Genomic DNA, 103,567 nt, shown 5'->3' with positions numbered 1-103,567 from the left:
AATTATTTAAAAAACAAATAAAATACAATGCAAAAACCAATCAAACAAGCAAAACTCCTTGTTCTGTTGTTAGCAGTGTGATGAAATACTTGATACGCCAATACAGAAACAGAAAGAACTACATAGGTTTTAAGTTAAAACCACTCATCCTGTTGGTCTGTACTTTCCTAAAATAGCTCAGCTGTTGCTTACCCCAGAAATATATTGCTTTATTTCTGTTAGCCATTTCATTCTCATGAGCTACATCATCGTTCTGGGAAAGAAATGACAGGAAATAAAGGCAGAGTGGTAGTTTCTAAAAATGAAGTTCTGCCCTGTACAGAAGTCAATTTAAGTTCAGTAAGAGCAGATTTTGCAAGTATTCAGAAGAGGGTCAACATAAACTCTGTCAGATTCCCCTAACTAGCCTAACTTCTTCTCTGAGCAGCTTAAGTACATTCATGGCATTAACTGAACTCAACCATACTGGCTTCACCCTCATAATAATCAGCTTGCCAACAGGCTTCTTTTAGGCTAATGGTAGCTCTTTTTTTTTCCATTTTGATTGTGAGAAAAAAGTGACAGTATCTCTCTTGCATTCTACTATCCAGGGTACTGACATATAGATGTAAGTAGATTATTTTTCTTTCTTTAAGATATGACTTGATTATCAGTGTTAGCACTTGTAGTGTCATTATTGGACATGTGAAATACGTGAATATACTGGTTTTGGCTGGGAAAGAGTTCATTTTCTCCATAGTAGCTGGTATGGTGCTACGTTTCCAGTTTGTGACCAAACCAGTGTTGAAAATTCAGGGATATTTTAGTTATTATTGAGCAGTGCTTACACAGAGCCAAGGCCTTTTCTGTTTCTCACCCCACCAACACGTAGGCTGGGGGGGGGGGGGCACAAAAAGTCGGGAGGGGACACAGCTGGAACAGCTGACCCCAACTGACCGAGGGATATTCCAGACCATACGGTGTCATGCTCAGCATATAAAAGCTGGGGGAAAGAAGGAGTTTAAAATTAATTGTTCAAATTAGTTGTTCAAAGGAGTTCAAATTAATTGAAATTTTAACATTTTTCTGTAAAAACACAACATCTACAAACATACTTGTTCTTGAAAGCAAAACCAGACTTCACAGAACAAGCAGTGCCTTGGGAAAAAGAGCACATTAGTCTATTACAGGATTCTACCTCATTTTATGCCCGACTGATCCATGATTTTGTAACCATAATAATGAAATGCATTTATTGGCCGCAGCCACACATTTCACATTTTAGCTAATTAATATCTCAGTCCTTCTTCAAGCACTGCTCCCACTACAGTTAATGGTGGTGGTGCTGCTTGGGTAAACAGTACAGAACTGACTCCACTTCAGACCCTAGAGAACCAGTCCAAACTGGTTTCACAGCAAGGTCACAGCAAATACAATAAAATCCAAACAGGCTGAGTAAAAGATAAGGAAATGTGTGTCAGGGTCCTAAGTGCGCCAACAGGCTTTGCAACCTTTCTGCCCCCATACACACCCTGCCAGGGGTTTAATTGCTTGGGCTCAAAGTCAGCTCTCATATGGCACAGTTGTGTAACACTGAATTAGACTGCTGTGAAAACAGCGAATCTGGGAGAAGGAGCTGCAAGAAGCTTTGCCCAGGGCCTCTGCCTCTCGGCTCAGGAGCTGCATTTAAGCTCAGGCCCTCACCTTAACTCTGTTGCAGGTACGCCTGTACCTGGCATTTTACCATGATGATCCCTACCTTGCCTTGCTAACTTGACCTCCTGGCTTGCCTTATTCCTATGGACTTGCCTGGCAATCACTGACTGACTGTTAGCTGACCCTGGTTAACATCACTGGATCTGCTCTGCTCCTCTTCTTTCGGTACTGTGGGACTGTGCTCCTTGTCCCTGAGGTCACAACCCCTGCCCAGCTTGCTGTCACTCGTGGCTCCCAGGTCACCTTTACTTGCAGATCAGCCCACTTTGGCTGCTCTCTGGCAGTGACTGGTTAGCAACAAGGTCATACCCCATTTAAATTCCTCAATTTCCCCAGCAGAGGGGGATGCTCATCTTCTGTACAGCTGGAGGGCAGGTTTTTGTGCGGTACTGTTCCCTTCTCCCCTTCTGAATACATACATGCATGCACAACTTGATGGGGACAGGTTATACTGGACTAGTACTCAGACACTAGTTCATAACTAGTTTAACTAGCATAGCATAAATCAGAGCCCACTATCTTAAGACTCAAAAGCTACTAGCCCTCTGAATCTAGTGAATCAGGAAGAATAACGCATAGCCCTTTCTTCTCTTCATTTATATGCTTAAGCTAACAGACATCTGGTTCTCTCTTCAGTGAGAAACCAATGCAAAATCCCAGTTATTCACTAGCAATAGCATCAAAATTAAAGGGAGGAAGCCCAGTTTACCCATCCAGTTTGCTTTAGTGGAGATGTCCGACTTTCCTGTCGGGTTGTTTCGGAAGACCTTGTCTCTTTCCTTGTACCCTGCTGCTGATCTTGGTCGGCAGAAATTATGTGTTTTACACTTGGCTACCTCTCTTTCTGCTAGGTACAAAGGTAAAAAGCCAAACTGTCATATTGATACTGTAAGTTCAGTGTTCACCTAGAAATAGTAATGACCAAGTTGAAAGGAGTATGTTTTTTTACAGCAGATAGCATCCACTGATCTGTTTATGTACAGCTTACAGCACAGTGTATCACTTGCAATACAGAGTTGTGTGTAGCCTAATTCAAAGAGTGAAGTCGGTAAGTACAATCAGATGCTGGATCATGACCTAGCACAGCACTCTCAATCATAAAGAAATGTGAACAAACACGAGCAGCTCATCCAAAACCTTTCTAATTTTCATTGTATTGCAGGTCAAAAATTTAGCTTCTTTAGTGTGCTGTCCAGAATCACTGTACTGCTTCTATCCTCACTGGTGTCATCTGAAGTTTCGATTCCACAGGACCCACAATACAAGCCTATCACAAACCACATCTGCGTTTCCAACAAACACAATTCAGTTACAAACGTGCTTTCAAAAAAAAAAAAATCTGTAAGAATAAATAGATTCCAAAGAGTTTTAGAGTTGCAGTCTTCCATGCCTGAGAACTGTGTTGCTAGGGAAAAGTAAGAAGGAATCCCATTTATTTCTGGAGTAATTCAAACATCTAAACTGTGATTTTTACCTAGCTCTTTGCTGCATGGTCTGGCACTTTATTTATCAACATACAGGGCACCAGGGCACCACTGCTTTTCAAAAAGTATCTTCCAAGAATGGTGGCACTGAGCAAGGCTAAGGTGACTGCGAAGGACAGAGTTAAACAGGAAACATATGCAAGAATTTAATAACCTGAATGTTTTTTGGCATTCATAATATCACTCTATAAACCACTTCCTACACTTATTTTGGGGTCAGTTACACAGCTATAAAGTTCAAGCAACGTCTGCTTCACGCACACTGGATATTCAGACAGCAATGCTTTTATAAGTAATGGAACAGAAGCAACACGACCTTCTCTCCCCTTGGTAAAAAGACTCAATTAAGCATTGCATTCACACCAATCTGCACTTTATTCTCAGCCACTCTCAAAAATGACAATATGACCACTGTGTCTTTGAAAAAATTTAAGTTTGAAAATCCATATAATGTTGGCAAAGCCCACAGCTCTTCACTGTCTGCATCACCCTGACTAAGAGCAATTTAATTTTCCCTCAGTCTCTCATCACTTAATGCAAAAAAGGAGATAAAAATGAGAAAAATGCATAAAACTTTAAAGAGGTTTACGTCAATCGAAGACACAAAATTTTCTTATACTTATCTGCTTTCTTATTATCTGCTCATGAAGCCTATCTGTGCAGACGACTGCATGAAAAGCATCACTGGAAAGTACTACTGACTGATACGGTTTCTAACTGCTGCAACAGATTTTAAGTGCTCATCTTTTTCAGGAGGATAAAAAAGCTGAGTCACTGGAGAAAATAAGTAAAATGAAAAAAATTTAAGGAGTATGAATTAGGTTATAAAAATTTGCAGCTTGCCATTAACATCCTGTATTGTCTTCAGCATACATTTCTCCAGAATTGTAAGTTATTCAGCTACACTTCTGTTTCAACGTAACAAAGAATCCCCCAAATATGTAGCCCTTTAAGCAGCTTCCTGGTACCTCTCCCCCTTGGGATGAAAGCTAAAAGCTATACTGGCAAGAACAAAGCAAAGAGAGTCAAGGTCATCAAAATATTATTTAATTGAATTATTAATATTAGTACTTAGCACACATGCTGCCTCGCCTCCTATCTGAGGAATGTAAAAGTGTTCCCAGTATTCTGGGGCATTGTGTCTTGGAAAGACAACTGTCATCCCCCCAAAATAACTTTATTTGCATTGACCTATTGAAGAAATGTAACTTTCCTGCATATTTTGATTGTAACACTTATTGCTGTTTTCTCAACCTAATTATGTAATTGTTAAACTGTATATTCTCTTAGCTGCCTTGGGAAGAATTCCCCGATGATGTTTTTCTTCTGTTTAACTGAAATACATGATTAAATCAATGTGGTTTGCAAGGATCAAATATTCAAAAAACTTCTTCCTATTCTACAAGAAGTGTTGTGGATCATTTACTTATTGACAGAAGAAAAGACTAATGTAAGACTCATGAAAGATCTCACGGTTTTGATTCTTCTAACTGGCTGATAAAGAAGCAGCACGCAAAAAGATAGCAAAGTTTTTCGGATGTGAGAATTGTCAACTTCATATGCTCTGTTTTCAATAAGAAGCCTCCTTCCAAATAGGAATGGTGATCAGGTAATTTCCAAGATTACTTGGGGGAGAAAGCAGGAGCCAAAATTGCCTGTGTTAACTGGTATATGCAGTAGACTGTGATCTATAGCGGATATACTGCGCATTTGCCCAGGGCAGGTGCCACTGAAGGACAACGATAGGACTTCAGAGAAGCCCTTCGAGGACTGAGTGTCCATTGTGAGGAAGTGGGGAAGACGATGATGTTTCACGTGTACCTTCTGAACCAGCTCTTTATTTTAAATCCAGCCTCTTAATTCGAAGGAGAGTCAACAGCTGCACCAGGCCTTCGACGAAAAGCTCCCTACCAACAACTGGGCGGACACCCCGAAGCGGGTGAATGCCTCTTGCTTGCCCAGCCGTGCCCCCGCAGCACCTGCTCAGACGCCTGCTGACAGTCACTCACCCAGGGCACAGCATGCCCAGCGAGAACAGGGTATTACTTTGTACTTGCTGCTTGGGCCAAGGATGTGGCCGGGGACGTGCAGAATGCCAGGAGGTCTGCGTTTCGTGGAAGGGAAGAGTGGTTGCCACCAGGCCCTGGGCAGGCGTCCGCTCCAGCCGAGCGTGGCCTTCCCCTCCGACCAGGCCACCGGGCCTGTTCCACCCAGCCCAGCCCGCCTCCGCGCCACGGCCCCGTGGCCGGGCGAAGGCCTGTGGGGACAGGGAGAGGGCAAGGTGTCGGCCGCTGGCGGGAGACTCCCCTTATGAGCCGCCGCCTGCCCCCTGCCCCGGGCCGGCCGCCGAGAGCCAGGCCGGCCCCGGCCTTCCTCCCGCCGTGACGCCGGAGAAATCCGGAACCGCGGAGCTCAGCCCCTCCGGGACGGAAAGGAGGAGACTGACGCTCCCCCGGGCCGCGGCGCGGAAGGTGGCTGGCGGCGGGCCGCGTCCCCGGGGCAGCGCTCAGCCCCCACCCCGGCGGGCCGCCGGGCCAGCGGAGGAAGGGAAGGGGGGCGGCCCGGCCCATCCGCGGCGGGGCCCGCACCGCCCGGCCCCGGAAGCCCGTGAGGAGCGGGGGCCCGGCGGCAGAGCAGCCAGGGCCGGGCGGGCACCGGCTCCGTCCCACGCCCGTCTCGGCCTTCGGGGGCCGAGCTGCCGCTGGGGCAGGCTGCCGGCCCGCCGACCGCTGCCGCCGGGCTCCACCGCCATCTCCTGGCCGCCGGCGGCAGGGACGGGCGGGGCGGCCAGCCCACGTCCCCCGCGGAGCCCCGGCGAGCTCCCCTCAGCCGCCGGCTGCTGCCTCCCACCAGTATCTGTTACTACACTAGCAGCTCAGGCCTCCCCAGGGGCTGCGCCGCGGGAACAGCAGTGAGCGGCAGGCTAGTAACATTCCTTCCGAGTTCTCCTATTTCCCCACAGAAATTCCGAACGCTCTTCTAGCGACGGTATTCGTTAACGAAGTTAACAGTCGCCTACCAGTGTACGACATAGGGTGCTGGGGGGGTGTCCTACGAACCGCAAATGTTTTGTGGAAACTTAATGAAATCTTGTTCTTTAAAAACGAAGCGACAAACTCCATTTTGACCATTTTGCAATGAAAAGCACCGCTCATCTACTTTGATTTTAATACCATGATGCTTATGTAAGTAAATCAATGCATTTCAGTATCAATATTAACAAGAAGTAAATTAAACAAATACTTTCATCAATCACAAATAACCTTTCAAGAAAAAGTTATGCTGAAAATGGCAGTTCGGGGTGGGGTGATGTTGTTCCCCTAGGAATATTGAAAAAATTGTCCACTTCATCTGAAATGAGAAATGCAATGAATTTCTTTAACAATAAGCTTTCTAAAACAAAACACGTAAACCTGAGTTCTAGTTTGCATTATATCTTTAATAAAAACTGTCTCAGTTTTCGTTTTGTTTGGGTTTTTTTTTACAGTGAGACGTAGTAGTTTTTAGAAGGGTATCCTAAATGGTGATGTGACACTTCAGTGCTTATCACGTAACAAGTAACTTGTGAAATCACCATTATAATTCCTCCTCTTGCATGACCTTGGTGTCTATATTTCATAATAAACATGACATAAGCCATAGTTCATTTTCTTAAGTCCAGAATGGCTTTCAACTTCCAGATGTCTTGGCTGCTTGAAGCCCCTTTGTGTTAAAGAATTTTCAAACGTGGGTTTCTCTAGGTTTGCTTTATTAACAACTCAGAGTTGGGCCACCACCACAGTGAATGGCACACTTCCAAAAGTTTCCAAACCTTATATACCCTTTTGCCACCCATTGTCCCAATCCAAAGTCTCTGTAATTTTCCAGCCGAAGTCTCTGTAATTTTCCAGCTGATTTTCTGTTCTCATATCATTATCATTCATCATCTTATCCATTCTCCATTCTCATGTCTCGGTTCTTCTGAGATTGGTGGTCATAGGCAGAAGGTCTCCAGTCACCATCATCACTTATCTTCTTACACTTCAAAGGTACCTATGAATTTCTAAAAAAACTACTCAGGTTATTACATTAATTTATCTTGTTCTGAAGTTAATCACTTACTCCCATGTCTTAGGTCTAAGATGTATGATCCTTCCTCTGTTGATTCAGCTTGACTGGATTTTAAGCCAGCCATGAAGAGGGAGTCTCATAGAACAATTAAGCAGCTCATAGATATTGTTTTATAGGCACCTGCATTCTATTAATCATATCTAAACCAATTTCTAATCATTAGTTTTATGTCTAATATGAATAGTCTTAAAACAATAAGGCTTAAGGCCTAGTTCCTTTTACAATTCCCTCCTTTTGTTTTTCATCGCACTCCTGCGATCCTGTTGGTAACTCCACATTTTCTTTTCTATCTTCTGTATTATCTTAGAGCTACAACTTATACAGCATTGAAACAACACAATCACACATACTACTATGATTATAATGACGAGTACTATTACAATTAACTTTTTCACCCAAGTGGCCAAATTTGGAAACCAAGATGTTAACCAAGAAAAGGTGTCAGAAAATCCCCAGGATGTATCATCTCTTTGAATTTGTTGCATCGTGGCACTAACCTCCCAAATTTTTTGCACGTCATTAATTCTCCTGATCGATCAGTATACATACAGCAGCTGGTATTTAAGACAGTACAAACTCCACCTTGTGAAGCCAGAATCATGTTTAAGGCCATTCGGTTTTGGATAGTCATTTTTGAAAGTTCAGTTACCTCTTTCTGGAGAGTAGAAAGTCCATGTGCAGTTGAATTTGCTAATTTTTCCATTTCCCCAGAGACATTTAAGACTGCTTTCTCTAATTCACTTACTCCCAGAGCCGGAATCAGCCATCTAACAAATGAATTAAATCCTGTTGACCTTTCAATCAAGGGATTAGTGTTCTTCGAATTCAAGTTAAAAAGGTTCTATGCCATGTTGCACTTGAGACAGTTTTTGGATGAATTTCTAAATCTGTAGACATAACTCCTAGGGTACAAATTCCTCCCCAAATTGGAGGCAGAGCTTTGTAAGATTTGTTTCCGCATAACCAAAAAACACCCAAGTCCTCAGGTGCTCGCCAACTTAAATGTAATCCTGAGGTAATAGAAGTCATGTTTTGGTATTGGGTCCAATTTCCCACAAATGAGTGATTTTTGCATAAGCTTTGGTTATCAACACTTGGGGGATAACATCTCTGTACACAATGGACTTGTGAATAGTCTCCTGAATTTGATACTTTAATTTCCCAAATTTGTTCTTCATAAGATTCAGAGAAAGTAGTGTTAAACCAGTACTTTTTCCAATTTGCACTTCTAGGAATCGGAATTCCTACTAATTGAAATCCTTGATTCACTGTTTTTTGGTAGAGCAACACAAATCCAACATTCACTTAAATTTAGATTATCAGTAAAAGATTTCATCAGTGACACATGCATATTATTGGTCCAGGCATTTTCTACTTGGTGAACGTCCCTAGGTTTCCGCACAAACTGTTTTGACACATTCAGAGATGACATGTTATGATATGAATGGGGATAACCCATATGATGGTGCCAGAAATTCCCCCCAAAATCAAGTCTCCATTTGATTATTACAATCCTGAATTTAAAAGTAAAACAATTGCTTGATAAATAGAATCGATGACAGCACCAGTCTCTATTATCATAAATTTTCCACATTTGATGGTCAAAGCACCATGTCCCAATTCCCCATGTTGGTTCCTGAAGGTGAATATGATATACAGGATAAGTTCTTGGAATGCCATATCCCCACCGCCGTTTAAGAAAGCCATAGTTGTTGGGTCAAGTATCCCACGAATCGTCAAATCTAGTTCTAACATTGGCACAGAATTCGAGAGAATTGAACAGCAGATAAATAGGGCCTCTCTGTGCAGTCTTCGGATAACTACCCGAAAAAATGACCTGTCCAGGCTTTCCCTGTAAGCCTGTAATTTGGCCCGAAAGTTGAGAAGAACAATCACTATATATAATAACAGTTCTATTGGTACGGGCATCTCGATAGCGCAATGCAAATTTTGTCCACAAGGTGTCACTCCAGGGTAAAATACAAACAAGTACAAAAAGGAGTAATACTTTACAATTGTCCATTACACTTCAGATTCTTTGCGGGCATGTGAGTGATGAATCCAATTTTCTTTCCCCGATACCTTAATGGCATAAAAAGAAGTCAGTAAGACAGTATAAGGTCCTTCCCATTTTGGTTCAAATCTGTTCTTTCTTTTTAAATTCTTTATATAAACTTTGTCCCCTGGTTGTATATCATGAGCTTGAATTTCAGGGCTTATTCCCCAATACCAATAAGCATGGTTACACATTTGAAAGAAAGAATTTTGTAAATACAAAAGGTATTGTGTTACCTGTTCATCTCCATCCAGAAGGCTAGTTTTTGCTGGCACATACGTACCCGGAACAGCAAGTATTCTCCCAAATAGGACCCCAGCTGGAGAAACTCCAATTGGTTGCCTCGGAGTATTTCTAATATCCCAGAAAACCAAATTTAGAGCCTCAGGCCATTTCAAACCAGTTTGTTTACATACTTTCACTAACTTTTCCTTTAATGTTCTATTCATTCATTCTACCTGTCCAGATGATTCAGGGTGATGTGGAGTATGAAGTTTATTAAAAATTCCTAAAGAATTATAAATCTGTATCAGAATAGCAGCTGTAAAATGACTCCCTCGATCTGAATCAATTACTTCAGGAACCCCATACCTCGGAATGATCTCTTTCAATAAGACTTTTACTACTGCCTTTGAGTCATTTTTCCTGGTTGGGAAAGCCTCCACCCATCCTGATAACTGATCAACAATCACTAACATGTAAGAGTACCCCATTGTTTTTGGCATATCTGCATAATCAATTTGGAGTTTTTGAAAAGGAAAGGTGGCTGGTGGTCTTTTTAGACCAGGAGGTTTAATTCGCACTGAAGCATGTTGTCTGCAAAGCTTACGTCCTTCACAAATTCTTTTCGCTGCTGCATAAATTCCTGGGGCTGCCCAAAGTCTCTGAATTCAGAGCACTAGGCTCTCTGGTCCCCCATGGGTCCTTTCATGATGCCACCGCGTTATCAGCAATAAATACCTTTTTGGAAGGAGAGGTTTGTTGTTCAGAATCCACTGCTCTTCTCGTCGCTGGGCTCCCAACCGAGTCCACTGCTGTTCTTCTTCCTCTGGGAGGTCTTCGTACAGCTTATTCATGTCTGGGAGCTCCAATGTTATTTCATGTTGTGACAGAGACATAACAGACACGACCTGTCATGCTGCTGCTCTAGTGGCTTGGTCGGCTAGAGAATTCCCTTTTGCGATCATGTCTTGTCTCTGTGTGTGTGCCTTTATATAAATCACAGATATCTCAGAGGGCAATTGGATTGCTTCTAAAAGGTCTTTGATCTGTTGTCCACGAGCAACAGTCTTTCCTGCCAAGTCAGAAAACCCCTTTCCTTCCATAAAGTCCCCATAGCATGGCATACACCAAAGGCATATTTAGAGTCTGTATAAATGTTAACTCTGACTCCAGTTGCATACTTTGCAGTTTCAGTAAGAGCAACTATTTCTGCCCCTTGTGTACCCAAAAGTGCAGGCAAAGATCCTGCCAGCAGTACCTGTGTTTCTGTGGTGACAGCGAAACTGGTACATCTTCAGCCTTCTTCATAGTAAGATGAGCCGTCCGTGAAGAGGTTCAAATCAGGGTTATCTAAAGGTTGATCTCTCAGGTCATCTCGCAGCTTGCTGGTTTCTTTTACGAGATCAGCACAATTATGGTTATCTTCTTCTTAATCAGAAGGTAAAGGCATTAAAGTTGCAGGGTTTAGAGTGTTGCACCTCTCCAATTTCAAATTATCAGCCAATAAAAGAATTATTTCATATCTATGTGCTCGTTGCGGAGACAAAGCTTTCTCTGCATATTGTTTTAACAAAATTTCTACCTCGTGAGGTACACAAACAGTTAGTGGATGACCTAAAACCATTGTTCTGGTTTTCTCAACCATTTCAGCTGCAGCTGCTATTGCTGTAATACAAAAGGGAGTTCCTTTAGTCACTGGATCTAATGTAGAAGAAAAATAAGCAACAGGTCTCTCATGCGGTCCTAAAGCTTGTACTAACACTCCCTTTGCAACCCCTTTTGCTTCATCACAATATAATCTAAAAGGTTTTGAATAATCAGGAAGCCCTAACGCCGGGGCAGGTAAGAGTGCAGCCTTTAAAGTATAAAAGGCTTTCTCCCTCTCAGTGCCCCAAGCGATTGGTTCTATTTCCTCATTTCGAGTTGCTTCATGCAAAGGTTTAGCTATTTCACTGAATACCGGGATCCAAGGACGGCAAAATCCTACCTGTCCCAAGAATCCTCTCAACTGTTTTTTTTGTCACTGGTCTCGGTATTTCTTGAATTGCTCGGACTCTTTCAGGGTCCACTTCTCGTACTCCGGGCTTTAATATAAATCCTAAATATTTTACTTGTTGTTTGCAAAACTGCAATTTAGATGGAGATGCACGGTGTCCTTTTTTAACAAGTTGAATACACAGATATTCAGTATCTCGAATACAATCATTCTCAGTTTTACTTGCCAATAACAAATCATCAACATGTTGCACCAGGACAGATTTTCTTGGAAAAACTAAGTCTTGTAAATAATTTTTCAGAATCTGGGAAAAACTCGTTGGTGAACTATTAAAGCCTTGCGGTAACCTAGTCCAAGTAAGTTGCTTCCCTTGCCAAGTGAAAGCAAAAATTGGTTGGCTTTCTTCAGCAATTGGAATACTAAAGAAAGCTCCAGTAAGATTAAGCCCTGTAAAATACTGCGCCCATACTGGAATCTGGGTTAAAATCAAACTAGGGTCTGGTACCACAGAGTGTGGGGCAATTACATGCTCATTTACTACTCGTAAATCTTGAAAAAATCTATATTCAGGATCTCCATCCTTATCTATCCTATGTTTACTTACTGGCAAAATTGGGGTATTATAGGGACTGTGACACTCTCTCAAAATCCCCTTTTCCAAAAAATGCACAATTTGTTTTTCAATGCTGGGAATGGCTTCATTTATAATCGGATATTCCCGAATTGAAGGAGGAGTCCCTCCTTTTGTTTTTATCACAACTGGTTCAGCAGATTTCAATAATCCTACTTCATCTCCTGATGTACTCCAAAGTTCTCTGGGAACTCCAGCTAATTCAGGTGGTATTTTTGATCACTATGTTTTTGTTCTTTAAATTCAATTACTTCAGAACCCATTATAATTAATTGGATTCCTGTAGGTGCCAAAGAGATAAACGTACCAAATTCCTGCAAAAGGTCTCGTCCCAGCAGGGAAACGGGAGAGTTTGGAGAAATTACAAATCTTCCCCAAACTAATTTTCCATTCAAAACTACTGGGAGAGGAGTAGACAAATATTTTATCTCTTCCCCTACCACCCCCTGTATCATCACAGTTTCATTTGACATCTGGGGGACTTCAGAATTTAACAAAGACAATGTTGCTCCCATATCTACTAGGAAAGTAACAAGAATACTGTTTACCTTTGCAGAAATCTGACCGCGCTCATCTACCTTGATTCCGACAGGTCCCATTGTTCCTTTTTTAGTTCCCAGAGAAGAGGAATACCATTCTTTACTGCGAATGAGGTCGTGGTGGTCTGTCAGGTAGGAATCCTCCTCGGGTTGCCACAGGTCTCAGTGGGCACTCTCTTTGTATATGTCCTAAATTTCCACAATAAAAACACTCTAAAGAGTTAGCGTATTGAGAAACAGGAGGGGCTCTACCTTGCGCCCCTCTTCCCCTAAATCTTCCCCGAGTGAATCCCCGACCTCTCATTCGTGGGTTAAAATTCTGAGTAATTGCTGCAGCTAACAATCCAATTTCTCTCTCTTTCTCTTTCCGTTCTCATTTTAATTTCTCTGCTTCCTGTTTTTGTTTCTCTTCAGCTCTTCCATCAAAAACAAAGGCAGCAATACTTAGAATTTTAGCTAATGTCTCACCCTGTGAGCCTGGCATATGTTTCCTAAAATATTTACTTATGTCTGGAGCAGATTGATCTACAAAAACACTAATAGCTAAAGGCTCCTGGAAATTGTCACGGGTCATGCCCCCATATTTCATCAAAGTTGCTTTCAATCGTCCCCAGTAATCACTTGGATGTTCATCAGGTTTCTGCCTACATTCTAAAACCTTTTTCCAATTAGTTACTCTCTCACTAGCTTGGCGAACTGCTTCTATTAATTGTTGAATGCCAGCTTGATGAGCCCTAGCTCCTTCTGTGGTTGTAAGATTCCATTGTGGATCTTGTTCAGGCCATGGGTTTAACCCCTAGCCTCTCTGAGCAATTTCTCTATCCTTTTGGAAAATCTTTTCTCTTTCCTCTGGCTGAAATAATTCTCGCAGCAGAGTCCTCATATCATTCCAATTGGGGGTATAATCAGTGACAATTCCCGCTAACAATTGAGCACATTTTTCAGCATCATCACGCAGCCGAGGCATATTTGATTGCCAGGCTACTAAATCACCTTGCTTCCAAGGTTCATGCCTCATTATTGCAGTTACTGGAGAAACTTCAGCAGGTGCACCTGGTCCTGCTCTCGGGTTTGGGATGTAATCCAAACGCATTGGATACATGCCAGCACCTTTTGAGAAAAGCTCAGTTTCCTCAGCCTCAGGGGCTGAGGGAAGTAAACTTTTCCTCATTTTCAACAAGGGAGTTTTTCTCCTTTGTTGTGCCCAATTATACCAAATATACCAATAATCAATATCTTGACTTCCAGAGTCTTCCAAATTCATTCTCAAAAATTTTGCTTATGGGGTTTAAATGTTCCCTTAGGAGGCCACTCATCCATTGGCCCTCCCCCTCTATTTCTCATCAGGAATGGCCATTCCTCTTGGCACAATATTATCAATTTCTTTTTTTGCAATGTTTGTGCAAAGGGTATCTTTTTCCAATTTTCCAAAACCTCAGCAAGGGGCATCCCCCTTTCAACGCTGGGTGCTAACCCCATTTTTCTCAACTAATTTTTGCAAGTTTAAACACAAGAATTTCCCAGGATAACTTCTGTGTGGAACTACCCGTGCCCAAGTCTCTTAGGTGAACTCACCTGATTAGCCGGCAATTGAGTATTGGTAACGGGTTTGTCCAGAGAAATGTCCAGTTGCTCTCTTTCTCTCTTGTGTCCTAGAGTCACATCTGGGTCGCCAATTCTGTTAAAGAATTTTCAGATGTGGGTTTCTCTAGGTTTGCTTTATTAACAACTCAGAGTTGGGCCACCACCACAGTGAATGGCACACTTCCAAAAGTTTCCAAACCTTATATACCCTTTTGCCACCCATTGTCCCAATCCAAAGTCTCTGTAATTTTCCAGCCGAAGTCTCTGTAATTCTCCAGCTGATTTTCTGTTCTCATATCATTATCATTCATCATCTTATCTCATCCATTCTCCATTCTCATGTCTCGGTTCTTCTGAGATTGGTGGTCATAGGCAGAAGGTCTCCGGTCACCATCATCACTTATCTTCTTACACTTCAAAGGTACCTATGAATTTCTAAAAAAACTACTCAGGTTATTACATTAATTTATCTTGTTCTAAAGTTAATCACTTACTCCCATGTCTTAGGTCTAAGATGTATGATCCTTCCTCTGTTGATTCAGCTTGACTGGATTTTAAGCCAGCCATGAAGAGGGAGTCTCATAGAACAATTAAGCAGCTCATAGATATTGTTTTATAGGCACCTGCATTCTATTAATCATATCTAAACCAATTTCTAATCATTAGTTTTATGTCTAATATGAATAGTCTTAAAACAATAAGGCTTAAGGCCTAGTTCCTTTTACACTTTGCCCAGAGTATTCTCTCACTCTTGCCAGCCAAACCAGACCATTGGGCTTTGCTGCTGCAAAATGTGCTCTTCACACGGAGGTTTGGCAAGAGTGATGTCCTAAAACAGCTCTTAAAAGTGTAACTAGTATCTCCTGTGATCTAAGGAGTAGTCTTGAAATCACACATAAAAACTATTTAACAGACACTGGCTACATGCCATTCTGAAAAATACAATACACAAGAAAATCCCATGTGGGGCAAGTCCCTAATAACCACTAATTTCCTAGCTGGTTCCCCTTAAACTGGTCATAAAATGAAAGAGCGCTGGAATGACAATTTCCTCATGGGGCATATGTGTGCCCAAGGATAGTGGTTGCTTGGATTCTTGCACCTTCCTGTGCCAAAGTGCCTATTAAAAATCAGGTTAGACTTCTTTTTAATTTTATCTTTAAAGGTAAAGTTGGTTATCACAGTGGAGTACATTCCTCAAACACTCTTTAAGATTCACCTGAAAGTACTTCAGAGCTATAAAAGTGGAGAGAAGTTGATAGACGGAAACCAATAAATGTTAGCGCTTCAGAATAATAAACACAAAGCAAAAGAAAGATCCCTACCCCTCCCAGAACAAAACCAACCTTACACATCAAAGAAAGAAACAAGAGATACCAAAAAGAAAACAACCAATATGGAGTCAAATGCTTGGCTGAGGAATTTTCTGTTGTCAGAGTAGAAGGAGGTCAAGGACCAGAGACTTCACAAACTCGGGGAAGGTTTACAGGCTCTGGCTGCTTGTCTGAAGAACCTTTTAGAAAACGCTGCAGGGTTGCCAGGATCCTGAGGTTCACCACGTTCACCAAAGGCAAAGCCTTCCCAGTGTGTGTATTTAACAGAAACACTCCATGTATGCATACAGCACACGAGGGAAGGAGGAACTATTACCAAGTATGATAAATATGGTTTGTTTGTCCATTATAAAATCACAAAGACTGTTAATTGTTTAAAAATTTCCTGAGAAACAAAGACCTGGAGTAATGGAAGCATAGTGCGGTTACAAAAATGTATCAGTAATAAAAACATTTAGAGCATGGAAAACCACATAGAATTACACTGTAGGGCATTGTTGTCATGCTAGTGGGAGTAGGAGTTAAGGGTGAATGAAAAGACATCAAAAATCACAGCAGGAAGTAGTCAACATACTTCTGAGTAAAACATTAAACTGTCCTCACTATGTACAAGAAATCATATAATAGTTTTCTATGTCCTGGGTGATTCTTGGATGTACTTATTTCTATTTTACACTTGGTCTGGCCTATCTTTTAGTAGAAATGAATGGCTGACAATTATCAGATGTTCAAGGTTTAGGATTTCCACTTTCAGTGTGAAGAAGCCAGTAAAATGGCCACAGACTTTTGTCTTCTCTTAGGCTGCACAGCTATACGCGTAATTTCTTTTCTATAGTAAAGACCTGCAACACTAGCTGACTTCACCAGGGTTATAGGTGCTTAGATCCTGTATTCAGACTTGATTCTACCTGCCATTTCTAATACATATTGAAATGAATCAAGACCTATTATACAGAGTACATTACTGGAATTACTCTGGGGCAACGTTCATGCCATGTCCCACAGAACATTTTATTGAAAAAGGTCTTTAGTGAGTCTCAATATTTATTAGTCCTGTCTTTTAGGGCTAATTTACAAGAAATGAGGTTACACTTCAGCCCAAGTGTAACAAAATGAACAGTATTTTGTAGCCAACATACTGTAACATTGAGAAAATTACAACCAAATTAATGTTGAGTATGAATATGCATGTAGAGTTTTGCATAACAGGTATAAAGGTAATGATTAAGAAGCTTTACACTGTTGTGCAAACAGAAGAGGCATCTAATGACCTGCAAGTCTTTGTATTTCCACTGCGACTGTAAACTGTAAACTCACCCATCCCAGCTTTTTTGCAAAGTTGCTTTCTTAATCCTAATTTGTGTTTGTATTTTTACACATTTTTTCCTCTACTTCTCTGGCACTTCCTTCTGCTTCTTAATCATGCCCATTCAGGCACATCTCTACTGGGCAATATGCAAGGACAACTTCTCCCAGATGTCTGACAGTTCTTTTAAATGCCATGAGTTTATTCTGGGTTTCAAAACATGCTTGTTTTATAGTTTGGACCCAAATAAAGCATTGTTTTTTACAATCACTAGCTTTAGAGAGGTTTACCCCTGTCAATACCAAACTAATTGTGGGGCTGTAATTTATTTTCTGTTAAATTCGGATAATTTTTTATGTCTGCCTTAGGTTAAGGGTATATTAAATACTATTCTAAAATGAAGACGCTCCTTCTGTGAGTGGAAACTCCTATAGTAGTACGCTATCTTGGTTTTGCTGGTTTGCCATAATTGTATTCTTGTATAGATCAAATGCTATTGCTTTATTTTTTATCAGCTACACCTGTGGCACCCCCAAGAATAAAAAACACAGTGAAAGGCATTCCTACACATATATGTGTAATGAAGCACCTTGTAAGCATTGACTTTTGTATTTAAGACATGTCTGTTTTCATTTCAAAACACGTTACACCTGAAAACTCCCTCCTCTTTTGCTCTGATGCTTATCTGTGTGTCAACTCTATGGAGAGAACTGGGATGTAAACTGTTATATTTGAAGCCAAACTTAGCAGTTACTAAGAATCTCAGAGAGAGTACCCAGAATACAATGGCTAAATTCATCAGGAATTGCATTATTTTCATTGCATTATGAGTTTAATGGAAGCCACACAAGCACATCAGATTCATGATTCCAGTCTAGTTTTACTGGAACTCCACCTCTGAACTGTGAAGCTAGATACTGTAATTACAAAAAGTGTTGCAAAAGTGTTTCAAATATTTATTGGCTGAATACATCCTGTGAGCCTCACGCTCCTGCTACGCAGGTACAAAAGCAGCCATGTTCTGGGTTTACCCTGGCCAAGGATCTCATCTTACAAGTTCCATTTGCGTCACACCACAGCAAGATGAAGTGGTGTCATCACTTGCATAATCCTAAACCAGCGATAAGTGAACTTGGTGACTATTCTGGTATGACTTCTCTTAAATGAAGAAAAAGAAAGATGCCTTTAGTGACATGGAACTTGGAGAAAAGAGAAAGAAGGTCACCAAACCTATGAGTCTCATTCTTCCTCCCCTAGAGAGGTTGACTTTTCCATCCATATGCTTCAATTCTCTTGTGGACATTTGAAACATATGTAAGTTTTCAAATAACAGCCAAAATTCAACAAAGTTTTTGTAGCTAGCCAAACCCCATTATACTGCAGGGTAAATTAATTACTTGATTGTGAGACTACTGGGACAAACTTTAGTTTAGTACTGTGCCCTCAAAAATGTTTTGACAGGAATTTATTGCTAGTAATAGGTCATATAGGTGTCAAGTGTTTACAGTTTACTCCTGTGGATTCGGAGTTTCACAGGCAAGGGAAAGAAAATGCACATCATAAGATTTATTTAGAATGGGACAGTAGCTTTAACACAAACGAGAAGATAGAGCTGGCAGTTTCATAGGGTACCGTATGAAAGTTAATAAAACTTAAGAAGATGACGTATTCCAACAGCAAAAGGACTTTTTAGTTCTTAGTTACAAATTTACCTTTCATGCCAAAACCGAAATTCTAAAATTCAGATTTTGCTTATGTAATCCTTTTGCCAGAACGTGGCAGCTGTGATCATGGCTGGGTTGCTTTAACTCAGGGTTTCTTCTAAAATTAACAAACATAGTGGCTTAAGCCTCAAGCCGTGAATCTCAGCAAACCAAACACTTCTTTTGGTGCTTTTTGCAGACAGGATTGCTTATCAGAAGTCCTTACTCTGCTATAAAACAACACACATTTCATTAAGATGAGCACAGCACTAACCTGGACACATGCCTCCGAGTCCCACGTAATAACAGTTTATCAACCATTTATTTATATACAACCAGAAAGCGGGTCAGCTCCTCTTTTCCCCATCAGCTTGTGGGAGGACAACCTTTTGTGTCTCTTTTCCTTACTTGCTGGTGTGACTATCCAGTAGACAAACACTCCTTTGGTAAGGCAGCAGTGAGGGGGTGAGACCTACTCACCATTCCTTGGTGCAGGGCCGTAAAGAATAAACTCTGGCCATACAGGCTGACCTCCACGAAGAAACGCCTGCCTGGTTGAACCGAACATCTCTTCACAGTCACCTCCCACCACGCCATCCTCTCTTAGCCGCGGTGCCATCTCGGTGTGGGCTGTGCCACCGCCAGCACCTCCACCACTGCACAGCCACCGGGTCCGTGGGGCTTCGCTAGGGCTCAGCCTGCTCCGCAGCCACCCGGGCAGGGGGTCGCTCCTCTCCCTCGCCGCCCAAAGCGCGGGAACGAACGGGAAACTCCGCCCTCGGCAGCCAGAGGCCTCAGGGAGCCGCCATTTCTGTCAGCGACGGCGCGCAGGCCAAGGCCGGTGGGTCAAACGGCGGCGGCCCGGAGACGTCCCTCGCACGGCCCCCCAGGCCCCTCCCTGGCAGGTTTCCTCCCCGCCCCTCGTCGCGGCTGCGCGGCCCCAGGCCGCCCCGCCGCTGTCCCGGGGAAGCGGCTCCCCGCTCCCGCCCCCTCACGGCCCGGCCCGGGCGCTGGGCGCGGAGCCCACCGCGCTCCGCCAGGCGGCGCTGTAGCGCCGGCCCGCCCGCGGCCGCGTGCCGGGCGGGCTCCGCGAGGCGGGAGGGGCGGCGGCGCCGCGCCCTGCCGGGCACTCGGGACGCGGCTCCGGGCGAGAGGGGCGAAGCCCCCGCCGAGCGGGGCGATGGTCCCTCTGTGGAAGGCCGTTCTCTCGGAGAGCCTCCTGGGTAGGTGGCGGCGGTGCCGGCCGGCGGGGCTGGGGGCGGGAGGCTGTGAGGGGCCGCGGGGCTGCGAGGGGCCGCGGCGGTCCGGTCCGGTCGGCGGTTAACAGCACCGGCCGGCCTTGTCTCTTGGCTCAGGCTAGGACTTACTGCGTGCTCTCAGCGGAGCGCTTGTGCAGGTGTGCGGAGCGGGCGCGGAGCTGTGCCGCGCTGCCCTTAGCACGGCGCGGCGCCGAGGGCGGTCGCCAGAGCCCGGTACCCGCGGGCTCGGGTGCCCGGTGCCTCTCCTGCAACGCACACGCGTAGAAAATCGTAGCGCAGTGCTAGTGTGCCTCGGTAAGGTGTCTTCAGGGGAGAGCGGCGCGCTGATGTCCTAGAATAATTCGTTTAGCCACCGGTCCGTCCTCGGGGAGCTCTGAGGCTGTGGGTGGACTACTTATTTTAGCCAGCGTTGTTCCCATCTGAACGCTGACCCTTTCTTAGACTGAGCGCTCCGTCACTGAAGATCGAAGTAGGAGCTGCTGTCTGAGTGGGGAAGAGCTGTTTTCTTCTCATTGTTCTGTTTCCTGGGAAAATGTGTTTATTTAGCTTGAAATAGCAAGTATTTCTTTACAGAAAGTGGCTATTGTTACTTGAACTACTTTCAAATACATTTGATATTCTGTGTTTGGAAGTATAAAATGGTATATTTTTAAGTAATCTCCAGGAAACTGTGGTGTTGAAAATATGCAATGGTTTTTTTTTTTTCTTTTTTTTTTTAGGCTACATTTCTTGGTCTCTTTATCATGCACTGCCACCGATGATCTATTACTTCCCCCTTCAGACGCTGGCACTCACGGGTCTAGAAGTTTTTGCCGTTGCCTTCTTTTCTCCAATATTCTTGATAATTGACCCTTTTTGGAGGTTGGCTAACAATAAGTACATCCTTGCCCTTCTGAGACTGACTATGGTTGGTAAGTATGCACTGTAGTGAGTTATGGATTCCATCCTGGTATCAAGGCATAGGAATAAACATTCCAAATTGCCTCAAAATTCAGATGATTCTGAAAAGAGACAGGAATAAGAAGTTCTTGTTCTCCCAAGCACATGCTTTTCTTCCCCTCAAGCATTTAGACTTTGTCAGAGGAATATTGTTTACATCCATTGTGTTGGTTTTTAGACCAGCACTGCATAATTAAAGACAAATCTCATTTCACTTTTATTTCTAGAAGCTTTTAAGTTAGTGCAAGTCATGCCCAGTAGGAAGAATGTTTTGAGTATTGCACAGAGATTGGCGGAGCAGGTGTTTTTTATATAGCAGTTCTGTGTCTGTGACAATGGGTAGGGATGAGACATTACAGAACAGCTTGGGACTATTATAAAAGCAATCTGCTGTGAGGGAAATGTAGGCAGTTTTTTCTTTTAAGAATATTTTTTTTTATTAAATCTATCTAGATGCCTGTAGCATATTGATGGGGTTATAGTCTCATCCTAAATGGGAGATGGCTCTCATTGTCAGTTGCAGAGGAAGAAAGTTTGATTTTAAATTCAAGATAAAGCTGCCTCACTACCCACCCCCATATGCTCCTTCCTAAACCAAGATTTGCTGGGATTCCCTCTTTGGTCTTCAGCTAACTGGTGCAAGTCTTACCTCTTGTTGATTCTCTGAAAGTTTGTTGGGAGAAGGTTTGGCAGCTACAGCCACATTCAGAAGCAAGTTACTGCTAATGAGTTTGCAACACCTGGATGAACTTGGAAGAGACCAGGGTCTTCATCCTCTGTAGAGGGAAAATGCTGCTGCTAAGTGATGTGTTTCAGAAGCAGCAGTTCTGGCTCCTCATTTATCAATACAAGATGATAATAAAAGGATCACTTTCCATACAGTTTTCCTCTTACTGTTAGAAGACAGAACAGGATCATCTTGTTTACTTTCCCTGCACAATTTTTTAAAAATTATTTATCTCTAGAAAGATACTAGAACTGAACAGTTTGTTGGCATTGTCAGTTTAGATGAAGAATAGTTTTACCGTGTTCTTTTCTTTTTCTACTCTTTCCATCATATCTATCCTAATACTTTTTTGGTTTTTTTTAATAAGCTTTTCAGTGAACAGAATCTTCTGCTTCAGCTTCCTGCAGCGGTGCTCAGTGTATTGCTTTCTACAAGATCTGCTAATTTAGAAACTAGTAATGAGTGTAAGCATTTCAGATTGCACCCTGCCTTCCTTCAGATATCACAGTAACACAGAATTTGCCGTGTTTATTTTAGTCCTTTAGATCATCTTGCTGTGTTTACTAGTTCACTTTATCAAAAGAGATGGAAATCGCTTAAATGTGTGTAATTTTTGTTCTGCTAAGTAAAGAGCAGTGACAGGCCTGTAATGGTGTGTAAAGTCTGTTAGTTTATGCCTGTTTGCTTCACCTGCATTGCAAGCTCCTGAAGATATTAACTACAAACAAAAAGCTAGCACCTTTAGTAGTAACCTGGGGAAAGGATGTGTTAATGGAGGTGGTCATAGAAGGACTCGGAGGATGGGGAGGCTGAAGCTGTATGCATCCTCAGCCTGGGCTAACCTGAGCATTGCTATATGCATATATTATCTCACCTTTGTTCCTGCCTGAACAGGAACTGTTCCCTCAGTGACCATATCCCCCTGCTGTTTCCATCTCCCAAACACTCTTAATATTGTCCACCCCTTGGCAAGTCTACACCATATTCTCTCCCAGCTCTACTGTACTTACTCTGTATTCTCCTTAGCTGTTGCCCTACAGTAAGCATTAGCATTTGGGGATGATGTAAGAGCATGTTCCTCACCCTCTTTGTCTCTAGCACGGAATTTAGCAGCCAAAGGTACCTCTACTTGCCTCCCTACTGCATATTCTTAAGTTATCCAGATGCCATTGCACAGGCAGCACTGGGTTTTAGGACTTTCCATATATATCTTTTCACTTGGTTCTCATCACTTCATTCTGTCTTTTAAATTATTTCTGCCCTGTCATACTGCACTGCTGTTTCTCCTGTTCCTCAGTTCTTCCTGCTTTCTTTCCTTCTTCATACCTAGACGCTTCTTCCTTCTTTCTCTTTTTGATCTTTTTCTCTTCTCAGAAAGGCCATGGCCTTTCTCTGGGGCTTGTTGAACAAAATCAGGCAGAACAATCTACCCCATGCATGCTCCACCCCATTCCACTGGAAATACTCAGTCTTCAGTTTCACAATCAAAAAATCTGGAAATTCTTCATGCTTAGCTAAAACCAGGATATTTAGGGGGTTGGGTTTTTTTTGCTGTTGATGGAAAAGGCTCTTCCATTATTCATCATCATCTTTCTTTTTGCCTTTTCAGGAAGCTTTATTTTCTCCAAAACTTCTGTTTTAATTTCTGTATCCTTTCGTACTACTTGATTTTGTGTTCTATTTAAAAAAAAAAAAAACAAACCAACAATGAAATACCCATGTGGTAGTGCCTATCTGAATCTACGTCTTTAGACAACACACAGTAAATTTGCGTGTTTGGTTAGATATATTTACGTTTTGGGTGTACTTGCTCAGCAACAAAAGGTGTGTCTACTGTAAGTAGGGACACCCACGCTAGCTTTAATCTGCCTAGCACAAGTGATGAAAGATTTGAAGAGGCAGAATTGTGGATTTCAGCACAATTTAGTGACAGAAATCTGTGTGCTTTGTACATGCAACCTCTGCTAAAGTCCATACAAGTACATCTTCACTACACATTGATTTCATTTTACCGTCTTTGCTCTAAGCTTTACATCTTTTACTCTGAGCAGAATGAGCAAATAGACAGTTGGAGGACTCCTAGCATGCGTTGCCAGACTCAGCAGCTCCATTTCTGGCCTTCCTTGCTTAACGTCTCTTCAAGTTTGACTCCTACTCACTTAGCAAATGGCTGGTAGCAAAATGATGTTGCTTTTCCTGCTGTTTGTCACTGGTCCTGAGCCAGAATTTGCCACACTGACTGAAGTTACGAGGATGTGTGTGTGTGATCCGTAGTCACTTGAATTGCAAGCCTGCTAGCAGAGTTCAAAACTGCTGATAAATGTGAGGTCACTGTGCCGTGGGAAATGGTGGAGATGCACGTGCGCCGTCTCTTTCGGTGACTGGGAGAGTGACAGTTTCCAGTAACAAGGTGACACAGGCTGCTAATGACCACTCTGAGACCATATACTGGGCCAGAGAAAGCCTTGTTCACACCTGCTAAGGCAATTGCCTACTAATCCTTGTGCAAGATATGGTGACTGCTCCTTTCCAAAAAGGGTATGGCTTTTGCCACAGTGCACTTACATAACGCAAAAGCCATAAAAGTAAGTGTACTGTGGCAAAAGCCATATCCTTTTTAGAAAGAAGCAGTCACCATACATGAAGTTTTATGGCTTTTGATTTAAGTGCACTGTTCAGGAATATCCGTATGCTTAGATATTTTATCTGTATGTCCTATTTATGGAATCAATGGCTATAAATACTTAAATTAAGGCAATCGCTGCAGTCTTGGATAATTGGTTCATGTTATTTTTTTTTCCTGAAAATGGCAACTGCTATAATATATATACCTAGTTTCTATCCATACCTACATTTCTATATGTTTTTAAACAACCCAAAATGTCGTGTGTTTCCAGATGAATGGTGTAGCCATCCAAATTACAGACAAGATTGAACTAGTGCACAGGAAATCCTTATTACCTGATCTCTATTGCCCATTAAAGCCATCTCTGTATCTGTGTGTTTGTTTGTAGGAAGCTTAGCATCATACCAGGCACCAAATGCTTCAATTAGACTATTCATCTTGGCTGCAGGTGTTTCCTCCTCATTGCTGGTTCAAACGGTAACATGGTGGTCAGGAAACAGTTTACAAAGGTATTTTCTTATACTGATGGGATTGTAACTGACATTTCTTTATATTAAAAGGTGTTTTCTTCCCCCCGGCCCCGAGAAGTTAAGATTTTTCTTTTTTTTTCTCAAATGCATCACAATTTCGAAAAATGATTCTTACAGGTTCATCAGGATATGGGGCTTCATGCTAGGCAAGATAATGCTCCTTGTTCTTCGCATCTGGTATACATCACTAAACCCAGTCTGGAGCTCACAAGCTGCCAATACTGTCATACTGATGATTGGTTTTATAGCAGCAGCGGAGCGAATTTATTCAGGTAAGCATATTACAGCAAAAATGGCAGTTATGAAAACATCCTAAAGTATACCTATCTGTGTGTCACTGGGTTTTGATTCTTTGTTTTTTTCCCCCAGTACAGTCTGTTTTTAGACCTGATGCGTGAGCATCCCAGACTTTAGAAACCATGGGGTACTTCCATCTGCCCATAACACGGCAGAATCAATATCACAATGCATACAAGCTGTAGTGAGTTGGTGTTGGAGCTAACAACTAATTGCAGTATCAATAATGTGACAGTAACGCAAACAAAGGCATAACCTAGACCGATAAAACCAGAATAGGTTGTCCTTATTCCAACATGAAACATCTGTGGTATTCTGTTATTTTCTTAATTCAGTCTGCTCTTTGAGTTTCTCTGCCAGTGCATATCGTTTGACAGAGAAGGGAAGACAGGACAGAGCTGGAGAACAGCTGATGTGGCAAAATAAACAGAAAGAATTGGAAGAGTGGACAAGTTGTCCTGGTCAAAATTTGCCTGAGTTCTTGGAGCGTCTGGACAGAGTACACACAGCAGTGGGGGCTGGCATAGGCTAAGCAGACTTGAAAGCTGTGAAGGTAATATTGCCAAGGATGACAGTGAGGTTGAGTTGGTTAGTTAGGTTGGTTAGTTAAGGCAGCTCATGTTAAATCCTCAGAAGTTCCTTCCTTCTCAGTATAACCTGAATGAATTAATTGAAAGATAAGACCTTATCTGTGTGTAAGTGGGTATAAATTGGCATTGTGTATTGTATGTAGGCTTGTGTTACATGACATAATTTAAGCCTGAGCTTTCATCATAATTTAGAAAGGGAATCTACTGCAGGAGATTAGGCCGGGAATCTGTCGTCTTCCGAGGTGACAAAGCAATACGTCTGTGCAATTAAAGGCGCTGCTTTCTCCTTAGATGAGAGAGGATCTAAAGTGCATGGAAAAAGGAGAAGAGAAAGAAGGGAGTTTATTTCTGGTGTCTTTGGAAGTGTCAGGTTTTGTTCTTATCAGAGTTTAGTGTTTCAGAGAACAGAATCCTCTGAAAACATTCTAATAAATTTTCTGCTGATTTTCAAAGCCAATTATTTAAATTCCAGTAGTATGAAGAATAATCATATGGGCAGGTTGCCATTTTTGTGCACTTAAGGTGAGTAGCTTTTCCTGACAGGCCTAGGGAATGTTATTAGGGATTTTTTTGTCTTATCAATTTCCATGAATGATAAGATAAGTTAGCTTTTGTGTCTGAGCCAGTAATTTATTCTGGTAATTTTGTGATCTTGGCTATTTCTTCTTCTCACTAACCCTTTCTAAAAGGATTTGACAGTTTGCTCAGCTATATTTCTATTCTTATTCTAGGTGGAGACAAGAGGAAACAAGAACCAAACAAAACTGGTAATGCAATTAGAGAGACTGTTTCCCACCCTCACTGGCTTTTGTCAGGGATTGCTTTTGGCAGCCTCATGTTCCTCACCCTGTGGATATTTGGGGAGGTCTCGTTAATTTCTAGATGGGCAGTAAGTGGACATCCACATACAGGTCCAGATCCTAATCCATATGGGTAAGTGGTTTTTTATTATTATTATTATTTAAACAAAACAGTAATCAAATGCCAGTGCTGTAGTGGGTGACAAATTAAAACTCAATCAGACGATGGTATAAGAACTTACATAGAATAAAGTGGGTGCAAGGTACTTCACACAGAGGACTTGTGGATTCATTCTTGCTTTCAGATACCTCTGAGCATTGTGTCTGTACCAATAAATCTTAAATTTTTCTAATACAGAATTATTTTTATTTCACCAATAGAAAACTTGATTTGCCACATTGCAAATCAATTTTTAAATTAGGGCTGAGGTTCAAGGGCTTATGAATGAAGTGCATCTATAATATGTAGTAAATGAATCTAGCAGTTGACTTCAGAGAGGAGATGGTAGGAAATAGTGTACATCAGAGATGCATGCAGATAAAAAAAAAAGTGAACTGTGTGCAATAGTAAAAGATATACTTCTGTAGAATTTTGGGTTAGTAAGAATTTAGTCTTAATGCTGTTATGTTGTTCAGCCAGGTTCCAAAATCTAGAAAGACACCAGATTAGTTATTCTGAGTCAACTATGTGTAGTGGCAGGTGAGGCAGTTAATAATTTGGAATTAGTATACCCAAGAGCTACCCAAGACTGATAGCAACGTTAGATGCTGTAGGATCCCCTATTTGACGTGAAGGAAATACTTCTGTTTGGGGTGGATTCCTCCCTCTCATTTTCTCTGAGTTCTTTTTGCCTTTTATACCCAGTATTTCAGTGGAGTGCTTCTGCTGCTGAACATAGCTCACTTATACATTATGATAAACTGCTGTTATTTTCAACTGGATGTTTTTTATGTCCAGTAAAGGGGAGAAAATGTAGCAGGGTGAGAGATAAAGATGTTTTGTGCTCAAATTGAGCTCTCTTTAAAATAAAAGGATTATAAAATATTACCAAGCATCCTTGTCTGTATGTCTAGAAGTTTCTTTTTCAGTGCCAGGTGTTTATAAAATTATATTAACGTATGAATTCTTTTTCCTTATTGTTGTATTAGAGGTACAGTTCTGTTGGGCCTGGCTCATGGACTGATGCTTTCATTTTGGAGCTGGTCTTCTGTCATCAGTTTTGCCTGGTTTCTTGTAGGTAGGTGCAAATCCTGAGCAGAATTTTTGTTTCTATTACCTTATTCCCTTTACTCAAGCCCTCTGACCCTACACCACATCTCAGAAAAGTCAATTGCTAATCAAAGCGTCTTTTTCTTTATCACTGGCTGTAGTATACACATCTGACTAGTTGACTAAGGGTTACAGGCCAAATCTCCAGGCCATTGCAGAGCAGCGTTGTTCTCTTCAGAAGCCTCTGTTGAGGTTCTGTACCCATGAGTAGTGTCTCAGTTCTCACCATCTGCATTGTGTAAGGCTACATCTAGGGTTATGGGGTTGAGAGGACACAGACCTCTTGATTCCACAGGAGGCACAATAACTTGTAATTTAATGAGCAGTTCACCTAGAGGCAAGCTTGGCTCCTGTCTCCCTAGTTGCTAAGATCTCCAGGCGGTAAAATAGTATGAACATCAAAGCATTTCTGCCAGACCAATATATTTGTAAATCAGTCTGCATACAGTGGGGTTTGGGTGGTGGGAAGAGGAATTCAGGTGCTGGATCTGGACATCCATTTTCAAGAGGATGGTATAGCTATGCTGTGGAGCAAGCTGTGCATGGTGCAAGTAGGAGGAGATGGAAATAATTCTGCTCTTGAAGTGTGGAGAGACGTGTTTTCCATACCTTCTCAGCATGGATGGATGGATGCAGCTTGGTTTAATTTGTAGGCCCATCTGAGTGAAATTTAGTGGTATAAATGCTGTTTAAAAAAAAAAAGCAAATCTGCTTCTTTTTCAGCCTCAGCTAATTGTTTGTAAATGTTTATATCAAGAAGACAAAGCAGTACTTCGTACAAACGTTTAATAATAAATTGGGACATATCAAAATACAGAGACCAAAGGAAATGATGAGTTATGTTTTGCATTTTTTCTTATTCACCTTCTCTTTTGGAGCACTTAAGAGCCAACACTTTCAAGTCTTTTTCCACAACCTTGAAGGCAAGAAATTTAATGCAAACAGAGTTTCTCCTAGTCAGGATCCAAAATAAAATACCAAATATCAGGAAAGTCACAATAAAGACATAAGAGTTAGCAATGCTTAAACCATCAATTGCTGTCGTGGTTTAACCCCAGCCGGCAACCAAACACCACACAGCTGCCCACTTACCTCCCTCACAGTGGGATGCGGGAGAGAATCAGAAGGGTAAAAGTGAGAAAACTCGTGGGCTGAGATAAAGACAGTTTAATCGGTAAAGCAAAAGCTGTGCACACAAGCAAAGCAAGACAAGGAATTCATTCATACTTCCCATCGGCAGGCAGGTGTTCAGCCATCTCCAGGAAAGCAGGGCTCCATCACGCGTAATGGTTACTTGGGAAGACAAAACGCCATCACTCCGAACATCCTCCCCTTCCTCCTTCTTCACCCAGCTTTATATACTGAGCATGACATCATATGGTCTGAGAGATCCCTTTCGTCAGTTGGGGTCAGCTGTCCTGGCTGTGTCCCCTCCCAACTTCTTGTGCCCCCCCTAGCCTCCTTGCTGGTGGGGTGGGGTGAGAAGCAGAAAAGGCCTTGGCTCTGTGTGAGCCCTGCTCAGCAGTAGCGAAAACATCCCTGCATCATCAACACTGTTTCCAGCACAAATCCAAAACATAGCTCCGTACGAACTACCATGAAGAGAATTAACTCTATCCCAGCCAAAACCAGCACAGTTGCCCAAATAATTTACCTTTTGGTGCAGGTGTTAGTTTTAAGAAATGTGTGTGCAAATTGTAATGTGAGTATGAGCGTTTGATTTTTGATGTACACACATTGCTAATTTAAAAAGAGTACAGAATGGTTCTTTAGCTGAGTCAAGCATTGTATTCTAAAATGCTCAAAACTTTTATTTATAAGAGTAAAATACTAAAAACGTTATATACATTTGCTGTCATGATGTGAAAGTTACTCAACATTTTCTTGCCTACAATAAAGTGTTAAAATGAAGTTGTCCTGTTACAGGGAGTTTCTGTGGTTGTTAATGTTCTGTTTGGGCTCAAATCCCATCACAGTCAAGGACAGCGTGGTAAATGAAGGATCTTGCAGTTAGTAAAAGATTAATAGTTGTTTTCTTGCCCATCATACGGTTATCTAAAGGGAGAGAAGATCAGGAAAAGATATGTTTTCTCTTCACATTAACCTATTTGATTCTTTCTATATTATGTTAAAGGAGGTTCATAACAGGCAGACGTGTTAATCTCTTAAAAACTGCATCATCCCTCTGTTGTGCTGGGAGAGCTCTGTCTAAGAAAAACTGTTCAGTTTTGGCTCTTGATGATGTTTCTCCGCTGTCTTTTTGCTGCACTGTTTTCCGCTGAATAGGCAATCTTTAAGAGAATGAGGTATTAGGAAAAGTAAGATGCTGTCTTTGGCTATTGGGAATAACTGTCCTTCTAGTGATGCAGTTTTCATGGCTGCAAAGCACAGTTAAATTTCCCAGACTCTCTTTTGTTTCCTAGACAGAATGTGAAAAAGAAGGTGGGGGGTAATATACCTGACTGTGACTTACTCTATTCTTTTCTATCCCTTCACAGGTTTAGCATCTTCAACTGGTCTCCTTTATTTACACACCTGGAGCGCCGCAGTTGCAGGCAACATTCTTGCTGTCTTTACTATGTGTGTGTGGCCTCAACTGGCTGGACGCTTTGTTAGCTGTCTGCATCCTGGGAAAGCCATGAGTACAGCCATGTTTGCCTATGTTCTTGAATTATTCTTTTGTGTATGGTGTACAGCTTATAAATTTGTACCTGGAGGAGTTTACACAAGAGAAAGCTCCCATCTTCTTTTAGGTACATTTATGACTATGAACAAATACAACTATGCTTGCTTTAGCCTCGCCCAGATGTTTAAAATGTATCTAGTGTATAAACAGTCTTTCCAAATGCTCAGCTGCTGTTTTATTTACTATGGTAAGAGTTTCTATGCGAAAATTAGTGAGACATGCAAAAAATAATCTACTTGTTTCTTTACTGTTAGAAATAGTTTAAAATGTGGACAGAAAATGGAATTCAGTTGAGGGGAAAATGACAAAGTGAAAAAAAGTCTGATAGTACACAACTGAGGAAGAGATCTGTTAATCAGTCACCCTAAAAAAAATGGCTGCAATCCAGGATGTGAGTGCACCTGTATGCTAGCTGCCTTAGATAGCAGTATGGTACCACAGGTAACAGTGTAGTTTCTGGAAAGTCAGGGGTTTATGAAGGCTGTGTTACTGGGACTGTAACATAATTTAGTGCATTATTTAGCCCCGCTCTGAGGAACAAAGTGCAGCATCTTGCTGATCTAGCTAGTCTGCATTTGAGACCTGAGCTTCATTTCCATGGGGCTCTACCTTATGCTTTGTGGACACTCCAAGCATGTTTGGAGGAATGTTGATAAGCCTGCAGTGTCAGAAACATGCAAACAGCAGAGGATGAAAAGAAATTGTCAGGTATTTGCCAATGAGGAAAAATTGAGGTTTTAGCAAAATGATCCCTTGATGAAGGTGGGGAGGTGGAAATGAAACCAACCCTTTCTGGTTTTGTCTCCAGAATTATTTTCTTAATAGGTACTAATGTGTTTCAGTAGCATATTTCACTAATTATATTTAAACAATGCCAAACATTGTCTTGGGCTAAGTGTGTGGCACATTTTAAAATGTGGTGCATTATCCTATATTTTGTTTGAAAAGGATTAATGAATGCTGTGCTTGACTTGTTGCTCAGATGGTTTTAGATTTTGTACGTGTCTTTGCAACCACTTTCTGTCACTCCAGTTTCTTACTCTCCATATATGTTTCATATACTACAGCAATCACATACAGGTTTCAGTTTGCTATGTTTTGAGGAGAGTTCCATTACATTTATTGCAGTTTTCTTTGTTCTGAAAGCACTCTGGGGCGTCCATAGAAAGAGTTATCTCAGTTAATTTAATTTTATTTTTTGAAGTTATGTGAAGAAAGCATGTGGTAGAGGAGTGTCGAATATTTTCTTGAGTAAAGCTTTGACAAAAGAAAAGCTGTTATATAAAATTCCACTCTGTCACTTCCTTTGAAATACACACTAGTGATTAATTCACCTGGTGTGATCACTGGATAGTAACACAGAGATGGCCCTAGCTTTCTCTTTGGTAAAATGAAAACTGTGAACTGAACCCGTCTCAGCTGATGGCACTACATGAGTTTATATTCCATCTGAGAATCCAGTTTCTGTCTTGATGCCATCCCATTGCTTATCAAAGATTTTCAAATTATACCATGAGATTGTGTATTTGTTGCTGCACTTTTACCCTTACAGCTTGGCTTTCTGGCAAACTGCTTGTTTTCTTCTGGTTTCTTTCAGGTGCAAGTGCTATTTCTTGCTTTCTCCTCCTGTCCAATATCCTGCCTTTCTCTTGCTGCAGTTTGGGTAGGGAACTGCACCGGGAAAAGTGACAATGAAAGTAAGATCATTATATTAAAAAATTCTGTGCTGCTTCACTGTGATGTAACATAATACTGAGGGGTTGGATCCCTGGTCTTCCATCAACTTTAATGGCTTTGAATCAGTCTCCTTTTGAGAAAGGTTTTGTGTGTGCTGCCTTCTTCATTGCACTAGACCCAGCTTCCCGGTTTGCAAACTTTCACTACAACCAATGTAACAAGTAAGGGTAATAAGAAAACACTGAGTAATTGTTATTTCATCTTCAGCTATAACTCTGAAATAAAACTTGACTTCTATAGTTAATTAACTATGCCACAAAGATATTAAGGACATATACCTTCTCCAGCAGAGCTCTTATGCAGTTCATTATGCTCCCACATTTTCTTTTCAGTAGTTGGATCCTTTAGCTCATAAGGGATGGGAAAAGAGCTTGTTCTATTAGTCTGAACTACCTATTGAAAAGAAAAGATACCATCACAGTGTGTTGCAACAGTTAGTGCATTAGTGCACTGAAATTGCATACTAGCTTTTAAAATGTATCTATAGGTGTGCTTAGTTGTCTATTCTTAAAATGCACAGCTGCTTCTGTTGGCTCTGGAGGACAAGAATACATGATGCTGCCATGTTAAACTGTCCTCCCAACCTGCTGCGGTCTGCTTACACTGTTTTGGAATGAACTGTTGAGCAGTTGCTTTTGTAGTTCCTGTATAAATACGTGTTACTTGTATCTTGGTGATAGAGCAGTTTATTTGCAAAGATAATAGAGATCTACAATCAACAATGTATTTTTTAATCAAGCTGTTATTTTAAGGTTCTGTAATATATAGGTGTAACTTAATTGCTCTTGTCCGGGTTGATTCCAGTAAACTTTGAAAGCACTGGGCTGAGCTGAGAGTTGTACCAGTCAATAGGGTCCTGGAAGCATTTTAGCATAATTTATCTACCATGTGCTAGCATTTTTGATGTAATACCCTGAAACTGTACTGCAAATCAGTCTTTGCTTTAGAGTGCTGGCTAAGTGTGCTTGAGGTTCTTGAAGTTGGTGTTAGGATACACAAAGGTGGGGAGGTCTGCTGAAAGATTCACTACTTTGCCCAAGATCAAAGGATTAAAATATTTTTGGTTTTATTGTTCTCCCAATTGGTACATGAATGGCAGAAGGGAAAACATGGCTTTAGACAAGTATTTCACTAACAGAAGAAACCTGATAAAATGTGCAGTAGTGGGACCCAGTAGTACCAGCAAAGTTAAAATATCTCTGTGTTTCCATAGTGAGTAATGAGACAGGTTAGCACCCAATGCAGCCTGATGGTGGGGACCACAAAGTTATCTGGTAATATCATGATCCTTAGGCTGCTGGATTAGAAGGGAAGAGCAAGAACAGCTGTAAGTTGCATTAGTGTCAGTAGCCGGCCTTGTGCTCAGCCTGAAAGACCCAAAAGTGGACTGTATTTTGGAGCTCACCAGAGTCCAGAGTAGAGTTCATAATGTGAAGGGGTCTTTGGCTAGATACTTTTACTATTAGGTCCGCTCTTTGCACGAAGCAGGCTTAATAAGGCTGTTTCAGCTGTATTAAATCTTAGCAGCAGCTTATAATTTTGATCTTCATTCTTTTTGTTTGAACCAGGTGTTCAGTGGCATTTAAAATAATCTTTTAGCTTTGAATTCTTACTGCAATACTACTGTTTTGAAATATTTTTTCTGAAATATTTATCATTAGTGGCATGTTTAATTCACTAGCTCATTTTGTTGGAAGCAGTGCTTATGTCAACAAGTACAACAATGTAAATTAAAAATTTTTGAAGTGCTGCAGGCATAGTTGAGGTGAATACTGTGACAATTATAAGTAGGATCTTCTCTATCAATAAATCTCATATTGCCTGCATTACTACATTTGGTATGGCATTTATCTGTGTTTGTGCTTTGAATTGTCTTTGTTGTTGGAGCCGTAAGGTTGAATGTAACACAACAGCTGGGATTTTATAGATCGTGCATTTATGAGCAATGTTTAATATGTTAAAGCTCTACAGAAAAAACTAATGACTTATATTTTTACAGGGTTTATAATGTTATGTATTGGGGTAGACTTTCTAACAGGACCCAAAAAAGACCTTAGCTCTATCTTTGAAGTGAAAAGCAACCAAAAGCCACTATTCAAAAGGAGTAAAAACTACATTAAACTACGTAAGTATAATTTTACTTCCTTTCTTCCATGACTCTAGGAATACTGTCTGAGGAAAAAGAGTAATGCAGTGGAGTGTTTTGCTCAGGTGTTTTAGAACTGGTTTTTTGGTGCTAGTTTTAGAGCTAGACTTGTAGTTGGTATTGCTCTAGTTCCAGTTTTAATGATCACATACTATCGGAGCAGCTGATTCACTATGATTACGGTTGAGAGAGAGGCTCTTCCTCATGGAATGTGTTAAATGGAGACCAAAAAAATGAACTGGGGAAAAAAGAAAATGTGAAAATGGATTTGGCATCATTTGAGATTTCATTTTGGTGGTTGATGAGGAGGCCTCTCTGGATCTTGGGATTTATTACATGTGTAGACAAAAGAGATGAATGATTTCTCAGCCCATTCGGTGTGTTGATTTTGAAGCAGTTCAGTGTGCCGCCCTTTAAAGGGCTGTGTGAGCTGGCTAGCAGTGGGATGGGACACTGCTGTATAATGTGACAGCCCTCCTGCGTGAGGAGGCAGTCCTGCAAAGCCTGTTGTGGCTGATGTCACAACACAATTCTGACGCCTTGCTGCACGTTCAGACCAGGCCTATCCTCAGGAAACCTTTGTCATCTCCTGCCTGTGAACTATGCCTAGGGATCCCGGCTTTCCAGATGATATGTATGAGGTCTGCTTTTTTTCCTTAGGTTTCGAAGAGAAAATGAAATGTTTGAGGTTTTACCTCTTGGCTTTTAAACCTCTGGAATCCATCCAAATGATGTTTTCAAGTATTTCTCTACAATCATTTGAGCTTCAAATTTGTTTTCATTGCTAGCTTACTTTTTATAAGGAAGAAGTCTGTCAATATTGTGAAGTTTGGCAGAGGAAAAAATTGCTAGGTGTTAGGGCATGCTAACCCTACAGAGATCAGGATGCTGAAGTTTCAAATTCCTGCATCTTTTTTTCCTCTGTGACTTTGGATCAAACCACTTATCATCTGCGTACCTCATTTTGCCTCATTTGGAAAGCAGAGACAATAGTGCTTCACCACTTTTCAGGGCTGTTTCTGAAAACTTTATGAAGGTCTTTACCCTATATACTCGGGGGCCAGAAGAATGTGGCCCCTGAGAGTTTGTGTGTTAGAGGCAACGTGAGCACCAATGAATTTAAATATTACTACTCCAAAACATTTCACAGAAGTGCGTAAATACTTCAAAATACTGTCTGTAACAAAGCACAGCCCTTGCTCAGCTAATTTTGTGACATTACAACAGTAACTCTTGTATTTCCTCATCACGCCCAGACTTGCATTGTTTCTCAGCTTCCCCTTTAAGCACCTTTGCATCTTGCAGAGTACGAAACTGCTTGACATTTGCTAATGTAAACAGCATGTCCTTTCTTCTGGCATCGTCCATGATAACATTTATTTAAATTTTACACAAAATTGTTCCAGAAAACATGCATAAAAATAATTACATATCAGTTTAAAGATTTGATGAAAGAATAAACTGGAGTTACTGAAATCATTGTAGGTAGCGTATGCCACTATGTAAATGAAATAACTGCAGAGGGTTTTGATCATCAAGTTACCATATGCCAAACCCTGACAGCTCTTACATGTCCACTGTGGTTATTTGGAAGGCTACAGGGGCAATGGGAAAGCTCTGAATTTGCATTCTGAGAAGCCACAGTGCCTTTCCAAGAATGTGTCAGACAAAGGACTGCTCTGGAGGTCTGGCAGAGATCACATCTTTCTGACTTGTAAAGGCTTGTGAAGTAAACTAAATTTTCTTTGACACATTATATTAATACAAAATAAAAATTGTATACTACAAATGTATACCTGCAACACAGAGAGAAAAACACTGAAAAGTTTACATGATGCTCTTACTCATCCCCTATAATGAATTCTTCAGTAGGTATCACTTTTACATAAATATTCCAAGGAGTTTTGGTATATTGTATCTTCTCAGCCTGTTGTCTTTTGGAGAATGTAAGTGTATCTGCACACATATAGATATTCTGCATGCATATAGATACTCTTAAGTATGCCCCTTTGGAATGGTGTTATCACTGGCATATGTGGAAATTTAAATGCATATATTTCCCATTCTATGTATAGCACACCTTAGAATGACAGTGTACCCAGTTCTGTTTAACTGCGGTAATAACGTTATTTTCTCTTGCTTTAAAAACAACTTTTCTGTGTTTCTCTGTTTCAAGTATTGTGGCTGTTTGTTGGTGTTGGTTTGCTAGGATTGGGTCTACGTTATAAAACTTACCAGAAGAAGTTGGGCCAAGGGGTGAGTAGTGTGTTTGTGAACAATGGTAACTTTCAAATATACAGTAAAATGTGTGTGTGTTATCTTAGGTGTATTGGTTGGTGCTGAAGAAGTCTGTGTACCAGAATCCAAGTATTCAACAAAACTAATGCAGAAATGAAGATGAAAAAAGTCTAATTTGTAAATTCATGTTGAACATAGGAAATGTCTGGGTCTTTGGAGATTTACAGTGCTGCTATGAAGGAAAAAAATATTCTTAAAACCAGAGAAATGCTTGCCTCATATATTCAGTTTGAATGTTACTTCTATAAATGAGTTTTTTGAATTGTATTCAAAACTTGACTGGACAATGCTGTTAGCAGCCTGATCATATATCAGTGAAGTTTGAACACATAACTTCCTGAGGTTCCTTCGAGCTGAAGTAATTCTATGCTTCTATATTTATATGCATAACTCTGAATTGAACCTCTGTGAAAAGTTGGTTGACTTAGATTAGATTTAGACTAGTTATGGAAATTGGATAAAAATCAGAAGATTCCAGTTTTCTGTCTGGCAAAAAAATTAGGTATTGCAATGATAGTAACAATTAAGATGCTTAATGCTCTGGAAGTTTAGCATTTAGATTACTTACAAGTGTGTTACTTGCCTATGTAATAATTTTAGTTCAAAACTAGAGCTGTTTTGATCAGATATAAATTAACATGTTTCCATTCTATGATTTAGTTGATTAGTAATATAAAATTGAATTTTTGATGCAGTTGGTTACAATTATGAATTAGACTTTTTTTCTTTCGGTGGCAGTTCAGAAATAGTCCTTTGAAACTTGCTCTTGACATGTATTCCTGTTGGTAATTTTTCTGTTAGAGAAATCACTGATGACAAATGTAGAAAAAGATGCAGAAAAGGTGATGAGAGCTAAGTAGAAATTGTGTGTATGTGCGTGTGTATGCGCCCACACGCACATGCATATTCAAACATGCACACAGACATATACAGTTGGCTTTCTTTTTAGAACTCATCCAGGTTTGTAGTACCTTATAATGTGGAAAAAAGCAGGTAGTTCGTCTTAGAAAGATGAAAAAAATTGTAGTCTTTTTCATGTTCATTTATTTGCTGTTACTTGTACAAATTCATTTTAACTATGATGACTTTTCTCCTCTTGTTAATAGCCGATTTTTCTCAAAAATACCTGAAGCCTTTGTAATCCTGACAGGTTTATTAGGAAAATATGTTGGTTAAAACATCTCTTCTTGCTTGTCTTTTATGGCACCATGTATCTGATGTTGTTGACTGCAAAGGTATAATATATTAAAGTTAAATTGTACTTTTTTTCCATTTATTATTTTGAGGTTCCAAAAAGAGACTTCTCTGCTATGATCTGGCCTTTTAGATTTGCATATGACAATGAAGGATGGTCTAATTTGGAAGGATCAGCTAATTTGCTTGATCAGACAGGTAACTTTTTTTTCCACTTCGTTTATATTTGAGAGGGTTCATCTGAAGAGACAGAAGCAAGAACACCTGCTGGGTGACCGAATCCGTTCTTACATTAACACAAGAACCTGTGTCTAGTGGCTTTCTCCTGAATTTGTGAGCTGTTCCAGTACAATCACTTCTGTTAAAAATCCATTTGCAGAGGTGATAATTTTTTTTTATGTCTTTTAAAGAGGTTTCTGGTTGGAGGAAACACTTTGTTTATTATTTGGATTTTTTTCCTCATATTGCTGATGAGTTATTTGTCTATAGAGAAATTTTTTGCATAAATGAAATAATGATAAGTATCCTTCTAGATCAAATTTAATGTGTTATAACCTCTCTGTATTTTTTTTTAGATGTGAAACATTATATAATTCCTGAAGGGTCTGAAATTAAAATGCCCTAAACAAGGTGTACAGAGGAGAAACAGACAAGTCTGTTTCCATCACTGAGCCAGAGCAATGTATAAAAGAAAAATAGTGATTGTAGCTTGGTTGAGTTGTCATGATTTTAATGTAAAGAAGGCTGCGTAACCTGTTGCTCATGGACAGGATTTTGGTTGGAAAATTAGCTATAGGAAATGAAGAATTTGGACCAAAGATTAGTGCTGCTGCAGGGTGCATTGAAAGGAATTTACCAGTGGTGCTTGTAGGTGTTACTTGTTTCCTGCGATACCCATAAGATAGGGAAGACTGGAAGCTGCTGCTTTAAGATTTAAGGCAGCTCAGGAGATTAGGAAGCATCCATGCTGCCATTCCAGCATTTGTTGTTCTTTCCTCCTATGATGTGAATGTGCCACAGGGTTTTCCTGAGCAGCTCAGGCTTGACAGACCCAAGCAGTGGGAGGGCACTGACACAGGTGCTGCAGTGCAAGCTTTGATTTTGTGGCAGAGATGCCCAGGAGTTAGTGAAGAGGGAACAGGCTGATTTGTGTGTCATTCACTCCGTTGTCCCATGATCAAAGGTTCAGAGGGCTGAGCTATGTAGGCTGTCTAGTGATAGGAGAAAACAGCTGGGACATTTGATGAATTGAAATTTGGAGCTTTCTTGTATATGTGCGATTCCATAGCTCATGTCTGGGTATTTATTCAATCTTTGGATATTTATTTATGAACTGTAATGAATGCATTTATTTCTGGTACCTATAGTTTAAATTCATGAATATTAGAAAAAGTGATTACTTGGTTATGTCCACTGAGCATTTCTTTGTGGTAATGAAGTATCACTTCTAGAAGAAGCAATTGGTAAAGCAAAAAGGCAGCAAATTCCAAAATATAAATGAATAAATCTTAATTCCTGCTTGCTGGAAACAGTATTCTGGAGTTTTATGTTACATGTATATTGTTATATAAAATACCACATTAACATTTCCAGGAAATGCATTCATGCATTCAGAGTTAAGCTGCAGATTCTTAAATGATTTATTTGCTAAAGAAGAGTAGCTGATTTTGAGAGCCACAGAGAAAAAAGTGGCTAACTTCTTCAGCATAGAGGTTATCTTTAAAGGTGTGGTGGTGTGCATTCCTTGGGCTCATTTTCTCCCCGTTGGAATAGTGAAGATGTGACATGTAATGGCTTTTGTGACTGGAACTCCTGTCTGCCATGAAGGGAACCAACATCGACCCCTCTCAATGGTTTCAGTCATTGTTTCTATGGCCAGCATGTATGCTAATGATGTAGAAGCAAAAATCTGGGAATCCACTTAAAAGTACTCTGAGCTACCATTTTCCCTGCTAACATTGTTTTCATAGTGCTAAATAAGACATTTCAAAAGTGAAAAATCTTATGTGGCAAGAATGGTGCTGGATGGAGGGGTCTTAATTCCTTATAGAAGGGCTGCAGAAGAAGTGGTGACTCCGTCTGCCTTCTAGAGTAGGAGAGCACTCCAAGGCAGGCATAATCACAGCAAGAAGGGAGCACTTGTTGCTGCTGCAGCCATACCAACCTGCTGCTCAGGCTGAGCCTGGATGGTTCAGCCAGCCTGTGGCCAGCTTGCAGACTCCCACTTTCCTTCAGGTATGGGCAGGTCGTTCTTAGCTGCCAGTTCCTTGAGGGACCACATAGCTCTTCCTGTATCCTGCAGCTAAAATGTTGGGGAGCCTGTCATGTTCCCCTGACAAAACCACACCTCGGCATGTAAACAGTGAGGGACCACAGTGCCCTGAGAAAGTGAGGTGGCTGCAGATGGTCAACAATTCACTAGAGCTGGGAACCCTTCTGTTACCATGCCTGGGGGCTGATGCTAGGTTGCTATGGGGTGATTAATTGTTTCGACAACAGCAGCCTGCTCCCTCTTGCACAGGACCCTTTGGAGCAGAATAGGATTTGGTAGATGAAGGTAAGTGCAGATGTGCTGTGTAGCTCTCGTTCATCAAGTTGAAAGCAGTAGACTCTACTGTGCTATTAATCTGTGTATGCACATTGTGTCTAATGCTTTTGAAAGGGTCTGCACTAGGTATGTGCAGGCCAGGTGTACTGTGCAGTCTCATATGTGTCTGGTTATGCACCAGGGAGGAACTATGGCAACCAAACACTACGTATCTCTTCATCAGAGGCTGCGTAGCCTACAGTGGCCGAAAGGTTGGGCATGACTTTGCCAGTGTTAGGGTTTGACCTGATTGACTCCTGAAGGGCTTGTGTCCATCCCTCTGTAATCAAAAGGGAAATGATGACATTGTGTAGTAATTTATAAATCACATTTATAGATCACAGTTAGAAATTTGGAAAGATTTTCTTTCTTCTTCCCATTTTAGATGCAGATTTTATCACTATTATAGAGAGTGATGCCTCTAAACCATTCATTGGGAACAACGATCCAACAATGTGGCTAGGAGAAAGACTAGGATTTTATACAGATTTTGGTCCAAGCACAAGAGATCACACTTGGGGGTGAGTCATCTTTACGTGCACAGTGACAGTAAATAATTGTAAATACACTACCAGATGCTAACTCCACTAGAACATGGGCAAAGAATAATTGGAATAACAATCACCGTAATCACTTGTTGGAGCTTGTCTTTAAGAACATGCTTTCATTCCTTAGCATTACAATGCAATGCAGATGAAGTTTTCTCATTAAAAATGATCAGGTTTTTGTGCCTGCCCCTGTAAGGTACTTTGGCTTTGGTGATGCAGAGGATAGCATCCTGCCACATAATGTACAGATTTGGCATTCTAAGTACTATATCTGATTCCCTTTTCTCATTATTTTGTTTTGGGCTATGAGAACTTTAGATTTCAGACTTAAAAATGTGATAGCAGTTGGAAAATGTAACTGTACCTGGAGTCATTAGACATTTTGAATTCATTAAATCCAGTTTGGGCTGTATAGTGAGAAACAGGCATAGAAAGACGCATGTCTATTTGACCAGATCTTTTTGTGTCTGATTTTACTCTAATGTTTGACCAACTACCAGTTGCATATCTTTGAATATCTTTGCCCTCTGGAAAATAGTGGCTTATGATGTGGCTTTTTTTCAGGGGGATATGCAGATCTTTGTGGCAGACGGAGCTTCCTAGTGATGTTGCAATGGCTATCTAATTTTTGCCATATGTGAGGGGAATTTAGTAACTTTCCTCTTCCAGAGCCTGTGTGTTTAAGTGATGCAGAATGGGGCAGAAAACTCATTCTCTGAAATTTTCTTCATGAAATATTTTGAAAAACCTGATGCAAAATGGTTTTAAGGTTGATTCCAAACAGAAGCTGAAAGAATGAGAAATCTCCTGCTTTAGAGATATATTTCTACCTGCTTCTACTTCTAATAAAATACATTTTAATCACTGGTGGTATAAAATTCTGTTTTGTCTGAGGATGCAGATTTTGAAAGGCTTAGTGTAAGAATTCATATATATGGAATGGTATTTCTTAGTGTAGGAATGAATTTGATAATACGTTTTTAGACATGTACTTAAGTAATATTTTAGAGGAAAACCTTCTAAATTCAGAAAAATCCGCTACATGGTTTGTGTTCTGGTCTGATGGTTTGAGTTCAGTGAACATTAGTCTTCTGCTCACATTTATCTGCTTAGTTCACGCTTGTGAGCTACAAAATGTAACTGTTTCCCTCTTCTCATGTAGGATTATGGCACTATCAAGGTATCCAATTGTAAAATCCACCCATCACCTCCTTCCATCTCCAGAGGGAGAGATTGCACCTGCCATCTCCATGACAGTCAACTTCACAGGGAAACTGGTTGATTTTGTTGTTGCCCACTTTGGAAATGAAGAGTGTGTATTTTATTTATTGTTACATATGTCATGCAAAGTCCTGTAACCTAACTGTAATTTGTGAACTGGGATTTCTTTTGTACCCTTTAAAACCTGCTGCTGTAATACTGGTTCTAACAGAACACTGTGAAGAAATACTGTGACATAGCTACTGGTTTAAAATTTTGAAGCATTTTTTAAAGAAGATAAATGTGTCACACAAAACTCAGCTGATATCTGAGTTACTAATAAACTAATAAATACCTATTATCTGAGTTACTATAAAAATATAGTTCTGCAAAACTACAACAAGTAATAGGGCTACAGATACATGTCAGTGCAGGATAGCATCCTTCTGACTTCCTATGTGTGGAATAGGTCTATTATATTCCACAATGAGTGCAAATAGTTACAGATAGATAGCATTAATGGACAATTGATGTTTATTAAAATAAAAAGTAACAATTCTGAAACCTCCAAGAAAGGACAGTGTTGAAACAGCAACAAAAATATCCATTCAGTGTCCTTTTGACTATATGAAACTGGAAATATGAAATCTGATCTCTGGATTCTGAAAGGAAGAATTATACCAGTAACTCAAATATGTGATGGAAAAGATTAAGGTATATATTTCAGTTCTTTACTTTAAAACAATATCTTGATTACTTCTGTGTAATGAGTATTAATAAGGGATAGTTTTGTGATGCTCCATGTAGCTGTATTTTCTGTTTTATTTGCTGCAATATCTAGTATGTTTGTGGTTATGTAGTAAGATTTGGAATTTTTTCTATATATTTGTTGTAGTTCATGGAGAGGCAAATTTATGGATTGGGTGCAGAATACAATATACAAAGAACCTGCTCAGAAAGCAGCAGGAATTCTCATTATCCCACACTGAGCTTCCCCATTTCCTTCCCCTTCCCCCTGTGTAGAAGCTGTGCTCCAAGCATGCAAATTGTTTATAGATTTCCCTTTTACTAAAAACATATAGTTGTCAGAAACCACTCTCAATTTGAACTCTAGAAAGGAATTTCATTCCGTGCCTTGCACAGATGATTAGACTTGCCTCTCTGAGAAACTGTCAAAGTAGAAGAAGATAGCACTGTGTTCCCCCTCACAGAGAGATGAGATAAAGATGAAGGAGAAATAGGAAGAGACACATGGGAAATGAGGGCAAATGAGATTGTGTTTTGAGGTGAATGAATTTGTAATTAAATCACACACCACTTCTTGTTTTTCATCTTTTTTCATCTGCTGCTTAGGATGACATAAACTGTAGAATACTGGATAACTAGGGATTTTTTTTAAAGGCTGTTTTTAAAATACGGGAATGTCTGTGTCATTTAAAAAAATCCATCTTCTGGAGAGGTCTAATTCTGGAAAGAGCAGCTAGCTGAGCAGGCAACTTCACATATACCTAGGTCAGGTTTCTGTTTAAAGGGTTGGGTTTTTTGTCTCCAGTCTGTGCTCTTTCTTTAATGCATTTGCTTCAGTCAGAAGCACTGCTATTTAGAAAGCATAACAGCATTTAAATTCTTGTCTTCTTTTGGGATTACAGATTCTAAAATCAACTCCCTGTCTCAATGGTATTTTGCCCTGTCTACCAAAATATGGAAGAGAACGTGCTTTACACAACTGTTTAAAGTTACTAACATGAAGAATCATAGAAAGAGAACTGCCTTTACATTATGTTACGACAAATCCAAGGACAGGGAATGGGATCCAATGCAGTATTTTACCAGGCTCTGCTTATGCTATCACTTTTGGTCATGTTGGAACTCTTGTGTAAATCTTGTTAAAGAAATGCAGAATACCTGCCAAATGTCATTAAGTAGTGTTAATGGGATGATGTAGCTCTCAAGTTATATTTCATAAATTTTGACCCAGACTTTAAGACTATATTTACCATGATCTGTCCATCATAAAAGTTTTGTTAGCATGTGAGCTCTTTGTTACGCACCGTGCTGTGCTAGCACAATTAAATTTCAAGTGCAGGCAGAGACAAAGCCTCAGATAACCAAAGCACGCACATTCACATTTCCTAGTGATGAGATCACTATTAAAAACAAAACAGTAATAGAAAAAGTTGTTCCTATAATGGTTAGAAAGAGAACCCTAATTACGTCTACCATGACCATGTGGCTTTTATCAAACATAGTGATCATTTTGAATCAGTGAGCTTTCTGTAAACTTTCATACTCTAATACTGAGCAATAAAAAAGGTACCAGATTCATTTGTGGTTTACTATGTTACAGCACAAAGATTCTGAGCTAAAATGTATATATGGTAAAGTCTTTTCCGTTTCTTTCAGAGAGGACTTGGACAGAAAACTCCAGGCTATAGCTGTTTCAAATCTATTGAAGACTAGCTCTAAGCAAGTTGTATTTCTAGGGTACATCACTTCAGCTCCTGGATCCAGAGATTATACTGAATTAATAGAAAATGGAAATGTCAAGGTAACTTAAAAGTACTGCTTCTTTTAGCAGTTAGAGATAATATATATTTGAAACATTCAGCTTAATATTTCAAATTGGTAACTTAGAAACAGACATATAAGAAAATACATGCCATTTTCAAATACAATCTTCAGCTACCTCATGACACATTATAGAGAAGGTGGAGTTACACAGTGAAAGAACAAGAGACAATGGACAGCAGTTGCCACAAGGGAAATGCCAGTTAGATAGTGGAAGAAAAAAAAAAAATCACAGTTAGGGTTGTCAAGCATTAGAACAGGGGCCCAGAGAAGTTGTGAAATCCCCTTCCTTGGGGATATTCAGAAGTTGGCTGCATAAGGCCCTGAGCAACCTGCTCAAAGTTACTTTGAGCATAGGGTTGGGAGTGGGTGACTTCCAGACATCCCTTCCATCCTCTAATTCTGTGATTCTGTTGTTTTAAAACCGAGTTCTGCAGTTTGGTTTTCTGTCAGATGTCAAAAAGTTGTCTGATTTGTCCGTGTCTAACAGTGGGGTTTTTTTCTTTCTACCTTATTACAGTGTTTTAGGCAAAACGTTCTTCTGCAGCAGGTTTACACATTGGTTCTGTTACTGATTTAAAGCCTATGTGTAAGGAAAGCTTGCCTTCTTTGTTTGACTTTTTTTTTCGCCTTTCACTCATAGGATATTGACAGTACAGATCATGACAGATGGTGTAGCTATATTATGTATCGTGGAGTAATAAGGTATGTTAAAGTGGATCATTTATTCATTGGTTTTAAATATCTTTATGACAATCAGTTTTACACCCTTCTATAGGTAATTGTAGAAGAGCCTTATCTCCCTAAACAATTATGTATGGATAGTTAGATATACCATGAAGCAATGTGAAACATTGATCTCGGGATGAATTGGTGTATTTCTGAATATAATTTACAAAGAGAGTATTACAGGTTTCATCCTTCTGTGTCAGAAGTCTTCAGATCTAATCTGCTTTGGTAACATAAAACTACTTTTTTCCAAAGCTCTGCAGCTTCATTCTAAAATGTGAAGGCTAAGCCTTAATTTGTATGTGACACAGAAGATACAAATTTTGAACTATGATTGTAGGGTTTGTTGAAGCAAAATGCTGATCTAATCTAGCCAGGCTTTATGCTGGATTCAGTGGAAATTTTAACTGTGTAAGCCCATACTGAAGTACTTTCCTCTGCTGGGACCTATGCAGTCCATATCTTTTAATACCAAGTTGCTTGTAAATCATTCTCTTGGTGATGTATGTACCAGAATGGAATTCAGCTTATATATAATATATATAATTTTATATATATATATATAATAAAACGCAAATTCTGTAGTGTTCACAGGAGTAAAACCAGTAAACTAGGTAGCTGTCTTAAATAACAGCATTGAGTAAGAAAAAAAGGGGGGGGGGACAACAAAAAAACTAACAAAACCCCCATTTGCAATCTAATTTTTCTCATTACTCATTCCCTTGATGCTTGAGTTCCTTTCTTGAATTTCAAAATCTCTTCCATGAAAAAAGTTGGTGAGCTTATACCAGCGTGCATATTCTAAAACTGTAATTTTAAAAATAAGTTTCTAAATCTAGAACTTATTGTTGTTGTTAAACTCTTATGCTCTCTCAGTTTTTCTGCTTGTGACATTGTGTTATGATGCTCATGTTTATAGAGCACTCAAGTTTTTTGAAGGTGAGATTCACAGAAATGGAAAGTTATGTTGATAAGTTAATTAGCAACTCTTGGAAAAAAGAGACATGAATTAAGAATGTGGTGAAATTGCCTTGAGTTATTTCTTCAAACTAACTCTTCTTGTATCTGATAGATTGGGCTATGCCCGCATATCTCATGCTGGTTTAAGTGATTCAGAAGTCCAGATGGCCAAATTCAGGATCCCAGATCACTTGGATAGCTATGCTGACAATGACAGAATTGTCACTGATCCCAGCCAAGTTCCTGAGGACATCCATTTCAATCCCAGGTCAGTGTATCACATAAGAAATTAAGGCGATGATGTACGTGACATCTTATAAAAGAGAAGTCTAGGAACAAAATTGTTCTTAAAGTGGGAGGCACTGGTCAGTACCAAACTGAGCAGAAGATTAGGAGGCAAGAACTTCTGATTTGTAATTCCATTTTTTTCTAATGACTTGGCATGTGCTTTGGGAAAACCAGTCTGTGGTGTCGTAGCATAAATTGAAGGTAATGCTTATTTCACCCAGGTGCTTACTTTCTGAGATTGTTTGATAGGGATGTTTGCCAAGTGGTGTGGTGACTCATTTTATAGATGATGAGAGATCTCCCGTGTTTCTCAGCACTTTTGAGGATCAAGGTCTTAATATACTGTTACTTAGAACACAAAATACAATATATACATTAAATACTCACATACTATATAACTGGAGCAAAAATTAAGGAAAATGCCTGAGGCAGTATGTTACATACGTCAAGAAGAAAAAAGGGCTAGGTTTTTACATAAAAAGTTATTTATTTCTAGAATGCTGTCATTTTTCCACTGGCATTGCATAAGGAAGAGAAATACTGAGAAAGGTATTTATTCTACACTGACTATCAGTGGAAGAGTCATGAAATTTGAGATAGATGTTGCCACAGAGAGACAATTTCCAGCAATGCCATATTTACTACTTCCAACATGCATAATACAGAATATATTAATTTCTTATATACCCCTAACAGTTGAGCTTACTCACTTTTTATTTACCACTCAGTCACTGGCTTCCTGTCTAAGCAGGAGTTTGTCCGATCTTTTCTGAAACTTGCCTAAAGTTAGTATTCACATTCAGATTTGTCTCAGTTGATTTCAGCACAGAATATTTTTCTTGTCCTGATTTCTTTCATGTCTGCCCGTAAGCAGAAAATTTATACCCTTTAGGAATAAGTTTAACTTTTTCCAATAAACTATAGTTCTTTTGAAATACAATGGCACTGCTCTTAAATGTTGTTTAGCACTGATATTTTGAATAAGCACTACATTTTACTTTTGCAAATCTATCTGTCATAATAGTCAGTAGTCAGAACTTTCAGATTTAAATATGGCATGAAACATTACAATTTTCACCATAATTTTCAAAAGTAAGATGTGCAATATTAACAATAGGGTTGACTATTTGGATACTATGGGGGGTTAAATTATATCTCCACTGAAGCCAGTAGAAAAAACTCAGAGCATAGGATTTAACTAGCTAAATGCACCGCTCACCTTTGTCAGCTGGAGTTCTGTTTATAAAGTGCCTATGGCATTAATCCAATCAGTGTAATTAAATGTCTCCATTATACTCAAAGACCTCTAGTTAGCGTACATAGATTATGATTTATATATAAGTAGGATTGTGGCCTGTTTCTGAAATAAATAATCTAGAACATTCAGAAGAAGTGTTAATTATACTGTTGTAAGTGTGTGATTTAATTGCATGGGTTAAATCATGTTATAATGGTTTTGCTTTGTTGAATATTTTTCTTAGATTTGGATCTTACAAAGATGGACATAATTATGAGCAGATTCATCACTTTCATATGAGCACTCCTAAATATTTTAAACAGAAAAATTAGAATGACAAAATAACATATCATTGGGACCAACAAGAAAGGTTTGTTGCTTGAAACTGAATTGGCAGCCAAAAAGACTACGTTGTTTAAGGATGAGCAACTCCCATGCTGCATAACTCTGTGAATGTTTGTGTAATAGTTGGTGACTCCTTTCTTTAATGAGTTGTCATCACTGTGAGAGAGGGAAGATGCGTGCATTGTGGTAAACTGGTATCTACCTGGGCCAGATACCTGCTTTGTACACAGCAGAGCAAGGGTGGGAACTTGCTTTGGCCATAACTTCTTCAACTTTTTTGAAGGTATCCTATATTGTGCTGTTTCAGAGTTGAATGTATCTATCCACCTTTTCTTTAGCGTTCAGATATGATCCCTTTCCTCTCCTGGGATCTCATTGGAACAATCATGAGCAAAGAATTTCAGCTGACTTCCACACTTTTTTGGTGACTGAGGCAAAGCAAAATAATGTGGTAGTGTAGGTAACCTGTTGATATATGCTGCACTTTGTAGTCCTGCTGCTATTGCAATAAAAAGCTTGGCCTTAGGTTTTTCAAAATAGGAATGGGACTAGTGTGTTTTTTTAATTGGGAGATATGCAGTAACTATGTGTTTGAAGTGTGTGCATTTTTGACTTACTGAAACAGTATTTACATCTGCTGCTATTCCACATTTTATTCTTAAATGAGTTTTATTAGAACAATTTGCAGATGATTGATATTAATAATATTGGAGAAAAGGCAGTGACTTTTACAGACTTCCTTTTTTTAACAGGACATTAGACACTGCAATGCTTTTACAAAGGGAAGAGTAAAGTACCTCTGGATAGTTATTGTTATGAGGAACTTACGTGAACACACTGCAGAAGAATTAAAAACAATCATGCTCAACATGACAAGGTTTCTGAGAGGAGAGAAATGTTGATTGTAATTTTTATTTAAAATGAACTGTAATAAAAAAAAAATGCATTGTTCCTTTCAGTAGCGCTACACTTTAGTAGACTACCTGGAAGTGTGGCTTTTTTTTTTGACATAGGCCGTGAATTACCTACTATGTAACACACACGTAACACAATGTAAAATGTGTTTTCTTGGGGTGTCTCTCCTGATCCTTCAGTATATGTGCAGAGCTTCCCTTAAACAATGAGGACATCTTCAGTGTTGTCCAAAGGAAGTTTTGTGTTTGTGAGAAACATGTTATATGGTTTATTTAAATGACCCTCTCAACTTGGAAACCACATTTGTGATGTTGATATTTAGTACTGTGTGTCTTTCCAGTAATACCTAAACATGCTGTAACTGAAAGGAATAGGACATGTTGCAGGAAAGAGAGTGTTCTTTTTTCTCCCTCTAATTCTCCACCATGTGCTTTTGAGAACAGCTTGAGCTTACTCAATTTTACTGTTTCCCTATGTAAGAAAATACAGGATGTGTTTTTACCCAGGGTTTCTTGTTCTATAGAGTCAGGTAACTGCTGCCATCACCAAGCTTGTCACTTTATCCTGGTCACCCATCATTTTGCTCCCTTGTTTTTAGGACTGTGTTTCTGAGAGTGAAACGCTTCACTGATCTTTGTGGACAGAGGATATTTGAAAGGCACTTGAGGAACACATAGCCACCACAACTTCATCTCAGATGGTATTAGAAAGCCTGACTTTGTTAGTGACTATTAACCAGCCATTGTTGAACTAATTTACTTCTCACCTAGAGCTGTTGTGATTGTCTTTACAAGTCCAAGAAAGTGTAATTAAACATTCCAGTTTAGATATCCTTTAGGTAGGATTTGAAATCCTCTTGAACTTGTTCTCTGTGTGACTCTCTGGCAGGACAGGATAAATTAGGTTTCAGAGTGATGGGAGTGACTTTCTTGCACTTTCAGCAGTTTTCTTCTGCAAACACCAGTAGCCCCTGTCTCTCCCTTCTCCCAGCCTACAACAGCAGCTGGCACTGGCACTGACATTGCACAGCGGCTCCGAGTATCCTCATTTCTTTGCAGGGTGCTCTCACGCTAGCTCTGACGCACATCCAGCCACAGGTTTGCCTTTCCATAGCCTGTACAAAACATAACATTATCTTGCCACATTACTTGAACATTCTCCACAGGCTGACTCTGCAAATACCTTGTAATGTGAGCAGTTTATTCGTGTAAGATGCAGGAAATGATACTCATAAACATAAAAAACTTGAAAACCCCTTATTTTTTTTAACAAAAAATAGAATCAGGATATTTTTCAAGAAGTCAGACACCAAAGCATGACTTGCATAGCAGATCAGACTATATGTCATCTCTGTGTGTAATCTTCAAAGTCTGTGAGCATATGTGGATGGATTTTCACAGGACTTAGAAATGTTCCCCCCATTAGAAATGTTCATGTAGACATTGACAAAATCTGAAGTTTGAATATTCTCTTCTTCTGAGTAGCTTGTGTAATTTAGTGTTGGTGGATCCATACCTCATAATGCCTAATATCAGAAAACACTGTATGCAAATGTAATGAGTAGCAAGTATTTGTTGACACTTGCATTATTTTATCAGAATTACTAAGAAAAACTATGACCACAAACTGTTTGTGTACTGCTTCTACTACTGTGGTTAGAATTGGGAAGCTAAAATTACACTTTATTTGTCCTTGAATCTGCACCCTGGTCTAATCCCCTGTATCTGACTGGTTTAGAAAAATGTGCAGTACGTCTCTCAGTCGCAATCACTATGTCTCAAACTATGAAAGAAATGTGCTAGAACAGGTCCTGCTGCAGGGGTGTGTGACTAATCTTGCTGTTTTCTAATCATATTCTCTTCATCTCAGCTTTCATAAGATAGTATGTTATGAAAGAAAAAGGTTGTGGATACCTTTAACTATGCATTCAGAGATAGCATGAAAAGATAAAATATATAAGATAAAATGTATAAGATAAAGATTATTTTCTAAAGGTTTGAACTTTTACTGGTGGTAAAAGGTCTAGAGTATATATATCTGATTTCTAAATAGTATGTATTCTGTTTACTCCTAATTCCATCCTCTCTGACATTCTGTGCAGGTCACTTAAAGTTTCTAGGAATACACAGGAAGAGACAGCAGTACATCAGGAGCCTACTGGTGTGTATCTCAGAATAAGAAAGGAGGACTCTAGGTAACATGTAAGAGAGCAACTTTTGAGAGTAATTGTACTGGATTCTTCAGCAGGGTGGAGACTGAAGTCTCCTCTTACATATATTCCTGCTCTGGGGCCTTGGCTCAGGCATTTCGATGTGTATTGTAAGCTTAGCTTCAGGAATAGTGGCTCCGGTGTTGTCACAGAGCACTCTGAAACCTGGGAGCTGCAGTTCAAACCTCTTGGGCTACAAAGGACCTGAAATTGTTATTTCCCAGTTTCAAAAAGGGCGTTGCAGCTACAAGCTTATTAAACAAAAGTTGGGCACACCCTTTGGTTTTGAACTGGAGTTGATGCTACTGAAACAAATTGGGTGCAGCTTAAGCGTGTAGATGACCAGCTCCCATGTATCTCTCTGAAACAGAACACAAAAAATGTTCGGGTCCTCTACTGACAGTGAAGGAGCTTCATGGCCCCAGACAAAGGTGTTGGTTGTTTTGAGGCACCTCCAGGGTTCATGCAGAAATTCTGAGGTGCTCTCTTAAGCTTGGCTACTTAGAGCTTCCTAATTATGAATTAAGCAGATTTTTTTTTTTTTTTACATTTCAAACTGAAGCTGAAAAAAACCTATAAATCCAATTTAAGGATTTAAATATGAGCTACCAACAGCCCCGAACCATGTTTTTTCTCATGTACGTAAAGTTATATTTGTTTGCAGGGTGTTACAAAAGGGCCCTTGGGATCAAAGTTGTATGTCTGTGGAGCAAGTGTAACAGAACAAACCTTTTTACTTCAACGAGGAGCATAGTACGTGTCTGTGGGACAGGCCAATTAAAATGAGCTGAATTGTTGAACTAGGAGTGGTTTGAAAGCAGTTATATTATCTGCAGCTGCTACTTTCTGCCACCTGAGGTCCTCTCTTATCCCTGATCAGTACTGTTCTGCTGATACCACACAAGAATAACAGACAGTTGAGGTGTTTCATCCTAACTCTGAGGGTGAAAAATCTTTTCAGAAGTGTTGCATAAAGCTGTTTGTATTGACTTGGTTATCAGTTACTTCTTCATATCTGCAAATGATTGCTGGGCTTCTGGTAGACAATTTGTTTCTTTTCTTACAATGCCCTGTACAGTGCTTTGTTGCTGCTTTATCTCCTTGGTTAATGTTCAGCAAATTCTGCTTTGCTAATGTTTTTATTTTCAATACAATTCTCTTCCCTCTCTGACTTGTAAAACTCATAATGGCTTGTGATTCTGGTGCCTAAAGTTAACTTACAAGCTTGTTTCTAAGCAAAGCAAGATGAATGAAGGTATTTGAGAGATGCAGTGGCTTTAGCAATTTGGAGTCTGATACCCTTTGGAAACAGAGGGGATCCTCTTTCTCAAAGACGCTTCTACATTATGTTTCTGGTGGTGAAGAAGATAAAACTAATAGCTCCTCTTTCTCATGTTAGCCAGTATTTTTGACAGTATATGGTGGTTTTTTATGTGGTTGCCATTTTAGCTATCAATTAAAAAAAGAAACACAAACATAAAAAGTCAAACAATGACAGTCGTCTTAAAAAAAAAAAAAAGTCTACAGTTTTAAGTTTGATCTAGCAGTGTGTAAACTGGCTGATGCATTTCCTGCCCCTCTCCAGTTCTTGGTTTATTATTCCTCTCCTGTGTGTCAATAGGAGCATTTGCACGTATGTGTAGTGAGCCAGATCAGGATATTTATCTGGCTGGGAAAAGAAAACAAACAAATGAACAAAACCAAAAGAAGTGTTGAGGGATTTATTGTTTTGTTTTGGGGTTTTTTGGTTTTTTGCTTTTTTGGGGGCAGTCTTGCTCTTCGATCTACCTTGCTATCTAGCTGTGCAAATGGTTGCACTGGCACAAAATAAAGGATGCCAGGAGGGGTAGGATTAAGACGCTAATGCTGGAACTGCTTAACCTGTCAATGTCCTTGAGACAATGCTTGATCAACCATGACTTGATTGATCTGCTCTATGTAAAATTAAGTATTTCTGCATTTTGTAAACTCAGGCTTTGGAAGGAAAATACAAGCGTGATTTCATAACATCTGCCAGACAAGGGACTTGCATAGTGGTTTACAACTAGTGGTAACAAAGGGGATATTTATACCTTCTTGAGGTTGGAACGAAGGTGCGTGTTGTAATGGGCCTTGTTCTCGTGGGGCAGGCCTTTTCTGGCTGAAGCATACATTCCCTTGTTTAGCAGGAAGAGGCAGGAAACAAAGTCTCTTTTGTGTTTCCCTATGGATTTCTTTGCAGATCTAGTTTTTAAGGGTCAGGGATTATACTTGTGCATTCAACTATTCAAAAATTTTTTGAACTTTTGTTTGTCAAACCTACAGTATTATTTGCTTTACACTTATGGATAGCAGTAGTTACGGAAGCTATAGTCTAAGGAAAGATTTGTAAAGCCAAGTAGTATCTTTAATTTTAGACTAATATAAATGGGGGGGAAAAAAAGTACAAACCTTTCTGACTTCAGATACAACCAGACAGGGTTTTTCTGTGTCACCTTTCTTTAGATCTCTTATCAGTTTACGGAAGAAGATTTATTTTTGAATATGTTTTTATTCTGAACTAGCGGTCTATGTGCTTTTTATGGTCATTGTGAACAAACAGGCACCCCTAAAGGAATTGTTCCTCTCAATCCAGAATTAGAACAGATCAGATGAATTGCAACTCAATGGTGCCCCTATTGGGTATAAGATCTTGGGATGACACGCACAGATGTGAATGTCTGGCACGTGGGATGTTAGAACTACCCAAGAAGTGAACCCTAGCTTGCACTGCTTTACTCTAGGATATAATTTTTTTTTTTTAAAGGTGGTAGTGTAAATATACAATTGCTAAGGTAAACAAAAGATGGTGCAAATAGGAGAATGTCAGAGAGAGAGGCAGAAAGTTCTACAGAAATAATTTCAAGGAGTTAGTGAACAAGTAAGAATTTCAAATAATGGGGTCTTTCATTGCTCCGACATGGTCTTAGTACATGACTTTTGAAGAGAGAATTAATTTTCTTACGGACTCCATCTTCTCTGTAAAAGAGGCAGTTGAAAACATAAGATGTTGCTCTGCAAAATAAATTGGCTGCACTTGCACATTCTGATTGGTTCACTGAATAAGGCAAGGGTCATAAAAAAACCCCCAAACAGGTGTGTGATCAGTTAATTCAGGACTCTATGCTAATGCGTTGCTCCAAAGGGACAAATACCTTAAATCGGGCACTTCTTCAATTCTGAGTCCTTGACTTTCTTTTAACTTAACCTCTTAGAGGAAGTTTTTATTTTTCCATGGGTAATTTCTATCTTAATAATCCTCCTTTGTGCACAGGCGGTGCTGTAGCAGTCTCTTCTCATCCATGTTTCAACACCGAGTAGGGCAAGGGAAGGCTTTTACCCCTGAAAGGACGCAAGATGCTGAGCTGGGCTGCTAAGCAGCAATGACCTGCAAGGTGTCTTACTCCTCCGGCTCAGGAACGGGGAGCTCTTTCCCTCTGTACTGCAAGGGGGGAAAGGAGGCGGGGGGTGTCCATGCGCTAGGTTTCGAGGAGCGGGAACAGTAACAGGAGGGAGGAACCAGTCTCATCTACCCGCCAGGAGCAGCTGTTGTTCCCCGTGCCTCTGCTGCTGTAGTATTGACCTGACCCTTCGGTGCGTTCAGCTGGTGGGGGCAAGCTGCCATTTTTCCCCTCAGGAAAAGGGAGATGGCAGAAACAAAGAAATCTTCCCGAACTAGTTGGCGATTTGGCCACACCGAAGCTGGGTTCACAGAGCAAAGGGAGGATGGTGCGGTCCAGAAATCTTCCTCCCCGAGCGCCAGCTACCCGCTCCGGCCGTGACGACACGGCACCAGCTGCCCCGGGGCGCGCATTACGTACATGTGCAAGCGCTCCTTCATCCGAGTAGGGCAGGTACGGGGCGTGCGAGCCTGCGGGCGTACGGAGGCCGCGGTTCGTCCCGGCAGCGGGGGGCCAAGCAGGCGGCCCTGTGGCGCCGGGCCCTCGGGCTGCCGCCGGAGCGCCCTCGGGGCTAAGATGGGGGGAGCACGCTGCCGCCGGTGCCCGCGCCGCGTAACGGTCGGGGGGAGGCGGGGAGCCGGTGTGGCTGCCGCCGGTGCCCGCGCCGCGTAACGGCCGGGGGGAGGCGGGGAGCCGGTGTGGCCGCCGCCGAGGGACCCGCCCGGGGCAGCCCCCGGCGGCCCTCTGAGGGGCGGGGCAGCGCCGGCGGCCCCGCCCCCGGCCCCGCTTACCCAATCGTATCGGGGCGTGGGCGCGGCCCGTGGCCTCCGTAGCCAATCAGAGCCACGGGTGACACAAAGTGCTGTTCTTTGCACGCGCTTTTAAGGCCAGGAAAAACTGGCACCGGCAAAGCCCAGTCAGAGTGAAGGGGGGCGGTGTCGGCTCAGCCTTGAGCCCAATAGGAGGTAGGGAGCGGGCGGGGAAGGCGGTGCGGGGCAGGCAGAGGGAGAATGGCAGGAGCCTCGCACAGTAGGAGAGCAGGACGTGCGGTCTCTCGGGGCAGCCCGAGCCAATGGGTGCCGCCAGTGGGCGGGGCGGGAGGCGTCCGTGCTTGGGCTCTGTGATTGGGAGAGGGGCAGAGGGAGCCGGGCCGGGCAGGGCGGTGTGTGCGCTGCACGAAAATGCACTCGGATGCCGCCGCTGTCAGTGAGTAGCCGCCGGGCCGGGCCGGGCGCTCCCGCTCGCCCGCCCACCCACCCACCGGCGGCACCGGCGGCACCGGCCTGATCTTTCCGCCGGCGGTCGCTGCCGCCTGGGTGGGGGCGGCTTCTCCTGCCCCTCACCGAGGAGGCTCGGCCGAACGCGCCGCCGGGGCTCCCAGTGACGGGGAAGGGCGTCAGGCCGGCGGGTGCGGAACCGGCGGGGAGAGAGGCGGCGGGCGTACCGGGGGGCGGGGGCCCGGTGGGGACGGTGGAGGCCCCGCGGCCCTCGGCAGGCTCCCCCGGGGGGGGCGGGAGGGGCCGGGGCTGGGCGGGGGCGGCCCGTGCGGGGGCGGGGGCGGGCGGGGGGGGCAGCAGCGGAGGGGGCTGGGGGCTCTCGGAGGGTGTGACGCAGTTTCCCCGACCCGGCTGGCGAGCGGGTGAGGCCGCGGCCGGCCCTCGTGGCTGGCTGTGAGGCAGCCGAGGGGAGGGCGGGCGCGGGCCACGGGGCTGCCCGGCGGCCTCGCTGCGTGGGAGCGGTGTGTGTGGGGCGGGAGGGGGGTGGGGAGGTGGGTGGCGGTTAACGTAGCGGATTCCGCCGGGCCGGTGCAGGAGAAGCGGGCTGTGAAGGGGACTGGGGAGCGCGGCGCATTGTGGGAGGTGGAGTCTCTCCTGCGGCCGCTCCGCGCGGCGGCTCTCTCGGCGCGGGGCGGGGGACTACAACTCCCAGCAGGCACCGCGGCGGCGCGGCGTGCTGCCCCCGCCCCCGCGCGGGGGTGCGAGTTGCAGCCCGGTAGCCGGCGGGGGTACCCGCTGCGCCCTGCCCTCCCCGCGGGGCTGGAGGTGGCCTGGGGGCAAGGCCGCCTGGCTTCGGGGCGGGGGGGGATCTGGCTGCCTGTTCTGGAGGAGGGTAGGGAGGGCTTTGTCTCTGCCGTCTAGTTTCTGGCTGTGCTTTCGGAGCGGGCGGGACCGTATGCTGTAGGCAGGTTGCCTGGCGTGGGGGGATTGCACACCTGCGTGGCTGTGGGTAGCTGTGGGGTTCAGGAATAGGCTCCGTCCCCCTCCGCCGGAGAGATGAGGCTGTCATCCCGAGCACAGAGCTGTCTCGGCAGAGCGATGTTCCCGATTCCTGTGAAATCTCCCAGGAACGTGTTGTCGATGTGCAAGGAGTTGCAGCTCTGAGGCGCTTTATTACTGCAGAACTTGCTTATGGGAAAGATAATGAAAACTGAAGCTTTGATCGTACGTTAATGAATGATGGTCTGACTTTTGGACAAAGTCCTGAAACCAATTATGGGAAGAAGCGCTGCATAAGGCCTGGATTTTCTTGAATCCTCCTGTGTTTCTCAAAATGAGAGACTGGACAGGGGCAGCCTGGTAGAGGCTCTGAATCATAAGGTTATATAATTTCTTTAGTGGTTCTGGTTTTTTTTACCTTTATATTTAGGGATCATTATATGTTGATGGTTAAGGCTGCCATTAAAGCACAAATAACTGCTTCGTGTTGGAAATGGAAGGATAATTATTCTAGAAAATGCCTTCTGTTCAGTGTCTTTTGTCATGTGCCCTGTCCAAAAAAGGGTGCAGGCCTTCATTATATACATGTAAGCTACAGTTATAAATATGCCAGTGCTCCCTCATGTAGGGTGTTAAGACTATGTAGTGATTTTTATTTTTATTTTTTTTTAATTTCTCTGCAGAAAACGAGCACTGTTTCTCAGCCTTCAGCTGTTACTGGCTTCTCTTTAAAAATGTCCCTTGGAATGACTGAATCGTCCACCTCAATACTTTTTTTTTGGGAGGGGGGTGCAGTTCATGGCCTTGTATATGTTTTATTTTAAATAGGAGTGTTTTCCTAAACTAACTTCATTATCTGTAGCTTCATACTAGTTGGGTTTTTTCCTCATTGATTTAAATGCTTGAAATGAGAAGTGTTCATAGCATATCTTTACACATACAGTAGTTGGCTTATGATTGTTTCTTGACTGAACATTTCTTTTGAGCCGCCTTTTTGACCCTGCTTACATTCTTATCTGTTCTTATGATAGAAACTCCATTAATGCATTTTTGCTGTTTCAGTTTTACTTTCTGAGACTGAATGTACACGTTTCACATTATATGAGAAACATCAGCTTTCCTTTTTCCTGTTGCAAATGTTTGCTTAAAAGTTTCTTGCAACTCCAATAACTATAATTGGAAATGTCTTCTCTGTGCAAGGCCATGCAATAAGTTGAGTTAGGCAGGTAAACAGTCTTCCTCTCACTGTTTCTCTTCATTCTATTGTATCAGGATGAGATTTCATTTGTCTAATTGCAGCACTTTATTTAAATTTATTTTTGTCTGCATAGTTTTTGTGCTAACTTTAAGTGAATTATTAATCCTGTATTTTCTTTACTTTTCTTTTCCCCCCTTACTTTGGAGATACTGAAAACAAGGACTTAGGGCTTTTTCAAAGCATTATTTCCTAGTTTTGTTTGTGCCTTCAAGCAGAAGAGGGAAACTTGCTTAATTTGTCTGTCCTGTGCTTGCCAAAAAGCATTGCACCAGGAAGTATGGTACATCCCATGAAAATGTACAACTCTTGTATCCAATTTAAATATTAGAACATTTAATAGTGTGGTTATTTCTTCTACAATAAGTAAGACTACTAACAAGGGCTTCAAGCAGAACACTTATTTTAAATGTGCCAGCATTTTTCTTATACTGTCCAATTAAGTTTTTCTATTTAAAATCATAGGTCTGAGGTTAAACAGAATTTCTGCTTTTGGCTCATAAAGAGATAGAAATAACTACCAGTTTGTTCAGTGTTCTCTCTCTCTATATATAGCTGTGTATGTATATATATTGTTGTTAGAGCTACAAGGCTTTAGCTTGCCATTGGGAACCGGCTGGTATGACACATGCTTCTGTGTCGCTTGATGCAGATGTGTGGCTGCACAGACTGTGGGACTCCGTCTACTGCAGCCGCTCATTACTGCCCATTAGCTGTAGATTACTGCTTCCCTTGCTCTACTGGTAAAGTGGTTTGTAGGAGTATTCTCTGATCCACTCAGTCAAATGTATCTGGGTTAGCTCTTACCACTTAAATGTCTAAACTGACATGGCTGATTTTTGCCTGAAGTGGATTAGGGAATGTGTCCATGACCTGTGCTGCTGGCAGAACTGTGGAGTCTGTAATTTTTGGCAGAGAGGAAGAAGCGAACAGCTGGGGCAGTAATGCTTTTGACTGGCATAGCTGTTCCTAGGCTGTTGCAGATCCATCATGTTGTATACCAGATCTGCATGGTGCTGGATACCCTAGTAGTGCGCACTTGACAGGGTTGCATTTCTGCTGAATTAGCTAGAGCACGAGATACAAAGTTTTTATTAGCTTTATGCCCTTTGTAGGATGACAGGTGACACCTAATCTGGCATGAAGTTAAGAGTAGTGCTGGCAAACAACTCTCAGGCCATAGCAGCTGATGATGGAAAACTAACTCACTGACACTTTTTTAAATTAATTTGATGGTAGAGTAAGAGTTAGACTGGATGAACACTTTGTATCAAATGGGTGTAAAACTGGTTCATTGTATTAAATGCTTTGTAGCTCAATTTCCTATGTTTTTGAATTGTAAACTGAAAGAATGTCTGTTCACAGTCCTAGTAACGTGGAATCACTGAAATGCTGTTTGATTTGGTAATACATGCTTTAGAAGCAGATTTAAATTAGCTGTAATTATCCACTGCTTTTACTCATTCTTTTCCAACTGCGGCTGGTCACTCCAGCTTTATTATATGCTGGCAAGAATCTCCATTAGGAGTGCTCATCAAATACATTTAGTAGGTACACAAGTGGTATTTGCAGCAACAGAAACAGATGTTTTGCACTAGAAATACACTTAGTGTTAGGTCTTTCTATAAAAAACAAAATACCTAACCAGCCCCGCCCCACCCTCCCTGCCCCCAACCCCCTAAAAACCCCCGTGAGCCAGCGTGCAGGGTTTTTTATCCTGTGCGTTAGTATAGCATATGTTAGCATAGCTCTTATTAGTTCGGAGTCAGTTTAAGGTAGATGGAAATGCATTCAAACTAAAGTAACAGTTACACAACTTTTGCACTGCTTAAATTGCTCTAAAATTTTTAGTGAACTTTAAACTGTGGTAGGTCTTTTTGTAAACAAGCTTTCAGATCAGGGTACTTTTAAAATATCTAGGTAGAATAAGGATTTGTTCCCATGGGGAAAAAAAAAAAAAGATTAATGCTTTTCCCTATGTACCATGCAGTAATTTTAAAATATTTTGTTGCAGATAAAGTGAGTGACTGATTACATGTGGTAATACCAAATGTTAGAGTTGAATGTGAATGTTTACATTAAAATGATAAGTGGTTTTTAGTGTCTTGTCGTTTCAGCCACATTTTGTTGTTTGGGTTTTTTGTAGGGTTTTCTTTTTAATAGCTTAAGTCACTCTGTGTTTTGTTTCAGAACATTTTAGGCTGTTGTGCTTGGAAAATGTACACAAATTTGCAACTGTGGGTTTGGATACCGCTGCTGTCAGCAGTAGCTCTGAGCTTGATGTGTCTCTGTATGCATATATGCAGGAGAAACGTCCTGCAGCACCATGTCTTTAGCTCTAATGGCTAGGTCCTGTTGCTCCTCAAGCTAGGATGGATCATCCCACTTCTCTTTCCATTTAGTTGCATGTCCTTACTGTCCAGGCTGGAATTCACTTGATTTTCCTTACTTTCTGAATCATGCCCTATGTTCAACCCCACCAAATCAAGGGAGACCCTACTTTTCAAACCTGTTCTTCTCTGCCCTCCCCTGCATGCTTGCTCTCGCATTACAGACTGGGAGAGAGGTCTCTTCTGCAGGCTGCCCCTGCTAAAGGGTGTCACTGCCTGTGCAGATTCAGCTACAGACACAGTGGAAATGAATTCTTAATCCTATCTTTGACAGCAATGCAGACTCAGCTCCTAGCTGCTCTGTAGTGCAGTTTGGGAATATCAGTTTTTAGGTGTGTTGTGATGTTTGTGTAAATGAAAATAAAACTGATTGCATGTTTTTCTCTTGTTTTCTGCATTTAGTAATGAATATAGAATTTCTGCTTCCTGAATAGAAGTACTGAAGGCTTTCGCCAAATGTAGGTTTCAGATCTGAACTTCTAAGTTCATTAATCAATATAAATAGTCTTACTGTTAGGATAATTCTGTAAGTAGACTACAGAGCATGGTTCATAGAAGATTAAATGATTCTTTTTTGGATAAGTAAAGTTTATTTAAAACTAATTAAGAAGACATTACTTTGAACTATTATTTCCAGTACTACTACAAGTTTTCTCCAGTTGTATTATTTGAAACCAAGGAAACCAATTAAATAAAAGTAAAAGCATAAACATTCCATTTTAATTTTCAGGAATGAGTCTGCCTAGTATGTGTTTTCTATCTAATTTTTTTCTGAGAACATTACAGAAGATTACCCACGATATTTGTACTGAGTCAGATACATCTTAGCAGTAATAAAAATTATTGCTATGACTACTTCCTTACTTAATTTTTAATACAGAGTTGTATCTATAGCACTTATATGGCATCTCTATCTAGGATAAATATTTTTAGACCTACTGTAACTGTGAGGTTTTGTATAGACTTTCTATTTGCTCAGAAAAATAATCTAGTAGCTTTTAAAGGAAACTTGGAGTCAGCTGCTGATCTGGTTTAGTACTATTGTTAATTTTTTACTAGGTTTTTAGTAGATTGTAGCGCACCCTGTAGCTGTGTTTTGTCCAAGCTTTAAAGTGATAGTTTTGACAGCAGGAACTAAGTTAAAGTTTTCGTTCAGGTGGGTACATGTCTATGTGTGAGTCGGTGCATAGGCAGAAATACTCTTCTCTTTTTTCTTTTTTTTAGGTATTCACTTGTGGTTTCATTTGAATAGTTTGGCAACACATCATTCCCTCCAATAAAAAATTGGACTTGACCTTTAAAGTTTTTTCATTTCAGATAGGAAAGTAGAGTATTGAAGTTCAGTTAACCTGTATCATTTGCTTATAATTGAGGCTTTTGTTTGTTCATTGTGTTTCATATGTTTGTCTTAATGAAGGGGTATAGAATGATTTTTGTCTAGTTTGTTATGGAAGCAAGCCCAGCTAGCTCTTGTTTCTTTTGCCTCTCCGTAACTGTCAGGTCCATAGGGTAAACCTTAATCTATAATATTTTAAAAGTTATTTTTAAACTATTTGCTTTTTACTTTTATATTGTATATGATCATGACTAATTGACTAACCCAGACTTTAACACTTAAGTGTTAATGATAAACTGCAGACAAAGTCTAAATTCCATGGTATTAGGTTGGCTCTGGCATTTTTCTTTTCTTTCCAGATTCTGGATTTGCAATTATTTTACTCAGATTTTTTTTTCTTTAGCTGTTACATTCTGAATTATAGCACAGTATTTAATACCATTTGGAATTTCTGTTGCTTCAATCATTGCTAAAGATAAGCTAACATGTGCATGAAAAATAATGTAATCAACAAAATACATACACTTGTTTGACATGCACCTCTTAAAGTCTTAGCAAACATTCCAGCACATCTCTTTTCAGTATTCACAAAGGCAAGCAGGTTTTCGTCTTCTGATCCCAGGGCAATAAACTGTGTGATACTTTGCTGTAAAATATTTTTTTCTGCGAGAAAAAACCAAAATATTTTCAGACCAGTTCATGTGCTTTGAAACTTGTATTCATGTGAAAAATAACTTCACACTTGATGGCTTTTTTCATGTAAAGCTCTCACAACCAGCTGTTGAGTGTGTAGCTTCATGTGATATATCACTCTTCTCATAGCGGGGCTTGGATGGACGGTTTATGTGACTTAACACCGCTGCTGCCACAAGAGACTATTTTGCTCCCACTTGGGAGGACCTTTCCTGTTTCTTGCTCTAACTCTGCTTCTCTGGTGTTACATCTCCTTGGTGATCCGATTCAGACCACTGAGCTGGCAGGGTTGGTTTGTTTATATTTTTTGCGGATAAGATTCCTGAGGTAGTGGGCTGACCAAGGCGGGGGGTGGGCACACTGGCTGCATAAGCAAGTGTGGAAGTTCGGGAGGTGGAGGGGAGAGAGTGTGTTCCTGAAGCACAGAATTGCAGCCAGCTGTTCAATCGCTTGCTTGTCATGTTGACTATGCCGTTGTCCCTTTACTAATTTTCAAGATGGTGTTACTTGAGCATGGGAGGGTTTTTTTGGATTCTGTTTCTTCAAAAACATTTTTTTTCAAAATATGCCTTTTCAGTGGCATAGGATACTTTGTGTATCTTCCTTGCAATACAGATACAGCAGACACTGGCCAGTTGAGAAGGTGACCTGAGCTGTAGTGCAACTTCCCTAATTCATTGCCTGCTGCTGCTATTTGCTTTTGTAACAGTTACTGTACAAGAAGCCTGTTTTTGCTTTTGGATAATATCCCTACTTTGCAAGCTTTCCCTGTGGAAGAGAGAGAACTTTGGTCTTCTGTATGCATATGGATAAACCAGTTTTTGAGGAACTAAGGTGTGACGCTTGTAGTACAAGACCTGTAAAAAATATATTTGTGTAACCCCTCTAAGTCCACTGTAATTATGTAACCTATTTTTGAAGTAACAGCTTAAAATTGTGAGGATATTTCCAGTGGATGTATGAAACATACTGGTATGAATTATGTGTTTTGAAGTGCCTAGGAATGTTTATTTCAAAGGAGATACCTAATATACATAATCCTAATTTTAAAATATTTTTTCTATTGTTTTTAAAAGTACCACCTAAAATTATTGTTTAATATTAGTTTACAGTAAAGTATTTGCTCAGTGTTCTCAGCTCATTACCTCTAGGTATAACTGGTTTCTCTAAAGACTCGTGTTCTTTGTAGATTTTAGGCTGAGCAACAAGGGAAATTTTAAAATTCATATTCCAGAAAGCTTAGTCTGGTCTGGCAGTTAACAAAATAAATCTTACCTTTTAATCTTGCCCTTCTTAGAAATGGTTTTATGTTCCCCCACCCCCCACCCCCCTTTTTTTAAATTCCTTTGTGTTGAACTGAAGGTTGGCTAAGAAACTCAGGGTTAGTTTTTTGCAGAATGGTTCTGCTTAGTATTGTTTGACTAGCAAAAATGGAACTTTATTGAGCACTTAATGCAGGAAAAAATCTAGCACGCTGTTCAAGCTGTGACATCTTCCTGTCATATCTTGGTAAGAAGATCTGGACTGTCTTTGCCTTCATATAGATAAGTATATCTAAAGTTGGAAAATCCATCTTTGGCACTTCTGACTTACAAAAATTGTATTGCTGTGGTGGTGGTTTGGGGACAACACATTAAGAAATAGGTAGCAATTAGTGAAATGATACTCTTTAGCTAACATAATAAATGAAATGTATGATTCCTAAAGGAATTGTATTTTATTCACCGTGACAAGAGAATTCCATAATGATGTGTGTAACAAATACACTTATAGCAGGCAGTTCCTTCAGATCCACTTTTTAACTTCATAGCAGTGTGGTTCACTGACTTGGGGATCTGACTTGGGGATCTGATATTTAATGACTTTTGTTTATCCTTAGATTCTGGGTCATCTTAACTATATTTTGAGAGCGTTTGTTTGAAATGGTAGGGATGGAAATGTGGGAATGATAGTTTTGACCTTACCTGCATCTTGTATCAGCTACTGGGCAAAGCCAAATTAAATGTCTCACAGTAGAAATTCTTTAATGCATTACCTGGGTGGTGACACTATGCACATACAGCTTTTCATGTATGGAAGAATTTTGCTTGAAATACATTGCTTGTCATATAGTACATGTGTCTGTCTAATTAGAGTGGTTTTGTGCACAAGTTCTAGTGGGGTAGCTAGTTTACTTTTAGTTTAAATGGAAATATTGTATAGTAGTTGGTTCTCTTTGATCCCTGTCAGCTGGTCTGTGTCCAGCTTCTGAGATTCTTGTTGGTTTGCATGCTCTCTGGCTCAGTCACAGTTGATCTTTTTTGTAAATTGCTTATTTTCTAGTTTTGTCCTTGACAATTTTCTAGCAACAATAGGGAATTTAAGAGAATAAAGAAAAATTAGTCTCTCACTTTTTTGCAACTGAAGCAAACTCAAGTGTTTTATTTTTGGAGCATGGAAGGAAACTTAACATCATGCTATGGCTTCTTTCATGAAATGTCAGAATATTTTATTTTCGGTGTTACTGGCTCTGGTCTTAACAGCTGCTGTATTGTGACCTTTGGTTCGTTATACAAAAGTCATGTGTCAACTTTGTAAGTGTATTCCAGTCATTTACTTTTGCAAGGAAGTTAGTATAAAGGCAAGTATGTGTGTATTAATAAAATTATCTTTTTAAAAAACTAGCATTTTTAGTAACGATTTTAGAATGTTACATGGTGCTTAAATTGGTTTTGGAATAGATGGAACAGAAGGACTGCGTAGCATGGAAATCGTAATGATTCCCAATTTAAAGGAAAAAAAGTTGTAAATATTTATTTTTTGATTTTTTTAATATAATTTTGTGTTTAGCTACAGTTAGCTATAGTTCTGTTTTTCTGAGAGTCATCCATGCCTTAAGAAAAATGCATGTGTAGGGTATCTTTTGCACATTTCACTTACCGATTCCCCTTGGTGTTGAAAATGTTGGTGCTGAAAAAGTGTTGAGTTGGCTTTTATTTTATAGTTGTGTGATGATTTTATTAAATGACCAGAACATATGAAGATCTTGGTTGCTACAGCTGGAAACCAGAGAGTTTAAAACTTTTTTTTTTTTCCCCCCCTCCTCTAGATTTTCAACTGAATTCTCACCTATCAACACTGGCAAATATTCACAAGATTTACCACACCCTCAATAGGCTGGTAATGACTTGCCATTTTCTCTCAGCAGAATAGCTAGGGCTTTAGTCCAGCATGTTTCATGATTGAAATCATTAAGTGATTACACGTTTAAAAACTGTCTGCCTTTTTGTATGAGACACTCTTAGGGTTGAATCCGTTAAGAGATAAGCAGTGTTAGTAAAAGGTGAAAGATTATACTCCGGGGGTCAGAGTGGAGTTTGAGCGCTGTTCACTGCTACATTGGATTTAGATGTTGTCTCCATAGAATAAGCTTTCCTAGATATATCAAATAATGGTAATCATAATCGTTATCCAATTTCTTACAGTTCTTGTGGAAAACACATTGAACGAGCAAGCTGTCCTCTTAAAACCATGCAAAGAGTGAAACAAGATTTTTTTTTTGAAGACTGTCCCTGCTTGTTTGCTGTGCATTTACATTTGTTTTATTGCAACCATAGCTGGAAATGCCAATATGGCTTCTGTTTGTAAACTGCAAATTTTGTGGAAGAGACACTGCCTAAAAAAGGGGGTAACTCGTTTCCAAGATTTCAGTTGGTTTTTAATCAGTTTTCTTTAGAACACGTATGTGTGTTTATCCTTAAGCAAAGCCATTTCTGTGGTAAATGGTCAACTCAATCTTTCTAATGCTGCATTTATTAATGGAATTGTTCAATACAACAAGCAAAATTCCCCATCCAATGGATGGTTATTTCCACTCTTGAAACAGTTTGATATGTTTTTGATAAAAAAATTTCAAAAATATTTTTCACATTATTTAAAGATTGTCCTTGAACTTTTTAGATAAATGTGAACTGAAAACACAAAGGCTCTGCAGTCTTAGCTAGATGCTCCTTAAATAATTAATATTAATATAAAATAAAGGTTAAAAACATTACTGAACAATGAAGATCACCATCTTGTTTAACTGTATCATTCCTACTCTCTTGCAGAATCTGACAGAGGACGTTGGTCAAGACGATCACCAGACAGGTATTTAATAGGGATGTAGCGGAAATACATTGAAACAATTTAAACATACTTCATCAAAGAAGTCTCTCTAACATCACTGAAAATTGAATTTTAGAAAACTAAAGGAGTTTTAGAAAACAAGTGCCAGGATTTTTAAAAGTTTTCTTCAAAATAGATGTTCATGCTTTTAATTTATCCAGTTGTGAAGGACTCGCACAGGTTTCAGCAGTATTTGTCATTTTACTATTTCTTGGTGTAAGTACTTTAGAAGACTTCATGAAAAAATTCTCTCACTCCTTGGACTCAACCCATTAGACTAGCAGAATATCCATGTTCTTACAGTGTTTTGACTCTTGAAAGAGCACTTGTGAGAACAGAGCAGAAGCAAGACCTCTTGTGGCTATTGTGATGCCTGTGACCGAGTTTAAATGCTGTGCTCCAAACAACCCAGTTTTCCTCTTGAGTGGTTTTGCTGCAGGTTGTTCCTGTTTCTTGTGCAGATTTTCAGTCAATGTCTAAGGGCTATTTGTTAGTCCAAATCTGTTTTCTGTTCAATAAAATGTCATCGTTTTTCGAGGCCTTCATCTCGGGTGCCTAGTACTAGCGTGCTGCCATTCTTGATTCATCAGCATTTGTGCTTTGTGACTTGATATCTTGCAACATTTGTTACCTCCTTTTGTGCTTGTTATTTATGAGCTGGCGTCTTCCTTGATTTCTTTTTCTTCCTTCCTTTCTGTGTTTCAGGCATGATACCTAAGGAGGAAGGAAAATAACTTACTGGCTTCAAGCCCTGAGCACTCAGCAGAACTGTTCTTTAAAACTGACCATATCTGTCCTACCATCTGTCTCAAAGTTTTTCTCTATCCTGAGGTGCTGGCTATGTTTGCTGATGTTACCTTGAGCGCTTAAGAAAGTAGAGAGAGCTGTCAGCTCCTCCTGGAGATTTCTGGGACACACAAATCTAGCACACTCTTAGCCTAGAGCAATGAGAAGAGAGGCATAGGACTGCATTGTTTGGGATCGGACAGAGCTCACTTAGGGCTTATGTACCCTCCTCCGTACTGTGACAGGTGATGTTTTATAGTTGAAGTATCTTACCCTAGCCACAAAAGGCTTCTATCAAATATTTACCTTCAGTGCGGTTAGTGATTTGATACTTGAAGTTAGCTGATCATGTAAATGAAAAACCTGTGCAAAAGAGGTTGAGGCAGGTAGTTCAAGACAAGAGGTTTTATTGTCTGTATGTTAGAACTGATGTCCTCTCCCATCTCCTGATGGAGAGTTGAAATTTTCCCCTTTGTGATGCAGGTGCTCAAACTAAACAGAGATACATACTGATTTAATGTATGAAAATACATTCCATAATCTTTGTGTACTTTTGATCACAAAAAGGCTGTCGTGAAGCACTGAGGTAGTCCCCTTCTGTCACTAATCAATCAATAAGACTCGGTATGCCAAAGGTATTTTGAATTTGTCTTATCTCTTGCCTAGGACTTCTATCATATAGGTCAGTGTAAGAAATCAGCCTCAGAGCTCTCATTATCTCTATTGGAAGGTGTTTGAGCATGTTACTGGTTTTGGTGAACTGCTTTATACTGACACTCATGGTTATCCTATTGCCTGCGTTGTGTTGTTTGAATTAAGCTGTTTCAAAAGCTTAAACATGCCCATTGATGAGTTTGGGCACAGAATCCCAGTAAAGAGTGTAATTTTTTACAATAGTTGTAGAAGAACCTTTCAAACCAGGAACAGGTATTAAATGAGAACTGAAAGTAGAGGTTGATACTGGCAGGCTCCTCATCTTCAGATTTTGTTCCAGTATTTCTTATACTTCTGCCCTTTATGTCTCCTTGTAGAAAAAGGTGAAGCCCCGATGTTTGCATAACTTCCAGGTGAATTCAGTCAAAATGTGTGCTTGGTTTTCCTCATATGAGGACAAATACACATGCATGGAGCTATTTTGGCCATTGTGAATATAGTACAGTGAAGTCTCCAGTGTCCATTTTGTTTGGGACTTGACACTTCTGAAACATCTTACTGGAGAGCCTTATGTAAATCTAAAAAGAATTGCTTTGCAATTGTTGATTTCGATGTGCCTAAATTTTTGGAACTTCTATTTTCCAGTATTACTGACTGCATAGTAAGACGTGTCAAGACCTATTAATTTTGTTATGCAATTTATAGAACTGCATAGATGCTGTGAATTTGAGATTTATATCCAGAACTCATCTGAAAGTCATGTTAATAACTCTGTTGCAAAAGATTCTTTGAGTGTTGCCAATCTCATCTAAAGGTGATTTTTTTTTTTTGGTTTTGAGATTTTTTTTTTTTCTTTACACTGAATCTTCTGATGCAAGCTTATCCTTATAGATTACTATTCATTTTCTGATACAACTGTCCTGGTTAATGTTGTTATATTGTGGACCCTGCTTTTGGCATGACTTAATAAATGCATATCTAAATTTGGTTGAGAATTCTAAAAGCTATTTAAAAAACCTGAATATTTCAATTTTAGGTTAATATTTATAATGAGCTTTTAATGCATATGACGTTTATTTCAAAACAGTTGTTTCTGAGCTAACAATAAATGTACTGGACATCTAAATTATTTTAAGTAAATTATATCTTTTCTAAGTATTAGCCAGATTTCTTTTCAGGAACCAGATCTTAAATATCTAGGAGCTAGAGGGTGACAGTTTCAAAATTCCTTCAGTGATTGGGGAGCTAAGATGGACCTCGCTTCAAAATTCCAGTCACCTATAATGATTACAGTCTCATAAAATGTGTTAGCATTCAGTGTGCATATATATCTGAAAAATAAGGTAGGCTGTATATGTGTCATGGGCCTTTGGCTTTTCAGCTGTTTGTAGGGGTAAGAAAAGCAGGCATTCAGATTCTGTAAACAATTTCTTTTTCTTCTAGTATGTATATGCATTAACTTGGAAAACTCTCTAGAATTTGAAATAATAGTTGTTTTTATGTCATAACTACAAATCTAGCAACTTGTTAATAGCTTAAAGTCATGATTTGGTTGTTAAATTGTGACTTATTTACCTATCCAGACTAAAATATCTTCAAAAATAAAAGTACACTTCCTGTTGTCACCTGGCTTGTTTAAAAGAACGAGGTAGTGTCTTCAACAAAAACAAAGCTTCATTGCTGTTCTTGAAGCTTGTAGGGGGAAAAAAATTGCTTTTGCCTCTATTATTTTTTTTGTTGTTTTAGAGAAGAAAACCCTCTTGAGTCCAAAGCACTTCTGTAGTGTGGAATTCAAGACAGAGAAGATGATTTTTCCTTTTACAACAAGATCGCAAACTGTTTGATGTTTTGATGAGTATCTTGGTTTTCTCATCTTGTATCTGAAAAATTATGATTGTTAACTGTGCTTGTGGTGGTCTTGTTGCATCATTAAGCAAGCAGCTATATCTTTCCAATTGCTTCAGCATTCACAGTTTCTAATTATTTTTCCTTTGAAACATCCCTCTACCTAAGCATTAGAAGAGCAGGATTATTCACAGGCATTATCTAGAGAGACGGTGAAAATTACATGTCTGTAAATCACTTCTGTAGAGACACAGCTTGTAGAATTCTTATTTATTGACCTCTTGTTTTTTCTTTTTTGTTTGTTCTGGTTTTGTTCCTATTCTAGGAGTGTCCCTCTCTTGTGATTATCTTGCATATTGTTTTAAATTTCTTAGGGTGAATTTTAGCTCTTGAGTTGATATTTCCCTTTGGTAGCTTTGTCTCCTGCAAATTCGGAAGTACTGAATAGAACGTTTGGCAAACAACATTTATACTCGGCAGGCTTTTGGCTGATGGTGGCCTATTCAGCAGCCATTTGGAGGCTCTACCTTGCAAATGCTAGCTTCAAGTGTCAAAAAAACAGTGAGAACTAGGAAGGTTCTGCCAATCTTGAGTTGAGACCCAGGAGTAAGAAACTTTGAAGATAATCACATCAGAGAAGCTGCACTCGGTAAGTAAAGTTCCTGTTAAACTTTGCATGAAGTCAGAGGGAGCTGCATGTTCGTTTGCAGATGATCAGACCTTTGAGAAGTGAAATTAGTTGTGAAAGGCTAGACCTAGAAATTACATTTAGAATTAGAAAGCTCTGTGTAGGAAAGGTTAATATTGATGCTACTTGGTGAGCTATACTGTAAAATAAGAAATTGCAAGAATTTAAACAAAAAACCCCAAACTCTGATAGGTTGTAGCTTTAGATGGAAATAAAAGATAGAAATATTCTGTTGGTTTAACTTTCAGAATTTGTTACAGAGAAATTATAACTGCCCTTCAAATTCAATATACTGAGTCCATTAACAAAAGGAAATACTTTTAAAGTAACGTTCCTATACTGTGTTTAGAGTTTAGAGATCAACAGTTAAAACATAGTGAAGACTTGGTCCAGGCCTCAGTTATTAAGATGTTAAATGTCTGAAAGCATGTACAATATGTTTGTCCAGCTGGTGTCTCTGTGTGTGTGTTTGTGCGCGAAGGTGGTATATATGTGCATTTAATAGCCACTTAACAATTTGTGAGCTATCTCTTTTCTTCCCTTTTCTGTCAGTTTGAGAGCTGCAACTAGATACATTCAAACCAAGAAAGGGTACAAGTTTTGCGTATAAGTTATTGGAGAAATTGGGTTATGGTGAATTCTATTATAATTTTAAGCCTTTAAAACAAGTTCAGCGATCTTCCTAAAAACGTCCTATCATTTAATGAGGAAAAGACTTAAAGCAGGAATTCTTGGGTTGAATTTTTTGGTTTGTATGGGGTTGCAGATCTGACAAAATTATTTTCCTGTTCTATAACTGTTTTATTTTTACTTTTATTTATTTTATTTTCATCTTTTGCTATGCTTCTCTTTTCACAGAGGCCTTGCATATTTATTTTCCCAATCAAATAACTAGTAAACTGGACAAACCCTGGTGGGGGGAGGGTGGGTTGGTGGGTTTTCTTTCATTTTACCAGCATCCAATGCCTGTGGCCATCATAAATAGATTTTTTTTTTTTTTAATAGAAAGGCATTTAAAAATAATCAAATTGTTCTCAAAGGAATAAGATAGCTACAGGTTGTACTCAAGTACATACATATTTTCCAAAACAAGGCATTCATTAGGACACGTTTTCATTTGTTAAGTTTAGCGTGTGTCTGAGTCTGCTGGCTGTCTCTAGCCATCTGTGAAGTTCTGCTGTCATCTTAAGTGTTTTTAGTTTGTGTAGGTTTTCAAAAAATACCGGCAGAGTCTTTAGAAATTTGATCTAAAAAGCCATAAAGCATCACACTTCCAATAACTTACCGGAATACAATTTTGCAGTATCATTAATTTGCAGGATGGAACAAATAACATTGAGCAGGTCAGGTTCCTTAGTTTCTTTAATCTGGTTAGTTAAATGCATCGGGCGTACTGTGAGTTTTTGATGGTCTCTGGCTTACCTGTTTCAAATATATCTGATATTGGTGAGAAGGTAAATAATATTATTGTTAATTTCCTTTTGTAACATATTCTGGACAGTGCTTCTAGAAGTATATTCTTCTGACACAACCATTATGATTCTTTCATGTGATAGTAGTTTATGGAGTATGCTTGAAGTTTTTTGATAACTAGTTAAATTATAATTTGAATTTACAATACTTTTAAAACTTTCTTTCTAAAAGATAGTGTGGGTATGGCCATACTTTCCTGGGAGGATACTGGCATGGGGGAGCTTCAGGGTAAAAAAAAAAAAACCAAAACCAAAAAAACCACAGAATATATAGGAAGAATTTTTGAACTGTAAAGAGTATTTCTTGAACTAGGGAGATAATTTTCTTCTTAATAGAAATGAATATAAAGGTAAGACCAAAGAAGGCATACTAAGTGCAAAAGCTTTTTTAGTTGAAACCAAATTAGTTCATCTTGATGTAAAAACTGGTTTGAACATCTTGCCTAATACTAGATTAATCCATAGTTTCATATGCATAATAGTTTCAGTGCATGTTTAAAATAAAGTACATGTAGCAAAGCCTGTGAGGCTGTAAGGTTCCTTACATATGTTTCTCCTATAACAGGAGAGAGACTTTCAAAGATACGAAGAATAGGTAAGCAAAAGATTGCTGTTAGTATTTGTTGGGAATTGGGCCTCTATGATTTCAGTCTGCTCCCTTGGTGTCAAAAAGTAGTCGGAAGTTTCATTGCTTGCTTCTGTGCTGTGATTTAAAAGAAAAGATTTTGTGGGCATCTTAATAAAGCATAGCTAAACTTGGATGCTGTTGAAGCTAAGAGAAAGTAGCTTAGGCATGCTGGAGTTCATATTTTCTTGCAAGTTTCCTTGGCATCGCTTTGCGGCTGGATTTTTGTACCTCACGTCTCTCTTCCTTTCCTTTTAAATTTCTCTGCATAACACTTAGAGCTTTGATAGCTCTTTGAGCTGCTCTTACACACACCTTTCTCAGATACCAGTGTGGTCTTCAGTATATGAAAGTAGGACAAAATTTTGCCTGGAGTGTTAGCCTACTGTTTTCATGAGACAGCAAAGGTAATTTAATGACTTGCTGTGGTCAAAAGGGCTGGTCCTGTGCTCTTTCTTGTGCTAATATACAGAAAGTTGTTATTCTTTTTTGCTTGGGTTAATTATCTACAGGTTTGGTGAGCTGGATTGGCACACTGAAGAGTCACCAGAGACATAGGAGTATGTAGTTGAGAGAAGGGGAGGGAAAGACTGCCACTTGATTTGCATCAGTGTCTTGAATTGGCTGTTTCCTACTTGGGGACCTTCATTCTTTGAGAACTGTCCAGTTCAAATGATACAGCCAGCCACTTATTTTTTCCCCTAGTGGTTGCTGAATGTCTCTTCCCCACCCCACTGCCCTCCCACACACACACCAAAAAAAAAAGGAAAGAAAAGAAACAAAAAAATCTTTCCTACCCCTTGCTCTCTGTATCACAAAAAACTTGGGGCTTAAAAATAAAAAGGTTCTGTTTTCTAGAGGTAGGTGCTCTAGTTTTTGAGTCGCATCTGTATTTCCTACAGTAATGAATGACTCTTAGAAGTTCTGATTTGAATAAATGACTAAAAATAAGGTTGCCTTTTTGAGGACTTAAAATACTTAGGGTAGTCTCAGTTCTTGCCTTTTGTTAGACCGAAGTAGCACTAGCACTGCTGTATGTTTTGGTATAGTATTTTTGGCCTTAACTGAAATCTGGTCATAGAACACCATGTAAAAGTGAGATGGATTTTGCTATTGAAGAGAGACATTTCTTTTGTAATCTTTAAATCCACTAACCTCCTCCCTTCCCTTCCCTTTGTAATATGCCTATTAGTAGACACAGTTTAACTGGTCTGCAACAGTTTCATTTCTTGTACTGGTGTTTTTAATTCCCTCTGTAGGAAGTCTCCGGTCTTGCAGTTCATCAGACTGCTTTAGTAAAGTGATGCCTCCAAGGAAAAAGAGGAGACCTGCAGCAGGAGATGATTTATCTGCTAAGAAAAGTAGACATGATGGGTATGTCATCTTACCATGAGCTAAGACTGATGGAATATCTAAAGTTCAACAGCTGATATGATCATGTTTTTAAATACTAATGGAAATGGTATTCAAATTTGCTTGGTTTCTTGATGTGGAACCATAGCCTGTGATTGAATGGTGGGATATTAATAAGCACATCTAGGTTCAGTTTCCATCTCGCCTTTTTGGAGTTGTACAAGAAGCTTGTAGGGAACTTCTTGCTCTATTTTGCCAGCTGTCAAAATAGACATACTTGTTTGTTCAAAAACAACTTCTAAGAGATGCAATATCTTCCTGTATACATGCATAAGATCTGTATTGGGCATTCTCAATCTACAGCCTGTCAGAAAAGCGGCTGTAGTTGTAGCCCACTCAGCTCTTACCTGAAGTCCTGCTAGTCTCTCCCTGTCATGTAGTGATTTGATGCTGATCATGTAAGGGAAAGGTGAAGATTGCCCAGGCAAGGTGATAGCCAGTGGTGGAGTGGTGATTGAGGTGGTGCTGCTCAGCTTCCCTCTGGGCAACAGAAGCACAAGTGGGTTATAACTGTGTGCACGAGCAGTGTATTCTTTTGGCATAGGTGCTGCATAGCTGAGACTTCTGCAAGTGTTGGATTTTCAGTGTGTGTATGTTCAGTCAGCCTCAGTCATTCAGAAGCCATTGAATGTGCTTCTTTTGTGCAAGATAGTCACTATTTATGTGCAGTGAATTCAGAACTTAGAATCATAGAATCATTTAGGTTGGAAAAGACCTTCAAGATCATCAAGTCCAACCATTAACCATGCCTCCTAAACCATGCCCTGGAGTACCCTGTCCACTCACTTTTTGAATACCTCCAGGGATGGTGACTCAACCACTTCCCTGGGCAGCCCATTCCAATGTTTGACAACCCTCTCAGTAAAAAATTTTTTCCTAATATCTAACCTAAATCTCCCTTGCCTCAACTTGAGGCCATTTCCTCTTGTCCTATCTCCAGCCAGCTGACAGAAGAGACCAACACCCACCTCACTACAACCCCCCTTCAGGTAGTTGTAGAGAGCGATAAGGTCTCCCCTCAGCCTCCTCTTTTCTAGACTGAACAACCCCAGATCCCTCAGCCACTCCTCATAAGACTTGTGCTCAAGGCCCCTCACCAACTTGGTTGCCCTTCTCTGGACACGCTCAAGCAGCTCAATGTCTTTCCTGTAGGGAGTACAGGACTGTACACTGCTGCATGATAGGTGCAGGACTGTCCTGACATTGAAAAGTGACGTATACAGCCAGAAAGTTTGGTTGCCACTGCGTCAGTCAGTAGAATTTGAGCTCTGTTACATTCATGTATTACTGGTGACTCAGAAAACACATGCTTCCATAACAAGTATCTTTAGGAAGGTAAAAAGATGCATTTCTCTCCTAACTGTCAGCCTGAAATCAGGCTGGGTGCTTTCCCTTTTATTCTCTAGCATGAGTCAGAAAAATGCTGGTAGCCAAATTAAGCCTCTGGTTATGCCTCTCTAACTCCATTGTGTTTAATAGGGTTGCACAACTGTAGCTGCACTGGAATTTATTGAATGATCTGTTGATGCGGAAGAAAAAAGAAGATTTCAACTCTCCCTTTCATTGCTTTGCATACATAACACTTTCAAGAACAAAAAAGCAGTACATGTTCTTAATATTTTTTTTACTGCTTTTTAGAAATAATAAAATATAAAAGCTAAATAGTTGATAGAGGACATTACAGCTTATTCAAAGATATGCATACAGTATGGAAGTGAAACGAGGACAGAATGTTTCTAGAATCGAAGTAGAGCGGTTCACGAAATTTAACTCCACCTTCCTTTGCCAAGACACTGATGGTAAAACAAAACAACCCAAACCCCCTAGAAAGTAAGGTTGTCTGCAAGGAAGAGATACTGATTTATGTAATTCAAGAAATTTATGAGAAACTGATTTCTTACTCTATCAGTAGTGTGTATATATATAACAACAACAACATAATAATCATTAGGAGCTTTTTGAAAGCACACTTTGAAGGATTTTTTTTTTTTTTTTATATATCTGCCTTTCAGTTTATAACTAATGGATCTAGTTGTCATTCTACTGCTATGTAAGGCTTTATTAAAAGGAAGACCTCAGCCTGCTTTTAGAAGTGGAGGTGAAACCAGATCTGCCAGTCATGGGCCACAGGGGAATATCCTTCTCTGATGTGGTTCTAATTTTTATCTGTCTTCCTTCTAAAGGTTTTTGGGCTTTCTCTGCTTCCCAGTGTATAAGTTTCTTTTGTTTTGGTCTTCAAGAAAACAGGTTTTTATTTCAGCATGGCTGGCAATATGAAATCATTTGCTGAACGTTCAGCGCAGTCTTGGAGCTTTATTTTCTTTCAAAGAAGGATTTCTTCAGATTTGGCTTATGCCCCTGTAACCTTCTGTGAACAAGTTATACAAAAAGCAAGCTGTCTGCTACTTCCATGGTTGTTTGTCAGGCAGAGCTCATGCCTGTCATGTTTGGTCTTCGGAGGTCAGACATCTCAGTTTGTCAAGCAGAAATCAATCTGAAATCAGGAACCTTTACAGCGGTGTGCTGTAGCAGACCTAGTTATTTGCAAAGCTGTTTCCTCTTACGTAGTATGCAGAGAATGCTGTGTATAATAAAAACAGTATGGATAGTGCAATGCCAGTTTATGGAATAAGGGGCTTCTAAGCCCAGTTCTTCATCATTGTTTCTGTTTTAGAGGCAGACTTCCTAGAAGCTGCATACTAGTAACTCAGGATAAGCCTTCAAGGGACATTAGCCTGTATGGATTCTGTATTAAGCAAAAATGGTAGTCTGTGTCTGTTCTTGAATGTCTGCTTGCAATGAAAAAATACAATGTGTGCTCTCCAGAAGAGACTGCATTTCCTAACAGAGATGATTTGTCACTTCAAATGCTTATGGAATGATGTAAGGTTTTTTTATGTTTCTCAGTTACAGTGGCAAACTTATAGGGGCAACATTAGCAAATAAATCCAGTAATTGTGAGTCTCCTGTTTGTTTTCAGTGCAAAAATGATAGGTAGTAGTCTGAAGATTATCAAAGGAGTGTCATCATTAGTGGTGTTATCACACCTGAGACCAAATATTGATGATTCCTCCTGGTTTGTCCCTACAAAGGAGATTTATTTTTTTAATCCTTACATGGATAGTTTTGTTGAGCGATATTTTCAGTCTTCGCTATTTGTGGTGTGTTCCAGTAATCTCTTCAACTACGATAGTAATATTTTTGAGATACGTATTCCTTCCAGAAAGTTTATTTCAGCAGGGCTCTGTGCTAAAATAGAAGATGATTTCTAAAGGCTCTTAAACTCATAAACTTAAATACATCTGATACCAGGGAGCTTGTAATAGCCTTCACCCTCAGTTCCAGGCTGTTAAGGATACAGCCTCATCTTGGAAGGATTAGTGGAATAATGACACTGGCTATTGAGGAAAAAAAATTATAGGAACAAATCTAGTTGTTAGTGAAGTTGTTTGGAAATGCTGATCTCATGCATAGACTGATTATGGAAAACTAAGATTCCAAACATGTTCTTTAGCATCCCACCCTTATATAATAAGAGCTTGAATTCTGTTAATTAACGTTCATAACATCACCTTGAACCATGAATGCAGTGTTTCAGTGGGAGGGAATTTTTATACCAGATGATGTGTAATGAAAAGAACTTGGTGTATTCATTTCTGGATCACAGTAAGATTTATCTTGTCTTAAAGAATAGCTATTGGAAGTAAACAGTTTAGCATACACTTGCCAGAACATAATGACTTGAAGAGTTGGTTTGTATTTTCCTCTCACTATCACAGTCTTGACTGTATTGTACTTAAAACTCTTATGGTATAAGGTATTCTCAAACTGGAGATAAAAATATGTTTTCTGTACATTGCTCTTCCATCCCTGTCTTAAGGCTCTTAGGAAAGGTAAAGCAAGTTTCACGTAAAGATACTTGCTAGGTAAGAATATAGTCCACACTGTGCAATATCTGATGCTGTGTATCTGTTACACAGTCTCTAGCCAAATACTGGCTTTTTCTGTAGGGGAAAATGAGCTGTATAACCTAATGTCTTCTCTTCTTTCTGATAGTCTCATTTAAAAAATAATTCTACTCCTTATTCCAGAATCAGGCTGAGAACAAAAATCTTACAGTAATGGATATTTGGACCTTAGAAGGATGAAAACTAGGAATATTTATCTGCTTCCCTGAAAATTATGTTTTCAAGCAATTAGATCTAGAGTCTAATTTATTCTGGATGTGTGTATGGACCACATAAGGGCTTGTTAACATGAAAAATAGGGTTTCTTTATTGAGTAATAAGCTCCATCCTCTGTGGTAGAAAAACATAAGTTTTGAAAACACAGTCAACACACTATTATTAACATGGGAAAGTAAAATGGGATTGTACTAACCTTGGAAGTTTTCAAAACCTTTAGTGTTGAGAGGTTTTTTTTTGTTTTGTTGTCGTTTACCAACTGGTTTGGTCCTGCCCCATGCAAACAGCCTGCGTTACCAACTGTCAGAGATGTCTAGACCTTATTCCTTGAAGTAGAGGTTTTCAAGTACGCACAGGTATAATTTTCCCTTTTTATACACCTTTTCAGTGAACTTAACTTAATAGTTCTGAAGAATCTTAAACTGGACATGTGACTATCAGCATGTATGCTGTTATACATACTGCTCCTTAAGTAAGCCTGATGAAGTTCAAAGCATTAATTTAAAAGTTTAGAGATGATTGTAAGCCTTTAAATAGGGAAAGATAAGACATATTCATTCATAAAACATACCAGTCAAGTAGGTTTGTCCTGAGGGTTGCTTTAGGCAGTCTGTCATGCTTTGCAAATTGTAAAACATCTCTCCCCTCCCCCGCCCCTTGTTTCTACAGTATTTATGAAACTATTGCTAAAATCATAATTGTGAATGAATAGGTAAGGCTTTATAAAAATACTTTCATTGTGCTCTACTGATGAAAATTCTCAGCCAAAATTTTAGATTAATAAATTAGAATTAATTGAAGTAGTAGGGGGCATCTTCTTCAATCAAAAGTTTGCATCTTTCAAAATATAAATAATCTGAAAGCAATTAGTTACTCAGTTTGAAGCTCAAAGAAAATGGGGTAAAGGTTTTGAATAAGTTCTGGTTGCATAGAAACAAAGCTACTGTTGGTAAATTTCTTGATGTTTTCATTAGTACACACTGACCATCTGAAATCAGCAGGCTGTAGATCTTCATGAGGGGTTAACTTTTGACTTACCGTAATAATAAACTGTACCTTTTTTCTCTTTCTCCCCACTGTCTTTCTCCCGCCCCCCCCCCCGCCCGCCCCCCCCCCCCCCCCGTCTTTCTCCTCATCCCCCCCCTTTTTCTCCCTTGGTGCTGTGGTAGGTGGAGCTCTAACAAATTCCAGTACATTTGAAGCATGCTCAGAGCAGGAGTAGATATCTAGCTTTGAAGAGTGCAGTAAATTGAAGGGAATTACCCTGATCTTGTTCTTTTTGCTGGCAGCGACCGCATACTCTTAGGATGACTTGCCTAGCCACCCCATAATAGATGGATGGAATTTTCCTGCTTTTGCTTTCCCACCAAATCAGTTAATGAATGGAGAAAAATAATCTGAAAAAGATATGGATGATAGTGTATTTAAAGAAATGTGAAAGGCCTAGACACTCAGTTTTTTTTAATTAAGTTTGTTTACATCTATCTGTAGCACTTCCGATTATAAACTACATTGTCTCATATTTATTGCAGGGATATTACAATTCCCTAGCTCATAAGAATATTTCAAAGATAAGTTTAAAAATGGATGTTATGAGTCAGCTATTAGGTCATGATGGAGATGTGAGCATTTCTGAGAAAATAACTTCATTTACATGTGGTTAAGTAGTTGATAATCACTTTTATAAAATTTAGGCAGGTTAATCTCATGTTGCTTTTTCCCTGCCCTGTCCCACATTCTTTCCTCTCTCTAGTTAAAATGGCTGTTAGAGAGAGATAATAAAAAAGAAAAAGCTAAATGCTCCTTAAGGGGATATTGGTTATAATATAAAGAAACATTTTTTGAAGGCCACTGTCACTGTCCTGACACTGACAGTGTCATGTTACACTAATAAAAACTATTATTTTTTAATTGAAGATTTTTCTGAGTCATTGTACTTGCACGTGGTCTCATGTCAGAGACAAATATATACTCTTTGCCCATAGGTAATTTTTTTTTTTCCTTGCTGTTCCTGATGCGCAGCATGTCAGGGTTCAGAAATGAAAGGGTAATTCTAAATGCAAAGGCTTGCAAAGGCTCAGAGTTTGCTGTTGTCCAGTAGTGATAGGTATAGCAGACACTCTGGGGAAAAAGTTCTGCATGCACCTTTCTAGCACTGGCGATGAAGAAAACACCCTTTAGCAATCCTGTTCCAGTGTGATCATTCTCTGATAGTGGTACAAATTCTGGTACAAAAAGTACCAGGTATACTCATTGGCCCTTCCTTTATGGAATGTGTCTGTGGGGTTTTTACTTTTTGGTTTTTTCCCTTTCAATGTTTTTTTTTCTCCTCTAGGCTCTGAGCAGTATGTTCTTTCACTTCTGGTGTATGATTGAAACTCTGCAGGTTCCTCTTATGGACCATCAATGCGTAAGCAAATTGCCAAACTGTAACATGGTCAGCTTAATGGTTGTGTGTCTGTTTGAAGGTACTGGTGCTGGTCATCTTGAGAAAGCTGTGAGCCGTTGAGGACTTGCTGTTTGAAACTCTGATCTGTTCAGTAGATGCTTGGTCCTCCCAAAGTATTCGGATATCTACCCTGTGCACTCTGGCAGTTTGTATTTGTCTGTGTAGCAAGAGAGACTGTCCTTAGCACAAAGACAAAGCACATCATCTTGCAGTATATACCGAGAAATTCCAAAGATATGAGCATTATTCTAAGATACAAAATGGATGCTAGATGTCTCTGGCAGTTTTTGTTTTTCTCCTCTGCACCTATGGTTCCTGAGATAATCAAATCTGTATTAATGCTAATTCAGACGACACAGTCTTTGGAATCACCTTTACCCTGTGCTGCCAGGTTGGGCTTGCTGTGGTAATTGAACCAAGTTGTTCTACGCTGTAATATCAGATACTTGTCTACTTGCTTGCTTGTATCTCCCTCTCATCTCGCTTCACCAAGCACTTCAGGGATTAGGAGTTTCTTGCTAATAGAACTAGCTGGTTTGGCTAGACTATGGGGAGAAATTCATTTGGTGTTTGGAGTAAGGAGGGGGAGAACAGGCTTCATCTTTATGCCTGAGAAATCACTAATACTGGGTCTGCATTGGTGTTACTTGTTTCTGTCATACTCCTTTTCAAGTGATCTTTGTCTTGCAGAATATGTGATCTGCTGTTAGTTCCTTTAGGTTGAGAGAAAGGCATCTGAGATTCATCCAGCCATTTTTGTTGCATGGTTTTATGCTCCTGGCCGTGCATGGTCTGTTTTCATTACAAAAGTGATACGATGTCACCTGCAGTTTTAATGAACGTCTGGCTAACTAGCTTGTAGCAGCGACTGGGATAGCTCAAGACGATATCCTTTCTGACTTTATTTTCTGAATTTGTGAAGTAATTTCTCTTACTGGCAGAGGTTGGAAGATTTGTTATCAGTTCTGGCTTCTCAAAAATCAAACTCCAGTGGTCAGATACTGAGCTTTTTGAACAATGATAAGTTTGAGGCCAGAGCGTTTTGCTTGGAGTTACTTGGCCTTATGTTGGGCACATGGACTTACTAATGAATATTGTTGTTCCCTGCAGTTCCTAAACAATGACCTTAGCCTTAAGCACAACAAGTGACTTTCAGTCCCTTATCAGTCCTATGAAAACTGAAAACTTGCTATGTGTAGATGCAGTGAATGTATAAAAAGGGCAGGTTTTTTTCTGTTCTTGTTCACCATTCCTCTTACACATACTGCTGTCATTGGTGTCTTGGTTCAGGCTACAGTATTTAGCTCTGCCACTTGTAGATGCAGGAATCCTTTTTCTGAAATACCTGGATGACCTAGAGTGCTGTCAATAAATTTGTTTTTTGAGGGTTCCTTCCCAAATCCACTGTTCACGTACTGACAGATCATGTGTTGTTGAGTTACATGAACAAGCAGGGCAAGGCATTTGGTTATCATCCCTTCTTAAGAAAAGACATTGATTCTTGTGATGAAATATCTGTCTTTGGGAACCACATTAGCTTTGCGTGTCCTAGGTCCCAGCAGTGCTCTTCCAGACTTCTTGAATAAATAGAATAGAATAAAAGATGTTGGCTAGCTCCTGCTACAATCAGTTTTCCACTTGGTATTCCAGTTAGTGTTGGTCACGTTTGTTTGCTACAAAAAAGGGGATACTGAATAATTAGACTTTTGCCAAAGTGGCAGAATGCCACCTTTCTTTGACTCAAGACATTTTTTTGATTCCTCTGAATTCAGAATAGCCTAAAAAATACTGGATAGGTCTTTCATAATCACAGTTCATTCTGCAAGTATGAGAATGTTAAGTTATCAGACCTGTTTTTTAAAAAAAAAATAAAGTTGTTCCAACTCTGACTTATACCTTCTAGCTTGGTTGTTTACTTAGTGGGCAGTGCTGTCAGCCTGTTCCTTTGCAACTGCAGTAAAGCTTATATAAAGTAGGTAATTCAAATTGAAAAAAGTGTTTTCAAAATGAAAATTAAAAAAAAAGACCCCTACAAATTGTAGGTATGTGAATATAAGTGTTTCTGAGACATGTATGGCTGGCATTTTTCTGCAGTGTTTCACTTTGCTGCAGGTCAGTGTGTTTCAGTACAGTGTTAATTTTTCTTTCCACTTTGAAATTTCTTAAGAGACTCATTTGTATTTGTTGTCCAATTAGCAATTTATCATTTTGCTCTGACTAGTATCACTTTTCTAATGGTTAGTTGCTTTAAAGGAACTATGACAATAAATGTGAAGTAGTTCTTTGAATTACTGACAGAATGATCTGTGTGCTGTTAACTTCTAGCTACAGTTTCTCATAGCTGATAGCTGAGCTAGATGGAGAATAGTAGGATCAGTGTACTCTAAGCTCATAAGTATAGACATCTTTTACATGTCTTTCTAGAAGAACAAAATGGTGATGAAATCAACTCCAAATTAATTTCATCAAGTTGTTTCAGAATTCTCCTTGAACCAGTTGGCCACTTTGTTGTCCTCCCCCAGCAGGGTTTGACACTGTAAGAGGAAGGGCTGCATGCTTGGAACATGTACAGAGCCGTCCTTGGCTACATCCTCTAGTCTAAGCCATTTGTTCCTCGGCTTTTTTCAGCCTTTATGAGTCCAAGCTACTGCAGAGTGGTGGAAATGGATCAGAGAATGCATATGCAGCAGTGAACAACTACTTGGACTGCTGAGTCTCTTTCCTCTAACAGGCACAAATGGTATTGTCTCTGTTTCAGAAAAGTGTAAACAGGGTGGAATAACCCATCAACGTCTGCTATGCCTTCCATGCTTTAGGTGTTTCAGATGCTAAATTGAGGAGCCTGGTACTTCAGTATTGTTTCCTGAATGTAGTTAAAATTCCTTGTGCTTCTTGTTGAAGGAGAGCATTACCTTGCCGGTCGTCTCTGGGGAGAAGGGCCACTATGGATCTAGCTTTTCAGATAACTGTTTACCCCGTGATGAATGAGGTTCCTTGAGTTACTGTCAGTGAGGACCTGTAACCTGTTCTCTGTGGTTCTTTTGTGTTACCAACTGGCTTCAGAATAATGCAAGTATGAGTCATGTCTATTTTGGCCTTTATGCCTTTTATAGGATTTTTTGAGAAGGCAAAAGGAGTATGTGCAGTTCTCCTTAGTTAATAATTCAAAGTGCACGATGTATGTGTGTGCCTACAGGTAGGACCTGTGTTGACTGTGACATGGAATTACTCTGGGTTTAGACCCACAGCCAAGTTGCAGCCCATCAGTTGATTGTGGTAACTGATAGTGTGCACAAGTCTTACTTGAATTTACACAAAGCAGTTTGAGGTTGAATTTGAACTAGTCTGTATTTGTTGTAAGGAAATTTTATGTACATGGATAACAATTATGAATCAGTTGAAGTATGACAGACTGAGCAAACACAGTATTTAGGTTCAGTGATTCTTAGTCTGTTAAACAGTGTCCCAGATGACTGGATATGAGGGCAGAATGTTGGGTAAACTGGTTCATGAAAGGAAAAAATGTTGCTGCTTACGGTGGCTGTTGACTAAAAGATTGCTTTTAAAAAACTGATGAATTAATTACTTCTTTCTCTCTCTTTTTTTAAAGTATGTATAGAAAATATGATTCAACTAGAATAAAAGCAGAGGAAGAAGTCTTTTCAAGTAAGAGATGCTTAGAATGGTTCTATGAATATGCAGGTAAGGGTGAAATACAAATTTCCTTCTAATTTAATTTACACTGGAATATAAAAATTTCATTAACTGAGCTTTTCCAAGACTGAATATAGAGGCTTTTTTTTGTAAAAGTCTTAAAGAAGCTTTTCTTATGTTCTGTGTAGCGTGAAGTTGAAGAGTTCAAGGGGCAATTTTGTCTTTGTCTTTATAAAAAGAATACAGAAGATGTGGAACTTAAAATATTTTGGAACATGTATACTTGCTATTCAAATCTATAGTTAAAGCTGTACTTCTGTCCAAAATTTTGTTACCTCTCTGGCTTTAGAAGTTCTGTCATCTGCCGTGTTATTGCTAAATAGTACAGAATTATGCTTCAGGAAAAGTGTGTCTTTAATTTAAAAAAAAAAAAAAAAAGTGGGGGAGGTGGTAACATTAGTTTTGTTCCTGGTGAATCTGGTGCTTATGGTTATGGTTTCAAGGAAAGAAGTGAATAAATTCAAGTATCCCATACTAGTCTTGTCTTCATACAGTTTTCCATCACAAGGTATAGGGAAGGTAGACTGAATTATCTATTCTTGCCCTTGTGTATGAGAACTTTCTTCAGGCTTTACTTCTAGGACCGTTAATTATGATCTGTGGTCACAAAAGATGATCCTTTAATAATGAAGTTGGTGGTTGTATTCATTTTTTTACACGTGGTTTTCTGAAGGAAAGAACTTGAAGTGTGGAGAAAAATGATCTCATGACTATAAAGACCGAAAGGAAATGAAAGAGGTGATTAACAAAGAAAATAAGGTCATCTTCCAGTTTTCTGATGCTGTCTTGGATAATGTTGCTCACAGCTTGTTCTGTTTTCTCTACTTCTTACGCATAATGAAGAGTGACTTAATTGGATGTAATAAAATATTTTTTTTCTTCTAATAAAATCACATAAACTAAATTAAATACTTTGAGATCTCACTTGTCTGTGGGAGTCTGTAAGAGAAGATTCAGACAAATTCAAGCCAAATCTAACCTGTTAGATTCTCTGCCTTTCTGACCAGCTTGATTTATTTTTTTACTCTAGCAACAGGGATAACTCATTTTTGTCAAGACTTTTATGGAAAGAAGGGATGAAAGGAAGGCTGTGTATGAAAGAACTTTTGGGTTTTCATTGGATGCATACACCAAGATAAAACAGAAAAGCAGAGAGTTATGATTCTGTTTACAGTGTTGAGTAACATTCTAAAAAATGAATTTTCAAAGAATAATCTCTTTTGTGTTTTTGCTTCATAAGTCTTCTCCTTTATATATGCACAGTTGACACTGCATTTGTTTTTTTTTTTTTCCTAGTGTGTCTTTACATTACAGAATGAGTCTTTTTAAAGACTGTACACTCAGAGAACTGTGAGAGGATGTCACGAGAAGATGGGAAAAGATATAATTAAACCTTGTTATTTCTAGAATAGTAGGTCACCTAATAATAAAACATAGATTGATCTTCCCTTTATAAAACCTCTTTTCTTGCACATGTGATCTTTATATTGGATGAAAGTAGGCATTTCAGCTTATAATTTTTTTTCCCAAATGAGCCCTTTTAAACATGAGTAAAATAATTCTAACAAAATAGTCCAAAGACTTAAAATTTACTTAAAAAAAAATAGAATTGCTCAGTACAATTTTTAATGCCTATATAATTTTTCAATAGAGTATTGTAGAAGTAACATATATAATGTAACATCAAATATCTTGATTTAACAGCATGTTTTAGTAGTAGTGCATTTTAATAGCATCTATATTTTGCATCTTTTTTTTCTTTTTAAGTTGGCAAAGAAATAGCTGCAATTTGTCTTCCTTTCCCCCTGCAGTTACTAAAATTCAGATAATATGTGGCCGTGGTATAGCAACATGAATAAACAGGAGCACGAGATTTTAATTTTAGGGTATTTTTTTCTAGGTAACTTTATATAAAGATAGTATTTGACACAATAAAGAATGACATTCTGGAAATGATAATATATTGTATACTGTATAGTGATGCATCACATTATTACATGATATGATCTTATGATAACAGTAGAGATTCAAACCAAGAAATGAGTTTCACTAACCATCATCCACGCATTTAACCGTGGTAAATTTCGTGGATGTTCTGCTCGTCTTAAGTGCATTCTTAAAGGTCTTATTAATTTACTCTTCCAAGATTATTTCAGTAAGTGGGTAGAATAAAGGATATTGTCAGGAATGAAAGTTGTTTTACAGTTTTTCTGTCTCTGTTTCCAAAGGTGAGATAAAGATTTAAGTGTATCCAAGTCTGATAGTAAGTGTGGAAATATTTATTGCATGTTAAAACAAACAAACAAACTAGATGGAAGTTCAGATTGTACTGCATGATTGCACTTCTCTTGTGCTGTAAAGGTCAGACTGTTTTAATTTTCAGAGATTAAGTAAAATGCATTTTTTTTTTGCAGGTGCTGATGACATTGTAGGGCCAGAAGGTATGGAGAAATTTTGTGAAGACATTGGAGTTGAACCAGAAAATGTAAGTTCAAAGTCCATCCAAAAGATGCCTAATCTGTTATGATGTACATGAGCCAGTCTTGTATCTCTTATTTTTCCATCAAGAATTACTTGGTGGAGTAAGGAAAAACTTGGGAGTTTTAAAAAAAATTAAAGAAATAGGAATGAGGGAGGTTTATATACACATTTGGAAACAACTTGCCTTTATTTTAAAACCCAAACTGTTAACCTGTAAAAACTCCATTTTGTCTTTGCTGCCACCCCTTCTTTTTCACTTTCTTAACCCCTCAAAAAAGAAAGAGATTTTAAAAAAAGGAAAAAAAAAAAAAAAAGAAAAAAAGCTGATGGTTGTCTTTTCTGAAACAATGAGACAACACTGGAGATTTAGTGTAGCAACTACAAAACTACAAAGCAACGATTTCTTTGGGTTTTCTAGGAAAGAAAGAGATTTCAAATATTGTGAGTAATATTAGCACTCCCATTATGCCATTTCAAAACACAACTAAGGAAAAAATAAAATTAAATATATATATTTTATATGTATGTATATGTAGAAGTAAATAAAATTTAAAAAGGAATAGTTGTGCCTTTTACAAGCTTTTTCCTAGTGTCTTAATTTTTGCACTTTAAATGTATATGCAAGTCCCATCTTTTGTGGGATTCATAAAGCATCATCTCTGACTAAGTAAAATGAGAATTGTGGTTTTGAAAGGTTTACTGGAAATATAAGATGTAATTTGCTAATTTTGGCATTTATAGTATAATAAACCCTTGAAATTTATGCAGACATCTGGGTATATAAGTAGGTAATGCGATTCGCATTAAAAACCATAGAGGGCTGTTCTAACATTAGCTGGTTAATGGCTGATTTGCAAGTTTAAATGACTTGATTATGTTTTTCTTCTAGTCTGCAGGGCCAGTTGTCCTGCAGGTTTTTCCATCTATATATCAAAAGTGGTTTCTTAAGTTCCTGAATAAGATAGTAATCTTACGGTATCACTTTATCTAAATTCTTCATTGCTTCAGTCTTCTGTGTGAGATGTGGAAAGGACTCTGTTTTCTTTTGGGCGATACTGAAGTATTTATGTATCAGCCTCTGTTCTGATGTGTGTTAATGTTAGCTCACCTAGCTTTACTTAACATCTACTTGAATTATACTGCATGTTCAGACCTGCAAAATCAGGTAGGCTGACTATACCCTTGGGTAGCTGGATTCAGCTGGGACCATTATTAGCTTTAGAATAATTGGATTTCACAGAGCTCATGGATTGTAACTGTTTCTCAGCTAGATGAGAATTTAACAAATGTCAAATGTAACTTGTTGTCAAATTGGTACTTAAATTTTGGAGTTGTTTTGGGAAACCTCTTCTGTAGCTTTTGCACCAACTCATCTTCCTCGTTGCACTGCTCACTAGATGACTCCGCATGCTCCCTTGAAGTAAGGTGGCTACTGGTAACTTGGGTGGATGTTCACTCTGTATCTTTGCACTGTTACCTTCTCTTTGTTTGGATTATGTACAGGTTTGTCACTTTCAGGGTTTTTAACTTTTAAAATAGTGTAGCAAAGATCTGAACATCCCATTTATACGAGTAAAGCATTCATAGCCTACTAAACAGTAGTTGTTTGAAAAATGTGTGGATCTTTTTGTTAATTCTTTTCAGTCTTTTTTTTTTTTTTCCTCTTTAAAACAGGTAGTTATGCTTGTGCTAGCATGGAAGTTGGATGCACAAAACATGGGCTACTTTACATTACAAGAATGGTTAAAAGGAATGACATCGCTACAGTAAGTGCTTTGAAAAACCTCTTAAGTTTGTTATAGTAAACCCAGTTTTTTAGAAAAAATACTTTGATGTTTTGACTTAAAATACCTAAAGCAGAGAGCTCTACTGTGAAGTAGAAGCCATACATTTTTGGTCCTATTTATGGTGATATGACCACTTAGAGACAACTTGAAACCAGACAGCTGCACATTTAAATACAGTTGGATTAAAATGTCTGCAGTCTCAAGAAAACAGAAATGTCGTGAAGTTCAACATTGTTTCTGTCCCCAAGGACATCTATCTTTGTCACTGGATTGGACCTATCTATTAGATATTGGTATATTGTTAGAGCATGTGTAGTTTAAAATGCTAAATAATACAAACCCTTTCTGTGGCTGCATTGCCACGTTCTTTCTAAAAGTTGCTTTCTTCAGTTGAGAGCTTGCCTTCATGGTGTAATTAACATAAATGTAGCTGACTAATCACGTGTTTCAAAGAGAGTTGGAGAAAGACCTTTGTTTTCACTTATCTTCCAGAACAGAATCACTAAAACTGTGTAGGAAGTTACATAGTTTCAGCAAAACTATAGAAGTATTGTTTCACTCCCATGGTTTGCTGGTTGTTTGCCATGTGTAGACAAGCTCTTGGTTTAATCTGTTGGAGAGTGCATTTTCTACAAAGCCAAACAAATTTTTATCAGAGTACCAGTGTAAGACTTTACTACTTTAGCTAAATCCGTTACACACTGTGGGTTTAATCAAGGCATTTTATGCAGACAAACTCATAAACATGCCTTTGTAGAGAGTGATGTATTTTGAACAGATTGATGGGGATATGTGTTAAAGATACTTTTCTAAAACATCAGACATCTGTATAAGAATGCAGACTCTAAATTGACTTTGTGCTTTTCTTGTAGATGTGATACTACAGAAAAATTGAGAAATTCTCTGGAGTACTTGAGATCTTTATTAAATGAGCCTACCAATTTTAAACTTATTTATAGATATGCATTTGACTTTGCACGGGTAAGTACTGTGGAAGACCAGCATCTGAAATTAAAACTTTACTTTCATAAGTAATAATTGAAAGACTGTCTACTTCTAAGTATGTTTCTCTTAAGATACCACTCAAGATTGCTTCTAACAAATGGAACTGTTTGTGTTCTAAAAAAGTATATGCAAAATGCCAGAACTGGAAAAGGAGAGTAATAGGATGCTTGATGTTCAGTGGTTTAGTGTTTTGATGTGTTTTGTTACCTCTCTGCTTCAAGCTATTTTGTGACTTCAAGGAAATAATTTAGGCCCTATTCTGTTGCATATTGGAGCTTTGCCACTTACTGCCACTGGCTTTATAATTATGCTGGTTTTTCTTCTTACCATTTGAATTTTGTGAGCATAAACAAAACAGGAAGGCACTTCAGGCATTTCTGCAGGTGGTAAAAATAACTAACATGATAAAAGCTGGACATGATATAATATAAATACTGGTTCAGAATACTGTTGGAAAGTCATTAATGATGTTCTCAGTATTTATTAAACAATATCCTCCTACCAGTCTTCTTACTATAAAATATGTATTGATAAAATTGTACCTGGTATTGGAACCCAAAATATGCATAAGACTATTCCTACTTAAAGGGCAAAATAAAAGAACTCTAATTTTCTGAATTAACATTTTGACATAGAATTTGGACACCCATCTTCCTAATGTGATGGAATGTACAGAAGATTTAACTTAAAAATGATCACAGGCAAAACTGAAGCTCAGATTTCAGTGCGGGAGTACCAAAAGCACCAAGAAAATTTGTAGCAAAAAACGTAACATGAGAAAAATAATAAGAAATTTAACTGATAGCAATTCTGATAGTTAAGTCTGTTATAAGTAACTCAGATTTGTGGTATATCAGTGCTTTCTCCATGTCAGCATGCAGAGATTCGTGGTAGCTCACTTTTAACCAAGGAAACCTACAGCTGAATATGACAGAATGGATGGTATTAGTTAGTATGAGGAAAAAAAGCCATATCCACATCTTAATTCCTCCTCTGCTGTGTGAAGATTTACTCTGCCAGTTTTGCTCAGCATAAAATGTAAAGGCTAGAAATAACTAACATTGCCAAAGAAGTTCAAGATACTGATGAAATATTTGGAATAGATTAAAAAACGTTTTAGTAGTAGCAAATCTGCACCAGCCGATGGCCTGTCAAAAGTAATTGCAGAAACTTAAAAGAGGATAGTGGGTGGAGTTTTTTCAAGAGGTACCAAATTGATGTGACAAACAGTGGCCTTGAAAAAGAACTTAAATATTGAGACACAGATGGTGTGACATCATTTGTGACAAAAAAACCCCGATTGTAAGCTGCAAGTCAAAGGCATATCAACAAGGGAATTGTCAAAACAATATTGGATTAATAGAATTATTGAACTTTTAATACTATAGAGCCAGGGGAAGTCTGTAGGAGAATGGCAACTAGTAAGACTAGCAATGAATGCTGACAAGGGCTGATACGTTTATCTAGATGCGGCAGATGAATCTGTACATAATTTTTATCAGAATAATTGAAGTGATGGATATAAAAAAGCTGATGGGAGCAGTTTTGGTTTTTGATTCAGAAGATTGTGTAATTTCCATCCTAAGGGTAATCATTTCAGGGAAATGCTCTGTGGCAAAAAAAACACTTGTCTAAACTTCTGAAGTTTTAGAAGAGAATTTTTGAAAGCATCTGTTGTAATTTGGTATTTAGAATTAGTTTGTCAATAAAAATAAGCATCATTGAGGTTTTATGTGGCATGCACGATTTAAGTCAGCATGGATTTGAGGAAATAATTTAAAACACCATATGTTGGTATTAAGCACAAATACGTTCCTCGGTCCCTGTTCCCCATTGTCATTGCCAAGTTTCAGAACATACAGATGCATGTATTTCATGGCTTAAATAGGTCTTTTATCTGAAATGTTGGGAAAGAAAAAAATCTCAGAAAGACTGTCTATGATCGATGTAAAACAAATACTGAAATTTATCAGAGTTTGTTAATATATTCTTTCCACTGTATCCAAGAAAGAGAATGTAAGTATCTGGAATGCATGTTAAGAATGAAATTGGAGCATCTGTCATGGCAGATGTGCCATTAGGCAGTTGGAGGTGGATATAAAGGGCTTATCTGAACAATTTGTTCTGAACAGTAGTCTGAGAGGGAGAGTGTAGAAACTTCACAATGTAAGGCATGTAAAACCAGCGTGGCCAAAGTAAAGGCAACAGAGCCTGATTTCATTAACACTTGAGTGTGTGGGAAGGATTCAGAGTATAAACAGTATGGAAAATAAAATGTATTCTCACAGCAGTATGATATCTGCTTAAAGGTGTTTGTGACAGAAGTGTAAATGGGCTTTGGAAAGAGGCTTAGTTTTTGGAACTATTTGATGTTGGAAGACAATGAAAGAATTGTATCATATTAATAAAAAAACACCTTTGCAGGTTTGTTTTTCAGCTCTATTACTAATCGAAAAGCTTTCTTCGTCCTGGAATTTACTTGTTTTCCTCCAGATCAGACTGAGTGAAGTCCCTCTTGTATTTAGTGACCAGAATGTAAAACAGCTTCTGATGTTTTCAGAGTTGCTGGCCTCCCCACTTTCCTTCCAAAACAAATCTGCATTAAATCCTGTCTACACAGTTTTGGAATTGAGATGTATTTTGTGTGAAATGGGTTTCAAGAAGAGAGGATGACCTTGTGGCTAAGGCATTCAGTTGTTGTCTGAGAAGGGGATTTCGCTCTACCACATCCTTCCTACATGATAGAAGACAATTCAGTTATGTTTTGAGCTTGTTTTTTTTAATAAAGGTGTGTATTCTGTAATACATAAAACTGAACTTGTACAGGTGAGACATAGGGGTCAGTTCCCTTTGTCTTGGGTAGCTGTCTTGCACTGTTCTATTAGGCACTCCCTGTATCCTGGATATCCCTATATCCCTGTTTTTTCTTAATTTAGACTTTGCAGTCTGCAATCATGAGTACATATAGAGAGATCAAGGTCTACAGTAGCTAATGTGGAACTTTATTTTTTTGTGATTTCATTAATTTCTGAATTTGTAGCTTAATGCTATAACCAAGGCATAAAATAAAGGGCGGGGTTTTACATTCCATCTCTCACCAAAATTTGTTTAATTTCAAGGCAACAAATGTAGATGGATAAACTACTTAAAATAACAAAATGGAATCTTACATGCACACACGTTACTTTTGAGATGTGCAGAAGTTGTGTTATCAAATATATTAACTTTCCCACTGATTAGATGCAGTGAGTCTGCTGGGTACAGATGATGCTTCTTTCTCCTGACAGAAACAAAAAAATCATGCCCTAAGCCTTAATATAATACTGCTATGTTGAACTGAAACTGGGACAGTTAACTGAGAGGGGTCTCCATGTACTAGTATATTATGTTCTCTCTGCTCATTTGATAATTAATTTAATCTGAATTTCATGTAATCAGTAGAATAAGAGAACAAAGAACCTCCTTGGCTCACTCTTGCATAGTCAGTGTTACTTGATAGCTACTTAACTATCTAATGACAGTTCATACAGTTGTAGTAATAGTGCAGGAAATATGTGCAGTGATACTATTTTAAGAGACATACGGCTATGCAGAGGCGTATGTGCAAACATGGGTACGGGTCTAATGGCAATTGCTTTCTAGAAAGGTCTGAAGTCACAAACAGGAGCATATGCCTCATCTGCAATAGCGGTGAGTTTTTTGGGAAAGTCAATAGAAAGCAACATCTCTGTATAGAAAGCCATTAGCTATGAGGAGGGAAATTTTACTAGGAAGTTGTGTTTTCTTACACTGTTACATACTGCTATTTATTATTTATTTGTTAGTTTATTTTATGTATGGGTGAGCTGTAGTACAGGCAGTCAGGGAGGTGAAAAATCCTGAAATCATGCTCTTTTTTCCTTTTTGACCATTTCCTCTTTATGCAGGAAAAGGACCAGCGCAGCCTAGATATCAATACTGCCAAGTGTATGTTGGGCCTTCTTTTAGGAAAAACATGGTCCCTTTTTCCAGTGTTTCACCAGTTTCTAGAGGTACGAAGTTTGAAACAGAATTACATTTTTTTTGATCTGTCTTTTCTGATACTTTAACTAGAGGTAGAATGAACAGCTAAGATTTTTTTGTTTTGATTTAGAATATACTAACCCCCAAAGTAGCACTTGTAAATGGTTATATTACCTTTCTTCCTTTTCCCCAAATCCCCATCCTGTTAAGGTTTGTTTAGTGCAGGACACAGTATAGAATGTCTTTGATTTGCTTTTGGACTTTCATTTTATTGCTATATTTTTGTCCACTAAAATATGTCTTAATCAGAAACAGGAATTATTCAACACAAGTTTGACTATGTAGCGGTTTCTTTAATCCCGTTTAGTTTTAGATGGCATGCAGATTTAAATAATAATTCATCACAAGGTTTAAATTTTCTGTAAGAAAATCTGAATTTCAGGGAGTTGAAAATATATTTTAGTAACTTCTGCTTCTTGCCTTAAGCAGCAATCAAAATACAAAGTTATCAATAAGGACCAATGGTGTAACGTTCTTGAATTCAGCAGAACAATTAACCTTGACCTCAGTAACTATGATGAAGATGGAGCCTGTAAGTACTACCATATGTTGGTGTTCTAAAAAAATTTATTTCTCTAAGCTTAATCATTCAGTGTCCTTTTACAAAATTTTGTAAAATACAGTTATTTGATCTCTCTACAGGGCCAGTGTTGTTGGATGAGTTTGTGGAATGGTATAAAGGAAAACAGATGACATAGAAGTTTAACTATGCACAGCCACTCAAGAGTCACTGTTACCACAGTTATGTCAACCATTGGCCATAAACTGCTATTTGTATCAAAGTGCATGCTGCTTTTCTTGCACTGCATCCCTTTTGCAGGGAACTTTTGATGTTTGCTATTTAACAAGCTAGCTATGCTTGCTGTGTAGCATTGTTCTCTTTGAAGGCTGCTTTGCATTTTGTATTTACACTACGAATTGGTGAACTTGCCAGCGTCTTCACTGTGATTATGTGTATATTGCTGTCTAAATTTTGTATATGTGTATAAAAAAAAAAAAGCTTCACCTAGGGATTATTTCTGCAGAAATGTATTGTAAAAATAATTTTGTGGCATATTTCTAGTCATCACTTACATGTTTGAAACTTTAGTTATTTTGTTTTTCTTTTGGTCGCAAACATAACATTTGAGAAAATGAAATGAACAGACTGCTTAGACATAGTTATGTGAAGAACTATTGTCAATTTTAATGTTAGTATTTGAGATGCCAATTTCTGAGGGGAGAAGACATGCTGTGACTTTCTTCACCGGAGTTCGCCAAACCCGACCTATTGCTTAACAAGAATGAAACATTGGTGTCTTAAAAAAAAAATAATATATATATACATATAAATATTAAAACACTGTAATAGTTGTACATGCCACAGATGATTTCCATTTGAAGAAAAAAGTACTGACTTTTTAATGTTAAAACTGCAGTAGTCATTATAGGTACAAATGAACAAATTAAAGTACCTTTTAAAAATGGGTTTTAGACTTTCGTAAATTGCCTTTGGCATACTCTTAATTTTTGGTGTACCAAGAGTGTTTGGTCTATGTTGCGATCTAGTGAAATTGAAAGTTCTAGCTAAAATTAGTTGTTTGGGGAACAAAGTCTGCTCACCCCTGGCACATAGATAATACAGGTTTGGGGTTTTTTTGTTTGCAACACTAGTCTTTCCCAGGGTCTCTAACTTTGTGTTTCTAAGTAATTAAAAATGTGATAGCGAATAGTCAAAACATTACTTTTATTTTCATGCTGGGCATGGGAATTTCCTAGCAGAATGTCCGTTGCAGGCAATGGGCATGTTAAACACCAGCATTAAATGACACTACTTTTTAGTAAGGACCACTGCCTATTTCACTCATTTCTTTATATGTGTAGGACAGTTCTAGTGATTATTTTGGTGAAAATGAGTGAATGGAATGATGTTTAAGTTCTGTAATTTTGTCACGTTGTCTTTGCCTTGCCCTTCTTTATTAAGTAGTGTTAGTGTTGAGTTTTATAAATAGGTCCTTGAAGTATCTGGTGCTATTAAACTTTGATCTCTAAGGATTTACTAAAATGTTCCATATTGATTCACGGAGCATTTAACAAAAAAGGGCCAGTGGATGTTTTGGAACAATGAATAACATTACTTTTCTGTAGAAATATTTTACAAGGTATTGGCAGTTTTGATATTTCTCTAGAACGCAATCCAGGGGAAGGGGGGGAAAGTGTTTTAGGTTGAATGTGAAATTTTCAGCTGTATTGAGGGCCCTATTCTGCCATCACTGAAGTCAGGAACAACTGTCATTAACTTGACTGCTTTCAGGATTAAGCCTAGTTTAGCAAAAGCACATTAATTTGCTGTCCTGGACCAGGAGGTTGTAACTGTGGTGCTACAGGTGGTCAGTTGTGTTCAAATTTGTTTGTTGTTGTTGTTGGTTTTTATTTGTCAAACTCAGCTGCCAAAGACAAAAATCGTTTATGTGTGTTTGTGTATATTTGTATATACATAAATATACAATAGGTATGCATATACAAAACCTAGAATTTCATGATGCTAAGAAGAAAATACTACCTTTCCCCTTGAAATAGTCATGTTCGGATTTCCATGACACTAAATAACGCTCTTTAAAGTTAATAGTGGTAAAACATACATAGTCATTGCTTTCTCATGTACTAATACGCATAAACTTAATTCCATGTTTGATGCCAGTTTGCACAAGAATTAATTCAGTGGAGTGTGGTATTAAATGTTTACAATAAGCCTCTTACTAAAACACATATGTTTTATTAAGACTTCTGATGTAAATGTGTATATTACCATAGTATAACCGTAAGGAAATATCAGTGGAGCTGCTGGTTTAGTTCTTAAAAGAATGAATTTAGAAGCAATATAACTTGTAACATTAGGCTAAGTTGTGGTTGCTAAATATAAGTGAAATACTGTAATTTTTCTTAAACATTAAGCTAGTTACTGACTCTAGAAAAATGTTTAGCACAAATTGGCATGAATCCTGCAACAAATACAAGGCTTGCATAAAAGGTTTTGTATGTCACAAATAATTTGACTTCCAAGAATGGAAGCAAGAGCCAAAGAGACTTTTAATCTATTACTGTTATAGGTATAACTTTCATATAACAGGGTCAACAGAAATCTGTTCAGCTAAACCAGGTGCTTTTTTTCCAGGTTTTGCTAACGATTAGCAGAACACAAAATTTAATTAAAAGCAAAGAAAATGGAGGAAAACAAACCTCAGAAAGTACTCGTGCTGTATAAGTAAACAAACTTCATTTTTTTTTTTTCTTTGGGTAAAAGTAATGGGGAGTGATGGAAAGGAAGAATGTGTTTGGAAATGAATCAGATGCTGCAGATTTTTTTTCTTCCACTTGCAAGCAGGATGAATCTGTAGTCTTCAGCTGGTTTATAAACATGCATCTTCATAAAATAAACCACAAATTCAGTTACGGCTAGTAGACAGCTTTACTCACATTTATAGAGAACAAATGGACTGATATGGACCCGTATGGCTTGATAAGCTTCCCTGTGCTATCCATCCGTCTGTTTTTGCTATGTATGCTGATAAGCAGAAGATCCTAGCGTTGCCAGCTCTTGTATTTTGGAGAAATTCCCTCTCATTTTTAAATAATTGTGGAAACATAACTAAGCTACTCGGTTTACCTTATATTTAGTACAAGTTTGGTGCTTGCTTTTTTGTTTGTTATGCAATCATATAGTTGATGTAGGCTCTTTTTTTTTTTTTTTTTTTTTTTTCCTTTTGAAAAGGAATACACAGGATATGCTGACTTCTTGGACAAGACACTGAGAGGTCATTCTGGCAGAAGTGTCATGGGTCTTATGCTAATGTTTTTGGTGTACTATTACTGTCCTTATAGCAGAAACTTGATGATCTAAATGCAATTCATGCTTGCTATTTGGGAGATGTAAAGTGGAAAGCCAGTTAGTGAAAGGAAAAGAGCATCCAGAGACTACAGCAGTGGACACTGTAAGTTGATAGATGACGAACATTTGGAGCTCTTTGGACTCGATGATCTTAAAGGTCTTTTCCAACCTAAATGATTCTATGAATATTAGTAACCAAAACATCCCACAAATTAAATTTCATTCTACAGCAAAATAATATTATTTCAAATATTAATGTAATTCTGTGTAACTGATGTTTTGTCACTTTTTATCTTTTTCAAGGAAAGTAAGCTGAAGAGGATGGAATTTATTGGAATCCTTTATGTAGTTGAGTTTTCAGTTAAAACCTGTTTAAGGTTGTCTTTAAGCTACAATAAATATTTGAGCTACCTTTGTGTAGCCTTTTCTACCATTGTAGAGGACTGGAGGCTTCTCCCATTTTACCACAAATACATGCATTTTATTTTGTCACAAATATGCTCACACAATCAGAATTAGTTACAGCTCATTGCTACTTGGTTAATGTTCCCAGGTTACTTTTTTGAAGGACAAGAAGTGGACTTCAGTTGTGTTAAGGTTTTCCCAGATTTCTGTTGACCCTCGGTCACAAGTCTAACAAATTGTTTAATACTCTTGGAATTCATATAGACAGCTTTAAAGGTTAGCTTGTGCCCTGGTTTTAATTATGACTGCTAAAATACCTCTTTCTAGGCCTTATATTTTGTCCTTTCATATTGCTGTAAAAGTGTATAGAATCCATCCACCAACTAAATAGTTTGTTGTCTGTAATTGAGACCAAAACTCAGCTTGATACTTCCCGCCCTCCCTCACCCCGCCGTGTGTGTGTGTGTGTGTGTACATGTGGTGTCACAAAATAGTACCTACTGATGCTGCTGTTGCAGGAACAGCAGTTAACTTGTAACTGTGAATGCTTTACGTCTTAGTTATTTGGATATTACAGAAATACAGTGTGCTAAACTCCTGTGACTCATGACCTGACAAAAATACTGTTATGCCACCTAACGTGAGTTCATCCAGTTGATTTTTAGGTCTTTTGCTGGTGTTGATGTAAAATGGCATCCCACAAATAAACAGTATTTGTGTTGGTTTCAGCAATTGACTTCAGATTTTTCTGTGGTTCATACTTTAGAAATTCTCATATCTGAACATATATCACGTCAGCTGGCAACATTTATCATTTAGTAGCAGAGAACTTGTATGTACAATCTTGCCATCCTTATTTCTAATAGTAAGGCAAATCAGTATTTAAAACTTTGTTGGAAAAATCTATGTTTCAAATGGAGCGTGTGGGTGTAAAACTGTATCGTAATAGAAAAGCTTTCAACAAAAAGAGTCAATTTGAGCAGGAATGTCTCTTAAGACAGAATTTTACAAGAAGCATGATCATTACCCACTCATCTTGACACAGGCTTTTGGCCCATGAGGTCCTCATAGAAAAGCTGTTGATGTATGGGCTGGATGAGCAGACAGTGAGGTAGACTGAAAACTGGCTGAATGGCAGGGCCCAGAAGGTGGTGGTCAGTAGTGCAAAGTCTAGTTGGAGGGCAATGACTAGTGCTGTACCCCAGGGGTCAATGCTGGGTCCGATCCTGTTCAACATCTTTATTAATGACCTGGATGATGGGACAGAGTGTACTGTCAGCAAGTTTGCTGATGACACCAAACTGGGAGGAGTGGCTGGTCATGCTGCCATCCAGAGGGACCTCGTCAGGCTGAAAGGGAGAAAGGGGCTGACAAGAACCTCATGAACTTCAACCAGGAGAAGTGCAAAGTCCTGCACCTGGGAGGAAACAACCCCATGCACCAGTATATGCTGGGGGCCACCCAGCTGGAAAGCAGCTTGGCAGAAAAGGAACTGGGGTTCCTGGTGGACACCAAGTCAAACATGAGTCATCAGTGTGCCCTTGCCACATAGAAGGCAAATGGTATACCAGTCTGTGTTAGAAAAAGTATTGCCAGCAGGTTGAGGGCGATGATCCTTCCCCTCTGCTCAGCACTGGTGAGGTCACACCTGGAGTACTGCATCCTCTTCTGGGCTCCCCCGTACCAGAGACACCCCGACATACTGGAGAGAGTCCAGCAAAGGGCCACAGAGGTGATGAAGGGACTGGAGCTTCTCTTCTATGAGGAAAGGCTGAGAGAGCTGGGACTGTTTAGCCTGGAGAAGAGAAGATGCTGGGGGGATCTTACTAATGTATATAAATATCTGAAGAGAGGGTGTAAAGAAGATAGAGACAGACTTCTCAGCAGTGACAGGACCAGAGGCAGCGGGCACAAACTGAAACACAGGAGGTTCCCTCTGAACATCAGGAAACACTTCTTTGCTGTGAGGGAGACCAAGGACTAGCACAGGTTACCCGGCGAGGTTGTGGAGTCTCCATCCTTGGAGATACTCAAAAGCCATCTGGAGACAGTCCTGGGCAATTGGCTCTAGGTGCCCCTGTTTGAGCAGGGGGGTTGGACTAGATGACCTCCAGAGGTCACTTCCAACCTCAACCTTTCTGTGATTCTGTGATTTCTAAAAGCATGTGCTAAAGAAAATTCTCTTAAGTTACTCAAATGTAATGCTGGAAGAGAAGACCAGTCTAGTACTATTTAAATGGGGTGATATTTTGATCTGAGGATCTGTTCATGACCTTAAACACTTGTGTTTTTCTTACTTTTTAGAAGAGTTTTTCAATCATTTGACCTGTAATGAGCTGTCACGTTCATCCTTTCAAAGAAAAAGTGATAGTATTTAAGCAGAGCAGTAGAAAAGCTGCTAGCAATAAGACATGAAAATTACAGCCTAAATGTCCATAATACATTCATAAATTTAGTTTTTAAAGGGACCATTAGTTAATCTTACTACTTTGTATTGCTTGCAAAGTTACAAATCTGTTTTTGAATAGGAAACAGACTTAAAAGCTGGCAAAGAGACTAAAGAACACATGTAAGAGATTTCACAAATTTTTTTTTAGTATTTTGCACTATTTGAGCTACCAGTCCTAAGGCTCTTGACTTAAAATAATATTTTAAGTTGAATGTATTTGCATTACAATTAGAATATTGTAGTGTAGACCCCATTCTAAAGAAGTAGTTCTTCATTATGTTCATGTTGAGGCTGGGATTGCTTTCACTAGTTCTCAGAATGTAGCCTGCTGCTTGTATTTATCAGAGGGAGTGAGTCACAGTCTTCTGTACCATGAAAACTTTAATATTACTATCCAAATAGTTTCTGATGTTAATTATATGTAGGTTAAATGTGAATGTCTTTTCTTTATATTTAAGGGTTATTTTCCAGCCCAGTTATCAGCGTACTCTGGAAAGATTGAAATGCTTTGTACTTTTATCAAAGTATCATAAATATGTGTTTGAAAATGAGAGCTTTGTTTCATTCTGATTACTGTATCTGAAGTTCTCAATCTACTCTTAAGACTTCAGTATTTTTTCCTATACTGATTCACTGTATGAGGGATACTATGTCCTGTCAACCCTGGAGCTTAGCACGCCATTGCTCTATGAGAAGGGTGTGCCCAGACTATCACCAACATTCTCTTGGCTGCCTCATGATGCTTCATTTACAAATTCATACACCATACACTCAGCCACCTTTTTTTTATCGAGCCTATTCTGTGACTTGGTGTGTTTACCCACTATTAACTGTGATAGTAATGTAAGTCTTACCTGAACATGAGTTTTGCTACCTGAAGTTACTGATGAAGCTAAAGAAGTTTCAACATCTGTAGAGCGGTTGCAGTTATGCCTCTCGGCAACTGTAACTTCTATGCAGGGGTGGTGGTGGCGGGGAAAGGTGGTGTTTTGTACTAGTATAGGTATTCTGGAAAATTCTCAGTGACCAAACCAGCTAAACTAGTGAGGTTTTTGGTGCGAACAAGATACAGTGGATTGATATCAGCTGAAATGTAAAGAAAAGTGAGTGGATAAAAAGTTGGAGGCGGTGAGTGGGGGACTGTGTAGCCGTTGTATACAGAAGGGCATGGAGAAATAGGATGGATGGAGAGGAGCAGAGTATGAAGAGTACTGCTTGGAAGCCACAGAAAATATAAAAGGGTTTGTATTAACTTTAAAAGCAATTGCTAATGAAGTGAGGGACTAATATGAAGGAGAAGCAGCTGAGTGGTTGGTTTGAATGAACAAGCGGTAATAAGAGTGTCTGGAGTGATCAGTAGCAAAAGAAAGGTGCAAGATTAGGCAGAAATCTGAAGGTAAGTTTGAGGCAGAACATCAGTATTCTGACAGTAGAATGAAATACTTTTTCACATGTTAAAAATCCCTTGATGAAGGAGCAAATTTATTTTCTCTGAAGAGAACAGCAGATAATCTTTTTCTGTAACTTCATGGCATAAAGGGGGGCTTAGAAAACTTGCAGCTTCTCACAAGTAGTGTACTCTCTGTGTCGCCACTGCAGCATTCCCATGGTCAGAAAAAAAATGAGAAAATGATTTTCCAATATATATTTTGAGAGTCTGCTGAACTGTAGCAGAACCAAATGACAAAACATTGTTGTGTATGAGATCTCAATAGAGCCACTCAAATATTTTGTTTTTCCCCATGTTCCACAAAATTGGCTTGCTTATGTAGTTAGATTTCTTAACTTGTTAGCAGCTGGTACAGCCAAAAGGTGACAGACCTTGGAGAGTCTGTCAACACAGTGAAGACTCATGCATACCATAAAGAGCAAGTCTGAACTTTGTGTTCCATTTTTAAAGTTGCTTTGGCCACAGGTGACTTCAGTGTATAATGAGCTTTACTGAAAGCTGGTTATGGGTGCAAAGAAAAGCACTGGTGGTGAGGAAATACTGTTGTTTTCTGCTCCTAGTGGCTATCGTGCTCAAATTACCCAGTTCTTTACTTCTAGACAGCCTCTAAAAACACAGTTGGTTTTTTGTCACACACTGTTCTCTGAGAACAGCAGCCTTAAATTCACAAGAAGCCAAGGCATTACATGAGTATTGAGGCTATGTGGGGATTAGGAGAGAAAAGTTGCAGTAGGACAGGGTATAACATTTACAGACATTTATATAATCAAGGAATGAGTTGTATTGGGAAACATACTTAATTTTAGAGTTACTGGTTTTTTAACTTTTCTGGGAATCCTGTGATTTTTGCCAAATGGAGTGTTTTGTCATTCAGTTCTTGTCTACTTGGACAGTATGAACAATTCTGGACAGCTGAATATGTAAAACTTTTTCCTCTGTTTGAAAAACAGAAAACAAAATCAGACCCTTTAAGTCATGAACAATTCAATGACAAATTAGCAGTTTCTTCAGAAGATTATTTCATCCTTGGTTCCTGAGCGAACTCCTACTGAAGGAATGAACGCAGTACCTGCTCTTAAAAAACACTTCTTAGTTATCAGTTTAGATACCACTGAGTACTGGAGCAAAAAGAACAGAAACCTTCCAAGAACTAATTGGAAAGCAAGAAGATCTGTGTGAATAACAGCAGATTCATTGCTTGTAATTGAATTGCAGATGTTACTGAGTGCAGTTATTTGCAAATACTGTGGTGACCTAAATGAAATCCGTGCAATACCCACCTGAAACTGTCATATAATCTATTTTGAGTTATGTTAGGGATTTTGAGAAAATCAGCCAGAAAACACCCCAAACAAACCAGTAAGAGATCTAAGCATAGGTGGCTTGGCTCAGTAAATATATAACTGATAATTGTGATGCTAGATGTGTAA

At 39.2% G+C, this 103,567-nt stretch overlaps 3 protein-coding genes across 17 annotated transcripts in view; 2 read left to right on the top strand and 1 right to left on the bottom strand.

Annotated features, from left to right (window-relative positions):
* The window catches only part of OCIAD2 (OCIA domain containing 2), a 10,790-nt gene extending 5,829 nt beyond the window's left edge, over nucleotides 1-4,961 (bottom strand). The window contains 2 exon segments of the mRNA XM_052781016.1: nucleotides 2,405-2,493; nucleotides 4,883-4,961. Coding sequence (XP_052636976.1) covers nucleotides 2,405-2,493; nucleotides 4,883-4,961 — 168 coding nt within the window.
* A 14,786-nt stretch (nucleotides 4,962-19,747) lies between these two features.
* CWH43 (cell wall biogenesis 43 C-terminal homolog) lies at nucleotides 19,748-49,168 on the top strand. Of its 3 annotated transcripts, XM_052780098.1 has the most exons (17): nucleotides 19,748-19,883; nucleotides 20,639-20,830; nucleotides 24,600-24,720; nucleotides 24,859-25,013; nucleotides 26,360-26,561; nucleotides 27,578-27,666; nucleotides 30,197-30,451; nucleotides 34,121-34,246; nucleotides 36,444-36,523; nucleotides 37,852-37,957; nucleotides 40,732-40,867; nucleotides 42,057-42,206; nucleotides 44,498-44,642; nucleotides 45,306-45,367; nucleotides 46,464-46,619; nucleotides 48,121-48,246; nucleotides 48,974-49,168. In XM_052780098.1, the coding sequence occupies exons 1-16, from the start codon at nucleotides 19,841-19,843 to the stop codon at nucleotides 48,206-48,208; spliced, it is 2,106 nt and encodes a 701-aa protein (XP_052636058.1). In that variant the 5' UTR covers nucleotides 19,748-19,840; the 3' UTR covers nucleotides 48,209-48,246; nucleotides 48,974-49,168. The 3 variants fall into 3 exon arrangements, with proteins under 3 accessions (XP_052636058.1, XP_052636057.1, XP_052636059.1); XM_052780097.1 differs by lacking the exon at nucleotides 48,974-49,168 and having other exon boundaries at nucleotides 48,121-48,967; XM_052780099.1 differs by lacking the exons at nucleotides 20,639-20,830; nucleotides 48,974-49,168 and having other exon boundaries at nucleotides 48,121-48,967.
* Nucleotides 49,169-55,711: 6,543 nt separating this feature from the next.
* DCUN1D4 (defective in cullin neddylation 1 domain containing 4) lies at nucleotides 55,712-98,966 on the top strand. Of its 13 annotated transcripts, none has more exons than XM_052780086.1 (13): nucleotides 55,917-55,970; nucleotides 65,743-65,813; nucleotides 66,743-66,782; nucleotides 70,566-70,734; nucleotides 72,811-72,840; nucleotides 74,130-74,244; nucleotides 84,527-84,618; nucleotides 87,045-87,115; nucleotides 88,786-88,877; nucleotides 89,771-89,879; nucleotides 93,830-93,934; nucleotides 94,395-94,497; nucleotides 94,608-98,966. In XM_052780086.1, exons 6-13 carry the CDS (start codon nucleotides 74,174-74,176, stop codon nucleotides 94,661-94,663), a joined length of 699 nt encoding a protein of 232 aa, XP_052636046.1. In that variant the 5' UTR covers nucleotides 55,917-55,970; nucleotides 65,743-65,813; nucleotides 66,743-66,782; nucleotides 70,566-70,734; nucleotides 72,811-72,840; nucleotides 74,130-74,173; the 3' UTR covers nucleotides 94,664-98,966. The 13 variants fall into 13 exon arrangements, with proteins under 13 accessions (XP_052636054.1, XP_052636044.1, XP_052636043.1 ...); XM_052780085.1 differs by lacking the exon at nucleotides 55,917-55,970 and adding an exon at nucleotides 64,010-64,163; XM_052780094.1 differs by lacking the exons at nucleotides 55,917-55,970; nucleotides 70,566-70,734 and adding an exon at nucleotides 55,712-55,729.
* The last annotated feature ends 4,601 nt before the right edge of the window (nucleotides 98,967-103,567 follow it).

Source organism: Harpia harpyja, chromosome 2 (assembly GCF_026419915.1).
Source record: "Harpia harpyja isolate bHarHar1 chromosome 2, bHarHar1 primary haplotype, whole genome shotgun sequence".
NCBI lineage: Eukaryota > Metazoa > Chordata > Aves > Accipitriformes > Accipitridae > Harpia > Harpia harpyja.
The sequence above is the reverse complement of the archived record's forward strand: the minus strand, read 5'-3'. Positions and strand labels throughout refer to the sequence as shown.

Coding starts and splice junctions, on each gene's coding strand:
- CWH43 (XM_052780098.1), top strand. CDS start 19,841: ATGGTCCCTCTGTGGAAGGCCGTTCTCTCGGAGAGCCTCCTGG. Junction 19,884..20,638: donor TCTCTCGGAGAGCCTCCTGG/GTAGGTGGCGGC, acceptor TTTTTTTTTTAG/GCTACATTTCTTGGTCTCTT. Junction 46,620..48,120: donor GACATCCATTTCAATCCCAG/GTCAGTGTATCA, acceptor TATTTTTCTTAG/ATTTGGATCTTACAAAGATG.
- DCUN1D4 (XM_052780082.1), top strand. CDS start 55,946: ATGCACTCGGATGCCGCCGCTGTCA. Junction 72,841..74,129: donor TTCAAAGATACGAAGAATAG/GTAAGCAAAAGA, acceptor TTCCCTCTGTAG/GAAGTCTCCGGTCTTGCAGT. Junction 93,935..94,394: donor TGTTTCACCAGTTTCTAGAG/GTACGAAGTTTG, acceptor TGCCTTAAGCAG/CAATCAAAATACAAAGTTAT.